General features: G+C 43.5%; 1 protein-coding gene across 1 annotated transcript; it reads right to left on the bottom strand.

The window, feature by feature from the left end:
* Positions 1–32,228: 32,228 nt before the first annotated feature.
* On the bottom strand, positions 32,229–124,555 carry LOC115144460 (histone acetyltransferase KAT6B-like). The gene is made up of 18 exons (XM_065002675.1): positions 124,440–124,555; positions 122,226–123,185; positions 107,197–107,305; positions 92,343–92,458; positions 91,790–91,916; positions 73,791–73,920; positions 72,442–73,559; positions 59,364–59,479; positions 58,955–59,067; positions 58,617–58,758; positions 57,587–57,748; positions 56,372–56,465; positions 45,328–45,559; positions 43,761–43,920; positions 41,074–41,325; positions 37,545–37,806; positions 34,544–37,409; positions 32,229–34,441 (listed from the first exon to the last, which is right to left on the bottom strand). The coding sequence occupies exons 2-18, from the start codon at positions 122,922–122,924 to the stop codon at positions 33,634–33,636; spliced, it is 7,506 nt and encodes a 2,501-aa protein (XP_064858747.1). The 5' UTR covers positions 122,925–123,185; positions 124,440–124,555; the 3' UTR covers positions 32,229–33,633.
* Positions 124,556–144,179: the final 19,624 nt, after the last annotated feature.

Genomic DNA, 144,179 nt, shown 5'->3' with positions numbered 1-144,179 from the left:
TGTATGTGTTGGTATGTGCTGTAAGTGTTGGTATGTGCTGTATGCGTTGGTATGTGCTGTGTGTGTTGGTATGTGCTGTGTGTGTTGGTATGTGCTGTATGTGTTGGTATGTGCTGTATGTGTTGGTATGTGCTGTATGTGTTGGTATTTGTTGTATGTGTTGGTATGTGTTTGTATGTGTTGGTATGTGTTGGTATGTGCTGTATGTGTTGGTATGTGCTGTATGTGTTGGTATGTGCTGTATGTGCTGGTATGTGCTGTATGTGCTATATGTGCTATATGTGTTGGTATGTGCTGTATGTGTTGGTATGTGCTGTATGTGCTGGTATGTGCTGGTATGTGCTGGTATGTGCTGTGTGTGTTGGTATGTGTTGGTATGTGTTGGTATGTGCTGTATGTGTTGGTATGTGCTGTATGTGTTGGTATGTGCTGTATGTGCTATATGTGTTGAAATGTGCTGTATGTGTTGGTATGTGCTGTATGTGTTGGTATGTGCCGTATTTGTTGGTATATGCTGTATGTGTTGGTATGTGCTGTATGTGTTGGTATGTGCTGTATGTGTTGGTATGTGCTGTATGTGTTGGTATGTGCTGTATGTGTTGGTATGTGTCGGTATTTGTTAGTATTTGCTGTATGTGTTGTTATGTGCTGTATGTGTTGGTATGTGCTGTATGTGTTGGTATGTGTTTGTATGTGTTGGTATGTGCTGTATGTGTTGGTATGTGCTGTATGTGTTGTTATGTGCTATGTGTTGGTATGTGCTGTGTTGGTATGTGCTGTATGTGTTGGTATGTGCTGTATGTGCTGGTATGTGCTGGTATGTGCTGGTATGTGCTGTGTGTGTTGGTATGTGCTGTATGTGTTGGTATGTGCTGTATGTGTTGGTATGTGCTGTATGTGCTGGTATGTGCTGTATGTGTTGGTATGTGTGGTATGTGCTGTATGTGTGGTATGTGCTGTATGTGTTGGTATGTGCTGTATGTGTTGGTATGTGCTGGTATGTGCTGTATGTGCTGTATGTGCTGGTATGTGCTGTATGTGCTGTATGTGTTGGTATGTGCTGTATGTGTGGGGGTGCTGTATGTGTGGTATGTGCTGGTATGTGTTAGTATGTGTTGCATGTGTTAGTATGTGCTGTATGTGCTGTATGTGTTGGTATGTGCTGTATGTGTTGGTATGTGTTGGTATGTGTCGGTATTTGTTAGTATATGCTGTGTGTGGGGGTGCTGTATGTGTGGTATGTGCTGGTATGTGTTAGTATGTGTTGGTATGTGCTGTATGTGTTATGTGTATGTGTTGGTATGTGCTGTATGTGTTGGTATGTGCTGTATGTGTTGGTATGTGTCGGTATTTGTTAGTATATGCTGTATGTGTGGGGGTGCTGTATGTGTTGGTATGTGCTGTATGTGTTGGTATGTGCTGTATGTGTTGGTATGTGCTGTATGTGTTGGTATGTGCTGTATGTGTTGGTATGTGTCGGTATTTGTTAGTATTTGCTGTATGTGTTGTTATGTGCTGTATGTGTTGGTATGTGCTGTATGTGTTGGTATGTGTTTGTATGTGTTGGTATGTGTTGGTATGTGCTGTATGTGTTGGTATGTGCTGTATGTGTTGGTATGTGCTGTATGTGTATATGTGCTATATGTGTTGGTATGTGCTGTATGTGTTGGTATGTGCTGTATGTGTTGGTATGTGCTGTATGTGCTGGTATGTGCTGTATGTGTTGGTATGTGCTGTATGTGTTGGTATGTGCTGTATGTGTTGGTATGTGTTGCTGTATGTGCTGGTATGTGTTGGTATGTGCTGTGTGTGTTGGTATGTGCTGTATGTGCTGTATGTGTGGTATGTGCTGTATGTGTTGGTATGTGCTGTATGTGTTGGTATGTGTGTATGTGTATGTGCTGTATGTGCTGGTATGTGCTGGTATGTGCTGTATGTGTGTATGTGTGTGGTATGTGCTGTATGTGTGTGCTGTATGTGTGGTATGTGCTGGTATGTGTTGTATGTGTTGCATGTGTTAGTATGTGCTGTATGTGCTGTATGTGTTGGTATGTGCTGTATGTGTTGGTATGTGTTGGTATTTGTTAGTATATGCTGTGTGTGTGGGGGTGCTGTATGTGTGGTATGTGCTGGTATGTGTTAGTATGTGTTGGTATGTGCTGTATGTGCTATATGTGCTATATGTGTTGGTATGTGCTGTATGTGTTGGTATGTGCTGTATGTGTTGGTATGTGTCGGTATTTGTTAGTATATGCTGTATGTGTGGGGGTGCTGTATGTGTTGGTATGTGCTGTATGTGTTGGTATGTGCTGTATGTGTTGGTATGTGCTGTATGTGTTGGTATGTGCTGTATGTGTTGGTATGTGCTGTATGTGTTGGTATGTGTCGGTATTTGTTAGTATTTGCTGTATGTGTTGGTATGTGCTGTATGTGTTGGTATGTGCTGTATGTGTTGGTATGTGTTTGTATGTGTTGGTATGTGCTGTATGTGTTGGTATGTGCTGTATGTGTTGGTATGTGCTGTATGTGCTGGTATGTGCTGTATGTGCTATATGTGTTGGTATGTGCTGTATGTGTTGGTATGTGCTGTATGTGCTGGTATGTGCTGGTATGTGCTGGTATGTGCTGTGTGTGTTGGTATGTGCTGTGTGTGTTGGTATGTGCTGTGTGTGTTGGTATGTGCTGTATGTGTTGGTATGTGCTGTATGTGTTGGTATGTGCTGTATGTGCTGGTATGTGCTGTATGTGTTGGTATGTGCTGTGTGTGTTGGTATGTGTGGTATGTGCTGTATGTGTGGTATGTGCTGTATGTGTTGGTATGTGCTGGTATGTGCTGTATGTGTTGGTATGTGCTGTATGTGTTGGTATGTGCTGTATGTGCTGGTATGTGCTGGTATGTGCTGTATGTGTTGGTATGTGCTGTATGTGTTGGTATGTGCTGTATGTGTGGGGGTGCTGTATGTGTGGTATGTGCTGGTATGTGTTGTATGTGCTGTATGTGTTGGTATGTGTTGGTATGTGTCGGTATTTGTTAGTATATGCTGTGTGTGTGGGGGTGCTGTATGTGTGGTATGTGCTGGTATGTGTTAGTATGTGTTGGTATGTGCTGTATGTGCTATATGTGTTGGTATGTGCTGTATGTGTTGGTATGTGCTGTATGTGTTGGTATGTGCTGTATGTGTTGGTATGTGCTGTATGTGTTGGTATGTGCTGTATGTGCTGGTATGTGCTGTATGTGTTGGTATGTGCTGTATGTGTTGGTATGTGCTGTAAGTGTTGGTATGTGCTGTATGCGTTGGTATGTGCTGTGTGTGTTGGTATGTGCTGTGTGTGTTGGTATGTGTTAGTATGCGTTAGTATGTGCTGTATGTGTTGGTATGTGCTGTATGTGTTGGTATTTGTTGTATGTGTTGGTATTTGTTGGTATATGCTGTATGTGTTGGTATGTGCTGTATGTGTTGGTATGTGTTGGTATGTGCTGTATGTGTTGGTATGTGCTGTATGTGTTGGTATGTGCTGTATGTGTTGGTATGTGCTGTATGTGTTGGTATGTGCTGTATGTGTTGGTATGTGCTGTATGTGTTGGTATGTGCTGTATGTGTTGGTATGTGCTGTATGTGTTGGTATGTGTCGGTATTTGTTAGTATATGCTGTATGTGTGGGGGTGCTGTATGTGTGGTATGTGCTGGTATGTGTTAGTATGTGTTGCATGTGTTGGTATGTGCTGTATGTGTTGCATGTGCTGTAAGTGTTGGTATGTGCTGGTATGTGCTGTATGTGTTGGTATGTGCTGTATGTGTTGGTATGTGCTGTATGTGTTGGTATGTGCTGTAATGTGTTGGTATGTGTTGGTATGTGCTGTAAGTGTTGGTATGTGCTGTATGTGCTGTATGTGTGATCCTTTGAACCCTTGACCTTGGCATAACCCAGGAGGACCACCCTTTCATCGCGTTGACAGGCTCACCCATTATTAAGTTCAATGTATGAAGTTGACAAGCCCACTGGCGACATCTTCTGTCACAAGAATGTGGGATCAAGTCCCGCAGGGATCACATGCAAATACTAAAATGTGCTTTATGCACTTACTGTACAGTAAGTCACAGTATTAAAAACATCTGCTGCACAGCAAATTCTCCATTGTTAAATCACCACAGAGTGTTAAATTGAACACTGGCCCAGTGTCTATACAGGTCCACACTTTTCAGTGTTAAATACACACACTGCTTAGTGTAAATCGTTATTTGCATATTGCCCAGAGTGCCTTTCATTTCTGGTGAATTGTAGTTACCACCCATGACTGTATTTGTTAGTGACAGAGACTTGATTGTTGCGGTCTCCTTTTTGTTTGTTCTGTGGCCCCCAGCAAGTGAGATCCTAATTGAATATACTAACATTAAAATGACATTCAATACACCTAATTAATTAGGCCTTATTCTGAGGGCATAGTTTTACCTTCATTTGGTGGCCTGAAGCTCAAGGGTTTGCAAATCACATTATGACGGCTTGCAAAGTGACGTGTAATTCCTATTGGACTCTAGTCAGTGGGGATAACTAACATTTTATATTTCGATTCGCCTGGAACTTCGATTCAGAACGACTGCAGGATTGGGAAAGCAAAGATATGAGACAACATAAACCATCTAAACTTGAACAAACATTTCAGTAACGGGTGCCATAAATCCAAGTAACACATTGGATTCGTTTAGACAAATTTATGTTGTTTACAGTTACCTTCAAGAAAGTATTCACACCCCTTGACTTTTTCCACATTTTGTTGCGTTTACATCCTGAATTTAGAATGGGTTAAATGGAGACACATACAATACCACATAATGTCAAAGTGTAATTATGTTTTTAATTTTTTATATATTTTTTAAACAAATTAATTAAAAATTAAAAGCAAGACTGCTTGAGTCGATAAGTATTCAACCCCTAAGCCTAAATAAGTTCAGGATTCAAGATTTGCTTAACAAGTCACATAAGTTGCATGGACTCTGTGTGCAATAATAGTTTTTAACATGATTTTTGAATGACAAACCTCATCTCTGTAACCCACACATACAATTAATTATCTGAAAGGTTCCCCGAGAAGTGAATTTCAAACAGATATTTAACCACAAAGACAAAATACTTTTTTATTGTTGTACGGTTTTATTTCGTATCTTTTTATAAACAATACAAAACGTACAGATACAAACAACAACATCACCCCTGCCCAGACCCCCCCCCCCCTGCTCACACCCTCATCTCAGGTGCCCATATCACTCTCCGTCACATGGCCTCAAACTGCATTTTGTTTCTCTCCGTAGCCCCCCACACACACCTTTCAACATTTACTTAATTTTAGTTAATAAAGCGTTTGACCTTTCCATTGTGTTAACGATGGAGGATTGGTTGATTTCCAGTTTAAGTTAAAAAAAATAAAAAAATAAAAGATGATTGACGAGAAATGTATAATCCAACCCATCAGGTATCTCACTGCACCCTCATACGCCATGTCTCGAAATACATTGTAATGCTTCTGAAGCGCAACGTTCTAACTCCGCCCATATCGTTCGGACATTATTAATATTCCCAGAAATCATGGATTATAGAGTCATTATTAGTTTTAACACTTCAGACACGTTGTGTTGTAGAACTTGTGAACGTTGTCTCTTGTATAATACATTCTGTACATTCATTTATACTGGATGAAACATGCATTTTTTGTTAACTGTAACATCGTTAGTTTATGTTCCAACTTTCCCTCCATCTTGTGCCAATATTGTTTATTTTTTAAGTCTTGGTTCCAATAGTTAATATTTTTTTCCTAAGAGATTGTCAGTTGGATAAGCTCTCTGCCTGGGTTTAGTATGTCTTCCCTATCGTATGAACATCATTTTCCAACTCAAAAAGATTATGTCCAAAAGATTTCAAATCAACATTTTAAGTTGAATGTATTTAAAAAATATCTACATTGGTCAATCCAAAATGTCTTTTTAAAGCTGTCACAGAACTAAATGTTTTCCCTATTACCAGGTAATTTACAGTTTCTATACCATTCGTTTTCCATGTGGATCAATTTATATGCGAACTATGAAATGATTAATGTTCTTATCCTTTGAAAATAGACAAGTAAAGAAGACCAGGGAGGTTTTCCAACATTACTGAGTAGCACTCGACATATTTTCAAGCATAGTGGTGGCTGCATCTTGTTATGGTTATGCTTGTAATCGTTAAGGACTGGGGAGTTTTTCAGGATAAAATAAATAAATGGAATGGAGCTAAGCACGGGCAAAATCATAGAGGAAAATCTGGTTCAATCTGCTTTCCACCAGACACTGTGAGATGAATTCACCTTTCAGCAGGATAAATGCCTAAAACACAATACCAAATCTATACTAAACTTGTTTACCAAGAAGACAGTGAATGTTCCTGAGTGGCCGAGTTACAGTTTGGATTTAAATCTACTTGAAAATCTATGTCAAGACCTGGAAATGGTTGTCTAGCAATGATCAATAAAACAATTTGACAGAGCTTTAAGAAATACACAAATAATCATGTGCAAATACTGCTCAATCCAGGTGTGGAAAGGGTTACCATGCAGAAGGCTGTGTGTTGTACCGTGCAGAAGGCTGTCTGTTGTAACGTGCAGAAGGCTGTGTGTTGTACCATGCAGAAGGCTGTGTGTTGTACCATGCAGAAGGCTGTCTGTTGTACCGTGCAGAAGGCTGTCTGTTGTACCATGCAGAAGGCTGTGTGTTGTACCATGTTGAAGGTTGTCTGTTGTACCATGCAGAAGGCTGTCTGTTGTACCGTGCAGAAGGCTGTCTGTTGTACCGTGCAGAAGGCTGTCTGTTGTACCGTGCAGAAGGCTGTCTGTTGTACCGTGCAGAAGGCTGTCTGTTGTACCGTGCAGAAGGCTGTGTGTTGTACTGTCTGTTGCAGAAAGGCTGTCTGTTGTACCAGTGCAGAAGGCTGTGTGTTGTACCGTGCAGAAGGCTGTGTGTTGTACCGTGCAGAAGGCTGTCTGTTGTACCGTGCAGAAGGCTGTGTGTTGTACCGTGCAGAAGGCTGTCTGTTGTAACATGCAGAAGGCTGTGTGTTGTACCGTGCAGAAGGCTGTCTGTTGTAACATGCAGAAGGCTGTCTGTTGTAACATGCAGAAGGCTGTGTGTTGTACCGTGCAGAAGGCTGTCTGTTGTAACATGCAGAAGGCTGTCTGTTGTACCGTGCAGAAGGCTGTGTGTTGTAACATGCAGAAGGCTGTCTGTTGTACCATGCAGAAGGCTGTCTGTTGTACCATGCAGAAGGCTGTCTGTTGTACCATGCAGAAGGCTGTGTGTTGTAACATGCAGAAGGCTGTCTGTTGTAACATGCAGAAGGCTGTCTGTTGTAACATGCAGAAGGCTGTCTGTTGTACCGTGCAGAAGGCTGTCTGTTGTACCGTGCAGAAGGCTGTGTGTTGTAACATGCAGAAGGCTGTGTGTTGTAACATGCAGAAGGCTGTCTGTTGTACCGTGCAGAAGGCTGTCTGTTGTACCGTGCAGAAGGCTGTGTGTTGTAACGTGCAGAAGGCTGTCTGTTGTACCGTGCAGAAGGCTGTCTGTTGTACCGTGCAGAAGGCTGTGTGTTGTAACGTGCAGAAGGCTGTCTGTTGTACCGTGCAGAAGGCTGTCTGTTGTACCGTGCAGAAGGTTGTCTGTTGTACCGTGCAGAAGGTTGTCTGTTGTACCGTGCAGAAGGCTGTCTGTTGTACCGTGCAGAAGGCTGTCTGTTGTACCATGCAGAAGGCTGTCTGTTGTACCATGCAGAAGGTTGTCTGTTGTACCATGCTGAAGGCTGTCTGTTGTACCATGCAGAAGGCTGTCTGTTGTACCATGCAGAAGGCTGTCTGTTGTACCATGTTGAAGGTTGTCTGTTGTACCGTGCAGAAGGCTGTGTGTTGTACCATGCAGAAGGCTGTCTGTTGTACCGTGCAGAAGGCTGTCTGTTGTACCGTGCAGAAGGCTGTCTGTTGTACCGTGCAGAAGGCTGTCTGTTGTACCGTGCAGAAGGCTGTGTGTTGTACCATGTTGAAGGTTGTCTGTTGTACCATGCAGAAGGCTGTCTGTTGTACCGTGCAGAAGGCTGTCTGTTGTACCGTGCAGAAGGCTGTCTGTTGTACCGTGCAGAAGGCTGTCTGTTGTACCGTGCAGAAGGCTGTCTGTTGTACCGTGCAGAAGGCTGTGTGTTGTACCGTGCAGAAGGCTGTCTGTTGTACCGTGCAGAAGGCTGTGTGTTGTACCGTGCAGAAGGCTGTGTGTTGTACCGTGCAGAAGGCTGTCTGTTGTACCGTGCAGAAGGTTGTCTGTTGTACCGTGCAGAAGGCTGTCTGTTGTACCGTGCAGAAGGCTGTGTGTTGTACCATGCAGAATGTTGTCTGTTGTACCATGCAGAAGGCTGTGTGTTGTACCGTGCAGAAGGCTGTGTGTTGTACCGTGCAGAAGGCTGTGTGTTGTACCGTGCAGAAGGCTGTGTGTTGTACCGTGCAGAAGGCTGTGTGTTGTACCGTGCAGAAGGCTGTCTGTTGTACCGTGTTGAAGGCTGTGTGTTGTACCATGCAGAAGGCTGTCTGTTGTACCATGCAGAAGGCTGTCTGTTGTACCGTGCAGAAGGCTGTGTGTTGTACCATGCAGAAGGCTGTGTGTTGTACCATGTTGAAGGTTGTCTGTTGTACCATGTTGAAGGTTGTCTGTTGTACCATGTTGAAGGTTGTCTGTTGTACCATGCAGAAGGCTGTCTGTTGTACCATGCAGAAGGCTGTGTGTTGTACCATGTTGAAGGTTGTCTGTTGTACCATGTTGAAGGTTGTCTGTTGTACCATGTTGAAGGTTGTCTGTTGTACCATGTTGAAGGTTGTCTGTTGTACCATGCAGAAGGCTGTCTGTTGTACCATGCAGAAGGCTGTGTGTTGTACCATGTTGAAGGTTGTCTGTTGTACCGTGCAGAAGGCTGTCTGTTGTACCATGCAGAAGGCTGTCTGTTGTACCATGTTGAAGGTTGTCTGTTGTACCGTGCAGAAGGCTGTCTGTTGTACCGTGCAGGCTGTCTGTTGTAAGGCTGTCTGTTGTACCGTGCAGAAGGCTGTGTGTTGTACCGTGCAGAAGGCTGTGTGTTGTAGTGCAGAAGGCTGTCTGTTGTACCGTGCAGAAGGCTGTCTGTTGTATCGTGCAGAAGGCTGTCTGTTGTACCATGCAGAAGGCTGTTGTGTTGTACCGTGCAGAAGGCTGTCTGTTGTACCGTGCAGAAGGTTGTCTGTTGTACCGTGCAGAAGGCTGTCTGTTGTACCGTGCAGAAGGCTGTGTGTTGTACCGTGCAGAAGGCTGTCTGTTGTTGTACCGTGCAGAAGGCTGTGTGTTGTACCGTGCAGAAGGCTGTGTGTTGTACCGTGCAGAAGGCTGTGTGTTGTACCGTGCAGAAGGCTGTCTGTTGTACCGTGCAGAAGGCTGTGTGTTGTACCGTGCAGAAGGCTGTCTGTTGTACCGTGCAGAAGGCTGTCTGTTGTACCGTGCAGAAGGCTGTGTGTTGTACCGTGCAGAAGGCTGTCTGTTGTACCGTGCAGAAGGCTGTCTGTTGTACCGTGCAGAAGGTTGTCTGTTGTACCGTGCAGAAGGTTGTCTGTTGTACCGTGCAGAAGGCTGTCTGTTGTACCGTGCAGAAGGCTGTCTGTTGTACCATGCAGAAGGCTGTCTGTTGTACCATGCAGAAGGCTGTCTGTTGTACCATGCTGAAGGTTGTCTGTTGTACCGTGCAGAAGGCTGTGTGTTGTACCATGCAGAAGGCTGTCTGTTGTACCGTGCAGAAGGCTGTCTGTTGTACCGTGCAGAAGGCTTTCTGTTGTACCGTGCAGAAGGCTGTCTGTTGTACCGTGCAGAAGGCTGTGTGTTGTACCATGTTGAAGGTTGTCTGTTGTACCATGCAGAAGGCTGTCTGTTGTACCGTGCAGAAGGCTGTCTGTTGTACCGTGCAGAAGGCTGTCTGTTGTACCGTGCAGAAGGCTGTCTGTTGTACCGTGCAGAAGGCTGTCTGTTGTACCGTGCAGAAGGCTGTGTGTTGTACCGTGCAGAAGGCTGTCTGTTGTACCGTGCAGAAGGTTGTCTGTTGTACCGTGCAGAAGGCTGTCTGTTGTATCGTGCAGAAGGCTGTGTGTTGTACCGTGCAGAAGGCTGTCTGTTGTACCGTGCAGAAGGCTGTCTGTTGTACCGTGCAGAAGGCTGTGTGTTGTACCATGCAGAAGGTTGTCTGTTGTACCATGCAGAAGGCTGTGTGTTGTACCGTGCAGAAGGCTGTGTGTTGTACCATGCAGAAGGCTGTGTGTTGTACCGTGCAGAAGGCTGTCTGTTGTACCGTGCAGAAGGCTGTGTGTTGTACCCGTGCAGAAGGCTGTCTGTTGTACCGTGCAGAAGGCTGTCTGTTGTACCGTGCAGAAGGCTGTCTGTTGTGTTGTACCGTGCAGAAGGCTGTCTGTTGTACCGTGCAGAAGGCTGTGTGTTGTACCGTGCAGAAGGCTGTCTGTTGTACCGTGCAGAAGGTTGTCTGTTGTACCGTGCAGAAGGCTGTCTGTTGTACCGTGCAGAAGGCTGTGTGTTGTACCATGCAGAAGGTTGTCTGTTGTACCGTGCAGAAGGCTGTGTGTTGTACCGTGCAGAAGGCTGTGTGTTGTACCGTGCAGAAGGCTGTGTGTTGTACCGTGCAGAAGGCTGTCTGTTGTACCGTGCTGAAGGCTGTGTGTTGTACCATGCAGAAGGCTGTGTGTTGTACCATGTTGAAGGTTGTCTGTTGTACCATGTTGAAGGTTGTCTGTTGTACCATGTTGAAGGTTGTCTGTTGTACCATGCAGAAGGCTGTCTGTTGTACCATGCAGAAGGCTGTGTGTTGTACCGTGCAGAAGGCTGTGTGTTGTACCATGCAGAAGGCTGTGTGTTGTACCATGTTGAAGGTTGTCTGTTGTACCATGTTGAAGGTTGTCTGTTGTACCATGTTGAAGGTTGTCTGTTGTACCATGCAGAAGGCTGTCTGTTGTACCATGCAGAAGGCTGTGTGTTGTACCATGTTGAAGGTTGTCTGTTGTACCATGTTGAAGGTTGTCTGTTGTACCATGTTGAAGGTTGTCTGTTGTACCATGTTGAAGGTTGTCTGTTGTACCATGCAGAAGGCTGTCTGTTGTACCATGCAGAAGGCTGTGTGTTGTACCATGTTGAAGGTTGTCTGTTGTACCGTGCAGAAGGCTGTCTGTTGTACCATGCAGAAGGCTGTCTGTTGTACCATGTTGAAGGTTGTCTGTTGTACCGTGCAGAAGGCTTTCTGTTGTACCGTGCAGAAGGCTGTCTGTTGTACCGTGCAGAAGGCTGTGTGTTGTACCGTGCAGAAGGCTGTGTGTTGTACCGTGCAGAAGGCTGTCTGTTGTACCGTGCAGAAGGCTGTCTGTTGTATCGTGCAGAAGGCTGTGTGTTGTACCGTGCAGAAGGCTGTCTGTTGTACCGTGCAGAAGGCTGTCTGTTGTACCGTGCAGAAGGTTGTCTGTTGTACCGTGCAGAAGGCTGTCTGTTGTACCGTGCAGAAGGCTGTGTGTTGTACCGTGCAGAAGGTTGTCTGTTGTACCGTGCAGAAGGCTGTGTGTTGTACCGTGCAGAAGGCTGTGTGTTGTACCGTGCAGAAGGCTGTGTGTTGTACCGTGCAGAAGGCTGTGTGTTGTACCGTGCAGAAGGCTGTGTGTTGTACCGTGCAGAAGGCTGTCTGTTGTACCGTGCAGAAGGCTGTCTGTTGTACCGTGCAGAAGGCTGTGTGTTGTACCGTGTGTTGTACCGTGCAGAAGGCTGTCTGTTGTACCATGCAGAAGGTTGTCTGTTGTACCGTGCAGAAGGTTGTCTGTTGTACCGTGCAGAAGGCTGTCTGTTGTACCGTGCAGAAGGCTGTCTGTTGTACCATGCAGAAGGCTGTCTGTTGTACCATGCAGAAGGCTGTCTGTTGTACCATGCTGAAGGTTGTCTGTTGTACCGTGCAGAAGGCTGTGTGTTGTACCGTGCAGAAGGCTGTCTGTTGTACCGTGCAGAAGGCTGTGTGTTGTACCGTGCAGAAGGCTGTGTGTTGTACCGTGCAGAAGGCTGTGTGTTGTACCGTGCAGAAGGCTGTGTGTTGTACCGTGCAGAAGGCTGTCTGTTGTACCATGTTGAAGGTTGTCTGTTGTACCGTGCAGAAGGCTGTGTGTTGTACCATGCAGAAGGCTGTCTGTTGTACCGTGCAGAAGGCTGTCTGTTGTACCGTGCAGAAGGCTGTGTGTTGTACCATGTTGAAGGTTGTCTGTTGTACCATGCAGAAGGCTGTCTGTTGTACCGTGCAGAAGGCTGTCTGTTGTACCGTGCAGAAGGCTGTCTGTTGTACCGTGCAGAAGGCTGTCTGTTGTACCGTGCAGAAGGCTGTGTGTTGTACCATGCAGAAGGCTGTCTGTTGTACCGTGCAGAAGGCTGTCTGTTGTACCATGCAGAAGGTTGTCTGTTGTACCGTGCAGAAGGCTGTCTGTTGTACCGTGCAGAAGGCTGTGTGTTGTACCATGCAGAAGGTTGTCTGTTGTACCATGCAGAAGGCTGTGTGTTGTACCGTGCAGAAGGCTGTGTGTTGTACCATGCAGAAGGCTGTGTGTTGTACCGTGCAGAAGGCTGTGTGTTGTACCGTGCAGAAGGCTGTCTGTTGTACCGTGTAGAAGGTTGTCTGTTGTACCGTGCAGAAGGTTGTCTGTTGTACCGTGCAGAAGGTTGTCTGTTGTACCGTGCAGAAGGTTGTCTGTTGTACCGTGCAGAAGGCTGTGTGTTGTACCGTGCAGAAGGTTGTCTATTGTACCGTGCAGAAGGCTGTCTGTTGTACCGTGCAGAAGGCTGTGTGTTGTACCGTGCAGAAGGCTGTGTGTTGTACCGTGCAGAAGGCTGTGTGTTGTACCGTGCAGAAGGCTGTGTGTTGTACCGTGCAGAAGGCTGTGTGTTGTACCATGCAGAAGGCTGTCTGTTGTACCATGTTGAAGGTTGTCTGTTGTACCGTGCAGAAGGCTGTGTGTTGTACCATGCAGAAGGCTGTCTGTTGTACCGTGCAGAAGGCTGTCTGTTGTACCGTGCAGAAGGCTGTCTGTTGTACCGTGCAGAAGGCTGTCTGTTGTACCGTGCAGAAGGCTGTCTGTTGTACCGTGCAGAAGGCTGTGTGTTGTACCGTGCAGAAGGCTGTCTGTTGTACCGTGCAGAAGGCTGTCTGTTGTACCGTGCAGAAGCAGAAGGCTGTGTTGTAACATGTTGTACCGTGCAGAAGGCTGTCTGTTGTACCGTGCAGAAGGCTGTGTGTTGTACCATGCAGAAGGTTGTCTGTTGTACCATGCAGAAGGCTGTGTTGTACCGTGCAGAAGGCTGTGTGTTGTACCATGCAGAAGGCTGTGTGTTGTACCGTGCAGAAGGCTGTGTGTTGTACCAGAAGGCTGCAGAAGGCTGTGTGTTGTACCGTGCAGAAGGCTGTCTGTTGTACCGTGCAGAAGGCTGTCTGTTGTACCGTGCAGAAGGTTGTCTGTTGTACCGTGCAGAAGGTTGTCTGTTGTACCAGTGCAGAGAGGTTGTCTGTTGTACCGTGCAGAAGGCTGTGTGTTGTACCGTGCAGAAGGTTGTCTGTTGTACCGTGCAGAAGGCTGTGTGTCTGTTGTACCGTGCAGAAGGCTGTGTGTTGTACCGTGCAGAAGGCTGTCTGTTGTACAGAGAAGGCTGTCTGTTGTACCGTGCAGAAGGCTGTCTGTTGTACCGTGCAGAAGGCTGTCTGTTGTACCGTGCAGAAGGCTGTCTGTTGTACCGTGCAGAAGGCTGTCTGTTGTACCGTGCAGAAGGCTGTCTGTTGTACCGTGCAGAAGGCTGTCTGTTGTGTCTGTTGTACCGTGCAGAAGGCTGTCTGTTGTACCGTGCAGAAGGCTGTCTGTTGTGTGTTGTACCGTGCAGAAGGCTGTCTGTTGTACCGTGCAGAAGGCTGTCTGTTGTACCGTGCAGAAGGCTGTCTGTTGTACCGTGCAGAAGGCTGTGTGTTGTACCGTGCAGAAGGCTGTCTGTTGTACCGTGCAGAAGGCTGTCTGTTGTACCGTGCAGAAGGCTGTGTGTTGTACCGTGCAGAAGGCTGTCTGTTGTACCATGCAGAAGGCTGTCTGTTGTACCGTGCAGAAGGCTGTGTGTTGTACCGTGCAGAAGGCTGTGTGTTGTACCGTGCAGAAGGCTGTGTGTTGTACCGTGCAGAAGGCTGTGTGTTGTACCGTGCAGAAGGCTGTCTGTTGTACCGTGCAGAAGGCTGTCTGTTGTACCGTGCAGAAGGCTGTGTGTTGTACCGTGCAGAAGGCTGTGTGTTGTACCGTGCAGAAGGCTGTCTGTTGTACCGTGCAGAAGGCTGTGTGTTGTACCGTGCAGAAGGCTGTGTGTTGTACCGTGCAGAAGGCTGTGTGTTGTACCGTGCAGAAGGCTGTCTGTTGTACCGTGCAGAAGGCTGTGTGTTGTACCGTGCAGAAGGCTGTCTGTTGTACCATGCAGAAGGCTGTGTGTTGTACCGTGCAGAAGGCTGTCTGTTGTACCGTGCAGAAGGCTGTGTGTTGTACCATGTTGAAGGCTGTCTGTTGTACCATGTTGAAGGTTGTCTGTTGTACCATGCAGAAGGTTGTCTGTTGTACCGTGCAGAAGGCTGTCTGTTGTACCGTGCAGAAGGCTGTCTGTTGTACCATGTTGAAGGCTGTCTGTTGTACCATGCAGAAAGCTGTCTGTTGTACCGTGCAGAAGGCTGTCTGTTGTACCGTGCAGAAGGCTGTCTGTTGTACCGTGCAGAAGGTTGTCTGTTGTACCATGCAGAAGGTTGTCTGTTGTACCGTGCAGAAGGCTGTCTGTTGTACCATGTTGAAGGCTGTCTGTTGTACCATGCAGAAGGTTGTCTGTTGTACCATGCTGAAGGCTGTCTGTTGTACCATGCAGAAGGCTGTCTGTTGTACCATGCAGAAGGCTGTCTGTTGTACCATGTTGAAGGTTGTCTGTTGTACCGTGCAGAAGGCTGTGTGTTGTACCATGCAGAAGGCTGTCTGTTGTACCGTGCAGAAGGCTGTCTGTTGTACCGTGCAGAAGGCTGTCTGTTGTACCGTGCAGAAGGCTGTCTGTTGTACCGTGCAGAAGGCTGTGTGTTGTACCATGTTGAAGGTTGTCTGTTGTACCGTGCAGAAGGCTGTGTGTTGTACCGTGCAGAAGGTTGTCTGTTGTACCGTGCAGAAGGCTGTCTGTTGTACCATGTTGAAGGCTGTCTGTTGTACCATGCAGAAGGCTGTGTGTTGTACCATGCAGAAGGCTGTCTGTTGTACCATGCAGAAGGCTGTGTGTTGTACCATGCAGAAGGCTGTGTGTTGTACCATGCAGAAGGCTGTCTGTTGTACCGTGTTGAAGGCTGTCTGTTGTACCATGCAGAAGGCTGTGTGTTGTACCATGCAGAAGGCTGTCTGTTGTACCATGTTGAAGGCTGTCTGTTGTACCATGCAGAAGGCTGTCTGTTGTACCGTGTTGAAGGCTGTCTGTTGTACCATGCAGAAGGCTGTGTGTTGTACATGAAGGCTGTCTGTTGTACCATGCAGAAGGCTGTCTGTTGTACCTGCAGAAGGCTGTGTGTTGTACCATGCAGAAGGCTGTGTGTTGTACCATGCAGAAGGCTGTCTGTTGTACCGTGTTGAAGGCTGTCTGTTGTACCATGCAGAAGGCTGTGTGTTGTACCATGCAGAAGGCTGTCTGTTGTACCATGTTGAAGGCTGTCTGTTGTACCATGCAGAAGGCTGTCTGTTGTACCGTGTTGAAGGCTGTCTGTTGTACCATGCAGAAGGCTGTGTGTTGTACCATGCAGAAGGCTGTCTGTTGTACCATGCAGAAGGCTGTCTGTTGTACCATGCAGAAGGCTGTGTGTTGTACCATGTTGAAGGCTGTCTGTTGTACCATGTTGAAGGCTGTCTGTTGTACCATGCAGAAGGCTGTGTGTTGTACCATGTTGAAGGCTGTCTGTTGTACCGTGCAGAAGGCTGTCTGTTGTACCATGTTGAAGGTTGTCTGTTGTACCATGTTGAAGGTTGTCTGTTGTACCATGTTGAAGGCTGTCTGTTGTACCGTGCAGAAGGCTGTCTGTTGTACCGTGCAGAAGGCTGTCTGTTGTACCATGTTGAAGGTTGTCTGTTGTACCATGTTGAAGGTTGTCTGTTGTACCATGTTGAAGGCTGTCTGTTGTACCGTGCAGAAGGCTGTCTGTTGTACCGTGCAGAAGGCTGTCTGTTGTACCGTGCAGAAGGTTGTCTGTTGTACCGTGCAGAAGGCTGTCTGTTGTACCGTGCAGAAGGCTGTGTGTTGTACCATGCAGAAGGTTGTCTGTTGTACCATGCAGAAGGCTGTGTGTTGTACCGTGCAGAAGGCTGTGTGTTGTACCATGCAGAAGGCTGTGTGTTGTACCGTGCAGAAGGCTGTGTGTTGTACCGTGCAGAAGGCTGTGTGTTGTACCGTGCAGAAGGCTGTCTGTTGTACCGTGTAGAAGTTTGTCTGTTGTACCGTGCAGAAGGTTGTCTGTTGTACCGTGCAGAAGGTTGTCTGTTGTACCGTGCAGAAGGTTGTCTGTTGTACCGTGCAGAAGGCTGTGTGTTGTACCGTGCAGAAGGTTGTCTGTTGTACCGTGCAGAAGGCTGTCTGTTGTACCGTGCAGAAGGCTGTGTGTTGTACCGTGCAGAAGGCTGTCTGTTGTACCGTGCAGAAGGCTGTCTGTTGTACCGTGCAGAAGGCTGTCTGTTGTACCGTGCAGAAGGCTGTGTGTTGTACCGTGCAGAAGGCTGTCTGTTGTACCGTGCAGAAGGCTGTCTGTTGTACCGTGCAGAAGGCTGTCTGTTGTACCGTGCAGAAGGCTGTGTGTTGTACCGTGCAGAAGGCTGTCTGTTGTACCGTGCAGAAGGCTGTCTGTTGTACCGTGCAGAAGGCTGTGTGTTGTACCGTGCAGAAGGCTGTCTGTTGTACCGTGCAGAAGGCTGTCTGTTGTACCGTGCAGAAGGCTGTGTGTTGTACCGTGCAGAAGGCTGTGTGTTGTACCGTGCAGAAGGCTGTCTGTTGTACCGTGCAGAAGGCTGTCTGTTGTACCGTGCAGAAGGCTGTCTGTTGTACCGTGCAGAAGGCTGTGTGTTGTACCGTGCAGAAGGCTGTCTGTTGTACCATGCAGAAGGCTGTCTGTTGTACCGTGCAGAAGGCTGTGTGTTGTACCGTGCAGAAGGCTGTGTGTTGTACCGTGCAGAAGGCTGTGTGTTGTACCGTGCAGAAGGCTGTGTGTTGTACCGTGCAGAAGGCTGTCTGTTGTACCGTGCAGAAGGCTGTCTGTTGTACCGTGCAGAAGGCTGTGTGTTGTACCGTGCAGAAGGCTGTGTGTTGTACCGTGCAGAAGGCTGTCTGTTGTACCGTGCAGAAGGCTGTGTGTTGTACCGTGCAGAAGGCTGTGTGTTGTACCGTGCAGAAGGCTGTGTGTTGTACCGTGCAGAAGGCTGTCTGTTGTACCGTGCAGAAGGCTGTGTGTTGTACCGTGCAGAAGGCTGTCTGTTGTACCATGCAGAAGGCTTTGTGTTGTACCGTGCAGAAGGCTGTCTGTTGTACCGTGCAGAAGGCTGTGTGTTGTACCATGTTGAAGGCTGTCTGTTGTACCATGTTGAAGGTTGTCTGTTGTACCATGCAGAAGGTTGTCTGTTGTACCGTGCAGAAGGCTGTCTGTTGTACCGTGCAGAAGGCTGTCTGTTGTACCATGTTGAAGGCTGTCTGTTGTACCATGCAGAAAGCTGTCTGTTGTACCGTGCAGAAGGCTGTCTGTTGTACCGTGCAGAAGGCTGTCTGTTGTACCGTGCAGAAGGTTGTCTGTTGTACCATGCAGAAGGTTGTCTGTTGTACCGTGCAGAAGGCTGTCTGTTGTACCGTGCAGAAGGCTGTCTGTTGTACCATGTTGAAGGCTGTCTGTTGTACCATGCAGAAGGTTGTCTGTTGTACCATGCTGAAGGCTGTCTGTTGTACCATGCAGAAGGCTGTCTGTTGTACCATGCAGAAGGCTGTCTGTTGTACCATGTTGAAGGTTGTCTGTTGTACCGTGCAGAAGGCTGTGTGTTGTACCATGCAGAAGGCTGTCTGTTGTACCGTGCAGAAGGCTGTCTGTTGTACCGTGCAGAAGGCTGTCTGTTGTACCGTGCAGAAGGCTGTCTGTTGTACCGTGCAGAAGGCTGTGTGTTGTACCATGTTGAAGGTTGTCTGTTGTACCGTGCAGAAGGCTGTGTGTTGTAGAAGGCGTGCAGAAGGTTGTCTGTTGTACCGTGCAGAAGGCTGTCTGTTGTACCATGTTGAAGGCTGTCTGTTGTACCATGCAGAAGGCTGTGTGTTGTACCATGCAGAAGGCTGTCTGTTGTACCATGCAGAAGGCTGTGTGTTGTACCATGCAGAAGGCTGTGTGTTGTACCATGCAGAAGGCTGTCTGTTGTACCGTGTTGAAGGCTGTCTGTTGTACCATGCAGAAGGCTGTGTGTTGTACCATGCAGAAGGCTGTCTGTTGTACCATGTTGAAGGCTGTCTGTTGTACCATGCAGAAGGCTGTCTGTTGTACCGTGTTGAAGGCTGTCTGTTGTACCATGCAGAAGGCTGTGTGTTGTACCATGCAGAAGGCTGTCTGTTGTACCATGCAGAAGGCTGTGTGTTGTACCATGCAGAAGGCTGTGTGTTGTACCATGCAGAAGGCTGTCTGTTGTACCGTGTTGAAGGCTGTCTGTTGTACCATGCAGAAGGCTGTGTGTTGTACCATGCAGAAGGCTGTCTGTTGTACCATGTTGAAGGCTGTCTGTTGTACCATGCAGAAGGCTGTCTGTTGTACCGTGTTGAAGGCTGTCTGTTGTACCATGCAGAAGGCTGTGTGTTGTACCATGCAGAAGGCTGTCTGTTGTACCATGCAGAAGGCTGTCTGTTGTACCATGCAGAAGGCTGTGTGTTGTACCATGTTGAAGGCTGTCTGTTGTACCATGTTGAAGGCTGTCTGTTGTACCATGCAGAAGGCTGTGTGTTGTACCATGTTGAAGGCTGTCTGTTGTACCGTGCAGAAGGCTGTCTGTTGTACCATGTTGAAGGTTGTCTGTTGTGTTGTCTGTTGTACCATGTTGAAGGTTGTCTGTTGTACCATGTTGAAGGCTGTCTGTTGTACCGTGCAGAAGGCTGTCTGTTGTACCATGTTGAAGGTTGTCTGTTGTACCATGTTGAAGGTTGTCTGTTGTACCATGTTGAAGGCTGTCTGTTGTACCGTGCAGAAGGCTGTCTGTTGTACCATGTTGAAGGCTGTCTGTTGTACCATGCAGAAGGTTGTCTGTTGTACCATGCAGAAGGTTGTCTGTTGTACCATGTTGAAGGCTGTCTGTTGTACCGTGCAGAAGGCTGTCTGTTGTACCATGTTGAAGGCTGTCTGTTGTACCGTGCAGAATGCTGTCTGTTGTACCATGTTGAAGGCTGTCTGTTGTACCGTGCAGAAGGCTGTCTGTTGTACCATGCAGAAGGCTGTCTGTTGTACCATGTTGAAGGCTGTCTGTTGTACCGTGCAGAAGGCTGTCTGTTGTACCGTGCAGAAGGCTGTCTGTTGTACCGTGCAGAAGGCTGTCTGTTGTACCGTGCAGAAGGCTGTCTGTTGTACCATGTTGAAGGCTGTCTGTTGTACCGTGCAGAAGGCTGTCTGTTGTACCGTGCAGAAGGCTGTCTGTTGTACCGTGCAGAAGGCTGTGTCTTTTAGTCTGTACACTCTGTATAATTACCTCTAAATTTACCATTACATTGTTTGTGAATTAATTGTATATTCAAACATCATTCGTCTGTCAGTTCCAACAACATGCAGCAATCCTCCCTTCCATTAGCAGTTAAAATGCAAATCACAAAGCTGCTAAAACATAACATTAAGCTAATATCGTACCCCATAAGCCGGGGACCTTGGACAGGGCAATATCAAGCTAATATCGTACCCCACAGTGACCCCATAAGCCAGGGACCTTGGACAAGAAAATTGTTTTTAAATGGATTGCCCCTGGTAATTTGTAAGCAACACTTTCATTGGACATGGAAATTACACAATTATGTTCGTGGCCTTGTGTTGTAACAGAGTTGCTACTTCCTGTCCCTGTTATGCAGAGTGATCCAATCACATGGCAGTAATTAGATGATGTCTGTGTCCCAAATGGCACCCTGTAGTGTACTATGTAGGGAATAGGTTTATATTTGGGACGCATATGATGCCTCCCCTCTCCTCCTTCACATGCTGGCTGGCAGATCTGACTAGTGCTTCAGTGTGTATCGGGGCCTACAGTAATCCCTAGCAGAAACACAGGCTGGAAGACAGTTCAATTACCCGCTCCTATGGGCCCTAAACCCCAAAGTAGGATAAGGGAAACCACGGATTACCGTGTTGCAACATTGTTGAAAGAAAACTTTTGGGAGGAAAGCTTTTTATTTTTTTTAAGTACTCCATTTTGATATTAAGCCTACAGGTCTGTAATTCAGAGTTTGACACAATATGAAATGAACAACAAGTAATCCATGTTCTTCTACTCCATAAATGGGATACTTTAAATGAAACCCCTGTTGCTAGGGATTTGGGTGAGTTGAGACATCACTTAGGTAGTGAATGAAATTACGTTCGATTTTTCAGACTTTACAGTGAAAGTACTTACTTTACAAGCCCTTAACCAACAATGGAGTTAAGAAAAATACCTACAAAAATAAAAAGTAACAATGTCATTTTATTACCTATGTATTTAAGTATTACACATGTAATGGAATTATCTTTGTACCTGTGTCGTCGTCTTCTAAATATAACTAAATGAGAGCTGACTAAGTGCACCTACCTTTCTTCGCTCCCCCAGGCCTGGCAGGTATTGGTCCACTGCGCTGGGTCTGAGTCACCCCTCCAGTCTGGTCCTGGCCTACCTGATGATCGATGAGGAACTGACCTCTGGTGGAGAGGATACCATCATGGCTGCAAACAGGAACATCTGTGCCGATACTGGATTCCCTGGAGCAGCGTTGAGACCTGGACAGACATCTCCAATACCAGATGACAATGAGGACATCTATAGGCACTTCTGGACATACTATAGTCTGACCCCATAAGTAATCCCTACAAGAAAATTGTTTTTAAATGGATTGCCCCTGGTAATTTGTAAGCAACACTTTATAGTCTGGTAATCTAGTAGGAGACAACTGTACTGTATACTCATACTGTAGTCTGGTAATCTAGTAGGAGACAACTGTACTGTATACTCATACTGTAGTCTGGTAGGAGACAACTGTACTGTATACTCATACTGTAGTCTGGTAGGTAATCTAGTAGGAGACAACTGTATACTCATACTGTAGTCTGGTAGGTAATCTAGTAGGAGACAACTGTATACTCATACTGTAGTCTGGTAGGTAGTCTAGTACGAGACAACTGTATACTCATACTGTAGTCTGGTAGGAGACAACTGTATACTCATACTGTAGACTAGTAGTCTAGTAGGAGACAACTGTACTGTAGTCTGGTAGGAGACAACTGTACTGTATACTCATACTGTAGTCTGGTAGTCTAGTAGGAGACAACTGTACTGTATACTCATACTGTAGACTGGTAGGTAGTCTAGTAGGAGACAACTGTACTGTATACTCATACTGTAGACTGGTAGGTAATCTAGTAGGAGACAACTGTATACTCATACTGTAGTGGTAGGTAATCTGGTAGGAGACAAATAGTAGACTGGTAGGTAATCTAGTACAACTGTACTGTATACTCATACTGTAGACTGGTAAATCTAGTAGGAGACAACTGTACTGTATACTCATACTGTAGACTGGTAATCTAGTAGGAGACAACTGTACTGTATACTACTGTAGACTGGTAATCTAGTAGGAGACAACTGTACTGTATACTCATACTGTAGTCTGGTAGTCTAGTAGGAGACAACTGTACTGTATACTCATACTGTAGAGTCTGGTAGGTAGACAACTCTAGTAGGAGACAACTGTACTGTATACTCATGTACTGTAATCTAGTAGGAGACAACTGTACTGGTAATCTAGTAGGAGACAACTGTACTGTATACTCATACTGTAGACTGGTAATCTAGTAGGAGACAACTGTACTGTATACTCATACTGTAGACTGGTAATCTAGTAGGAGACAACTGTACTGTATACTCATACTGTAGACTGGTAATCTAACTGTACTGTAGGAGACAAGGAGACAACTGTACTGTATACTCATACTGTAGACTGGTAATCTAGTAGGAGACAACTGTACTGTATACTCATACTGTAGTCTGGTAGTCTAGTAGGAGACAACTGTACTGTATACTCATACTGTAGACTGGTAGGTAATCTAGTAGGAGACAACTGTACTGTATACTCATACTGTAGACTGGTAATCTAGTAGGAGACAACTGTATACTCATACTGTAGTCTGGTAATCTAGTAGGAGACAACTGTACTGTATACTCATACTGTAGACTGGTAATCTAGTAGGAGACAACTGTATACTCATACTGTAGTCTGGTAATCTAGTAGGAGACAACTGTACTGTATACTCATACTGTAGACTGGTAATCTAGTAGGAGACAACTGTATACTCATACTGTAGTTTGGTAATCTAGTAGGAGACAACTGTACTGTATACTCATACTGTAGACTGGTAATCTAGTAGGAGACAACTGTACTGTATACTCATACTGTAGTCTGGTAATCTAGTAGGAGACAACTGTACTGTATACTCATACTGTAGACTGGTAATCTAGTAGGAGACAACTGTATACTCATACTGTAGACTGGTAATCTAGTAGGAGACAACTGTACTGTATACTCATACTGTAGACTGGTAGGTAATCTAGTAGGAGACAACTGTACTGTATACTCATACTGTAGTCTGGTAATCTAGTAGGAGACAACTGTACTGTATACTCATACTGTAGACTGGTAATCTAGTAGGAGACAACTGTACTGTATACTCATACTGTAGACTGGTAGGTAATCTAGTAGGAGACAACTGTACTGTATACTCATACTGTAGTCTGGTAATCTAGTAGGAGACAACTGTACTGTATACTCATACTGTAGACTGGTAATCTAGTAGGAGACAACTGTACTGTATACTCATACTGTAGTCTGGTAATCTAGTAGGAGACAACTGTACTGTATACTCATACTGTAGTCTGGTAATCTAGTAGGAGACAACTGTACTGTATACTCATACTGTAGTCTGGTAATCTGGTAGGAGACAACTGTACTGTATACTCATACTGTAGTCTGGTAATCTGGTAGGAGACAACTGTACTGTATACTCATACTGTAGATGGTTGAGCTGTTTTATTCTTCAGTGTAAAGACATTTTTCAGAAATAAATTAACACATTCAGCTTTTATCATTCAAAGACTTGTGTGAGATAACAGTTGTTTCACAATGAGAAGAAACATGCCCACATACAGACACAATGCACAAAACCATGGAAACATAAGTACTGGACACTCATTAATTACCACCAACGCCCTTCTTTCTACAACAACCAACATTACAAATGACAGATTGCGAAGAGCACCAAGTGCTAATGACGACATTCTGAAAAAACATGTCCTCTAATTAGTTTCAATTAGCAGAATCACATCTGTAGGGGCACATTGGTGTTGTTCTGGTCTCTCTACCACCTGCTGTTAATGTGTTACAACAGCAGGTTCCTGGCCTCCAACACTGTTCTGCCATCAGAGAGAAACACAGCCCAGAACCACCCACCCTGCCTGGGCCAAGGGATTCTCAGCTTCTCCCCAACACTGCATGTCTACGCCAACTGTACCCAGGGGCAGACTGGGATCAGAAATCGGCCCTGGCACTTAAACACTGCATGTCTACGCCAACTATACCCAGGGTCAGACTGGGTACAGAAATCGGCCCTGGCACTTTAACACATGGCCCCCCTTTTCTTTTTATCCCTTGAGGCCGCGAAACATTGAGGCTCCCGTTATTAACCAAATAATTATCATTTTGCAAAAACAACCCAAGTTTAACAGGGCTACCAGGCTAAAAACGGACCAGCCTATCTGGCATTTGCCCGAAATGCCAGATGGCCAGTCCGCCAGACTGTACCATCTGAACACATCCTTATCTCTGGGAAGGATGTGTCTTATTGTAAATAAGAATTTGTTCTTAACTGACTTGCCTAGTTAAATAAAGGTAAAATAAATAAAAAATAATAATGACTCATGGTATAAATGTTAAAGACTGTTGCTGTATGTTATCTCTCTCTAATACAACAGCCCTATAACATATATTATTCTGATTCTATCTTGGCTTGATGGAAATATATCTATACAGACAGATGGAGGATAATGGAGAACAACATGTAGGCCGCATCGTGGTGTCTTCTGCGCTCATACCTTCATCCAGAAATAGCATCAACACTTATTAAGTCACTTCATCTCTCAGAATAATGTGTCTTAAATTTAAAAGAAAACCTGTTGAAATCTACACGGAAGCTGTTAAAACTGTAAATGTCTCACAGTAAAGAGGGATGATGTACTATGACAGAAATATGGTTGAACTGTGGTTCAAAGGCAGGTGATCCAGAGCAAACACTGTGAGAAGCAATGGAGCCATCTTACAAGACGCTAGCTCTCCAGAGCGTCGTACTGTGGAGAGAGAAACGCTCGTTGTACGTGGTGACACGATTTCACCGTCAGAATGAATGATGTCACGGAGCATGAAGATCTGAAAGACAGAAGAGGGAATTGGTGTAAAAGTAAGTGTACAATGTACAAGTGTACAATGCTTCATTTCAACTCCTTTCCACACCGCAATCATGATCCTTAATCTGTTCTTTGGCTGGCATTGAGGAGCCTTTAGAAGATCAGTGAGAACTCAAGCCCTGTACCATTTTATACAGAGCATCATCCTTTCCCTAACTTAACACATTTCAATGATCTTTCATCCTAGGAATACACATCAAAAGTTACATATTTCTTTGACAATATAACCTGTGAGATATACTGCTTCTATATAGAATGACGCACAGAGTCCCACGGCCCTTGCTTTAAGACTGTGAGATGTAAACTGACAGAATTCGAACACTTGGCATTCCCTGTTCACTGGAGTGCAATATGTCTTTTGGCGTGGCTAAGCACAGCACAGCTGCAGAGAGTACAGTTACCAGCTCTGTTCAGGACTTTATGTCACTTTTATTTAACTAGGCAAGTCAGTTAATTAAGAACAAATTCTTACTTCCAATGACGGCCTAACCCCGGCAAAATCCTAACCCGGACGACGCTGGGTCAATTGTGCGCCGCCCTATGGGACTCCCAAGCACGGCCGGTTGTGATACAGCCTGGAATCGAACCAGGGTCTGTAGTGACGCCTCTAGCACTGAGATGCAGTGCCTTAATTAAACCCCGGTGCCACTCGCGGGTCCAGGATGGCATCGTAGTCCCCATATAGTGCATTAGTTTTAGACCAGGAATAGGGTGTAATTTGGGACTATTACTGAGGAGGTTTTTCCACTACAGCCACTAAGTTCAGGGGGCTTCCCTGCCTGCCACAAACTAGTCCTAAATATATCCCTTCCATTTGATGCCTGTCCTGTCACTGGCCAGTTATACAATCTGTGCCCCCCCCCCCTGACCGACTCCACTCAGGCTCCCAGAATTAAAAGCACATTTTACTATTTGTTTTCTAGAACTGTTTGACAACATGTTGAACAGGACACACACGATTAGCTTCACTCGCTATTATACAGTGCCTTCGGAAAGTATTCAGACCCCTTTTCCCACATTTTGTTACATTACAGCTTTATTCTACAATTTATTAATTTGTTCCCCCCCCTCATCAAACCTACACACAATACCCCATAATGACAAAGCAAAAACAGTTTAGAATTGTTTGCTAATTTATTACATGGAACACCTTGCAACGAAGAATCACATACGTTTACATTTTTTATTATTATTGTCAAATATTTTGTGTTTTGGAATGTGTCTACCACATCAAGCACGTTGTTGTGGAAATATGTCATTCCACATATTTTAATTATGTCCCTTTTTGATTTCAGTCTTTTCCATTCTTTGATTAATTCATTCCATCCCCAAAAATTATCATCACCGTCTGTAGGATTAATTTATAAAGTCGCATTATTTACCTAGCTTGAGTGCCAGTCTGTTTGCGTTGTCATGCCAACTCCTTGTCACTCATTGTAATTCCAAATGTTTTGGCTTGACAATTCCGTAAGGAGTTGACAAGAGAGGACAGACTGGTACCCAGTTTATTATTGACTTTCTGTTCCTGGTAAACATGTGCACAGTATTATATCTGGGTATTACTGTAATACATAACAGTTACCTACGGTCTGATGTGTTAGTCTCCCACCTGAAGTCACTGTACATCTTTAGCCTGGGATTTGTTCCGGGAAACCTCAGACAATAACAGTGGGTTACTCACGCTGACTCGGTGAGTGAGTTTATTAGCAAGTGCATTGGAGATTTATTTATTTCACCTTTATTTAACCAGGTAGGCCAGTTGAGAACAAGTTCTCATTTACAACTGTGACCTGGCCAAGATAAAGCATAGCAGTGTGAACAGACAACACAGAGTTACACATGGAGTAAACAATTAACAAGTCAATAACACAGTAGAAAAAAAGAAATATATACATTGTGTGTAAAAGGCATGAGGAGGTAGACAAATAATTACAATTTAGCAGATTAACACTGATAAATGATCAGATGGTCATGTACAGGTAGAGATACTGGTGTGCAAAAGAGCAGAAAAGTAAATAAATATAAACAGTATGGGGATGAGGTAGGTAAATTGGGTGGGCTATTTACCGATAGACTATGTACAGCTGCAGCGATCGGTTAGCTGCTCAGATAGCAGATGTTTGAAGTTGGTGAGGGAGATAAAAGTCTCCAACTTCAGCGATTTTGCAATTCGTTCCAATCACAGGCAGCAGAGATCTGGAACGAAAGGCGGCCAAATGAGGTGTTGGCTTTAGGGATGATCAGTGAGATACACCTGCTGGAGCACGTGCTACGGGTGGGTGTTGCCATCGTGACCAGTGAACTGAGATAAGGCGGAGCTTTACCTAGCATGGACTTGTAGATGACCTGGAGCCAGTGGGTCTGGCGACGAATATGTAGCGAGGGCCAGCCGACTAGAGCATACAGCTCGCAGTGGTGGGTGGTATAAGGTGCTTTAGTAACAAAACGGATGGCACTGTGATAAACTGCATCCAGTTTGCTGAGTAGAGTATTGGAAGCTATTTTGTAGATGACATCGCCGAAGTCGAGGATCCGTAGGATAGTCCGTTTTACTAGGGTAAGTTTGGCGGTGTGAGTGAAGGAGGCTTTGTTGCGGAATAGAAAGCAGACTCTAGATTTGATTTTAGATTGGAGATGTTTGATATGAGTCTGGAAGGAGAGTTTACAGTCTAGCCAGACACCTAGGTACTTATAGATGTCCACATATTCTAGGTCGGAACCATCCAGGGTGGTGATGCTAGTCGGGCGTGCGGGTGCAGGCAGTGAACGGTTGAAAAGCATGCATTTGGTTTTACTAGCGTTTAAGAGCAGTTGGAGGCCACGGAAGGAGTATTGTATGGCGTTGAAGCTCGTTTGGAGGTTAGATAGCACAGTGTCCAAGGAAGGGCCGGAAGTATACAGAATGGTGTCGTCTGCGTAGAGGTGGATCAGGGAATCGCCCGCAGCAAGAGCAACATCATTGATATATACATTGATATATACTCACTGTGACTATTAAAACCTTCCCTAACCAGAAACCGTGGCTTGATGGCAGCATTTGCGCAAAACTGAAAGCATGAACCACTGCATTAAATGATGTCAAGGCGACTGGAAACATGACCGAATACAAACAGTGCAGCTATTCCCTCTGCAAGGCAATCAAACAAGCTAAGCATCAGTACAGAGACAAAGTAGAACGGTTAAAACATTAAACGATTCAAACACAAGATGAATGTGGCAGGGTACAATCACAGATTACAAAAAGAAAACCAGCCCTGTCACGGACATCGACGTCTTGCTCCCAGACAAATTAAACAACTTCTTTGCGCGCTTCGAGGACAATACAGTGCCACCGACACGGGCTGCTACCAAAAACTGTGGGCTCTCCTTCTCCATGGCCAAAGAGAGTAAAACATTTAAATGTGTTAACCCTCGCAAGGCTGCTGGCCCAGCCGCGTCCTCAGAGCATGTGCAGACCAGCTGGATGGTATGTTTACGGACATATTCAATCAATCCCTATCCCAGTGTTGTGACGTTGTATTAGTTAATGTGACGACTGTTGTTCATCGAATGATTAAAGTTTCTAATTGCGTGATTAACTGAATCAAGCAATTATTAACTCATTAACCTATTGAGTTTTTATTTCCCAAATTAACTCAAAGAATATCAGAATATCGATTTTACAACAGCCGCTAATTAACCAGTTGCCTCTACCAATCTCGTTCTGAACGTCGTATAGCCCGTGAATCTGCACGGACCCGGGTCTCACCAATGAATTCGTACCACACCAATCTTAGTTTAATATTTATTTACTAAAAAGCAAAGATTATGATAAAAGATACACATAGACAAAACACATTATAGGCAATTGATTAGAACTTAGTATAACGGGCCAACACACTATGGCGCTTGTTACCCACAATGGGGATTTCAAAAGAGAGATAAAAAAAGAAAGTACACAAGAAATATACATTTGGGTGAATTTGTCAGCTATGCTTATTCTAACCCTAGCCTTGCCCCAAACTGCCGCTCTTATGGGGCAGAATATAATGATGTAATTACGTGGGGATGATCTCCGAGGATTCTCTGCGTGGACGGTTCAGGGGAACGTTCAGGCTGCTCAATGACGCACTTCTCCGGCACAGCTGAGGCTGGTTCTCCATTGTAACAGGACAAAGGAATTTGTCTGTGGCCTGAGATTTACCAGGGGCGTGAGGGGTCATAAAACCCCCCACATCTTCAGACCCCTAGATCTCTCCTCTTCTGTTGGGGTTGAGAGATAATCTGTAGGGTTGTGGTCTCCTGTAACCTGACCTGGTCAGGACAGTCATGACACCAGTCTGCTGTCCCCACATGCTTGAAGATGGCCACCATTGGTTACCAACAACGACGAGACAGCCTACAGGGAGGAGGTGAGGAAAATAACCTTACACTCAACGTCAACAAAACAAAGATGATCGTGGACTTCAGGAAACAGCAGAGGGACCACCCCCCTATCCAAATCGACGGGACAGTAGTGGAGAAAGCAGAGAGTTTTAAGTTCCTCTGCGTACACATCACGGACAAACTGAAATGGTCCACCCACACAGACAGCGTGGTGAAGAGGGCGCAACAGCACCTCTTCAACCTCAGGAGGCTGAAGAAATTTGGCTTGTCACCTAAAACCCACAAACTTTTACCGATGCACAATCGAGAGCAGCCTGTCGGGCCGTATCACCACCTGGTACGGCAACTGCACCGCCCTCAACCGCTCCAGAGGATGGTGCGGTCTGCACAACATATCAACGGGGGCAAACTACCTGCCCTCCATGACACCGACAGCACCCGATGTCACAGGAAGGCCATAAAGATCATCAAGCACTACAGCCACCAGAGCCACTGCCTGTTCACACCGCTATCATCCAGAAGGTGAGGTCAGTACAGGTGCACCAAAGCTGGGACCGAGAGACTGAAAAACAACTTCTATCTCAAGGCCATCAGACTGTTAAACAGCCACCACTAACATAGAGAGGCTGCTGCCAACATACAGACTCATATCACTAGTCACTTTAAATAATGCAACTTTAATAATGTTGACAAATCCTACATTACTCATCTCATATGGATATACTGTACTTTATACCATCTATTGCATCTTGCCTATACCGCACGGCCAAAGCGCATCCATATATTTATATGTACATATTCTTATTCCATCCCCTTACATTGTGGATTTGTTAAATTACTTGTTAGATATTACTGCACTGCTGGAACTAGAAGCACAAGCATTTCGCTACACTCGCATTAACATCTGCTAACCATGTGTATGTGTCCAATACAATTTGATTTGATCCCGGGTCTGGGTTTGTGCTCTTGCCAATTTCAAAACATTTGGCATGACAATAAGTAACAATGAGTTGGCATGAGAGCACAAACAGACTGGCTCTCAGGTTAGTAAATCCTAATTTTGACAAGAGCCAAAGACAAAATGAAAAGTTGGGCATCCTGAACGCAGCAAAGGGGACGCAGAACAACGTGGACACCGGAGTGGTCTACTGTCGGGTCGTGGCAGAGGATCCTCCACCTTTTGACCTTAGCCAGTACTTCTCTGCAGCACAGTTCATCAACCAAAACTTCAGTTTACCTTTGTTTTAGACATTTGATTAGACTTTTTAATTGTTTAAAAAGGCTTTATAAATCATTGTTATAAATACTTATGAATTGTAATGTTTACAAATCAAACTTATTTATGAATACTTTTATATTTATTTTTTTCTTATTTATTAAAGTGACTATACAGTGGTAGCTTACCATGTCTCCTTATAACAAGGTTTCTCTGCAGAACAGAGCTGCTCCTGTAGTTCATCTGTACCACCTGTAATATAACTCTGCAGTAGAGAGCTGCTCCTGTAGTTCAACTCCTTATAACAAACACCTTAATGTCTTGTCTTTCTTCTCCGCGTATTAGAAGACTATTCCTATTATTCTGTATCTCCAGATAAGCTCCAAGTCCACTGTGTGATGGGGAGAAGCAGGTCAGCCACCCTGTCCTGGCCTACCTGATGATCTGTAAGAACATGACGGTGGGGGATGCCACGGACCACGGGAAGCAACACAGCATCCCCGACTGGGGCTTCCCGAAACAGCTTAGACAGCTGGACACCTACCTCTTAGAACAGAGAAACAGGTGAAAAGGAGAAAGAAGAAAAGACTAGGAGAAATAGGAGGTTGAAAATAATGATACATGTGATCGATGTATCTTGAGAAAAGGAAACGTTTAATTTGAATCATTTAGTTCCACAAGAAACTAAAATATAAAAAGTCTTTCAAGTAGGTTTCCTAGAACTTCAAAAATACCGCCAGACAGTCCTTAGAGTACTGTTCTAGAGTAGAGTACTGTTCGAGAGTAGAGTACTGTTCTAGAGTAGAGTACTGTTGTAGAGTAGAGTACTTATATATATGTTTTAGTAGAGTACTGTCGTAGAGTAGAGTACTTATATATATTTCAGTAGAGTACTGTAGTAGAGTAGAGTACTGTTGTAGAGTATTTATATTTTTTTGTAGAGTACCGTTGTAGAGTACATATTTTTTTAGTAGAGTACTATTGTAGAGTACTGTTGTAGAGTAATTAAATATATATATATTCTAGTAGAGTACTATTGTAGAGTACTTTTGTATATTTCTTTTGTAGAGTACTATTGTAGAGTACTGCTGTAGAGTACTTATATATATATATATATTTGTAGTAACACTGTTGTAGAGTACTTACATATATATTTTAATAGCGTACGATTGTAGAATACTGATATATACATTTTTTTAGTAGAGTACTGTTGTAGAGTACTTATATATATATTTTTTAATAGAGTACGATTGTAGAATACTTTTGTATATTTATTTTGTAGAGTACTGCTGTAGAGTACTTATATATATATATATATATATATATATAAATATATATATATATATTTGTAGTAACTCCATTGTAGAGTACTGTTGTAGAATACTTATATATATCTTTTTTAATAGAGTACGATTGTAGAATACTTATATATACATTTTTTAGTAGAGTACTGTTGTAGAGTAGAGCAGGAGTTCTATACCATTCCAGCATTGGGGAACATCCCACATGCACACGCCTTGTCTATTTCTATGGGCACAAGCACTGTTCATGACCCCCCCACCCTCACCTGCCGACCCATGGGGCACCCCCCACAGTTTGGAAACCACTTGGAGTACAGTACCGTAGTAGAATCAGGTACTCCAATTGTACTCTAAATGTAAGATTTAAACTAAATGCTACAGTTTTATTGGGAATAAAGAGGACATTGCCTTAGTTTACACTGCTGTCTATGTACATTTTGAACTTCAAAACTCCCAATTAATTTGAAGTTCAGTCAGTTGGAAGTCAAAGGAGCAGAATCGTGTGCATGGTCAATCATCATTTATTTTATGCTAAAATGTACAGCATTTATAAGTGACTGCCAAAGGAGAAAAGTCATAAATACAAGACTGTCATTCTGTCCAATTGTTTGTGCACATAGCCAGGTCTCCCCCTGTGACTGTCCCTACCAGTCGTTCTGAACAGATACAAAGGCTACAAAAGAGCAATATTAACAAAAACACAAGTGGCTTTTTACATGCAATCTGTTAGCTTAGTTTGGTATATTTACATCCTCTCTTCTCCTACACTTTGTAAAATATAAATCCAACATTTTATCAAGATAGAAAACAAATCTACAGATGGAATGAAAATGTAACTTTTTTAAAAGAAATTGTAAAATATCAACTTTGGACTAAATTTATATTTCTTTATTATTTATTTGTATTTGTTTGTTAACACTTTTCGACATTGGTACACCTCTGAAATTTAAAAACAAAATCAGAGTGAGGGGTGCAATATGCTTATTTATCTTGCCAGAAGTCTCCTGTATTATAAAACAGAACACTGCCTCAAAGATATCTGTTAGAAAAGACTTCAGAATTATACATATATGGTAATAAAACCTCTCAACCGTACAGAACAACAGGATTAAAGAAGTTGACACATTTGTTTTTTTTACAGTATTATTAGAATTAACAAAATATAGTTTCATCTTTCTCCCCCGCTTTGTAAGCGAGGGGAACCTAACAAAAGGCCAAAATGTCTTTAAAATGTCTTGCTATTAAGCACAACACTGTTACTAATGGAGACCGAAGACCGATGCATGCTAATTGTCACTTTACAAAATAACTACAATAATTTAAATATACAAAGGCATGAGTATAGTACAAACTAATTGTCAGCACTGTTAGACAGGTACACTGAACAGGTTCTAGGAATATCCACTTGTTTAAGTCTGTTTGTAGCAGGCACATTAGATGGCTTCGTTTTGAGGCTGCTACATAACTACACTCACGCTCTCCCTCCAGGTGATGAAATCTCTCGCCCGTCTCCCCCCCCCGGCCCCCTACCCTGCCTGCCCTACGGACTGATCAGGGAAACTAATACTAATTAAATAAATGTTCATCTTTATGACGTAAGGCTTCCCATCTGTTAGGAACAAAAATACTTTGACATAGATAGTAGCTTTTTGTAGAAAGTTTGCTTGTTGATCAAACTTGATGCATTCTTTCCAAGTGCTGGTTTTTAAGCAACTATTAACAAAATTACAACAAACAAACATTATCAACAACCAAAAAGGCCAAATGTGTGCATCAGGGACTAATAGTAATAAGAATAATAATTAATAATGCACATTTGTGTGATTTAAACATCCAGTCAGATTGATTCAGTCTGTCGGTAGTTATCGTTTCGTTAACTGTTAGTTAACTGTTATGTTAGTAACCGTGGGTTACCGTCTGATGAAAGGCCCTTTGAGTGTCTGCTTGGACATCGGTCCGGCGTTGGTCATGTATCCATGGTGACCAGCTGAAGAGAACCTCATGTTGCCGTGGGGCGGAGCCTGCATGGGCTGTTGTGGGTATGGTTGCGTTCCCATCATGCCCATCTGCATAGAGGCGTACTGGGACCCGGGCGACTGGTTCATGTAGGCCGCAGCCATCTGTTGACTCGACATCTGGCTGCCGGGGTAACCACCGTTGACGCGGTAGCCATTCATGGCGTGGTTGATGGCGGCGGCAGTGGGCATGTTCACAGCGTGGTTGTAGGAGGCGGGCATGATGTTCATGCCCCTGGGCATGGCAGCAAGTGTCCGGGATGAGGGGGCCTGCATGGAGACTGTCTGGGGGGCCCCGTGGGCATGGCTGTACATCTGCTGCTGGTGGGCGGAGAGACCAGGGGCCGCTGACTTGGAGCGCATGGAGATGTGTGTGGGGCCCTTGTGTCCCCCGGAGGCCATCTGAGCCTGTAGAGTCTTCTGGGAAGGGGTGATGTTGGGGATACCCATGGCGTTGCGTTGCAGCATCATCTGAGGGGAGCTAAGGGGGTGGGAGGAGGGCGGAGGGGGTGTCATGGTGGCCTGTACTTGGACCTGGGAGGCCCCAGGGTGAGGAGTGACCCCGTGGGGGACATGGGGATGTGGGGACTGAGATAGAGACACCAGGCCAGAGTGCTGAGAGTGCGATGACAGGGAGGCACTGTTTGTATAGGATGTGATGGTGTGGGGGTGGGAGGCTGAGTGGGGGTGGGGGGCTGAGTGGGGTGGGAGGCTGAGTGGAGGTGGGAGGCTGAGTGGGGGTGGGAGGCTGAGTGGAGGTGGGAGGCTGAGTGGGGGTGGGGGTGGGAGGCTGAGTGGGAGGCTGAGGTGGGAGGCTGATTGGGGGTGGGAGGCTGAGTGGGGGTGGGAGGCTGAGTGGGGGTGGGAGGCTGAGTGGAGGTGGGAGGCTGAGTGGAGGTGGGAGGCTGAGTGGAGGTGGGAGGCTGAGTGGAGGTGGGAGGCTGAGTGGAGGTGGGAGGCTGAGTGGGGGTGGGAGGCTGAGTGGAGGTGGGAGGCTGAGTGGGGGTGGGAGGCTGAGTGGGGGTGGGAGGTTGAGTGGGGATGGGGGTGGGGATGGGAGGCTGAATGAGGGTGGTTGAAAGGCAGCGAATGAGGGTGGTCGATCAGGGTGTTGGTCAACTGTTGTAGTTTGGCCAGGCTGAAGGTGGCCGAGGGCTGGGAGTAATGACCGCTGCTATAGCCCTCCTGGTTCATCCTGTCGTAGAAGCTGCTCAGGTTGGAGCTGCCTGAATCTGGGCTGTCAGCTAGCTGCATGGGCACTGTGAAGTTGGTGGGAATGACACACTGTGCCATGGTCTGCTGTTGACAGTGGCTGTGCTGGCTGGTGCCGTGTTGAGTGTGAAGGGTGTGTTGACCGTGCTGGCTGAGCTGATTGTGTCGTACACTATGTAGCTGGCTGTGTGCAGGGTGTGTGTATGGGTTGTGTTGCGTTAGCTGGCTGTGTTGATTGTGTGGCGCACCGTGAGGCAGACTGTGTGGAGTGATTGTGTGCCTAGTATGGCCATAGGGGTTGTGTGGGATTGTATGACTGTGACTGTGTTGGCTGTGACTGTGTTGGCTGTGACTCGGTGGTCTCTCCACCACTCCCACACAGCCCTGTGGTGACTTGACGTTGCAGTGCTGTGGGGAGCTCAGGTTATTCTGCTGAATCATACCACAGCTGCCAGGGTTGACGGCACAGCTGCTCTGCGCCAGGCCGCTAGGGGGGAGGGGCCCGTAGGAGCAGCTGTTCTGAGAGGGACCCCCGGCCCCACCGCAGATGCTGCCCCCCAGAGTGGAGTCATAGGAGCTGGGGTTCTCGTAGTTCTCTGTGGTGCTCTCGATGGAGCCCAGGTCACTGAAGCCGCTGTCCACCACCTGCTGGGACGAGTGGTCTGACACTGACGGCACATCCATCATGGGGCTGGTTGCCATGTTGTGTAGGGAGGAGGGGACAGAGATGGAGGCGTGGTCTGGGCTAATCTGGGTGTAGCCTCCACTACTCTCCAGGATGGACACAGCCGGAACGCTGCCTCCACTACTCTCCAGGGTGGACACAGCCGGAACGCTGCCTCCACTACTCTCCAGGATGGACACAGCCGGAACGCTGCCTCCACTACTCTCCAGGGTGGACACAGCCGGAACGCTGCCTCCACTACTCTCCAGGGTGGACACAGCCGGAACGCTGCCTCCACTACTCTCCAGGGTGGACACAGCCGGAACGCTGCCTCCACTACTCTCCAGGATGGACACAGCCGGACTGCTGACGGAGCGCACTGACTGGCTGGGGTGTGAGTGGGCCGAGGACAGGGGGCTGCTGTGGTCAGACTGGGGGCAGCCTTCATCCAGTGAAGTTAGGGTGTGAGGGGGACTCTGGGGGGTCACGTGGTGGGTGTAAGTCTGTAGGCTCCGGCATGCCTCCTGGGTCTCTCTCTCCACACAGTCCTGGTGGAAAACACTGCTGACGCTATCTGTCTCTGGGTCGCGCTCCGTCTCCTGGGTGAGGCTCTGTACGGCCTGGGCCGTCTCCTGGGTGAGGCTCTGTACGGCCTGGTCCGTCTCCTGGGTGAGGCTCTGTACGGCCTGGGCCGTCTCCTGGGTGAGGCTCTGTACGGCCTGGGCCGTCTCCTGGTCCACATCAGGCTCAGGGTACACCGGGGGATCCATCTCCTCTCTGTTCTCCTCTCTGTCTCTTAGTACGACAGCAGGACTCAGCGCTCCAAGCGTCTCTCTAGCGTTCTGTGTCTGCTGTGGCTGGTGAGGAGCCTCCAGACTGCTGCTCTCTGAGTCAACAGGGTGGTCAGAGACTACAGCTACTGCTGCTGATGTTGTAGGTGCCTGTTCCTGGATATGTTTGCTTCTCTCTTCTCCGGTGTTGGCAGGCTGCTCGCACCTATAAGCCACGACTATGGACTCCTCCTCCTGACATTGTTCAGAATCCTCACGGTTCAGATGGAGAAAAGCCGGTGTGATGTAGGACTGGGCTTTAGGAGGCTCTTTACAAGGTCCTGGCTCCAGCTGCTGCACGTCTTCGTGTTTCTCTAGCTCTGCTGTCGACTCAATGTGACTTTCGTCTTCATCGTCCGCATCCAGGTGCGTGGCCTCTTCCTCCTCAGCTGATTGTTCAGTGCTGTGTTTCAGCTCTTTGGGTGGAGACATAGAGGGGGATGGAGAGGCCCCGTGCTCCTTGTCCTGTGGGTCATCCTCTGGTGGCTCTGACACCTCCTGACTGTTGTCACGACTGGGGGAGCAGATGGGGGAGCAGATGGGGGAGCAGATGGGGGAGCTAGCTCTAGAGGCTATAGGGGAGGCTACCAGAGAACAGGCCATGGGAGAAGTCACAGGAGACAACCCAGGGGAGTGCTCTTCCTCCATGGGACTTTGGGGCTCTGAAGGCTCCAGGGCTAGCTTCTTGTCCATCTCCCGGCTGGCCAAGCCTCTGCCGGGCTCTAACCCTGCCTCCGTGATGGGAGAGGCCTGGTCCAGCTCCTCCTTTGGCTCTTCGGCCTGGATGTGGGGCTCCTCGGCCTCCAGCGGCGTCTCCGGGGGTGTGTACAGGTTCAGCTTGAATCCCATCTTCCTCTCCTTCTTCAGACGCCATTTTGGAGGCCCCCGTTTCACTCCTTTGGGCCAGCCCTTCTTGCGCTTTACTGCTCGAGGTCTGCCCGGTTTCTTCACTAGCACACCGGCCCCTAGAATGTAGAAAGAGAAAGCGTCATCAGTGATGAGAAAATTGGTGTTGTGTGAATTATGTTCACATTTTAAAATGTACACGGTCAGTATACACAGTAATGAAGCTTAAAAAAACATCTGAAAGATGTAGTTACCTTCGTTCCAGTGATTGTCTCTGTACATGTTTTTCTCTAGTCGTGGACGACCTCTGCGTCTCTTTACTGGTTTCCTAAGCAGCTCCTCTTCCGTCTCTCCCACCCTGCAGGTCCTCTCCAACAGGGGCCTCTCGTCCGACGAGTTGGCAAACGGTTCCTTCAGAACCTCCGTCGTCTCCGAGATGGTCTCAGTTGTCACACTGCTACTTATCCCTCTCCTCTCCTGACCTCTCTTCTTGAGGACCAGAGCTCTCTCATCTCTCTGGAACACACAGATCAAACGTCAAACACAACCTTTCCTGGACAAAGATTAATCCTAGGAATGGACTGAAAAAAGTACTTTCTGAGCACAACTGCTCTCCAAGACAGGCAAACAGATCAAATGTTCAACATAACTTCCTCTAAACTCTTTCTGAAATTTACTAGCTACAGAGAGGGCGATACTGAAGACTCTGGTTAAATGTCTGAAGGGAGAACCTCATCCTAAATTCTTGTTCTGAACGCAATATGCTCCAAGCACACGATGTGAGCCTCAACGCTTGAGCAACTCATTCCCACAGATGAAGGCTGCCTGGTTGAGAACCCCAAATGAGACCGGCAGAGTTAACTCGGATCACAGGCCTCTTGCTACATATCATCTCGTATCACAACAGACCAACCCTGGTCCTCCAGTACCCCCCCGACAGACCAACCCTGGTCCTCCAGTACCCCCCCGACAGACCAACACTGGTCCTCCAGTACCCCCCCGACGGACCAACCCTGGTCCTCCAGTACCCCCCCGACAGACCAACCCTGGTCCTCCAGTACCCCCCACAGACCAACACTGGTCCTCCAGTACCCCCGACAGACCAACCCTGGTCCTCCAGTACCCCCGACAGACCAACCCTGGTCCTCCAGTACCCCCGACAGACCAACCCTGGTCCTCCAGTACCCCCCGACAGACCAACCCTGGTCCTCCAGTACCCCCCCGACAGACCAACCCTGGTCCTCCAGTACCCCCGACAGACCAACCCTGGTCCTCCAGTACCCCCTCCACAGACCAACCCTGGTCCTCCAGTACCCCTCAACAGACCAACCCTGGTCCTCCAGTACCCCCGACAGACCAACCCTGGTCCTCCAGTTCCCCGACAGACCAACCCTGGTCCTCCAGTACACCCTCAACAGACCAACCCTGGTCCTCCAGTACCCCCTCAACAGACCAACCCTGGTCCTCCAGTACCCCCCCGACAGACCAACCCTGGTCCTCCAGTACCCCCAACAGACCAACCCTGGTCCTCCAGTACCCCCTCAACAGACCAACCCTGGTCCTCCAGTACCCCCTCAACAGACCAACCCTGGTCCTCCAGTACCCCCTCAACAGACCAACCCTGGTCCTCCAGTACACCCTCAACAGACCAACCCTGGTCCTCCAGTACACCCTCAACAGACCAACCCTGGTCCTCCAGTACACCCTCAACAGACCAACCCTGGTCCTCCAGTACACCCTCAACAGACCAACCCTGGTCCTCCAGTAACCCCGGACAGACCAACCCTGGTCCTCCAGTACCCCCTCAACAGACCAACCCTGATACTCCAGTACCCCTCAACAGCCCAACCCTGCACTGTTGGTCTGTCAGGGGGGGGTGGGGGGTGTTGAGGGGTACTGGAGGACCAGGGTTGGGAAACACAATCTGGTGTATTATTATCTTCACCACAAGGGGACAGTTGCCTATAGACAACACAGATGTTAAAACAACATTGGAGGGGTTTAAATTAGACTTGACCACTGACAATAGAACAAGGTTCAGTCTGTCTGCCATGACCCCTGACAATAGAACAAGGTTCAGTCTGTCTGCCATGACTACTGACAATAGAACAAGGTTCAGTCTGTCTGCCATGACTACTGACAATAGAACAAGGTTCAGTCTGTCTGCCATGACCCCTGACAATAGAACAAGGTTCAGTCTGTCTGCCATGACTACTGACAATAGAACAAGGTTCAGTCTGTCTGCCATGACCACTGACAATAGAACAAGGTTCAGTCTGTCTGCCATGACCCCTGACAATAGAACAAGGTTCAGCCTGTCTGCCATGACTACTGACAATAGAACAAGGTTCAGTCTGTCTGCCTTGACCACTGACACTAGAACAAGGTTCAGTCTGTCTGCCATGACCCCTGACAATAAAACAAGGTTCAGTCTGTCTGCCATGACTACTGACAATAGAACAAGGTTCAGTCTGTCTGCCATGACCCCTGACAATAGAACAAGGTTCAGTCTGTCTGCCATGACTACTGACAATAGAACAAGGTTCAGTCTGTCTGCCATGACTACTGACAATAGAACAAGGTTCAGTCTGTCTGCCATGACCCCTGACAATAGAACAAGGTTCAGTCTGTCTGCCATGACTACTGACAATAGAACAAGGTTCAGTCTGTCTGCCTTGACCACTGACACTAGAACAAGGTTCAGTCTGTCTGCCATGACCCCTGACAATAGAACAAGGTTCAGTCTGTCTGCCTTAGACTAGACCACTCACAATAGAACAGTGGTGTAAAGTACTTAAGTAAATATACTTTAAAGTACTACTTAAGGTGTTTTTTTGGGAACAAGGTATATGTACTTCAATATTTATAAATAAAATAACGTACTTTTACTCTAAGTTTTCCCTCACAGCCAAAAATGTGAAATGCTGAGCAGGCCAGATTTTTTATTAAATTTTTTAAATTCAGGCACTTAAAGAGAACATCCCTGGTCATCCCTACTGCATCTGATCTGGCGGACTCACTAAACAGAGAACATCCCTGGTCATCCCTACTGCATCTGATCTGGCAGACTCACTAAACAGAGAACATCCCTGGTCATCCCTACTGCATCTGATCTGGCGGACTCACTAAACAGAGAACATCCCTGGTCATCCCTACTGCATCTGATCTGGCGGACTCACTAAACAGAGAACATCCCTGGTCATCCCTACTGCATCTGATCTGGCGGACTCACTAAACAGAGAACATCCCCCTGGTCATCCCTACTGCATCTGATCTGGCGGACTCACTAAACAGAGAACATCCCTGGTCATCCCTACTGCATCTGATCTGGCAGACTCACTAAACAGAGAACATCCCTGGTCATCCCTACTGCATACTCAAGTATTACAATTGGGTACTTTTTCCATCAGTGACAAGAGAACAAGGTTCCGTTTGTATGAATGCTAGAAAACAGTCTCCACAGCACCAGAGAAATCTGGTTATCTACTGTTTATCTGCTGTACTGTCAGGCCCAAAAAGAGGCTCAACATTTCACTGCAGTCAAGAGGATTCACCACATCCCTCTCTCTTAGTTTGTAGACAACCCATCTTAACATACTAAGTCACAATATATAATGATTGAAAACAATCTAATTTATGAAACTATTGCACAACATCCCATTCATTTCCTTTGTAGTCTTGACATAGGGATGGAAAAACAATCAGCCAATCCTACGGGACAACAGTAGTCACCTGACCCTGCAATTGCAGCAATGTGACAAACAACACATTTCTAGTGGTCACCTTTCTCTTGACTCCAAGTACGGTGTGGGCCTTTGCTAGGATGGGTAGCGACCAATCAAAACCATCCTCATCGTCCTCACTGCACTCCTCAGAGACACGCAAGCCTTGTTCTCCGGCGGCGGGGCGACGCTGGTAGGTTCTGTAGGGCTTCTTACTGTAGACCTTAGTGGGAGGACGAGGGTGAGTCATCAGGTAGACCACCTCTCTCTCCTCCTTCTCCCAACAACTAGCCTGCTCCTTAAGTCGCTCAGCCTGAAATGAACACCCAGATCAACAGACATTATTACCATCTCGGAGAAACACACAGGCAGGCAGAGACTCAACATCCTCATCCGTAAGGGGAAATAAACAGACACGCGTACGCAAGTAAGTCTGCCTTAGACTTGACCACTGACAATAGAACAAGTTGTTCTGTTGCACAACAGTCTCCACAGCACATGATTAGTTGATTATTTTATCTGCTGTACTGTCAGGCCCAAAAAGAGGCACACACACACACACAAGACACACACACCCTCACACACACACACACATCTTAACATACTAAGTCACAACATATAATGTTTGAATGTGTCAAGAACTACAACGCTGCTGTTTTTTTTAATGCTCAACAGTTGTGTATCAAGTAAGAACGGTCCACCACCCAAAGGACATTCAACCAACTTGACACAACTGTGGGAAGCATTGGAGCAAAATGGGCCAGCATCCCTGTGGAACTCTTTTGAAAGTTTGCAGAGTCCATGCCCCGACGAATTGAGGCTGTTCCGAGGACAAAAGGGGTTGCAACTCAATATTAGGAAGCTGTTCCTAATGTTTTGTACACTCAGTGTTTAGCTTCCCCTATAATTTCTGATACTTTTAAAAATTGGAATTGTATTATCAGGTATACGTTGATATAGGAATCCTCCTGTACCTGTTGGGTAGGGCTTTGATATTGAATCCTGCTGTACCTGTTGGGTAGGGCTTTGATATTGAATCCAGCTGTACCTGTTGGGTAGGGCTTTGATATTGAATCCTCCTGTACCTGTTGGGTAGGGCTTTGATATTGAATCCTGCTGTACCTGTTGGGTAGGGCTTTGATATTGAATCCTCCTGTACCTGTTGGGTAGGGCTTTGATATTGAATCCTCCTGTACCTGTTGGGTAGGGCTTTGATATTGAATCCTGCATCCCTGTTGGGTACGGCTTTGATATTGAGAGTCCATGCTGTACCTGTTGAGGCTGTTCCGAGGGCTTTGATATTGAATCCTCCTGTACCTGTTGGGTAGGGCTTTTGATATTGAGCTTCCTCCTGTACCTGTTGGGTAGGGCTTTGATATTGAATCCTGTACCTGTTGGGTAGGGCTTTGATATTGAATCCTCCTGTACCTGTTGGGTAGGGCTTTGATATTGAATCCTCCTGTACCTGTTGGGTAGGGCTTTGATATTGAATCCTCCTGTACCTGTTGGGTAGGGCTTTGATATTGAATCCTGTACCTGTTGGGTAGGGCTTTGATATTGAATCCTGTACCTGTTGGGTAGGGCTTTGATATTGAATCCTGTACCTGTTGGGTAGGGCTTTGATATTGAATCCTGTACCTGTTGGGTAGGGCTTTGATATTGAATCCTGTACCTGTTGGGTAGGGCTTTGATATTGAATCCTGTACCTGTTGGGTAGGGCTTTGATATTGAATCCTGCTGTACCTGTTGGGTAGGGCTTTGATATTGAATCCTGTACCTGTTGGGTAGGGCTTTGATATTGAATCCTCCTGTACCTGTTGGGTAGGGCTTTGATATTGAATCCTGTACCTGTTGGGTAGGGCTTTGATATTGAATCCTGCTGTACCTGTTGGGTAGGGCTTTGATATTGAATCCTCCTGTACCTGTTGGGTAGGGCTTTGATATTGAATCCTGTACCTGTTGGGTAGGGCTTTGATATTGAATCCTGCTGTACCTGTTGGGTAGGGCTTTGATATTGAATCCTGTACCTGTTGGGTAGGGCTTTGATATTGAATCCTCCTGTACCTGTTGGGTAGGGCTTTGATATTGAATCCTGCTGTACCTGCTGTCACTATACGTGTGGCAAACAAACACAATCTGAATTAACATCAGGACATTTCAATCACCATGATGATGACGTGACTAGAATGCCTCTTCTTGTTGATTGGGTGTGTGTGTGTGTGTGTGTGTGTGTGTGTGTGTGTCAAAGCAGAGGAAGAATTTGCTGTTAAGCAACCATGGAGAGATTGCATGTCATGGAATATTTAGTACTATTAATTATGTAGTGAACTGATTTGGGGCAATTTTGCACCACATTAAATGTCTAGTGACAGTGAACAGGCTTTGACCCATTAGTGTCCTTGGTTTGAACTCTGAAAGCTAACCAAACAATACATTTAACAGACTGTAAGGGGGGGGGGTGGTGGAATGATCACGCAGCCTCAGCTGAAGATACTGGCTACTGACTAAGCCTATAGAACTAGAGCAGAGATACTGGGTGTGCAGGGTTTTGTACCACCCCAGCACAAACACCTAATTTACCTAATCATGTTCTAGACTGGACCAGACTGAAGACCGTGATTAGTTGATTGTTTGACCGGGGTTTTAGTGATGAGCTGAAACAACAAAAACACTGCATACCCATTGGCTCTTGAGGAGCACAGTGGAATAACACTGTGTAGATGTGGTGTGCGTCTTTACGAGACTTACATCCATCTCAGCCTCTCTCTCCTCCTCAGACAGGACAGAGTTGAGGGCCACAGCGGGGGTCCAGTGCAGGGCGTCAGGGTCGACCTGGTTCAGCCTGGGGGTGACTCGCAGCTTCTCCATGTGTCTCTGGATCAATCGCTCTCTTCGGATCACCACAAACCTAGAGTAATAAATCAACAAGATAAAATCAATCAATCTATACTGATTCACTACATCAGGGCAGTCCAACCCTCTTTCTGGAGAGCTAAGGTCCTGTGGGTTTTCAGTCCAACCCTCTTCCTGGAGATCTACCGTCCTGAGGGTTTTCAGTTCAACCCTAATTTAACACACCCGATTCTACTAATTAGCTGCTCAACAAGACCTTATCTAGCTGAATAAGAAATGCTAAATTAGGGTTGGACTGATGACCTACAGGACAGTAGATCTCCAGGAAGAGGGTTGGACTGAAAACCTACAGGAAGAAGGGTTGGACTGAAAACCTACAGGACAGTAGATCTCCAGGAAGAGGGGACTTGGTAGATCTCCAGGAAAACCCTACAGGACAGTAGATCTCCAGGAAGAGGGTTGGACTGAAAACCTACAGGACAGTAGATCTCCAGGAAGAGGGCTGGACTGAAAACCTACAGGACAAGATCAATCAATCAATCTATTCCGATTACCACAAACCTAGAGCAATAATCAACAAGATCAATCAATCAATCTATTCCGATTACCACAAACCTAGAGTAATAATCAACAAGATCGATCAATCAATCAATCTATTCTGATTACCTCAAACCTAGAGTAATAATCAACAAGATCGATCAATCAATCTATTCCGATTACCACAAACCTAGAGCAATAATCAACAAGATCGATCAATCAATCAATCTATTCTGATTACCACAAACCTAGAGAGGAGCAATCATAAACTATGTCAAAAAGCACCAGCTTTCAAAAATATGTTTTAGTTATACAACTGAACATCAATCCATATCTTCTGATCACAACAAACCTAGAGTAATAATCAACAAGATCGATCAATCAATCTATTCTGATCACCTCAAACCTAGACAGAAAGCATACACCAAATAATCAAACAATATATATTTTTTTACATTAGAAATTGTCAGTAAGTACTGTCAAAGTGCTTAAAACAGTAAACCAATAACAAAAAGACCATCTGTGTGAGAATAAATCCATGATGCATGGCATCCGTTAATAAAGCTGAAACAGAGGATTCTCATGATGGATTAGCAGCAGGTGCTCTTCTGTCGGTCTGTCACTTGACCAGACTCTGTCAACATTTTGCTGCATTAATGGAGACCATGTTCAAAACAACCGACAGACAGATGTCGGGCAGACAGGTGTCAGAAAGGAGGGAACACATGCAGACAGATAGGACAGACAGACAGACACACAAACAGACAGACACACAAAACAGACAGACACACAAAACAGACAGACACACAAACAGACAGACACACAAACAGACAGACAGACACAACAGACAGACAGACACAAAACAGACAGACACAAAAACAGACAGAGACACACACACAGAGCAAGTGTGTGACTTAAGACTGACCTGCCGTCCTGTCTGTCAATCATGCAGAGGTTTTGGAGAGTAGCAGTAATGTCATGTGGGCACATCCCAGTGGCCTTGCTTATTCCTTTAATGCTGATGTGTTTATCTGGCTGCTTATAGAGGTACTCCACCATGACACTTTTCCAATATGCCAGGTAGGATAAGCGACCCAGATCTGACAGAGGCTTCTCTGGGGAGCCAGCTTGTCCTTCCTGCCTCGTGAGAAGGTAACCTGAAACAGACACATTCAAACAAAATGACGTGAGACGATGAAGACATAACATGGAAAAGACGCAGTAGCTTACCTAAAATTACCTATTATAACAAAACAACAATTTTGTGAGACGGTAGGTAACCTAAAAACGACACATTCAAATGATGTGTGGGCCCCTCTGACCCCCACTCACAGAGGTTTCTTCTCTCTTCAACTGTCCTTACCTCGATGTTGAGCTCCCCATCTCTCTTTGCCCTAGATCCACAGTGACTAGCCTAACTTATCAAGAACTGAGACTCGACTGTGCTCTTTACCTACTTCCTTAGAAATATAATAATGATAGTGGACAGACAGACACTTTCTGTAATTCCCCTCGTCACTGCAATAATACACATACTCTCCATCCTAACCAACAACAAATTATTACTACTAATATGCTGATTATGTATAATCTACGAGGAGCTATGCGTTTTACGGAAAATAATGAACTACGTGGAAGGTAGGTGTGACCTTCCACAGAGTTGCATTATTTTTCAGAGAACACAGAGAGCCCCGAGTTGATTATCCCCTTTCATAGTGTAACGACCCTGGGTTTACAAGCTCGGATATCGACTCTGCCGCTCGAGCTTTTGCGGCACAGTCGATGTGGACTTGGGGCTAGAAGGTCGAGGGTTCGAGACATGCTCCCTGCCGGTTTCATTACAATATCATGGCTATAATTGAACACATTTGCTGGTAGAAATGTGTTCCAACGTCCCCTGGAGTAGCCAGCTAGCAAAGTTGACTAGATAGCTCCAGTAGTTGCCGTGGTAACCAAATACACAGGCTTGCTAGTTTAGCTAACCAATAAGAGAGCAACACTCGAGGAGATCCGATGTATAATGACAAACACCACGGGTCACTCATTTATATAGTTTGGAAGGACACAACAGGTGTCTGTAATCATGGCTGGGTGTGGCTTGATGTCATTGGTTGATTTACAGGCCACAAAACAAAACATACAAAAAGCATCATTGATACAATAATAAAAAATGATTACCTAACATTCTTATATGGAAACGGTACATTAATGATATTTTTGTTCTATGGAGGGGTGATGCAAAACAGCTCCAGGGCGTTCCCATGCTTTTCTTAACTCTTGTTCTGAGCACCTGAGATTTACTATGCAGTCTGACACACGTCAAATCAATTTCCTTGATCTTTTGATTTCGTGTGAGGATAACGTTCTGTACACTGATCTTTACAGGAAACCTACTGATCCTAACAGTTTGTTGAGGGCTGATAGTTGGCACACGCTTCTCTTGAAAAACAGTTTACCCTACAGCCAACTCTGTCGGATCAAAGAAGATAAGATTGACAGAAATCAGACTGAGATGCAAAGAAAATTCAAGGAGAGGGGGGTACAAAAACGGTCATATTAATACTGCCATTGAGAAAATCCCAAACAAATCGAGACATGATCTCTTTCAAGGACAGTCTGGCAAAAAGAAGCATTCTCGTGTTCTAACTACGCGCTATTCAAAGTGCTCTGAACAAATTAAGGGAATCTTTCAAACAATGGCACATTCTAAAATCTAATGACAGTATCGGTGATGTGTTTTCAGGCCTTGGTTGTATTCTCGCAGGGCAGAAATCTCAGAGATCAATTGGTAAACTCTGATTTTACCCCCCAAAATACAGCCGTGCAAACAAGTCTATTTGTTCCTCTACCGGATGGAAACTACAAGTGTAATGGCTGTGCTTAATAATACAATGGCACTTACAAATGTAGATCCTTCAAACACCGTCAAACAAGGAAATACATCAAAAGGTGTTATCACATGGTTTACAAAGGCAGTTATTTATCTTGTCCTTGTGGTAAAAATAAAATAAAAAAAAATTGAGTAAAATGAAGCGCAAATTAAAAGTAAAAACTAAAAGTAAGAATCTTGGAGCATCGTAGCACAAATTAGGTGCAAAAACAAGACTTACCCTGCCTGGATCTTAAATCTTTCTTGAATTTGGTAGCTCAAGTTGACCAGTAGTGTGTGCCACAGAAAGTATTTGACTCTAGCACCCCCCCTTCTATTTTGGGACTGTAAGGCCTGGCACACTTCTGAATAATTTTTGGTGACCTATCATGCCCTCTGATGTGTGCCACAGACAGTATTAGACTCTAGTCACAAAAGGAAGTGGTTATTTCAGCAATAATCATTTTCAGAGCCCTCTACCCATCCCTCCATCCTCCATCCCATCATGGTTTTCCCTCTTATGGATTTTCCTACATTAAAAAAAAAAAAAAACATTTTCTGTTTTGTTTCAAGAATGTAGGTACAGTAGTAGTAATAAAATAATAATAACAATAATAAATTAAACTTGGGCGAAAAATAAAGTCAACATAAATGGATATACGATTCTCGGTCTCGGAGGGAAAATCACGGACTTGGAAGATGACAAGGGGGTTATCTTCCCTAAAATAAGTGTGGATCACCTGAGGCCTCATATAGAGGAGACTCCTCGGATCCCTCATAAAATAAAATCAGCAGCCTCCTCAGCCACCACGCCAGCATCCTCCACCTCCTCAGCCACCACGCCAGCATCCTCCACCTCCTGAGCCACCACACCAGCATCCTCCACCTCCTCAGCCACCACACCAGCATCCTCCACCTCCTCATCCACCACACCAGCATCCTCCACCTCCTCAGCCACCACACCAGCATCCTCCACCTCCTCAGCCACCACACCAGCATCCTCCACCTCCTCAGCCACCACACCAGCATCCTCCACCTCAGCCACCACACCAGCATCCTCCACCTCCACCACACCAGCATCCTCAGCCACCACACCATCATCCTCCACCTCCTCAGCCACCACACCAGCATCCTCCACCTCCTCAGCCACCACACCAGCATCCTCCACCTCCTCAGCCACCACACCAGCATCCTCCACCTCCACCACACCAGCATCCTCCACCTCCACAGCCACCACACCAGCATCCTCCACAGCCACCACACCAGCGACTGATATAAACAAATGTATGCATGTAATCTTGTCAGGTTGATCCATGTATATATCTCAGTACACTTACAGGTACATCCTTCCAGGTGTTGCAGAGGCTTGGGGAGGAAAATATGTAAATGTGCTGTTTAGAATCGGCCCATATCAAATCTTTTATCGGTATCTCCACAGAACTGGTCCAAATATGGAGCTGGAAAGTGAGGTAAGACTGTGTTGCACATACAGTATATGTAAAAACATTGTATGTGTGTGATTCATCTGTATTTATAAGGAAAACCTAAATGGCTGTTTTTCCCATGTAACAGATTTACCTTCACTGTCTTTCATTTTTTTCTTCTGTCAGATCATCAATGCCTACATGTTCCATCTGGTGCAGAATTTTAACAGGCAGTCAACCGAGCAGCTTTCTCCATTGACACCTTTAAAATGACTGGCACTTGGGGGAGCAAGAAATCAAAACTTAAGGTCGGTTGGATTATTCTCATAATATTATAATATCTGACAGATTCTGAACTCAAGCAACTGTATCCTTGCTCTTTTAAATTTCAGATGTACAAGTACATCATCAATGAACACAACCCCTGGACTGTGACAGTAAGAGCCACTGAGGCAATACTAAGACATACATACATAATACAGAATATACATGTGAACACATACACGTGTGTAAAATGTCATTGTACACTTGCAAATTATAATCTTAAATTTAACATAATTCTGTTGGGGAAAAATCCAATGACCATCACATTTTTTTTTCTCCCCAGTTTGCTGAATGTGTTCTGAAGGAGGAGTCGATTGTCTTTACAAAAACAAAGATGTTAACATCAGGAGAGAAGAAATAGCAGTCGCTCTCCTCCAAAACACTGGTAAATTGAAAAAAACATGTATATGGATCATTCAAGGTTATCTTTGATCCACCTTTTGACTAGATAGCCACTAAAACACATGTATTTAAATAATTGTGTTACAAGAAACCAATACTATTCCCTTGTTCCCCGTTTGCTCAGAAAAATACATGTAAAGATGTATAGACTACTTGACATGATGTTTTGCAAGATGACCTGAGCCAACTGTGCCACTTCTGTGGTGAGGTGGAAAATAATGAGGAAGACACTACCTGGGTCATTACTTGTTCACTTCTAAAAGGCACATTTTTACGAGTACGAATTTGTATAAGTAGTAATATTTCTAGAGGTAGTATTATCCACTTTGCTGTCTGATAATGAGATAATTGTAAAAGCAAGAAAATGTATTTAATGTGGTAAATATATGAACATTTTTCATCATAAATGTCAGATTGGTTGTGACCGCTAGCCCACGTTGGTTCCACCGGTCCGGTACCATCCTATCATTGGAGGATTATGTCTGCGCTGCCTGTCAGGACGAGGTTGGGCTTGAGGTCCAGGCGGCGGTATCACATGTGGAACTAAATGTGGAACTAAATGTTCAGTCGAGCTGTTGCAGCTTTCCAATTTATTGATGTTATTTATTGTCTTTTATTTGTGATTTATTGTCATATTAGATCTTATTATGCAAATATATACATTTGTATTTCCTATTTAAATGTTTGTTAACAAACTTACCTTTCTATTTTTGTGTGACAATATTTGTGTATTATTTTTTATTTCCTTAAAACATTAGAAAAGGTTTCTAAAATACATGTTTATGTTTCTTTATACTCTAATTTTACTTTCTGTATTACACTCTACTGGTCAACATGAGCTACCAAAATGATTATGAAGCGTGCCAGGCCTTGCAGTCCCAAAATAGAAGGTGGGAGGAGAATTTCGGCAGGCAAGAAAATAGCCTTGCCCCCCTTCTAATTTTGTGGCTAGAGTCAAATACTTTCTATAGAATAAACTTCACTTCAGGATAGACAACTGGAATGAATCATTAATAAGATAATACACTTGAAACAAATAGCCAAACCGAAAACTGCAGACATTACGAACGTCTCCTTGCGATCAAACCGTCATAAAACAATTTAAAAAATGAAACGCAGCCTAACGTGATCAGAAATCTCAAGCAAGTCGCAGCAATGAAGAATTGAGTGTGTTCACGTGAAGGGGGGGATTCTGACAGGGGGTAGCTTTTCGGCACAACACCTTAACCTATCTCAGTCCACGTCAAGCACTGAAATAGGACTGGCCTATTTTACGACATTTCCAATTGATCAGAGCATGACATTTTTCCCTTTCACGCTCTGTGGTTATCGAAAGGGAGAGCGCTCAAAAGATTTTTCAAATGTGTTGCGGAACTAGTTCAATTCTCAATGGATGGAAAAACAGACTTTGTTTGCTTGCTGTTTTGAGGTGAAGAAAACATTACTTTGAGAAGCTCCACAGGTCATTAGTGGTTGTGCCAATCAGGAATACTATCAGATCCACAAATGGTCACATTTATAAGCCTACATTTGCGCGCAGGCCAGGTAGCCTATAGGCCAGGTAGCCTATAGGCCAGGTAGTCTATAGGCCAGGTAGCCTATAGGCCAGGTAGCCTATAGGCCTTCTTCTATGTATAATCAGGCCAGGTAGCCTATAGGCCAGGTAGCCTATAGGCCAGGTAGTCTATAGGCCAGGTAGCCTATAGGCCTTCTTCTATGTATAATCAGGCCAGGTAGCCTATAGGCCAGGTAGCCTACAGGCCAGGTAGCCTATAGGCCTTCTTCTATGCCTGTGCATCCTCACTCAACATTTACAGGAGCGCTTCAAACAAAAGACAACGACTAAATTGACAAAACTCGTAACTGGAAGGAAATAAATCAAAACTTGTTTCTCACAAGTGTAGCATAGGTTGTCCACTCTGCAAACAACGTGTCCACTCTGATAATGAGAACAGGAAGACTGGAATAATAATATTGAATGCAATTAAAATAAATTACCGTAAACAAAGTAACAAATATTGTAGATTCTAAATTATAGGAATTAACGGTAAATGTACTACTGGTGATATAGGCATTGGGGAATTGATATACACTAACAATCAAACTCAAACAATTCATATAAAACAATGAATGTGTACTAATTGTCGGGAGAGAGACATTGTGTATCTGGGTGCGAGGACAATCCGACGTCTGGGAGGAGTAAGGCGATGCGGTACGGAGCTACAGAACCAGTCAAACGTTTGAGCACACCTACTCATTCAAGGGTTTTTCTTTATTTTGACTATTTTCTACATTGTAGAATAATAGTGAAGACATCAACACTATGAAATAACACATATGGGATCACGTAGTAAGAAAAAAAACTTTAAACAAAACAACATATATTTTATATTCTTCAAAGTAGCCATCCTTTGCCTTGATGACAGTTTTGCACACACTTGGCATTCTCTCAACCAGCTTCACCTGTAATGTTTTTCCAACAGTCTTGAAGGAGTTTCCACATATGCTGAGCACTTGTTGGCTGCTTTTCCTTCACTCTGCGGTCCAACTCATCCCAAACCATCTCAATTGGGTTGAGGTCAGGTGAATGTGGAGGCCAGGTCATCTGATGCAGCACCATCACTCTCCTTCTAGGTCAAATAGCCCTTACACAGCCTGGAGGTGTGTTTTGGGTCATTGTCCTGTTGAAAAACAAATGATAGTCCAACTAAGCGCAAACCAGATGGGATGGTGTATCGCTGCAGAATACTGTGATAGCCATGCTGGTTAAGTGTACCTTGAATTCTAAATAAATCACAGACAGTGTCACCAGCAAAGCACCCCCACACCATCACACCTCCTCCTCCATGCTTCACGGTGGGAACTACACATGCGGAGATCTGTTCACCTACTCCACGTCTCACAAAGATCAAAAATCTCAAATTTGGACTCATCAGACCAAAGGACAGATTTCCACTGGTCTAATGTCCATTGCTCTTGTTTCTTCGTCCAAGCAAGTCTCATCTTACTATTGGTGTCCTTTAGTAGTGGTGAAGGCCTGATTCACGCAGTCTCCTCTGAACAGTTGATGTTGAAATGCGTCTGTTACTTGAACTCTGCAAAGCATTTATTTGGGCTGCAATTTCTGAGGCTGGTAACTCTAATGAACTTATCCTCTGCAGCACAGGTAACTCTGGGTCTTCCTTTCCTGTGGTGGTCCTTATGAGAGACAGTTTCATCATAGCACTTTTTAATTATTATTATTTTTTAAATGTAACCTTTATTTAACTAGGCAAGTCAGTTAAGAACACATTCTTATTTATAATGACGGCCTAGGAACAGTGGGTTAACTGGCCTAGGAACAGTGGGTTAACTGGCCTAGGAACAGTGGGTTAACTGGCCTAGGAACAGTGGGTTAACTGGCCTAGGAACAGTGGGTTAACTGGCCTAGGAACAGTGGGTTAACTGGCCTAGGAACAGTGGGTTAACTGCCTTGTTCAGGGGCAGAACGACAGATTTTTACATTGTCAGCTCAGGGATTCGATCTCAGGGGATTCGATCTAGCAACCTTTCTGTTACTGGCCCAATGCTTAATGGTTTTTGCGACTACACTTGAAGAAACTTTCAAAGTTCTAGAAATGTTCCGCATTGACTGATCTTGATGTCTTGAAGTAATGATGGACTGTCGTTTCTCTTTGCTTATTTGAGCTGTTCTTGCCATAATGTGGACTTAGTCTTTTACCAAATAGGGCTATCTTCTGTATACCACCCCTACCTTGTCACAACACAACTGATTGGCTCAAACGCATTAAGGAAAGAAATTCCACAAATTAACTTTTAACAAGGCAAACTTGTTAATTGAAATGCATTCCAGGTGACTACCTCATGAAGCTGGTAGAGAGAATGCCAAGACTGTGCAAAGCTGTCATCAAGGCAAAGGTTGGCTAAGAATCTAAAATAGATTTGGATTTGTTTTACACTTTTGTGGTTACTACACGATTCCATATGTGTTATTTCATAGTGTTGATGTCTTCACTATTATTCTACAATGTAAAAAAAATAGTCAAAATGAAGGAAAACCCTTGAATGAGTCGGTGTGTTCAGACTTCTGACTGGTTCTGTATTTGTTACAGACTAAAAAAAATCTCTGTCGACCAACAGCCTAACGACCAAACAATTGACCAGTCAACTTTTTAATTTTACCTTTATTTTACTAGGCAAGTCAGTTAAGAACAAATTCTTATTTTCAATGACGGCCTAGGAACAGTGGGTTAACTGCCTGTTCAGGGGCAGAACGACAGATTTTGTACCTTGTCAGCTCGGGGATTTGAACTTGCAACCTTTCGGTTACTAGTCCAATGCTCTAACCACTAGGCCACCCTGCCGCGCTAATTGGGGGCGGCCCTACATAATAGCAAGGTAGGACTGATGGTTTGGTTAGCTAAACTAGCAAGTCTGTTTGGTTACCAAGGCAACTACTGTCTAGTGGTAAAAGTACTAAATTATAGCCATGGTATAAAAAGGAACTTGGGGCTCCATGTGTTCTGCGGAAGGTTAGTTAGTTCCACTCAGTTAGCGCGTCGTGGAACACACGCACAGCCCCTCCATGATTATCCCATACATAAATGGGCTGATTATGTCATTAAAAATGATCTCAAGGCAGATAGTCTCCAACAGTAGGTAACCTAACAAGACATTCAAATGAAACAATACTGCGTTTACATAGACAACCCGAATTCAGATAATGTTGCATACTTTAGATGCCAGGATGTCATACTAATTTTAGCCTTTCTTCTAGTAGAATTCCCTCTATTGGGGAAGAGAATCCTATTCGGAGACCCATGGGCTCTGACAACAGCTGATAATCAGCTGAGGGGACAGGTTGTACCAAAATGAATGAATGGGGGAAATCAACACAACTGTACATTAGATGATGCACTCTCAGTAGGAGGAGCCTAGTGTGCTGTTATTTGATGCTCACTGCATTCGTTTTAACTAAACAGTATGTTCTAAATAGTATGTTGTATGATTAGTACACAGTATGCAGTTTAAATAAGTAGTAGACAAGCCAGATTTGGGGACACGGACCACATTCAAACAATACCATTTTGTGAGAAAGTAGGTTACAATGTAACCTAAAAAAAGACAAAAACACATGCTAGCCAGAGACAGCTGCATGTCTTAGATTTCATTTCAATCTCCGTCCTGTCAAAAATGACATTCATAATATGACGTGCCATCCTGTGTTGGGGAGCAGATCCATTTTCACCTTCAAACAGTAGAAAGGGAGGCAATCAGTTTCCCTCTCCTTCAACCTCTGTCAGCTATGATACATGCTGCCAAGGGGAACAAAAGAAGATGGAGAGGAAGGGGGAGAGGAGAAGAGGGGGGGGGGGGGGAGGAAACAAAGCCACAGAACAAATGGAGGAGAAGCAGCTGGATGTCATTTCTCACAAAAGGCTGCACTTATTAGAGATGAAGAGGAAAAGAATGAAAAACCTAAAGGTAAAAAAGGTAGCGGCGTCTGGATGTCATTTGTTTTAGAGCTGTTCTGTCAAGGGTCATCCATTATAAGCAGCTTGAAATTAATGAATGTCTTTTAATGTGTGCACCCACTACCAGGAACCAAACAAGCACATCTAATCACCAAACACTGAATACATAATATGCCAGTCATTATGACAAATGTTCATTACCCAAAGCTCAGGAGAAAGAAGAGAATTGTCAATAATTTACCCCCCAAAAATATATACTGCTAGAACAGAGTAATAAGGTAAAACACAGAAAATAATATTCTAACACTAACAAGTCATATTTTATTCTGTGTGTTTTACTAAATGCATTTGCTGTGATTTACCATCTGTAAATCTAAACAAAAAGCCTATTCAGAATCCACTGGGGGTAATGATTAGAGAGAGAGAGAAAGAAAAGCATTATTCACGCTGGCAAACGAAGCTAATGCTTTCCCTCGCGCAGCGAAGCTACCTGAGACAAAGTGTTTCTCTAATACCATCCAATAAAAGCAGAACATTTTTAATCTGAACAACTTCCAATTCCAAAGCCACAATGTACAGTCCAAATGGCACCCTTTTCCCTAGTTAGTGCACTACAGCCCTGTAGGACCCTGGTAAAAAGTAGCACACTACAAAGGGTGACATTTAGGACACATCACATTTTCCAATAAAGCCCTCTTTGAGCTCAGAACTCAGCTGTGTTCAATCTCTTCTTAATCCCTCTCTCCCTGTTATCAACACACTGTCAATATCACACATCCATTCTCTCTCCCTCCCCCTCTCTCTCGCTCTCTCTCTCTCTCTCTCTCTCTCTCTCGCTCTCTCTCTCCCTCTCTCTCTCCCTCTCTCTCCCTCTCCCTCTCCCTCTCTCTCCCTCCCTCTCTCTCCCTCTCTCTCCCTCTCTCTCCCTCTCTCTCCAACCAAATGGGCAGGAAATCAAACACTCCATTACATCGCACGAACATACACACACGCACGCACGCACGCGCACACACACACACACACACACGCACCACTCCTCCAAAGAGAAAAAATGTGTACTAATTAAATAGCTATGACAAACTGTCCAAATCTGGCACCTAAACACAATGCCGTCTCTAGGCAGCAGTTGTTTTCATAAGTACACCAGAACGTCCCGATTATATGATTGAAAACACACTCTTATGCAAGTACACTGAACGAAAATATAAATGCAACACGGCCCCATCATGAGTTGAAATAAAAGATCCCAAAAATGTTCCATATTGATTTCCTCATATGAACTGTAATTCAGTCAAATCTTTGAAATTGTTGCATTTATATTTCTGATCCAATATAAATTGCCTTGATTTACACATTTCAACGAATTCACAAGCTGACACAAATCTATGCCCGAGGAAACATTTTAAAATCAGGCAAGCATTCTAGAATCAAGCTGGCATTGAGTTTTATGTTCTTAGAACGCATTAAGGGACTTACTGAAATCAATGAGGAACCTTCCAAAGCCTTGCCTTTGGTGCTGAGGCATGATCATTATACAGGAGACATTGTACTTCTGCTGGCAAAGCTTTTCCTGAGGGAAGGGGAAACAGATCAAGTATGTCAGAGCTCTGCTGAAGCTGGCAATTTACTGCAAGTGTCACTGTCCTTGTCTAAAGCACACGCGCGCACGCACGCACGCACACACACAATGGTGCACACACACACGTACATGAACGCGCACAATCCCTTGTGAATACATTTAGCTTTTAAGATGACCAATATAGTATAGACAGTGTCACTGCATTAATCATGACTAATATAGTAAAGACAGTGTCACTGCATTAATCATGACTAATATACAGTATAGAAAGTGTCACTGCATTAATCATGACTAATATAGTAAAGACAGTGTCACTGCATTAATCATGACTAATATAGTATACAGTGTCACTGCATTAATCATGACTAATATACAGTATAGACAGTGTCACTGCAATAATCATGACCAATATAGTATAGACAGTGTCACTGCATTAATCATGACTAATATACAGTATAGACAGTGTCACTGCAATAATCATGACCAATATAGTATAGACAGTGTCACTGCATTAATCATGACTAATATAGTAAAGACAGTGTCACTGCATTAATCATGACTAATATACAGTATAGAAAGTGTCACTGCATTAATCATGACTAATATAGTAAAGACAGTGTCACTGCATTAATCATGACTAATATACAGTATAGAAAGTGTCACTGCATTAATCATGACTAATATAGTAAAGACAGTGTCACTGCATTAATCATGACTAATATAGTATACAGTGTCACTGCATTAATCATGACTAATATACAGTATAGACAGTGTCACTGCATTAATCATGACTAATATAGTAGACAGTGTCACTGCATTAATCATGACTAATATAGTAAAGACAGTGTCACTGCATTAATCATGACTAATATAGTAAAGACAGTGTCACTGCATTAATCATGACTAATATAGTAAAGACAGTGTCACTGCATTAATCATGACTAATATACAGTATAGAAAGTGTCACTGCATTAATCATGACTAATATAGTAAAGACAGTGTCACTGCATTAATCATGACTAATATACAGTATAGACAGTGTCACTGCATTAATCAAAAAGTTGTCCAACTGGATGAAAGAAAACATCTTTCATGCTGTTGAATATCCTCACCTTGGAGAAATAACCCACAAGGTGACATCCTTTGTCGTCGTTCTTTGTTAGTATGTAAAAAAGGAAAGGCTCCACGTCGTAATATAGGGTCTTGTGATCGAGGAACAGCTTGGCTAACAGGCAGAGGTTTTGGCAGAAGAGCTTGCTGACATTTCCATCAACCTAAACACAGAACAAGACCAGCATAAGAACATTGTTTAAATTCAAGACCAACCAAGTCGATTTCTTTCCTCCTGTTCTTCAGAACCATTCAGTCACACAGGTGCAGCACCATGAACACGGGGCAACATCTCAAATGGAACTCAATTTTCCTTTTAAGTGCACTGCAATTTGACCAGGCCAATAAAGAATCTGCTTCAAAGTAGTGCACTATAATTCAGTGCCTTCAGAAAGTATTTACACCCCTGGACTTTTTCCACATTTTGTTGTGTTACAAGGTGGGATTCAAATGGATCTAATCGTCTTTACACACACACACACACACACACACACACACACACACACGCACACACGTTTGGGGTCACTTAGAAATGTCCTTGTTTATGAAAGAAAAGCAAGTTTTTTTGTCCATTAAAATAACATACAATTGATCAGCAATACAGTGTAGACATTGTTAATGTTGTAAATGACTATTGTAGCTGGAAACGGCAGATTTTGTAATGGAATATCTACATCGGTGAACAGAGGCCCATTATCAGCAACCATCACTCTTGTGTTTCAATGGCACGTTGTGTTAGCTAATCCAAGTTTATAATTTTAAAAGGCTCATTGATCATTAGAAAACAATTTCGCAATGATGTTAGCACAGCTGAAAACTGTTGTCCTGATTAAAGAAGCAATAAAACTGGCCTTCTTTAGACTAATTGGGTATCTGGAGCATCAGCATTTGTGGGTTTGACTACAGGCTCAAAATGGCCAGAAATATATATATATATATATATTTGGTCAAAAGTATGGCACTATATATAGGGAATATACTGCCATTTGGGACACAACCATTGCTTTACTACTGTGAAGAGTGACCTCTGACCTCGAACACTGAAAGGTCGTCCTTCCTGTAAATCTCATTGGCCGGAGGGTGAAAGCAGCCACACTTCTTGGTGTGTCGCTGTAGGATGTTTTTGCTTCTCATGTACTTCAGACAGAACTCACACAGGTAAAGCTTTTGCAATCTGCCAATGACAGAGATAACAAGACAATTTTGTATTTCAGCTTGCAAATTAAAAGCCTAGAAAACACAGTAAATCCGATCACTGGTATAATGCTCTCAAAATACAGTATTTCTATAGGACAAGGACAATGTTTTCTAAACTGGGTCTAATAACATTGATTTGTCCGAATTTGGCTGAGTAAAAAATGAAGCTTTACCTCGAGTATTCAGGTGGGTAAGGAGAAGAGTACCAGGTTTGGATACAATACTTCCCAAACTCTATGAAGGCAGGGAATCGTCCATAGTCAGTGATGGTCATGGTTCCATTTCTCTAAACATGACAAAAAACAAAACAAAATGTCGTACCACAAGCATTCAAACAGTCTGACACAGGCAGTATCTTTCAACAGCAACTTCAACAATGGGATGTGGACCCTTCTTGACACTAAACTACTTTTCAGGTCAGAATTTTTTCAGGGGGGGGACAAACTTCAATTTAGAAGTTGTCATGTTAAACTACAGGCTAGATCTAACTACAGGCTAGATCTAACTACAGGCTAGATCTAACTTGTATTGATCAGATGATAGGGGTGAAATGTGATTGATTTATTTGAACAGTTTCCTCACCTGCGACGAGAGCTCTTGGACCTGTGTGAATATCTCCACGTCTTCCTCTGTGACGTGTTCCCTGGAGACGGCTACAAAACCAGGTTCCTGCTTCACCCTCAGCCCCACTTCACTGCCTGTTACAGCAACCAAACATTACAATCCGTTAGTCACAGTAACCAACCACCATGTTAAAGTCACAGTAACCAACCACCATGTTAAAGTCACAGTAACCAAACAACCTTTTACAGTCACAGTAACCAAACAACCTTTTACAGTCACAGTAACCAAACAACCTTTTACAGTCACAGTAACCAAACAGCCTGTTACAGTCAGTCACCAAACAGCCTGTTACAGTCAGTCACCAAACAGCCTGTTACAGTCAGTCACCAAAGAGCCTGTTAGTCACAGTAACCAAACAGCATGTTACAGTCAGTCACCAAAGAGCCTGTTAGTCACAGTAACCAAACAGCCTGTTACAGTCAGTCACCAAAGAGCCTGTTAGTCACAGTAACCAAACAGCATGTTACAGTCAGTCACCAAAGAGCCTGTTAGTCACAGTAACCAAACAGCCTGTTAGTCAGTCACCAAAGAGCCTGTTAGTCACAGTAACCAAACAACCTTTTACAGTAAGTCACCAAACAGCCTGTTACAGTCAGTCACCAATCAGCCTGTTACAGTCAGTCACCAAAGAGCCTGTTACAGTCAGTCACCAAAGAGCCTGTTAGTCACAGTAACCAATCAGCCTGTTACAGTCAGTCACCAAAGAGCCTGTTAGTCACAGTAACCAAACAACCTTTTACAGTCAGTCACCAAAGAGCCTGTTAGTCACAGTAACCAATCAGCCTGTTACAGTCAGTCACCAAAGAGCCTGTTAGTCACAGTAACCAATAAGCCTGTTACAGTCAGTCACCAAAGAGCCTGTTAGTCACAGTAACCAAACAACCTTTTACAGTAAGTCACCAAACAGCCTGTTATAGTCAGTCACCAATCAGCCTGTTACAGTCAGTCACCAAAGAGCCTGTTACAGTCAGTCACCAAAGAGCCTTTTAGTCACAGTAACCAATCAGCCTGTTACAGTCAGTCACCAAAGAGCCTGTTAGTCACAGTAACCAAACAGCCTGTTACAGTCAGTCACCAAAGAGCCTGTTAGTCACAGTAACCAAACAGCCTGTTACAGTCAGTCACCAAAGAGCCTGTTAGTCACAGTAACCAAACAGCCTGTTACAGTCAGTCACCAAACAGCATGTTACAGTCAGTCACCAAAGAGCCTGTTAGTCACAGTAACCAAACAGCCTGTTACAGTCAGTCACCAAACAGCATGTTACAGTCAGTCACCAAAGAGCCTGTTAGTCACAGTAACCAAACAGCCTGTTACAGTCAGTAACCAAACAGCATGTTACAGTCAGTCACCAAAGAGCCTGTTAGTCACAGTAACCAAACAGCATGTTAGTCACAGTAACCAAACAGCCTGTTAGTCACAGTAACCAAACAGCCTGTTACAGTCAGTCACCAAAGAGCCTGTTAGTCACAGTAACCAAACAGCATGTTACAGTCAGTCACCAAAGAGCCTGTTAGTCACAGTAACCAAACAGCCTGTTAGTCACAGTAACCAAACAGCCTGTTAGTCACAGTAACCAAACAGCCTGTTAGTCACAGTAACCAAACAGCCTGTTAGTCACAGTCACCAAAGAGCCTGTTAGTCACAGTAACCAAACAGCCTGTTAGTCACAGTAACCAAAGAGCCTGTTAGTCACAGTAACCAAACAGCCTGTTAGTCACAGTAACCAAACAGCCTGTTAGTCACAGTAACCAAACAGCATGTTACATTCACATCAGCGGTGTATAATCAAACATGGTGGATCATCAGTTCTTTATACAGCAGATGGGGAGCGGTGTTCTGTAGTGTTAATGTGTGTTCTATAGTGTTAGTGTGTGTTCTATAGTGTTAATGTGTGTGTTCTATAGTGTTAGTATGTGTTCTATAGTGTTAGTGTGTGTTCTATAGTGTTAATGTGTGTTCTATAGTGTTAGTGTGTGTTCTGTAGTGTTACTGTGTGTTCTGTAGTGTTACTGTGTGTTCTATAGTGTTAGTGTGTGTTCTATAGTGTTAGTGTGTGTTCTGTAGTGTTACTGTGTGTTCTGTAGTGTTACTGTGTGTTCTATAGTGTTAGTGTGTGTTCTGTAGTGTTACTGTGTGTTCTATAGTGTTAGTGTGTGTTCTGTAGTGTTACTGTGTGTTCTGTAGCGTTAATGTGTGTTCTATAGTGTTAGTATGTGTTCTGTAGTGTTACTGTGTGTTCTGTAGCGTTAATGTGTGTTCTATAGTGTTAGTATGTGTTCTGTAGTGTTACTGTGTGTTCTGTAGCGTTACTGTGTGTTCTATAGTGTTACTGTGTTTTCTGTAGTGTTAATGTGTGTTCTATAGTGTTAGTATGTGTTCTATAGTGTTAGTGTGTGTTCTATAGTGTTAGTGTGTGTTCTATAGTGTTACTGTGTGTTCTGTAGTGTTAATGTGTGTTCTATAGTGTTAATGTGTGTTCTATAGTGTTAGTGTGTGTTCTATAGTGTTACTGTGTGTTCTATAGTGTTAGTGTGTGTTCTATAGTGTTAGTGTGTGTTCTGTAGTGTTAGTGTGTGTTCTGTAGTGTTAGTGTGTGTTCTGTAGTTTTAGTATGTGTTCTATAGTGTTAGTGTGTGTTCTGTAGTGTTACTGTGTGTTCTGTAGTGTTAATGTGTGTTCTATAGTGTTAGTGTGTGTTCTATAGTGTTAGTGTGTGTTCTGTAGTGTTAGTGTGTGTTCTATAGTGTTAGTGTGTGTTCTGTAGTGTTACTGTGTGTTCTGTAGTGTTAGTGTGTGTTCTGTAGTTTTAGTATGTGTTCTGTAGTTTTAGTATGTGTTCTGTAGTGTTAGTGTGTGTTCTGTAGCATTAGTGTGTGTTCTGTAGTGTTACTGTGTGTTCTATAGTGTTAATGTGTGTTCTATAGTGTTAGTGTGTGTTCTGTAGTGTTACTGTGTGTTCTGTAGTGTTAGTGTGTGTTCTGTAGTGTTACTGTGTGTTCTGTAGTGTTAGTGTGTGTTCTGTAGTGTTAGTGTGTGTTCTGTAGTGTTACTGTGTGTTCTATAGTGTTACTGTGTGTTCTATAGCGTTAGTGTGTGTTCTGTAGCGTTAGTGTGTGTTCTATAGTGTTACTGTGTGTTCTGTAGTGTTAGTGTGTGTTCTATAGTGTTACTGTGTGTTCTGTAGTGTTACTGTGTGTTCTGTAGTGTTAGTGTGTGTTCTATAGTGTTAGTGTGTGTTCTGTAGCATTAGTGTGTGTTCTATAGCGTTAGTGTGTGTTCTATAGCGTTAGTGTGTGTTCTGTAGTGTTACTGTGTGTTCTATAGTGTTAATGTGTGTTCTGTAGTGTTAGTGTGTGTTCTGTAGTGTTAATGTGTGTTCTATGGTGTTAGTGTGTGTTCTATAGTGTTACTGTGTGTTCTGTAGTGTTACTGTGTGTTCTGTAGTGTTACTGTGTGTTCTGTAGTGTTAGTGTGTGTTCTATAGTGTTAGTGTGTGTTCTGTAGTGTTAATGTGTGTTCTATGGTGTTAGTGTGTGTTCTATAGTGTTACTGTGTGTTCTGTAGTGTTAGTGTGTGTTCTATAGTGTTAGTATGTGTTCTATAGTGTTAGTGTGTGTTCTATAGTGTTACTGTGTGTTCTATAGTGTTACTGTGTGTTCTGTAGTGTTAATGTGTGTTCGTGTGTGTTCTGTAGTGTTAATGTGTGTTCTATGGTGTTAGTGTGTGTTCTATAGTGTTACTGTGTGTTCTGTAGTGTTACTGTGTGTTCTGTAGTGTTACTGTGTGTTCTGTAGTGTTAGTGTGTGTTCTATAGTGTTACTGTGTGTTCTATAGTGTTACTGTGTGTTCTATAGTGTTACTGTGTGTTCTATAGTGTTAATGTGTGTTCTGTAGCGTTAGTGTGTGTTCTATAGTGTTAGTGTGTGTTCTGTAGTGTTACTGTGTGTTCTATAGTGTTAGTGTGTGTTCTGTAGTGTTACTGTGTGTTCTGTAGTGTTACTGTGTGTTCTATAGTGTTAGTGTGTGTTCTGTAGTGTTACTGTGTGTTCTATAGTGTTAGTGTGTGTTCTGTAGTGTTAGTGTGTGTTCTATAGTGTTAATGTGTGTTCTGTAGTGTTAGTGTGTGTTCTATAGTGTTACTGTGCGTTCTGTAGTGTTACTGTGTGTTCTGTAGTGTTACTGTGTGTTCTATAGTGTTAGTGTGTGTTCTATAGTGTTACTGTGTGTTCTGTAGTGTTACTGTGTGTTCTGTAGTGTTAGTGTGTGTTCTATAGTGTTAGTGTGTGTTCTGTAGTGTTAGTGTGTGTTCTGTAGCGCGTCTCAATTCGCAAGTAAATGCATTTGGTTTTAACGTGCTCATAAGGCATATATCATAATGTATATATCATAATGTATGTATCATAATGTATGTATAATAATGTAGGTATAATAATATACACCATAATGTACGTCTCATAATGTATATAATAATGTGTGTATCATAATGTATATACCATCATTTATATAATAATGTACATCATAATGTATATATCATAATGCATATATCATAATGTATATATCATAATGCATATATCATCATGTATATCATAATGAATGTATCATCATGTATATATCATAATGAATGTATCATCATGTATATATCATAATGAATGTATCATCATGTATATATCATAATGAATGTATCATCATGTAGGTATCATTATATATATTATAATGTATATCATAATGAATGTATCATCATGTATATATCATAATGTATATCATAATGAATGTATCATTATATATATTATAATGTATATCATAATGAATGTATCATCAGTTACAGTTTAAGTCAGAAGTTTACATATACATTAGACAAATACATTTAAACTCAGATTTCCACAATTTCTGACATTTAATCCTAGTAAAGATTCCCTGTCTTCGGTCAGTTAGGATCACCACATTATTTTAAGAATGTGAAATGTCAGAATAATAGTAGAGAGAATGATCTATTTCAGCTTTTATTTCTTTCATCACATTCCCAGTGGGTCAGAAGTTTACATACACTCAATTAGTATTTGGTAGCATTGTCTTTAAACATTGGCCAGGCGTTTCGGTAGCCTTCAACAAGCTTCCCACAATAAGTTGGGTGAATTTTGGCCCATTCCTCCTGACCGAGCTGGTGTAACTGAGTCAGGTTTGTAGGCCTCCTTGCTCGCACACACTTTTTCAGTTCTGCCCACAAATTTTCTATAGGGTTGAGGTCGGGGCTTTGTGATGGCCACTCCAATATCTTGACTTTGTTGTCCTTAGGTCATTTTGCCACAACTTTGGAAGTATGTCGGGGGTCATTGGCCATTTGGAAGACCCATTTGCGACCAAGCCTTAACTTCCTGACTGATATCTTGAGATTTTGCTTCAATATATCCACGTAATTTTCCTCATCTCTCATGATGCCATCTATTTTGTGAAGTGCACCAGTCCCTCCTGCAGCAAAGCACCCCCACAACATGATGCTTCCACCCCCGTATGTCAAGGTTGGGTGTTCTTCGGCTTGCAAGCATCCCCCCTTTTTCCTCCAAAAATAACGATGGTCATTATGGCCAAATAGTTATATTTTTGTTTCATCAGACCAGAGGACATTTCTCCAAAAAGTAAGGACCTTTTTCCCCATGTGCAGTTGCAAACCGTAGGCTTTTGTATGGCGGTTTTGGAGCAGTGGCTTCTTCCCTGCCGACCGGCCTTTCAGGTTATGTCAAAATAGGACTCGTTTTACTGTGGATAAAGATACTTTTGTACCCGTTTCCTCCAGCATCTTCACAAGGTCCTTTGCTGTTGTTCTGGGATTGATTTGCACTTTTCGCACCAGAGTACGTTCATCTCTAGGAGACAGAACGCATCTCCTTCCTGAGTGGTATGACGGCTGCGTGGTCCCATGGTGTTTATACTTGCATACTATTGTTTGTGCAGATGAACGTGGTACCTTCAGGCGTTTGGAAATTGCTCCCAAGGATGAACCAAACTTGGAGGTCTGCAATTTTTTTTTCTGAAGTCTTGGCTGATTTATTTAGATTTTCCCATGATGTCAAGCAAAGAGGCACTGAGTTTGAAGGTAGGCCTTGAAATACATCCACAGGTACACCTCCAATTGACTCAAATGATTAGCCTATCAGAAGCTTCTAAAGCCATGACATAATTTTCTGGAATTTTCCAAGCTGTTTAAAGGCACAGTCAACTTAGTGTATGTCAACTTCTGACCCACTGGAATTGTGATACATTGAATTATAAGTGAAATAATCTGTAAACAATTTGTTGGAAAAATGACTTGTGTCATGCACAAAGTAGATGTCCTAAACGACTTGCCAAAACTAGAGTTTGTGGAGTGGTTGAAAAATGGGTTTTAATGACTCCAATCTAAGTTTATGTAAACTTCCAACTTCAACTGTATATATCATGATGTATATAACATAATGAATGTATATATCATGTATGCATGTTACATAATGTATATCTCATCTCTGAATGTGCGTATGAAAATCCCTAATGTAATGATGTGAAACTAAATCACTAATTACGTAACCGCTTTCATGTGCTTAGTTATCCCACCAAGTCTGCGTCCCAAATGGCCCTCTATTCCCTATACAATGCACTACTTTAGACCCATAGGGCTCTGATCTGAAGTATTGTATTCCCAAATGGCCTTCTATTCCCTATACAGTGCACTACTTTAGACCCATAGGGCTCTGATCTGAAGTATTGTATAGGGAATATTTGGGTGTTGAGACAAATGACCATGAATTAAAAAGCCAATGTGGTGACAGCAGCAGTGTGGAGAATACGATGAAACAGCAATTTTGTTGAAAACCTAAGCAAGCAGATTTAGCATAAATGAACAAAAAACACTTAAAATTATGTATTATACACCAACGAAACAGAATGTGTTACAATAAGTGGAAATTATATACATGAACAAATCAATAATTACAGAGATTAGTTTGAGACTTAAGTATGAGTTTTAAATTATGTAGATGGCTTTCAAATGTAAACACTATTGCTTCTATACCAGAGTTGTGGACTCCAGTCACATGACTTGGAAATCGAGTCTGACTCGAGTCACACATTTTATGAAAATAAAATAACTTGAGACTTGGAGCCTCGACATCAAATGGATTTCTTGAAATTAATCGGGCCAGGTTTTGTAACATTTTTTCACTTATTTTGTGGATCTCCATGCAGCCAGAGACAGTAGCGGCAGCCAAGCGCGAAACAGATTGGCTACTGAAAACGCAGTCTGGTCCTCTGATTGGACCAGCAAACTGTCACTCAACACAGGTCGGATGAGCGAGCAGAGATTGCTGATTTGCTGTCCAGCTATAGGATCGGGTGCAGCGTAAACATCACTTTGTAGGGAGAGAGGATTGACATAATAAATAAATATGCAGCTCCCCAGAAAATTGGTGATCAAGAATATTAACTATTACTTTGCATGCTCACTAGCAATGGGGCAACAAACAATAATTATTAACATATGCCTTCTGGTCTTTTGGCATGTAAAAAATCCTTGAAATGTATAATTTATTTATGAAGCTTGTATTTTTAATTTCTTGTTTAAATGATTCATTTTTTTGTGGTGAAGAGGAATCATAGGGCGCGTTTCTCCACTTTCTCCAAACTCCCGCCATTGGAGCACTTTGTTCTTTGGTTGAAATGTTTGCTGGTGCTTTTGCACGTTTAAAGGCCACGTGTGGGAAATCTATAGTTTATCTAATACTATCTAATAATTGATGTTTCATCATTCCATCACCGTACATTGGATTATTTCACGTTTAATACTATACATTTCTTACGCTCTGGGTGGGCGTGATGTTCATTGTTTATTGAGGTAGAAGTTCTGTTCATTCAACAAAAGGTTTCCCTTGTTCATATTTCCCAGGTTTTGTCGGAGCTCCGTGTGTTTGTGTCGTCTGTCATTCTGGTCGTGTGTAATGGAAGCGGTAATGCCTCAGAGGACTACGCTAAACAGGCTGACTACACCGCTCGCGCACGCAAAATATATTTAGAAATCTGTGTTATTCAATTATTGCGCGCCAACAAGCGTCTGCATTACCAAGGGCTAAAATAGATGTCAGTTCTATTTCTGACGCAGATCTCGCTCCAAGTCCTGCCTCTCCCATCTCCTCATTAGTTTATAGAAGCAGGTACCCACGTGCCATCTCCTCATTGGTTATACCCACGTGGGTGACAAAGACTAACGAGGTCAGTGGTGGTAACACACCTAATTTATGAAAAGTTGCCAATCGCAATATAAAGTCAAGAGAAGAAAAAGCCTGGAAGGTAGAGAGATGATTAGAAACGATTCGGTTGACCATTTTATGTGTGGATTAATTGGCGGAGTAGAGATCCTTGTGCATTTCAGGTAAAATAACAACTCAATGTTTATATCCCAGGACAAACTAGCTAGCAACAGCAAGCTAGCTAAATAGGACAAATTAGCTAGCAAGTGCAAGCTAACAAGCTAAATAAAAGTTGAATGCTTTTCGACCTGTTCCCAAATTAATATAAATGGTTCAGAATTTTGTTTTGATATTTTAACCTGCGTGTCGTGATCGGTGTGGGGGGACAAAATTAATTTATGCACGCTGGCACACGCGCTCAGCCGGTTTGGGTTCCGTGTAAGTGCCCTGTGCGCCACGCTTTGGAGTCAGTATGTTGAATAAGATCAAATGTTTGTTCCATGTATGAATGGTGATGAAATATCATTAACAATCATTAAGTCTGATTAAGAAGAATATAAAAATGGATGTGGAAATGGCCTTTTACATTGTAGAACCAGTTTATTGGTTGTGTAATTGCCAATTGGGTAATTGTATTGTCCTGGGAAGGGCCAAGTGCATACATGTACCTGTTGAGCTCCTGTCAGACTCCTTTTGGTTCCTAGGCAGTACAGTTTGGCCCTCCAACTGTGTCCGTTCAGTTATGACAGGTTAAACCTGATACAGAGGCTACTTCTTCTGGGCTATTGCTCATGTATATTTGGTAAATCTACTTGTATATTTTATTTGATTTATTTCACCTTTATTTAACCAGGTAGGCTAGTTGAGAACAAGTTCTCATTTACAACTGCGACCTGGCCAAGATAAAGCAAAGCAGTTCGACACAAACAACAACAGAGTTACACATGGAATAGACAAACATACAGTCAATAATACAATAGAAAGTGTCTATATACAGTGTGTGCAAATGAGGTAGGATAAGGGAGGTTAGGCAATAAATAGGCCATGGTGGCGAGGTAATTACAATTCAGCAATTAAACACTGGAGTGAATAGATGTGCAGAAGATGAACGTGCAAGTAGAGATACTGGGGTGCAAAGGAGCAAAATAAATAACAGTATGGGGATGAGGTAGTTGGATGGGCTATTTACAGATGGGCTATGTACAGGTGCAGTGATCTGTGAGCTGCTCTGACAGCTGGTGCTTAAAGTTAGTGAGGGAGATATGAGTGTCCAGCTTCAGTGATTTTTGCTGATGCATATGTTGATGATATTGCACTTTCATCATTGGATCAACAAGGCCTGTAACTAAATCTACATTGAGCACATCAACCTGCCTTGCCTTCTGCTGATTTCAGGCCCTTAAAGGGATACTATGGGATTTTCGCAATGAGCATGCTAGTAGCTACCCATAGACTTCCAGTCATTGTGCTAACGCTGATTAGCATTGGCTCGCGAAACTACCACTATCTTCCTTTATACAGGACAGAGGCATAAATATAGTATTCCCTTACTTCATCTGACTCTGGGAAAGTAGATAAAGGGCCTCATTGCCAAAATTCAGAAGCATTCCTTTAAGACTGTTACAAGTTGGGCCTCCTGAGTGGTGCAGCGGTTTAAGGTGTCACTACAGACCCAGGTTCATTCCCAGGCTGTGTCACAAGCTGGCCGTGATCGGGAGTCCCATAGGGCGGCGCACAATTGTCCCAGCGTCATCCTGGTTAGGGGAGGGATTGGCCAAGGGGGGCTTTACTTGGCTCATCGTGTTCTAGCGTCTCCTTGTGGCGGGCCGGGCGCCTGCAGGCTGACCTCGGTCGTCAGTTGAATGATCATTTGCTCCCGACACATTGGTGCGGCTGGCATCCGGGTTAAGTGGGTGGGTGTTAAGAAGCGTGGTTTGGTGTGTCATGTTTCGGAGGACCCAAGACTCAACCTTCGCCTCCCGAGCCGTTGGGGAGTTACAGCGATGAGACAAGATCAAAATGAGGGAGAAAAAGGAGGTAAAATAACCCCAAAAATGTTATAAAAAAAGACTGTTACAAGGTCCCTATCATCAAAATGTGTTGTAGACAAAATAATGAAAAGGGCCGTCTGGTAGCCTCAATACATAGACAAAGATTTGTAGTTGAACCAGTCATTGCATGTGTAGATGTTTTTTTTTTTTTTTTACTTTACTTGAGACGTGACTCGCTCTTAGAATGCACGACTTGGACTTGACTCCAGACTCGTTCTGTTCTACTTTGGACTTGACTCCAGACTCGTTCCGTTCTACTTTGGACTTGACTCCAGACTCGTTCCGTTCTACTTTGGACTTGACTCCAGACTCGTTCCGTTCTACTTTGGACTTGACTCCAGACTCGTTCCGTTCTACTTTGGACTTGACTCCAGACTCGTTCCGTTCTACTTTGGACTTGACTTGAGACTCAGACCTTGTGACTTCAATAACAGTGACTTGGTCCCACATCTGTTAACAACCCCTTCAAATCCAATCCATATCTTAAAATAAAAATAAATGGATCTTAGCCCTTTAGGTCAGGTTTCCCAGACACAGATTAAGCCCTGGACTAAAAAACTCAATTGAGAATCTAAAATTGGACGTGCTTCTTAGTCTAGGACTAAGCTAAACCGGACCTATGACACCATACGATGGAGAGATAGATCAATAGTTGATCAATAGTTGTAATCATCATGTCAAGTGTGTATCATCAATGGTAGGTGAATGTCAATCACTAGGGTTTATGTGTCAGTCTAACGACTGTTGGAGGTGAGGGTGAATGTTGACAGTGCCACTGGTGGTAGTGGTGGGTGGAAGGGGTGCTAATAATGAAACCACACTACACTACAGTTACTACCAGGTGACGATCACCGTGGGCGAAGGCAGTGCACTACGGCAGAGGGTCAAGAACAGGAGGACAGAGGAAGCCGTATGAGGGTTTAGGGTTTAGGTCGAGGACAGAGGAAGCAGTATGAGGGTTTAGGGTTTAGATCAAGGACAGAGGAAGCCGTATGAGGGTTTAGGGTTTAGGTCGAGGACAGAGGAAGCCGTATGAGGGTTTAGGGTTTAGGTCGAGGACAGAGGAAGCAGTATGAGGGTTTAGGTCGAGGACAGAGGAAGCCGTATGAGGGTTTAGGGTTTAGATCGAGGACAGAGGAAGCCGTATGGGGATTTAGGGTTTAGGTCGAGGACAGGAGGACAGAGGAAGCAGTATGAGGGTTTAGGGTTTAGGTCAAGGACAGGAGGACAGAGGAAGCCGTATGAGGGTTTAGGTCGAGGACAGGAGGACAGAGGAAGCAGTATGAGGGTTTAGGGTTTATGTCGAGGACAGAGGAAGCAGTATGAGGGTTTAGGTCGAGGACAGGAGGACAGAGGAAGCAGTATGAGGGTTTAGGGTTTATGTCGAGGACAGAGGAAGCAGTATGAGGGTTTAGGTCGAGGACAGGAGGACAGAGGAAGCAGTATGAGGGTTTAGGGTTTAGGTCAAGGACAGAGGAAGCAGTATGAGGGTTTAGGGTTTAGGTCGAGGACAGGAGGACAGAGGAAGCAGTATGAGGGTTTAGGGTTTAGATCAAGGACAGAGGAAGCCGTATGAGGGTTTAGGGTTAAGGTCGAGGACAGAGGAAGCAGTATGGGGGTTTAGGGTTTAGGTCGAGGACAGGAGGACAGAGGAAGCCGTATGAGGGTTTAGGGTTTAGATCGAGGACAGAGGAAGCCGTATGGGGATTTAGGGTTTAGGTCGAGGACAGGAGGACAGAGGAAGCAGTATGAAGGTTTAGGGTTTAGGTCAAGGACAGGGGAAGCCGTATGAGGGTTTAGGGTTTATGTCGAGGACAGAGGAAGCAGTATGAGGGTTTAGGGTTTAGGTCAAGGACAGGAGGACAGAGGAAGCCGTATGAGGGTTTAGGGTTTAGGTCGAGGACAGAGGAAGCCGTATGAGGGTTTAGGGTTTAGATCAAGGACAGAGGAAGCAGTATGAGGGTTTAGGGTTTAGATCAAGGACAGAGGAAGCAGTATGAGGGTTTAGGGTTTAAGTCGAGGACAGAGGAAGCAGTATGAGGGTTTAGGGTTTAGGTCGAGGACACAGGAAGCAGTATGAGGGTTTAGGGTTTAGGTCAAGGACAGAGGACAGAGGAAGCAGTATGAGGGTTTAGGGTTTAGGTCGGGGACAGAGGAAGCCGTATGAGGGTTTAGGTCGAGGACAGAGGACAGAGGACAGAGGAAGCAGTATGAGGCTTTAGGTCGAGGACAGAGGAAGCAGTATGAGGGTTTAGGTCGAGGACAGAGGACAGAGGACAGAGGAAGCAGTATGAGGCTTTAGGTCGAGGACAGAGGAAGCAGTATGAGGGTTTAGGTCGAGGACAGAGGAAGCAGTATGAGGGTTTAGGGTTTAGGTCATGCACTAATATGATGACCTACTATAACAAAGAAGCCGGCGACAGAGAGATGGAACTGAAGCCGCGTTTCTAGACTATTATTCAGCCATTAAAGTTGTTTTTTTTAAACGCAATTAAACAGGTTAAACAAATTGAAATTAATGAATTAAAAGTAGGTGGTAAAAAGAAAAGATTAGTAGTAGAAACTTGTTAAAATGTTATTTAATAAAAGTGAGGTAAAGCCACAATGTGCTTGTTCACTCTTTAAAAGAAAACATTAGCTAGCTCATACAGTAGTATACATTTGTATAAATAGCCAGGCAATTTGTGACAAGCCTTAGGGTTTAAAAAAATAAAATAAAGATAGCAGTAGACGCAGGTAGTTTCGGTCGGAGCGTTCAAGCCTTTTCTTACCATGATGGTGCTCTGTCTTAATTCTTCCTTCGTCTGTCATGTCTCCCTTTCCTGGTGTTTCCTGGGTTCCCTTCTGAGGGGTCATTTCCTGGGTTCCCTTCTGAGGGGTCATTCTACATCTTAGCCTGCCTAGCATTCTGTGCTTTTTAAAAAAGGGGTTGCGTCTGAAATGACTGACCAACTTAAAGGGGCGCCCCCTTGGCCGGCCGTGCCCAGGATGGGAAGAGGCGTTAGGAGATGAATGGGACAACAAAAGCAACCGATTCTTTATTCTCTCTTTCTTTCCAAGGTGCTGCTGGGAAGGATGGGGAATGAGAGGACACGTTTTGGATGCCTTATGGTGCCTGCGCTTAGGTGGTGCATAGCAAGGCAGTCCCTTTTTCCGAGACTGTCCCTGAGTGGTATAGATATGGGAGAGTCCGTCAAAGAGTCCCTTAAGCTGGTTGTGATCAGACAAAATAGTAAGGGAGGGGACGCTAGACTGGCTGGAAGAACTCTGGGGGGAGTTAGCAGAGGTGGAGAATACCTGGGAGGTGGTGGAGCCCTGTCCAGGCAACGTGGGTGGGGGAGAGAGGGGGAGTGTACAGGGAGATAGGGTGGTGGTGGTGGTTAGCTTTGCAGCCATGCCAACAACAACTGACGGAGATGGACTTAGCTTCCATAGTTCTGGCGGAGGGACAGGCTTTTTCCTAGCAGGACAACAAGACTGTGACCCTTTCGAGGCTGAGGGGTCTAAGATCTCGCCGGCTCGCGACGACCTACGACCGACAGGCGAGGGTGTAAAGAATTTGGAAAGCCCGTCGATAAGCCCTTTGGTTTTCTTGTTAACGGTGAGTATAGCTGCTGGGGTGGAGGAGGAGGACGAGGAGGGCGAGGTGGGCGTGAGGGGGGGAGTGGTGGAGAGGGTGGAGGAGGAGGTGGTGAATTGGGGAGGAGGGGTGACAGCGTCACCTGTCCAACAGGGGTCAGCTGTAGCAACAGCCAATCTGTCTGTGGCGTCCTTCACAGATGCTGCATGACCAGATGAAGGTGTGGAACAGACGGTAAGCTTTTGACCCCTACCAGGTGACCCCCTTCCTCCCCGGGCTAGCACGGAGCCGGCACCACTGCTTACAGACCTAGACACCAAAACAACATAGGGTTAGGATACTAATAAAAGCTATATGGAGAAACAAAGCTAAACTTTATGAGAATGCAAGTACTAACAACATAACTCAATAACAAAATAATACGATATTATTGATTTCCTCGAGTCAATAAGGTGGTTTACAGACACTCTGAAAAATAATTTATTGGTACAACAAAGTAAGAAAAATATATACTCTAATAGATCATAATGATAAACTTACATTCTTTGTTTGAGCTTATTTCTGGGCCTCCCGATTGGCTTTGCATATCGACGTTTGATCTGATCGGCTTTCATATGCAGAAATGTCTTTCCATTTTCCTTGGGCCTGCAGACCTGACAGACCCAGGTACCTGGACACACACACACACACACACACACACACACACACACACACACACACACACACACACACACACACACACAGAGAGAGAGAGAGAGGGAGAAACAGAGTCAGAGACTAAGGCTTCATCAATTCACAGGACACATTCATTTGAAACATTTCCTTTTAATGCAGACAGAGGGGGGGAGAGAGAGAAACACTCCTACTCACTTCTTACAACGAACGGAGAGAGAGAGGAAGAGAGAAACACTCCTACTCACTTCTTACAACGAACGGAGAGAGAGACACTCCTACTCACTTCTTATAACGAACGGAGAGAGAGAGAGAGAGAGAGAAACACTCCTACTCACTTCCTACAACGAACGGAGAAAGAGAGGGAGAGAAACACTCCTACTCACTTCTTACAGCGAACGGAGAGAGAGAGGGAGAGAAACACTCCTACTCACTTCTTACACCGAACGGAGAAAGAGAGGGAGAGAAACACTCCTACTCACTTCTTACACCGAACGGAGAAAGAGAGGGAGAGAAACACTCCTACTCACTTCTTACACCGAACGGAGAAAGAGAGGGAGAGATACACTCCTACTCACTTCTTACACCGAACGGAGAAAGAGAGGGAGAGATACACTCCTACTCACTTCTTACACCGAACGGAGATAGAGAGGGAGAGATACACTCCTCACAACCAACTACATTCAATTAAATCAACACAAGGCAGGGAAATCCATAAGAAATAAACCTCCACCCAAACAGACTTCTAGTCTGCGTCCCAACTGGCAATTCCCTCTACAGTGCAACACTTTGACCGGTCGAGAGAACAGGCTAGCATTTGGGACACTGCCCATGTCAGCATGTTTTTGAGCAAAGCGATTCGACTGTGAGAATATTAGTCTGTCTGCCAAGCGTCCTACACTTCAGTACATGTTCAATCATTCCACCATAGCTGTAGGGCCTGTACTGTAATCTACAGATAATGCATCACCCCTGGGACTGGGGAATCATTTGATATGTATGCTAACTCCTAATAAGCCATGTCTGCTTCACTACGATGAGACAAAGAAAGAGACAAAGATTATATATATATATATATATATATGAGAGAGAGAGAGGTTATGATCTGATGAGTTCCTGCATTTTTCAGCATGTTCTTAAAAAAAATATAGATTTATAGTTAAACTTGGATTTTTTTGTTGTTGTCAGGAACATATATACAGGATGCTACCCTCTACAACATAACCTTCACACCAAATCAAAACTCAAAACCTACAAACTGATTTTGGACGGAATTACAGAATCACCCGAAATGCTTACAACTACCAAAGATTATTATTCCAACGCTATACAGCAAATGCTCTGGAAAACAACAGAAACCTGAAAACACCATCCAACCTGGAACTGAATGAGTAATGTTAAGTCTGAAGCTATATTTTATTTCCAAAAGCCAAGAAGAAGAACGCATTACATTACTTTATAATGACTGAATGATAAATTAAGGCTGCTAAGCTTGATACAACTTCAATTAGCACTGACGTGTCAAGTGAGAGCTGTCAAAGCCCTTTAGCCCAACAACGTCAGGAGAGTCGAACAGTCTACTCCAACCAAATGGAGAGGCCTTAGAAGCTGCCTCCCGCTGTTCAGAGGTAATTCAAATACAGTACCGGTACCCTGTGTATGTAAAGAATGATAAGGCAAGAAAATATCACAAAATGAAGCTCCTTATGGAAAATCAAGAGACACTTTTTGCTGACTATTATAAAAATGGGAACATCAGCAACCTCATCTTTCATACAAACCATCCCCTGGCATGGCACAGTGCTATATTAGCACACTACCCCTCTAACTTCTTTGGGACTGGGGGGCAGTATTTAGTAGCTTGGATGAATAAGGTGCCCAAAGTAAACTGCCTGCTACTCAGGCCCAGCTGCTAATATATGCATATTATTAGTATAGAAAACACTCTGAAGTTTCTAAAACTGTTTGAATGATGTCTGTGAGTATAACAGAAGTCATATGGCAGGCAAAAACCTGAGAAAAAATCCAACCAGGAAGTGGGAAATCTGAGGTTTGTAGTTTTTCAACTCATTGCCTATCGAAAACACAGTGTCTATGGGGTCATATTGTACTTCCTAAGGCTTCCACTAGATGTCAACAGTCTTTAGAACCTTGATTGATGCTTCTACTGTGAAGGAGGGGGGAATGGGAGCTGAATGAGGTCTACCAGTGTGCCATGAGCTGACCACACACGGTCATGTGAGAGTTAGCTTGAGTTCCATTGCATTTCTTCAGACAAAGGAATTCTCCGGTTGAAACATTATTGAAGATTTATGATAAAAACATCCTAAAAATTGATTCTATACATCGTTTGACATGTTTCTACGGACTGTAACGGAACTTTTTGACTTTACGTCTGCTCGCATATAATGATTTTGGATTACTGGGCTAAACGCACAAAAAAAAGGAGGTATTTGAACATAAATGGACTTTATCGAACCTGGGAGTGCATTCTGATGAAGATCATCAAAGGTAAGTTAATATTTATAATGCTATTTCTGATTTTGTTGAATCCACAATGTAAAGCTTTTTTGAAATCTGACACAGCGGTTGCATTAACCTCTTGAAGCTAGGGGGCACTATTTTTACGTTTGGAAAAATAACGTTCCCAAAGTAAATGGCCTATTTCTCAGGACCAGATGCTAGAATATGCATATAATTGACAGATTAGGATATAAAACACTAACGTTTCCAAAACTGTCAGTGACTATAACAGAACTGATATTGCAGGCGAAACCCTGAGAAAAATCAAACCAGGAAGTGGCTTCTATTTTGAAAACTCCATGTTCCATAGCCTCCCATTGCTCCATTTAAAGGGATATCAACCAGATTCCTTTTCCTATCACTTCCTCAAGGTGTCAGTCTTCAGACATAGTTTCAGGCTTTTATTTTTTAAATGAGCCAGAACGATAACATCGTGTCAAGTGGTCACATGAGTTTTGCTCACGCAACAGAGTTTGGATAGGTATTGCTTTTCCCTCTCCTATTGTGAAATACATTTGCGATTGATACATTATTGATTATATATCTTAAAAACAACCTGAGGATTGATTATAAAAAACGTTTGACATGTTTCTGTAGACATTACGGATATTATTTGGAATTTGTCTGCGTTGTCGTGACCGCTCTTTCCTGTGGATTTCTGAACATAATGCGCCAAACAAACAGAGGTATTTTGGATATAAAAATAATCTTTATGGAACAAAAGAAACATTTTGTTGTGTAACTGGGAGTCTCGTGAGTGAAAACATCCGAAGATCCAAAGGTAAACGATTAATTTGATTGCTTTTCTGATTTTCGTGACCAAGCTACCTGATGCTAAGTGTACTTAATGTTTTGTCATGCGATCGATAAACTTACACAAACGCTTGGATTGCTTTCGCTGTAAAGCATCATTTCAAAATCTGAGACGACAGGTGGATTAACTAAAGGCTAAGCTGTGTTTTGCAATATTGCACTTGTGATTTCATGAATATGAATATTTTTAGTAATATTATGACTGAGGCGCTATGCTATTCAGCGGTTGCTGATGACAATTATCCCGCTTAAGGGATGGGTAGCGTCAAGAAGTTAAGGAGAAGTGGATGTAAAATTCCATGCATAACACTTGTATCTTTTAGCAATGTTTATTATGACTATTTCTGTAAATTGATGTGGCTCTCTGCAAAATCACCGGATGTTTTGGAACTACTGAACGTAACACGCCAATGTAAACTGAGATTTTTGGATATAAATATGAACTTTATCAAACAAAACATACATGTATTGTGTAACATAAAGTCCTATGAGTGTCATCTGATGAAGATCAAAGTTTAGCGATTCATTTTATCTCTATTTCTGCTTTTTGTGACTCCTCTCTTTGGCTGGAAAAATGGCTGTGTTTTTCTGTGACTAGGTACTGACCTAACATAATCGTTTAGTGTGCTTTAGTTGTAAAGCCCTTTTGAAATCGGACACTGTGGCTGGAATTACAACAAGTTTATCTTTAAAATGGTGTGAAATACTTGTATGTTTGAGGAATCTTAATTAAGGGATTTCTGTTGTTTTGAATTTGGCGCCCTGCACTTTCACTGGCTGTTGTTGAGGTGGGACGCTATCTTCCTGAAAATCCCAGAGAGGTTAAGAGAGGGGGTGTTAACTTCTCTAGGATAGGGGGCAGCATTTGGAATTTTGGATGAAAAGCATGCCCAAATTCAACTACCTGCGACTTATCCCCAGAAGATAAGATATGCATATTATTAGTAGATTTGGATAGAAAACACTCTGAAGTTTCTAAAACTGTTTGAACCATGTCTGTGAGTATAACAGAACTTGTTCAGATGTTGTTGTTTTTTGAGGTCACTCTTTTCAATGCGTTTTCATTGAGAATTCATTTCTAAGGGACTTGCTTGCAGTTCCTACCGCTTCCACTGGATGTCACCAGTCTTTAGAAATTGGTTGAGGTTTTTCCTTTGTGTAATGAAGAAGTAGCCCTGTTCGAAACGATGGTCACTTCATGTGTACTGTTTGAGAGAGGCGCGTGACCAGAAAGCCAGCGTCAGTTTGTTTTCTTCCTGTATTGAACACAGATCATCCCGTCTTCAATTTTATTGATTATTTACTTTAAAAAATGCCTAAAGTTGTATTACAAAAGTAGTTTGAAATGTTTTGGCAAAGTTTACAGGTAACTTTTGAGATATTTTGTAGTCACGTTGCACAAGTTGGAATCAATGTTTTTATGGATCAACCGTTTGGATATATATGGACGGAATTAATCGAACAAAAGGACCATTTGTGATGTTTATGGGACATATTGGAGTGCCAACAGAAGAAGCTCGTCAAAGGTAAGACATGACTTATATTTTTATTTCTGCGTTTTGTGTCGCGCCTGCAGGGTTGAAAAATGTTTTCTCTCTTTTGTTTACGGAGGTGCTATCCTCAGATAATAGCATTGTTTGCTTTTGCCGAAAAGCCTTTTTGAAATCTGACATGTTGGATGGATTCCCAACATGTGTAGCTTTAATTTGGTATCTTACATGTGTGATTTAATGAAAGTTAGATTTTTATAGGAATTGATTTGAATTTGGCGCACTGCATTTTCTCTGGCTTTTGGGATGCTACCGTCCCACATATACCAGAGAGGTTAACGAGGGGTGGAAACTCAGGATACTAGACAACGAGGATTCTGAGTCCGCTAAAACAAATCTCTATAAGTCTGGAACAGTAATAGTACAGGGCAAACCCAAACAGTTTCAGCTGGACTTTCACCTAATCAAAGAATTATAGTCCAGCAGGAGAAGCTCTCCCTTGAGAAAGATACCCCCACCCCAGATCTCTTCATTATATAACCCCACAGATGAGCAACCCCAAGCGGAAAGTCAACCTCCCACCACGGAGTACTACCCCCTCATTGAAATGAAGGATACATTTACCCAGCTGGAGGTAAGGCAGGTGGAGCTGGAACAGCAGGTGATTACTCTCCAGACAACAGTCCAGCACAACAACACCCCCTTAACTAGACCTGGCGAGCTGGAGGTGGAGAGAGACATATCTGCACTCTGGACTGTGGTGAGACAACTTCAACAATATAAAAAGAAAGAGCAGGAAAGAACAGAGCACTAGAAGAGAGAATCAGACTGCTGTTGGAGATGTTGAGGGGGATGGCGTGTGACAGAGAACAACCCACTAGAGAGGTGGCCACCCCCGCAGAGAAGCCAGCTCAAATGGGAAATATATAGAAGAAAAACAACTTTTTCCCCAAACACAGTGTGTCTAAACTCTGGTGTCCAAACACCCAGCGTGCCCTAGACCTTCTGTCAGAGGACCAACTAGGGTCACCCAGTCACATAATAATACACACAGGCACCAACGACCTGAGAACACAGCAGGAAAGGGTGGCCACAGCACTGAAGCGAGTGATTGAAATGCACAAGTGTCCACCCTGCTACCACAAAAAATACTTCCACCCTACTACCATACAGCGGGTAAACGCAAGTATTTCACGTGACTTGCCTCAAAACCAAATGTTTTCCTGGCCCACCACTCCACCCTGGACTTGAACAGCCTCTATGACCAGGTCCACCTCTACAAGGCAGCAGTGTCCACCACTCCACCCTGGACTAGAACAGCCTTTATGACCAGGTCCACCTTTACAAGGAAGCAGTGTCCACCACTCCACCCTGGACTAGAACAGCCTTTATGACCAGGTCCACCTTTACAAGGAAGCAGTGCCGACCTTCACCCGGACTCTAAAGGACACCGCTCTCAAGCGCAGCCCCAACACTTCACATAGGAGCAACAGATCAATAGACACCCCGCCCAGACCAGCGAGACACTCTCCCAGACCTGCGGGACCCCCCCCCCCCCGGACCAACAGATAGAGGATCTACATCCAGACCACAACACCACCACATCCAATCAACACCATCCCCACATCCCATTTAGGCCCCCTCAGATCAGACGTATGTTCCTCCTGCCCACCCCATGCACCCCACCCCCGCAAAGAGGGCCTCAACATGGAAGTCACACAAACGCCCAGGCCGTGAAGCAGGCAAAAAGGCCCAACCCCCCACTCTTACACTAGTCCAAGCCAATGGAATGTACCAGATGCTCAGCAGGCTCTGCTCACACTTACTGGCCTGAGGCCAAACCACAAGACCAACAACATTGAACACTTTATGGAATACAAAGCCTTCACCATCTCATCTAGAATATCCAAGACCTGCGGTCATCAGCCTTTGGTCTGAAGAGCAGGAACCTGGACTTCAAAGAAATTGGAAATATAGACATTGTCATCCTACAAGAAACATGATATAGAGGAGACGGACCCACTGGTTGACCTCTAGGTTACAGATAGCTGGTAGTCCCATCCACCAAACTACCAGGTGGGTGGTATATAGAGAAGACGGACCCACTGGTTGCCCTCTAGGTTACAGATAGCTGGTAGTCCCATCCACCAAACGACCAGGTGTGAAACAGGGAAGGGACTCAGGGGGTATGCTAATTTGGCATAGAGCAGACCTAACTCTCTCCATTAAATTAATCAAAACAGGAACATTTTACATTTGGCTGGAAATTCAATAGGAAATTATCTTAACAGAGAAAACATGTCCTCCTGTGTGCTACCTATATCCCTCCACTAGAATCCCCATACTTTAATGAAGACAGATTCTCCATCCTGGAGGGGGAAATCAATCATTTCCAGAACCAGGGACATGTACTAGTCTGTGGTGACCTAAATGCCAGAACCGGACAAGAACCTGACACCCTCAGCACACAGGGGGACAAACAACTGCCTGGAGGTGATAGCATTCCCTCCCCCATATGCCCCCCTAGGCACAACTATGACAACATAACCAACAAAAATGGGTCACAACTCCTGCAGCTCTGTCGCACACTGGGTATGTACAGTACATAGTCAATGGTAGGCTTCGAGGGGACTCCTGCAGCTCTGTCGGACACTGGGTATGTACAGTACATAGTCAATGGTAGGCTTCGAGGGGACTCCTGCAGCTCTGTCGCACACTGGGTATGTACAGTACACAGTCAATGGTAGGCTTCGAGGGGACTCCTGCAGCTCTGTCGGACACTGGGTATGTACAGTACACAGTCAATGGTAGGCTTCGAGGGGACTCCTGCAGCTCTGTCGGACACTGGGTATGTACAGTACATAGTCAATGGTAGGCTTCGAGGGGACTCCTGCAGTAAGTACACCTATAACTGATCTCTTGGCAGTAGTACTGTAGACTACTTTATCACTGACCTCAACCCAGAGTCTCTCAGAGCGTTCACAGTCAGTCCACTGACACCCCTATCAGATCACAGCAAAACCACACTCTACTTGAACAGAGCAAATACTCAATGAGGCATCAAAGTCAAAGGAACTGAATCATATTAAGAAATGCTATAGAGGGAAGGAATGTAGTTTGGAAACCTACCAAAAAACAATTAGCCAAAAACAAATTAAATCCCTTTTAGACAACTCCCTGGACAAAACGTTCCACTGTAATAGTGAAGGTGTAAACTTGGCAGTATAAAATCTTAACAGTATATTTGACCTCTCAGCTTCCCTATCAAATCTAAACTTATAAAAATAAGAAAATTAACAACAATGACAAAATGGTTTAATGAAGATGCAAAAATCTAAAAGAAATTGAGAAACCTGTCCAACCAAAAACATAGAGACCGGGAAAACCTGAGTCTACGCCTTCACTACGGTGAATCACTAAAACAATAAAGAAATACACTACAGAAAAAGAAGGAACAGCACGTCAGAAATCAGCTCAATGTAATTGAAGAATCCATAGAATCTAATCACTTCAGGAGAAATGTGAAAACACTAAACAAACAACAACAGGAAGAATTAGAGATGGAGATGTTTGGGTAAACCACTTCTCCAATCTGTTTGGCTCTTTAACAAAGAACAAACAGAAAAATCATATAAACTCAGCAACAAATAAAAACGTCATCTCACTGTTAACTGTGTTTATTTTCAGCAAACTTAACATGTGTAAATATTTGTATGAACATAAGATTCAACAACTGAGAACTTAACTGAACAAGTTCCACAGACATGTGACTAACAGAAATGGAATGTGTCCCTGAACAAAGGGAGGGTCAAAATCAAAAGTAACAGTCAGTATCTGGTGTGGCCACCAGCTGTATTAAGTACTGCAGTGCATCTCCTCCTCATGGACTACACCAGATTTGCCAGTTCTTGCTGTGAGATGTTACCCCACTCTTCCACCAAGGCCCATGCAAGATCCCAGACTTTTCTGGTGTGATTGGCCCTAGCCCTCACCCGCCGATCCAACAGGGCCCAGAAGTCCTCAATGGGATTGAGATGCGGGCTATTCACTGGCCATGGCAGAACACTGACATTCCTGTCATGCAGGAAATCACACACAGAACGAGCAGTATGGCTGGTGGCATTGTCATGCTGGTGGGTCATGTCAGGATGAGTCTGCAGGAAGGGTACCACATGAGGGAGGAGGATGTCTTCCCTGTAACACACAGCATTGAGATTGACGGCAATGACAACAAGCTCAGTCCGATGATGCTGTGACACACCGCCCCAGACCATGACGGACCCTCCACCTCCAAATCGATCCCGCTCCAGAGTACAGGCCTCTGTGTAACGCTCATTCCTTCGACGATAAACGAGAATCCGACCATCACCCTTGGTGAGACAAAACCGCGACTCGTCAGTGAAGAGCACTTTTTGCCAGTCCTGTCTGGTCCAGCGACAGTGGGTTTGTGCCCATAGGCGACGTTGTTGCCGGTGATGACCTGCCTTACATCAGGCCGACAAGCCCTCAGTCCAGCCTCTCTCAGCCTATTGCGGACAGTCTGAGCACTGATGGAGGGATTGTGCGTTCCTGGTGTAACTCGGGCAGTTGTTGTTGCCATCCTGTGTACCTGTCCCACAGGTGTGATATTCGGATGTACCGATCCTGTGCAGGTGTTGTTACACTTGGTCTGCCACTGCGAGGACGATCAGCTGTCCGTCCTGTCTCCCTGTAGTGCTGTCCTAGGCGTCTCTCAGTATGGACATTTATGCAATTTCTTGCACTGGCCACATCTGCAACCCTCATGCCTCCTTGCAGCATGTCTAAGGCACATTCACGCAGATGAGCAGGGACCCTGGGCATCTTTCTTTTGGTGTTTTTTAGAGTCAGTAGAAAGGCCTCTTTAGTGTCCTACGTTTTCATAACTGTGACCTTAATTGCCTACAGTCTGTAAGCTGTTAGTGTCTTAACGACCGTTCCACAGGTGCATGTTCATTAATTGTTTATGATTCATTGAAAAAGCATGGGAAACAGTGTTTAAACCTTTTACAATGAAGATCTGTGAAGTTATTTGGATTTTTACGAATTATCTTTGAAAGACAGGGTCTTGAAAAAGGGACAATTATTTTTTGCTGAGTTTACATGATTAAATACAAATATTAGAATCAACTATTAAAGACTACCAGAACCCACTGAATTCTCCAATTACCTTGAGTGAACTACAGGACAAAATAAAAACCCTCGAACTCAAAAAGGCCTGTGGTGTTGATGGTATCCTCAATGAAATTATCAAATGTACAGACAACAAATTCCAATTGGCTATACTAAAACTCTAACATCATCCCTAGCTCTGGCATCTTCCCCAATATTTGGAACCAAGGACTGATCACCCCAATCCACAAATGTGGAGACAAATTTGACCCCAATAATTACTGTGGGATATGCGTCAACAGCAACCTTGGGAAAATCCTCTGCATTATCATTAACCGCAGACACGTACATTTCCTCAGTGGAAACAATCTACTGAGCAAATGTCAAATTCACTTTTTACCAAATTATTGTACGACGGACCACGTATTCACCCTGCACACCCTGATTGACAAACAAACAAAACAAAACAAAGGTATGCTTTGTTGATTTCAAAAAAGCCTTAGACTCAATTTGGCATGAAAGTCTACTATACAAATTGATGGAAAGTGGTGTTGGGCGAAAAACATACAACATTATAAAATCCATGTACACAAACAACAAGTGTACAGCTAAAATTGCCCCAAAAAAAGACATTTCTTCCCACAGGGCCGTGGAGTGAGACAGGGATGAAGATTAAGCACACCCCCTTCAACATAAATATCAACGGATTGGCGAGGGCACTAGAAAAGTCTGCAGCACCCGGCCTCACACTACTAGAATCTGAAGTCAAATGTCTACTATTTGCTGATGATCTGGTGCTTCTGTCACCAACCAAGGATGGCCTACAGCAGCACCTAGATCTTCTGCACAGATTCTGCCAGACCTGGGTCCTGACAGTGAATCTCAGTAAGACCAAAATAAGTGTTCCAAAAAAGGTCCAGTCGCCAGGACTACAAATACAAATTCCATCTAGACACCGTTGCCCTAGAGCACACAAAAAACTATACATACCTTGGCCTAAACATCAGCGCCCCAGGTAACTTCCACAAAGCTGTGAACGATCTGAGAGACAAGGCAAGAAGGGCATTCTATGCCATCAAAAGGAACATAAAATTCGATATACCAATTAGGATCTGGCTAAAGAATACTTGAATCAGTCATAGAGCCCATTGCCCTTTATGGTTGTGAGGTCTGGGGTCCGCTCACCAACCAAGAATTCACAAAATGTGACAAATACCAAATTGAGACTGCATGCAGAATTCTGCAAAAATACCACCCGTGTACAATCTAGAACACCAAATAATGCATGCAGAGCAGAATTAGGCTAATACCCGCTAATTATCAAAATCCAGAAAAGAGCCGTTAAATTCTACAATCACCTCAAAGGAAGCGATTCCCAAACCTTCAATAACAAAGCCATCACCTACAGAGAGATGGACCTGGAGAAGAGTCCCCTAAGCAAGCTGGTCCAGGGGCTCGGTTCACAAACACACCACAGAGCCCATGACCAAATAGCATTCTAGTTTGCTCAGTTTTTTTTGTTACTTCTTTCCAATGTGTCAAGTAATCACAAACACACCCCACAGAGTACCTGGACAGCAACACTATTAGACCCAACCAAATCATGAGAAAACAAAAAGATAATTACTTGACACATTGGAAAGCACTAACAAAAAAACAGAGCAAACTAGAATGCTATTTGGCCCCAAACAGAGAGTACACAGCGGCAGAATACCTGACCATGGTGACTGACCCAAAATGAACCTCTTGGAGCTCTAGGGGCAGTATTTCATTTTTGGATAAAAAACGTTCCCGTTTTAAACAAGATATTTTGTCACGAAAAGATGATTGACTATGCATATAATTGACAGCTTTGGAGAGAAAACACTCTGACGTTTCCAAAACTGCAAATATATTATCTGTGAGTGCCACAGAACTGATGCTACAGGCGAAACCAAGATGAAACTTCAAACAGGAAATTAGCAACATTTTTGAGGCGCTGTTTTCCATTGTCTCCTTATATGGCTGTGAATGCGCCCTGAACGAGCCTACACGCTCTGCCGTTCCCCCAAGGTGTCTGCAGCATTGTGACGTGTTTGTAGGCATATCATTGGAAGATTGGCCATAAGAGACTACATTTACCAGGTGTCCGCCCGGTGTCCTTTGTCGAAATTGGTGCGCAATCTCCAGCTGCAACCATTCTTCCATGTGATTGAGAGGAGAGAGGAGACTTCCACGAACGATATATCATCGAAGAGATATGTGAAAAACACCTTGAGGATTGATTCTAAACAACGTTTACCATGTTTCAGTCGATATTATGGAGTTAGTTTGGAAAAAAGTTCGGCGTTTTGATGACTGAATTTTCGGGTTTTTTTGGTAACCAAACGTGACGCACAAAATGGAGCGATTTCTCCAAAACAAATAATCTTTCAGGAAAAACTGAACATTTGCTATCTAACTGAGAGTCTCCTCATTGAAAACATCTGAAGTTCTTCAAAGGTAAATGATTTTATTTGAATGCTTTTCTGGTGTTTGTGAAAATGTTGCCTGCTGAATGCTAACGCTAAATGCAATGCTAGCTGTCAATACTGTTACACAAATGCTTGTTTTGCTATGGTTTAGAAGCATATTTTTGAAAATCTGAGATGACAGTGTTGTTAACAAAAGGCTAAGCTTGAGAGCTAGCATATTTATTTCATTTCATTTGCGATTTTCATGAATAGTTAACGTTGCGTTATGGTAATGGGCTTGAGGCTGTAGTCACGATCCCGGATCCGGGCTGGCTCGACACAAGAAGTTAAGGAAAGCTTTGACTATGTACAGACTCAGTGAGCATAGCCTTGCTATTGAGAAAAGCCGCCGTAGACAGACCTGGCACTCAAGAGAAGACAGGCTATGTGCACACTGCACACAAAATGAGGTAGAAACTGAGCTGCACTTCTTAACCTCCTGCCCAATGTATGACCATATTAGAGACACATACAGTGCCTTGCGAAAGTATTTGGCCCCCTTGAACTTTGCGACCTTTTGTCACATTTCAGGCTTCAAACATAAAGATATAAAACTGTATTTTTTTGTGAAGAATCAACAACAAGTGGGACACAATCATGAAGTGGAACGACATTTATTGAATATTTCAAACTTTTTTAACAAATCAAAAACTGAAAAATTGGGCGTGCAAAATTATTCAGCCCCTTTACTTTCAGTGCAGCAAACTCTCTCCAGAAGTTCAGTGAGGATCTCTGAATGATCCAATGTTGACCTAAATGACTAATGATGATAAATACAATCCACCTGTGTGTAATCAAGTCTCCGTATAAATGCATCTGCACTGTGATAGTCTCAGAGGTCCGTTAAAGGCGCAGAGAGCATCATGAAGAACAAGGAACACACCAGGCAGGTCCGAGATACTGTTGTGAAGAAGTTTAAAGCCGGATTTGGATACAAAAAGATTTCCAAAGCTTTAAACATCCCAAGGAGCACTGTGCAAGCGATAATATTGAAATGGAAGGAGTATCAGACCACTGCAAATCTACCAAGACCTGGCCGTCCCTCTAAACTTTTAGCTCATACAAGGAGAAGACTGATCAGAGATGCAGCCAAGAGGCCCATGATCACTCTGGATGAACTGCAGAGATCTACAGCTGAGGTGGGAGACTCTGTCCATAGGACAACAATCAGTCGTATATTGCACAAATCTGGCCTTTATGGAAGAGTGGCAAGAAGAAAGCCATTTCTTAAAGATATCCATAAAAAGTGTTGTTTAAAGTTTGCCACAAGCCACCTGGGAGACACACCAAACATGTGGAAGAAGGTGCTCTGGTTAGATGAAACCAAAATTGAACTTTTTGGCAACAATGCAAAACGTTATGTTTGGCGTAAAAGCAACACAGCTCATCACCCTGAACAAACCATCCCCACTGTCAAACATGGTGGTGGCAGCATCATGGTTTGGGCCTGCTTTTCTTCAGCAGGGACAGGGAAGATGGTTCAAATTGATGGGGAGATGGATGGAGCCAAATACAGGACCATTCTGGAAGAAAACCTGATGGAGTCTGCAAAAGACCTGAGACTGGGACGGAGATTTGTCTTCCAACAAGACAATGATCCAAAACATAAAGCAAAATCTACAATGGAATGGTTCAAAAATAAACATATCCAGGTGTTAGACATACCCCAAGCGACTTACAGCTGTAATCGCAGCAAAAGGTGGCGCTACAAAGTATTAACTTAAGGGGGCCGAATAATTTTGCACGCCCAATTTTTCAGTTTTTGATTTGTTAAAAAAGTTTCAAATATCCAATAAATGTCGTTCCACTTCATGATTGTGTCCCACTTGTTGTTGATTCTTCCAAAAAAAATACAGTTTTATATCTTTATGTTTGAAACTTGAAATGTGGCAAAAGGTCGCAAAGTTCAAGGGGGCCGAATACTTTCGCAAGGCACTGTATGTCCTAGCCGTGTCTGAATCCTGGCTTAGGAAGGCCACCAAAAATCCTGACATTTCCATCCCTAAATATAACATTTTCCGACAAGATAGAACAGCCAAAGGGGGCGGAGTTGCAATCTACTGCAGAGATAGTCCGCAGAGTTCTGTCCTACTGTCCAGGTCTATGTCCAAACAGTTTAAGCTTCTACATTTAAAAATCCACCTTTCCAGAAACAAGTCTCTCACTGTTGCCGCCTCAGCCCCCAGCTGTGCCCTGGGCACCATATGTGAATTGATCGGCCCCAATCAATCTTCAGAGTATGTACTGTTAGGTGACCTAAACTGGGACATGCTTAATACCCCGGCAGTCCTACAATTTAAGCTAGATGCCCTCAATCTCACATCAATTATCAAGGAACCTACCAGGTACAACCCTAAATCCGTAACCATGAGCACGCCTTTAGATATCATCCGGACCAATTTGCCCTCTAAATACACCTCTGCTGTCTTCAACCAGGATCTCAGCGATCACAGCCTCATTGCCTGCATGCGTAATGGGTCTGCGGTCAAACAACCACCCCTCATCACTGTCAAACACTCCCTAAAACACTTCAGCGAGCAGGCCTTTCTAATCGACCTGGTCCGGGTCTCCTGGAAGGATATTGACCTCATCCCGTCAGTAGAGGATGCCAGGTTGCCCTTCAAATGTGCTTTCCTCTCCATCTTAAATAAGCATGCCCCATTCAAAAAATGTAGAACTAAGGACAGATATAGCCCTTGCCTCACCCCAGACTTGACTGCCCTTGACCAGCACAAAAACATCCTGTGGCGTTTTGCATTAGCATCGAATAGCCCCCGCGATATGCAACTTTTCAGGTTAGTCAGGAACCAATATTCTCAGCCAGTTAGGAAAGCTAAGGCTAGCTTTTTCAAACAGAAATTTGCTTCCTGTAGCATTAATTCCAAAAGGTTTTGGGACACTGTAAAGTACATGGAGAATAAGAGCACCTCCTCCCAGCTGCCCACTGCACTGAGGCTAGGAAACACTCATCACTGATAAATCTACAAAAGTCGATAATTTCAATAAGCATATCTCCACGGCTGACCATGCTTTCCACCTGGATACCCCCAAATTCAGACAGCTGATGTTCTGAAATAACTGCAAAATCTGCATCCCTACTAATCAGCTGGGCAAGACAATCTGGACCCTCTCTTTCCAAAGTTACCCACCAAAATTGTTGCAACCCCTATTACTAGCCTATTCAACCTCTCTTTCGTATCGTCTGAGATCCCCAAAGATTGGAAAGCTGCCGCGGTCATCCCCGACACTCTAGACCCAAACTGTTAGAGACCTATATCCATCCTGCCCTGCCTTTTTAAAATCATCAAAAGCCAAGTTAATAAACAGATCACCGACCATTTCGAATCCCACCGTAACTTCTCCACTATGCAATCTGGTTTCCGAGCTGGTCATGGGTGCACCTCAGCCACGCTCAAGGTCCTAAACGATATCATAACCTCCATCGATAAAAGACAGTACTGCGCAGCAGTCTTCATCGACCTGGCCAAGGCTTTTGACTCTGTCAATCACCGCATTCTTATCAGCCGACTCAATAGCCTTGGCTTCTCAAATGACTGCCTCGCCAACCACTTCTCAGATAGAGTTCAGTGTGTCAAATTCTAGGGCCTGTTGTCCGGACCTCTGACAGTCTCTATGGGGGTGCCACAGGGTTCAATTCTCGGGCCGACTCTTTTCTCTGTATATATCAATGGTGTCACTCTTGCTGCCGGTGATTCTCTGACCCACCTCTACGCAGACGACACCATTCTTTATACATCTGGTCCTTCTTTGGACACTGTGCTAACAAACCTCCAAATGAGCTTCAGCGCCATATAACACTCCTTTAATGGCCTCCAACTGCTTTTAAATGCTAGTAAAACTATGTGCATGCTCTTCAAGTGATAGCTGCCCACACCCTCCCGCCCAACTAGCATCACTACTCTGGATGGTTCTGACTTGTGGACTACTACAAATACCTAGGTGTCTGGTTAGACTGTAAAATCTCCTTCCAGACTCACATTAAGCATCTGCAAACCAAAATGAAATCTAGAATCGGCTTCCTATTTTGTATCAAAGCCTAATTCACTAATGCCGCCAAACATACCCTAGTAAAACTGACTATCCTACCGATCCTCGACTTCGGCGATGCCATTTACAAAATAGCCACCAATACTCTACTCAAAAAACTGGATGTAGTCTATCACAGTGCCATCCGTTTTATCACCAAAGCCCCATGTACTGCCCACCACTGCAACCTGTATGCTCTCGTTGGCTGGCCCTCACTACATATCCGTCGCCAAACCCACTGGCTCCAGGTCATCTATAAGTCTTTGCTAGGTAAAGCCCCGCCTTATCTCAGCTCACTTGTCACCATAGCAACACCCACCCATAACACGCGCTCCAGCAGGTATATTTCATTGGTCAACCCCAAAGCCAATACCTCTTTTGGCCGCCTTTCCTTCCAGTTCTCTGCAGACAATGACTGGAACAAATTGCACAAAATCTATGAAGATGGAGTCATATCTCCCTCCCTAACTTTAAGCATCAGCTGTCAGAGCAGCTTACCGATCACTGTACCTGTACACAGCCAATCTGTAAATAGCACACCCAACTACCTCATCCCCATAGTTTTACTTACCCTCTTGCACCCCAGTACCTCTACTTGCACATCATAATATGCACATCTATCACTCCAGTATTAATGCTAAATTGTATTTTTTTTCGCCTCTTGGGCCTATTTGTTGCCTACCTCCCTACTCTTCTACATTTGCACACACTGTACATTTTTTCATTATTCTTTTCTATTGTGTTATTGACTGTACGTTTGGTTATGCGTAAATCTGTGTTGTTTTTGTCGCACTGCGTTGCTTTATCTTGGCCAGGTTGCAGTTGTAAATGAGAACTTGTTCTCAACTGGCCTACCTGGTTAAATAAAGTTGAAATAAAAAATAAAAAACACATTTCCCTCAGATTACACAGATCCACAAAGAATTTGAAAACGAACCCGATTTTGATAAACTCTCATTACTACTGGGTGAAATACCAGTGTGCCGTCACAGCAGCAAGATTTGTGAACCAGTGAGAAACAAACACCATTGTAAATTCAACCTATATTTATACTTATTTATTTTCCCTTGTGTACTTTAACCATTTGTACATTGTTACAACACTGAATATATACGACATTTGTAATGTCTTTATTCTTTTGGAACTTCTGTGAGTGTTTATTTTGATTGTTTATTTCACCTTTGCATATTATCTACTTCACTTGCTTTGGCAATGTTAACACGTGCTTCCCATGCCAATAAAGTCATTTGAATTGAATTGAGAGAGAGAGAGAAAGGAAGAGAGAGAGAGAGATAAGAGATTGAGAAAAAGACAGACAGAAGGAGAGAGAGAGAGACAACCTCAGACAAAACATGTATAAAAAGGCCTTTACCTGTTGGCATCCTTAAGAGAGGCGGGTCGCAGCACTCCATGTGAAACCCCCGATCACAGGAGTCACAGAACAGCATCTCATCCTGCAAGGAGACAGGAGGCATGTGTGGGGCTGTGTGGTGGCTTCCCTGTAGTTGCATAGATGTTACACCTTCTGTCATTTCACTCTACACGTCCGTTTAGTTTAATATGGATGAGAAGGTGATTTATGTTTTGAATGAAGAAAGGGCGGTGCATCTTCAATGTACAACATGTTGCCCGGGAAAAGGCTGATCTATGTTTGAAAACATCTGTAATTATATAATATGTGTCCCAAACAGCACACTATTACCAATATAGTGCACGACCTTTGACCTTCGTAGTACATTATATAGTGACTAGGGCGCTATTTGGGATCAGCCAATATCAATTAAGAGGACATACCCATTACTACCCATAATGCCTTGAAACGTTAGACTCGCTATGTCTCTATGAAAGTATTATCAATCTATATCACGGATTAAAATGGTTTGTAAACAGCAAATAGAACACTATTACATAATTATAATACTTACAGCGTTTCTGCCTTGTATTTGACAGGAGCTACATGTTTTACATTCTATACATTGCCATCGCAATCTCTTGACGTTAGTGGTCAGCTCTGGGGAAAACTTCAAACAAGACGGATGCCCTGTAGAGGTAATTAAAAGAGGAGCGTATTAGTGTTCCTGTACATTTCAACCATATTTTGGTTCACGTCCAAAACAGCACCATATTCCCTATGTAATGCTTTTGACCAGAGCAGAGAGAGACCTACACTGCATTCACACCCCTGGATTTTTTCCCCCCACATTTTGTTGTGTTAAAATGGGATTCAAATGGATTTAATTGTAATTTTTGTCCACCATCTCTACACAAAATATTCTGTAATGTCAAACTGAAATATTTTTTTATATATATTTTTTTTATAAATTAAAATAAAAACACCAATATATTTTAATTAGATACATATTCAACCTCCTGAGTCAATACATGTTGGAATCACCTTGGGTAGCATTTACAGCCGAGATTCTTTTGGGGTAAGTCTAAGCGCTTTGCAAACCTTGAAAGTACCATTTTTGCCCATTTCTTTTTTTTATTCTTCAAGTTCTGTCAAGTTGGTTGTTGAACATTGCTAGACAGACATTTTCAAGTCTCGCCACATATTTTTAAGCCAATTTAAGTCAAAACTGTTACTAGGCCACTCAGGACTGAGTTGGAAAGGATGCCTGTATCTTTGTAGTGACTGGGTGTATTGATATACCATCCAAAGTGTAATTAATGACTTCACCACGCTCAAAGGGATATTCAATGTCTGCTTTTTTTATACCAATCTATCAAATAGGTGCCATTCTTTGCGAGGTGTTGGAAAACGTCCCTGGTCGTTGTGGTTGAATCTGTGTTTGAAATCAACTGCTCTTAAACCTTACAGATAATTGTACGAATGGGGTACAGAAGTAGGGTAGTCATTAAACAAATCATGTTAAACAACCTTCTACAAAGAGCTAGTCCATGCAACTTATTATCCAACTTGTGAAGCACATTTTTACACAATGTATTTAGGCTTGCCGTACCTATCGACTCATGAGATTTCAGCTGTTCATTTTTTATTACATTTGTACAAAATGTTCTAAAAACATAATTCCATTTTGACATTACGGGGTATTGTGAGTATTCAGGCTGTAACAAAATGTGGAAAAAGTAAAGGGCTGTGCATTCTGAAGCCCGAATGGGGAAGAGGGTGCCACTTGGGACCATATTCTTTAGTATCAGTTTCATAGAGCATGTGAATGTGACAAATACAATTTGATTTATTGGCAGAATAGATGGATGCATTCATCTATGCATGATTAATATAATTCACCAATATATTGCTTGGTAGTCCAACAAATATTGCTATCAAGTTGTAAATCACAGCTGGTACATTGTTTTCTGGCTCCAGCCCTTCGGGATGCACTGTTTCAGTTTCAATGACTCAATATTGTGGACAAAAACAGAAGAAAGTAAGGCTGGGAATGTGAAATACAAACCAAACCAGCGAGGGCTTCAGAAGCAAAGCCATTGTAGGTCTGCTGAATGCAAACTTGAACACAGTGAAAATTCTGTGCAACTTCCAGTGGGTGTTTTCTGTGAACACTGAGGCTGTACCCCTTTTAAGTCACAGTTTTAGACAGTGATCAAGTTGGCTACTGTGGCTATTTGATCATCATTTAGGCCTACCATCAAAAACAATGGAGAAAATACACCCCATAACATTTTTACCATGGAAATAGCTGTTCTATCATCCTGCCTACCGTAACAGCCAATGTGTAGTGTTCAATGTAGGTCTACATTCCATGACACTCTACAAAAGAAAACATGTAGGTCTTAACATTAACCTGTTTATCCTTCAGACCAGGAAGTGAGTGAAAATGTGTTTGATGAAAGAAACCACTTTACAAAAATAAAAAGCATTATTATTCCCATACCACTATTACAGAGAATCAGATCAATTACCATCTGCCTATTGGCTACTCAGCTTATTCAAGCCTGTTTCAATATACAACACTGAGACAACAACAAAAAAATCTTTAACCTACTCGCTTTTCAAACATGTATTTATTAAGGATCCCAGCTGCTACTCTTCCTGGGGAAGCAACATTATTGCAGTTATATACAGAATTTTTAATATTACATTTCATAACACTTTTCACAACCCATTAAGTGTGTTCCCTCAGGCCACAACTCTACTTTCACATACACTACCAGTCCAAAGTTTAACACCACCTACTCATTCAAGCGTTTTTTTTTTATTTTTACTATTTTCTACATTGTAGAATAATAGTGAAGACATCAAAACTATGAAATAACACATGTGGAATTATGTAGTAACCAAAAAAAAGTGTTAAACAAATCAAAATATATTTTATATTTGAGATTCTTCAAATAGCCACCCTTTGCCTTGATGACAGCTTTGCACACTCTTGGCATTCTCTCAACCAGCTTCACCTGGAATGCTTTTCCAACAGTCTTGAATGAGTTGTTGGCTGCTTTTCCACTCTGCAGTCCGACTCATGTGTATGTGTGCGTGTTTCTTCGCAGTCAGTTAAGGCTTCATGTAGTACTGTGCTCCTTCCATAAGTCTGTTCATTACTTGGAGATTGTGAAGAGACCTTTGGTGGCATGTCTTGTGGGGTATGGATGGGTGTCCAAGCTGTGTGCTAGTAGTTTAAACAGACAGCTTGGTGCATTCACCATGTCAATACTTCTTACAAAAACAAGTAGTGATGAAGTCAATCTCTCCTCCACTTTGAGACATAAGAGATTAATGTTAGCTCTCTGTGTACATCCAAGGCGTGCTGCTCTGTTCTGATCCAATTGTAATTTTCCGAGGTCCCTCTTCGTGGCACTTGACCCCACGACTGAACAGTAGTCCAGGTGTGACAAAACTAGGGACTGTAGGACCTGCCTTGTTGATAGTGTTGTTAAGAAGGTAGAAACTAGGGCCTGTAGGACCTGCCTTGTTGATAGTGTTGTTAAGAAGGCAGAGCAGTGCTTTATGACGGACAGACTTCTCCCCATCTTAGCCACTGTTGTATCAATATGTTTTGACCATGACAGTTTATAATCCAGGGTTACTCAAAGCAGTTTAGTCATCTCAACTTGCTCAATTTCCACATTATTTATTACACGGTTTAGTGAATGATTTGAAATATTTCAGACTAACTTATTCCTTGCCACCCATTCTAAAACTAACTGCAGCTCTTTGTTAAGTGTTGCAGTGATTTCAGTCACTGTAGTAGACAACGTGTCTAGTGATGAGTCATCCGCATACATAGGCACACTGGTTTGACTCAAAGCCAGTGGCATGGCATTAGTAAAGACTGAAAAAAGTAACAGGCCTAGACAGCTGCCCTGGGGAATTCCTGATTATACCTGGATTATGTTGGAGGCTTCCATTAAAGAACACCCTCTGGGTTCTGTTAGACAGGTAACTCTTTATCCACAATATCGCAGGGAGTCTAAAGCCATAACACAAGTTTTTCTCATCAGCAGACTAATGATTGATAATGTCAAAAAAATCTAACAAAACAGCTCTCAAACTTTTTAATGATCAATTTCACTTAGCCAATCAATCACTTTTGTAAGTGCCTGTTGAGCGTCCTTCCCTATAAGCATGCTGAAAGTCTGTTGTCAATTTGTTTACAGTAAAATAGCATTGTATCTGGTCAAACACACACTGGTCAAAACTATTACTAAGGGTTGGTAACATGCTGATTGATCGGCTATTTAAGCCAGTAGTGGGGGCTTTACTATCCTTAAGTAGGGGAATAATTTTTGCTTCTCTCCAGGCCTGAGGGCACACACTTTCTAGTAGGCTTAAATGAGCAAATAAGAGCGTCAATATTGCCCGCTATTAACCTCAGTAATTTTCCATTAAAATTGTCAGACTCCGGTGGCTTGTCATTGTTGATTGACAATTATTTATTTTCACCTCTTCCACACTCACTTTACAGAGTTCAAAATTACAACGCTAATTTGATCAGTTATACTTGGATGTGTAGTGTCAGGCATGACATGCCAGCAACAAACTCTAAATTTGCTAATCTTGAAAATGAAAAAATGATTAAAGTAATTGGCAATATCAGTGAGTTTTGTGATGAATGAATGATGGAGCCGAGTTTGCCTTTTTGCCCAAAATTTCATTTAAGGTGCTCCAAAGCTTTTTACTATCATTCTTTACAACATTTATTTTTGTTTCATAGTATAGTTTCTTCTTTTTAATCAGTTTAGTCATTTCTTAATTTGCAGTAGGTTAGCCAATCGGTTGTGCAGCCAGACTTATTTGCCATTCCTTTTGTTTCATCCCTCTCAACCATAACATTTTTCAAATTCTCATCAATCCATGGGGATTTAACAGACATTTTCTTAATGGGTTCATGCTTATTAGTAAATGGGATAAGCAATTTCATAAATGTGTCAAGTGCAGCGTCTGGTTGCTCCTCATTACACACCACAGACCAACAAATATTCTTTACGTCAACATATCAATCACACAAAACTTATTGTAAGACATCTTATACATTATATACGGCATATGAACATAAGGCGCTACAGATGGTAGTGCGTATGGCTTAGTATATCACTGGGGCCAAGTTTCTTGTCATCCAGGACCTCTATACCAGGCGGTGTCAGAGGAAGGCCCCAAAAAAATTGTCAAAGACTCCATCCACCCTAGTCATAGACTGTTCTCTCTGCTACCGCACGGAAAGCGGTACCAGAGTGCCAAGTCTAGGACCAAAAGGCTCCTTAACAGCTTCTACCCCCAAGCCACCTGCTGAACAATTAATCAAATGGCCACCCAGACTATTTACATTGACCCCACCACTGCTGCTACTCGCTGTTTATCTATTATTGACTCAGGACCGGTATATAGCCTCATTATTGTTACTTATTTTAAATTTTGTTATATTTTTTTACTTTAGTTTATTTAGTAGATACCAGATTTGAGATATCAGCTGATGTAAGAAGGGCTTTATAAATACATTTTGATTTAGTACATATTTTCTTAACCAACAATGCAGTTCAAGAAATAGAGTTCAGGGCTTGTAACTAAGCATTTCAAGGTAACGTCTACACTCTTTGTATTCGGCCCATGTGACAAATACAACTCGATTTAATTAGGCCCCGCCTTTGGAACTTTGGTTTTCCTAGATATGGCTACGATATTGTTATCACTACAGCCGATGGATTTGGATAAGGTTTTATATCAAATTTCTGCAGCATTAGTAAAGACGTGATCAATACATGTGGATCAATACATGAGTGCTAGAGGCGTCACTACAGACCCTGGTTCGATTCCAGGCTGTATCACAACCGGCTGTGATTGGGAGTCCCAAAGGGCGGCGCACAATTGGCCCAGCGTCGTCCGGGTTAGGGTTTGGCTGGGCTGGGATAGGACGTCATTGTAAATAAGAATTTGTTCTTAACTGACTTGCTTAGTTAAATAAAAAATCATTCCTGTGCTGTTTTTAACTACTCTGGTAGGTTGACTGACAACCTGAACACTGGTTACAGCTCTAACCTTTTTCTTGAGATGGCAGCTTGATGAAAGCCAGTCAATTTTTATTTTTTATTTTTTTATCACCCAGAAAATAAACCTCTGTTGATATCACACACATATTATCCAGATACTGACTGTTAGCACTTGCTGGTCTATAGCAGCTTCCCACCAGAATGAGCTTTAGGTGAGGCAGATGAACCTGTAGCCATATTACTTCAACAGTATTTAACATGAGATCCTCTCTAAGCTTTACAGGAATGTGGTTCTGAATATAAACAGCATCACCACCATTGGCATTTCTGTATTTTCTGTACAGGTTATAACTATGTATGTCTATCACTGTATCAAAGCTATTATCTACGTGAGATTCAGATATACCTAAGAATAAGAATGTCATCTGTTATTAGCAAATTATTGATTCCATGAACCTTGTTCCTTAAGATACACATGTTAACACGGGCTATTTTTAGCACTTGTTTTCAATGCCGGGAAGCTTAGAAGTAAATATATATTTATTTTTTTAAACCTTAATTACACATACATATATATTTTAGACATGCTCATGTTTTTTAAGTTAGTGCAGGGTGAGCTGCACACAGTGGACTTCCGACTAGGGCACACTGCCTCAGTGCTAACAGTATAACTCTGGTTCATAGGCACATGATTACTGCATACAACAGCTGTAGGAGCAGAATAAGCATTCAGGGCAGTAAGAGGGACATACATTAGGTTACTTACATTGTGTCTTCCAACGCCCCTGGGATAATGTACATTTGCTGAAGCATTGTGAAGACTCAGCGACACAATGGTAGGGATTAACTGAGCTGGGCTTGGGTCATTGATAAGTCATTGTCTCAACGCAGCCTTATAATGCTGTGAAAGGATCCAGGAACCCAAAGGATTTGGGTGGATCCCATCCTCCTTATAAAACCAGCTTTGTTTCCATAAGGCTTAAAAATTGTCACTAAAATGTTACACCCATGGAGCTGCAATAGTCACGTAGCCAGTTATGGAGGGATAAAAGTCTGCTGAACTTCTCAATGCCACGATTTAGGGAGGGCCGAGGGCCAGATATTATGGGGTGTTTGTTGGTGTCAAGCAGAGAACCAAACAGTTCTTTAAAACCATTCTTCAGCTGTTCTGTGCTGCCCTTCATTGAATCCCACATGAACGAAGATACACTACATTTCCTAGCAGCTTATTGATGTCCTGATGCTGGTTTATAATGTCTGGGAGGAGCTTATTGATGTCCTGATGCAGGTTTATAATGTCTGGGAGGAGCTTATTGATGTCCTGATGCAGGTTTATAATGTCTGGGAGGAGCTTATTGATGCCCTAATGCAGGTTTATAATGTCTGGGAGGAGCTTATTGATGCCCTAATGCAGGTTTATAATGTCTGGGAGGAGCTTATTGATGCCCTAATGCAGGTTTATAATGTCTGGGAGGAGCTTATTGATGCCCTAATGCAGGTTTATAATGTCTGGGAGGAGCTTATTGATGTCCTGATGCAGGTTTATAATGTCTGGGAGGAGCTTATTGATGTCCTGATGCAGGTTTATAATATCTGGGAGGAGCTTATTGATGTCCTGATGCAGGTTTATAATGTCTGGGAGGAGCTTATTGATGTCCTGATGCAGGTTTATAATGTCTGGGAGGAGCTTATTGATGCCCTAATGCAGGTTTATAATGTCTGGGAGGAGCTTATTGATGCCCTAATGCAGGTTTGTAATGTCTGGGAGGAGTTTATTGATGTGCTGATGCTGGTTTATAATGTCTGGGAGGAGCTTATTGATGCCCTAATGCAGGTTTATAATGTCTGGGAGGAGCTTATTGATGTCCTGATGCAGGTTTATAATGTCTGGGAGGAGCTTATTGATGTCATGCAGGTTTATAATGTCTGGGAGGAGCTTATTGATGCCCTAATGCAGGTTTATAATGTCTGGGAGGAGCTTATTGATGTCCTGATGCAGGTTTATAATGTCTGGGAGGAGCTTATTGATGTCCTGATGCAGGTTTATAATGTCTGGGAGGAGCTTATTGATGCCCTAATGCAGGTTTATAATGTCTGGGAGGAGCTTATTGATGTGCTGATGCTGGTTTATAATGTCTCTGGGAGGAGCTTATTGATGTCCTGATGCAGGTTTATAATGTCTGGGAGGAGCTTATTGATGTCCTGATGCAGGTTTATAATGTCTGGGAGGAGCTTATTGATGCCCTAATGCAGGTTTATAATGTCTGGGAGGAGCTTATTGATGCCCTAATGCAGGTTTATAATGTCTGGGAGGAGCTTATTGATGTCCTGATGCAGGTTTATAATATCTGGGAGGAGCTTATTGATGTCCTGATGCAGGTTTATAATGTCTGGGAGGAGCTTATTGATGTGCTGATGCAGGTTTATAATGTCTGGGAGGAGCTTATTGATGCCCTAATGCAGGTTTATAATGTCTGGGAGGAGCTTATTGATGCCCTAATGCAGGTTTATAATATCTGGGAGGAGCTTAGTGATGCCCTAATGCAGGTTTATAATGTCTGGGAGGAGCTTATTGATGCCCTAATGCAGGTTTATAATGTCTGGGAGGAGCTTATTGATGTCCTGATGCAGGTTTATAATGTCTGGGAGGAGCTTATTGATGCCCTAATGCAGGTTTATAATGTCTGGGAGGAGCTTATTGATGTCCTGATGCAGGTTTATAATGTCTGGGAGGAGCTTATTGATGTCCTGATGCAGGTTTATAATGTCTGGGAGGAGCTTATTGATGTCCTGATGCAGGTTTATAATGTCTGGGAGGAGCTTATTGATGTCCTGATGCAGGTTTATAATGTCTGGGAGGAGCTTATTGATGCCCTAATGCAGGTTTATAATGTCTGGGAGGAGCTTATTGATGTGCTGATGCTGGTTTATAATGTCTGGGAGGAGCTTATTGATGTCCTGATGCAGGTTTATAATGTCTGGGAGGAGCTTATTGATGCCCTAATGCAGGTTTATAATGTCTGGGAGGAGCTTATTGATGTCCTGATGCAGGTTTATAATGTCTGGGAGGAGCTTATTGATGTGCTGATGCAGGTTTATAATGTCTGGGAGGAGCTTATTGATGCCCTAATGCAGGTTTATAATGTCTGGGAGGAGCTTATTGATGTGCTGATGCAGGTTTATAATGTCTGGGAGGAGCTTATTGATGTGCTGATGCAGGTTTATAATGTCTGGGAGGAGCTTATTGATGTCCTGATGCAGGTTTATAATGTCTGGGAGGAGCTTATTGATGTGCTGATGCAGGTTTATAATGTTTGGGAGGAGCTTATTGATGTCCGATACACATGCTCCTGTATAGCAAGTTTTTGCACCAGGGACTGAGACATTTCTCACCATTGAACTGCCCAATACAACAGCTGGAGAAGGGGATGGAGAAATCAACCCATTTCTACCCCCCACACAATACGTGGAACCTTTCACGGGCCCACGAGAAACAGGATAGTGTATGCACACAGCTCCCGGCTATAGGTTCAGACCTTCCACAGCAGGATGAGCCCCGTCGGATCCAGAGAGAGGAGCCGAACTGGACGAGGAAGCCGCTGCTGGAGTCAGCTAAGTCCTAGCGATGAAGGCACAGGTAGATCAGGCACCAGGGCGGCAAAGCTATTCGTCATGTCGATCTGCTCCGGACCTCTCGCAGACACTCTAGTCCGTTTAGCATCATGCTCCTGCCTTTTGTTTCCACGACTTGTGACATGGGACCATCGCTGATTGGAGCAATCCTCTTGCTGTTCTCGTTATACTCCACTACAAGATGAGGAGAGGAGATGGAGATGGAGACAACTTCCTTGGCAGGCAAGTTCCAGGTAGCACAGGCCATTTGGATAAGGACAGATGTCAAGGCAGGGATACATCCATCAAGCCCAGCGGTGTCCAGCCACAGGAGTTGAGAACAATAAAGTTCCAATTTTAATTTTCCCCATAAGAATTGAAATTTGCTTGCAAAGGATAGCTACACCTCATTCCTGTAATCCTCCCTAAACAAACAATTGCCGCATTGGAAGTCCGGATTGTCACTATTGTACCAGGCAAGAGCGTAATAAACAGCTTCTACAGTGCTGGAAACCTTTACTTGCTATTCCAGGCAGTGGGCTCCAATGCAACCTAGCTAGCTGGTAAACATCCAGTCCAGACATATGAACAAGATAAAAACTTCAGAAACAACAGACCGAAACAGTTCGAGGCGCAGGAGGTATCAGAGTTCGTGACAGAAGAAATGTACACATTTTGTGCTCTCGGAAGAAGCAATCACTCCACCATTGCTGACTACAAATGATCTATAACTGGGCTAATATCTTATTAACTTGCAAAGGATAGGAAATAGAAATGTGACGTGGCTACATGCAGCTCTTGCTATGATCTCAAAACTAGCGCATCTACTAGTGACTGCTCAGGCTGTAGACACAGTTTTGGGCCTCCCGAATGGTGCAGTGGTCTAAGGCTAGAGATCCTGGTTCGAGTCCCTGCTCTGTCGCAGCCAGTCGCAACCGAGACCCATGGGGCGGTGAACAATTGGCCCAGCGTCATCCGGATTAGGGGAGGGTTTGGCCGGCAGGCATGCTCTTGTCCCAATGCGCACTAACGACTCCTGTGGTGGGCGCAATGCACGCTGACACGATCGCCAGGTGTCCAGTGTTTCCTCTGACACATTGGTGCAGCTGGCTTCTGTTTTAAGCGGGCATTGTATCAAGAAGTGCGGCTTGGCTGGGTTGTGTTTTGGAGGACTCTCTAACTTCACCTCTCCCGAGTCCGTACGGGAGTCGCAGCGATGGGACAATTGGATACCACGAAATTGGGGAGAAAGAAATTTGTTAAAAAAATAAATACACAAAAAAATAATACAGTCCAGTTGAAATTGAATGGCACAGATCCATATATAGCAATGATCTATTTGTATATAGGCCTACTGCAGCTCTGATTGGTTATGCTGCAGCGGTCTGTGTGAAGTACAGGCTGAGTTGTGCCTGTAAATGCAATAGAACCCTACTCAAATGCGTTCCGCCTACAAGAAAATATCTTGCATAATTAGTTTAGCATACTAAGTCTTGATAGTGTTAACTAAGGGGGAAAAACTCCAGAAATTTGACTGAAGTTCAATCTCATGCTTCTCTGCACAAGTAGTGATGCACCGATATGACATTTTTGGCTGATACCAATATCCGATATTTTCCTTGCCCCCAAAAAAACGATACCTATATTTCAAATTTTAGCGGCTTTTTAAGCATACCAGTACAGTTAAATAGTTACACACACACACGGCGTATAAAAAAAAAAAAAAAACAGTATGATCAAACATCTGAGCAGTTAATTAAAGATAATTTGATCTTAATGAGGCAGAAACAGTAGCAGCACTCAGTCTAATGGGGGCCCATCCATGAAAGTCATTTAAAAAGCGTGACTCCTCTCTCTCACCCGTCTCCCTCTCATGGCTGCAAAACAGCTGTTTTACACCCAGAACACAATGTGTGTACACTACAGAGCGGTTAAATGAAAACCACCTCAACGTTACTTAGTCAAATTTGAACTCTATAAAAACGTCACTGGGAGAACAGTTCCTTAAACGATCCACTCCTTAGCAGACTGCATTTTATGTAGGGCTGCAGCAGCAAATTATGTCGGGAACTAAAAGAACAGTAAATGAAAATGCCACTAATCTACAGCTGTGGAAAATGGATGACCTTTGATCCCCTTGTCCGCTCTCATCGCTGCCTGGCGTGTTCTCAGAGTGCTGGTGCATTCCGATTCTGAGAGCTTACGAGCTCCATTCACTCAACGAGTTGAGTGATTTAAAATTTTTTTTTTTTTTTATAAAATGGCACTTAAGCAGAATCTGCCTTCCTCAGTCCATCATGGGTTGGTAGTGATTTTAATCCTTCAACTATCCAATTTTAACGTTTCTCTAATACGTTCTTAAAGAAGAAGGGTTTAAGCCTAAAGCAGGAGAACATCATGCTGCAGGTGGAATATGGCGTCGGCCCCAACAACACTAGAGTTGCTACCATCTCAGGGTATACCACCCCCCATCTCAGTGTTTAAACCACAGACTCACAAATTGCAGATTGACCTTGAAACCACCTCTGCTAGCTACATACAACCTGGCTCAGTCAGGCTACGTTGTTTTGTGGAGGTTTGGACCTCCAGAGGGATTCCTCCTGTCATTCTGTGGCTTCATCCCAAATGAGGCACCCTATGCACCCTATATAGTGCACTACTTTTGACCAGGACCCATATAGGACACAGGGTGCAGTTTGGGATTCAGACAGTGACTGAGTCCAGGTTTGCAGTACTTGCGTTCTAAGTAATAGGCTGACTGGGTATGCCCAAATAGGCTTTATAGTATGTGAGAAAAAAAAGATAAGATATATATTCCAGTAAGTGATAAATGCCAGGATGTCATACTCATTTGAACCTTTCACCTAGTAGAATACCCTAAATGCCATTGAGGAAGAGAATCATCTTTTCAGACCCACGTGTTCTTGACAACAGCTGATAATGAGACGGTGTAATGGATGACCTATTCTCAGTATGGGAGGGGACCAGTATGTTTATTTATTAAACTGGGCAAGTCAGTTAAGAACAAATTCTTATTTACAATGACGGCCTACCAGAAGGCAAAAGGCCTCCTGTGGGGATGGGGATAAAAAAAATACCAAATAAAATAAAAAGAGGACAAAAACACACTACATCAAGAGATACACAAGAGAACACAGCATGGCAGCACCACATGACAACAACATGGCAGCAGCACATGACAACAACATGGCAGCAGCACATGACAACAACATGGCAGCACCACAACACAGCATGGCAGCACCACAACACAGCATGGCAGCGGCACATGACAACATGGCAGCAGCACATGACAACAACATGGCAGCAGCACAGCAGCACATGACAACAACATGGCAGCAACACATGACAACATGGCAGCAGCACATGACAACATGGCAGCAGCACAACACAGCATGGCAGCACCACAACACAGCATGGCAGCGGCACATGACAACATGGCAGCAGCACATGACAACAACATGGCAGCACCACAACACAGCATGGCAGCGGCACATGACAACAACATGGCAGCAGCACGTGACAACAACATGGCAGCAGCACAGCAGCACATGACAACAACATGGCAGCAACACAACACAACATGGCAGCAACACAACACGGCAGCAGCACATGACAACAACATGGCAGCAGCACAACACAGCACAGCAGCAGCACATGACAACAACATGGCAGCAGCACATGATAACAACATGGCAGCACCACAACACAGCACAGCAGCAGCACATGACAACAACATGGCAGCAGCACATGACAACGAAGCAGCACATGACAACAACATGGCAGCAACACAACATGGCATGGCAGCAGCACATGACAACAACATGACAGCAGCACAACACGGCAGCAACACAAACATGGCACGAACATTGTTAGGCACAGACAACAGCACAAAGGGCAAGAAGGTAGAGACAACAATACAAAGCAGCCACAACTGTCAGTAAGTGTCCATGATTGAGTCTTTGAATGAAGAGATTGAGATAAAACTGTCCAGTTTGTGTGTTTGTTGAAGCTCGTTCCAGTCGCTAGCTACAGCGAACTGAAAAGACGAGCGACCCAGGGATGTGTGTACTTTGGGAACCTTTAACAGAATGTGACTGGCAGAACAGGTGTTGTATGTGGAGGATGAGGGCTGCAGTAGATATCTCAGATAGGGGGGAGTGAGGCCAAAGAAGGTTTTATAAATAAGCATCAACAAGTGGGTCTTGCATCAGGTATACAGAGATGGCCAGTTTACAGAGGAGTATAGAGTGCAGTGATGTGTGCTATAAGTAGCATTGTTGCCAAATCTGATGGCCGAAAGGTAAATAACATCTCGTCGCTCGAGAGCACTCTTGCCTGCAGATCTATAAATCTAGCATGGGTAGGATGGTCATCTGAATCATGGTTCGTTTGGCAGCTGGGGTGAGAGGAGCGATTACGATAGAGGAAACCAAGTCTAGATTTAACCTCAGGTTACAGCTTGGATATGTGTTGAGAAAGGACAGTGTACCGTCTAGCCATACTCCCAATTACTTGTATGAGTTGACTACTTCAAGCTCTAAACTCTCAGGGAGGTAGTAATCACACCTGTGGGAGGAGGGGCTTCCTTCTTACCAAACCACATGACCTTTGTTTTGGAGGTATTCAGAACAAGGTTAAGGGCAGAGAAAGCTTGCTGGACACTAAGAGTGCTTTGTTGTAAAGCGTTTGACACAAAATACAGGGAGGGGCCAGCTGAGTATAAGACTATCATCTGCACATAAATGGATGAGAGAGCTTAGCCTGAGCTATGTTGAGAAGAACATGGGGCCTAGGATGGAGCCTTGGGGTACACCCTTGGTGACAGCAGTGGCTAAGACAGCAGATGTTCTGACTTAATACACTGCACTCTTGAGAGCGGTAGTTAGCAAACCAGGCCAATGACCCCTCAGCAATACTCCTTAGCTGACCCACAAGAATGGAATGGTCTACCATATCAAAAGCTTTGGCCAATGCAAAAAAAAATACACCGCATAGAATCAAGGGCAATGACGTAATTTAGGACCTTTAAGGTTGCAGTGACATTAACCTGAGCAGAATCCAGATTGCATACCAGAAAGAATACCATAGACATCAAGAAAACCAGTCAGTTGATTATTGACAAGTTTCGATAAACAGGGCAAGATAGAAATTGGCCTATAACAGTTAGGGGGAGATCAAGCTGATCCTATTTTATTTATTTAACTAGGCAAGTCAGTTAAGAACAAATTCTGATTTACAATGACAGCCTACACCGGCCAAACCCGGACGACGCTGGGCCATGGGACTCCCAATCACGGCCTTCAAATAAAGGACGCACCGCGGCTGCCTTCCAAGCACCGGGAACTTCCCCAGAGTAGAAACAGGTTAAAAAAAGCTTAAATAGGCTCGGCGATGTTGTGTTGATTTAGTTACATTTGAACTAAATAGTAAATTATAAATAGTGTGTAGTACTATTAGTACACAGACCGATTAAGATATGGCCAGTTTGTTGGAAGAAATCAGTTTGAGTAAGATAAGGCGCAGAATAAAATCACTAAGCTTGATTACATTACGAGTAGCATAGTTATGTGGAATGCAAGGTGATTTACATCAGTTATTCTGTGTAGTCTGACTGCCAGGTAGTGAGATCTCAAAATACATACATCTTGTAAAGTGGACCGATGCTTTCTAGGTAACTGAGATATGGTGGATCTGCAGCTCGGTCCACTTCAGCTCAGTAGTGTAAAAAGGGTATGAACTTACCGCTGCTTCCACAGTCTGCACAGGACAGAAGCTCCTCTGACCTCTTGTCCCGATTGGACTCTTTCGTTCCCAAACAGAAACTGCATATTGGGATGGGGTCAGCGCGTAGCTGGGGAGAGAAACAGAAAACTGCATATTGGGATGGGGTCAGCGCGTAGCTGGGCAGAGAAACAGAAACTGCATGGTCCCATGTGGTAGAGCACGGCGCTTGAAATGCCAGGGTTGTGGGTTCAACTCCTACGTGGGACCAGTACAAACAAAATAATGAACTCACTACTGGCAAGGTCTCTCTGGATAAGAGCGTTTGCTAATTTACTAAAATATAAAAATGTATATTGCATATTGGGATGGGGCCAAAGCATAGCTGGGGAGAGAAACAAAGTGCACTCTGGGATGGGGGTCAGTTAGAAAGTGTCAGAATGGACGAGAAGCATGATATGCTGTAAATAATATCTGTATTCATGCTGTATGAAAGCAAAACAACGTTCTATATAAAGTCATCATAAGCCCTCAGTACTGTAAGGTGCTGCAGATGTGACTTATAACCCATGTTTTCCGTGTACTCTTTGTACAGAGGTACTCTACCGTAATATATGTAAAAGATTGGCCTTCATCCATTCAATCTGAAAGGGGGGGGATCATCTGAAAAAAGGTGATTAAGAAAGCTTTATACTACAGTGAGACAGGATGCTTTATTAGCGTGGGAAACATTTTTACAAATAGATAAAAGAAAAGTGAAAAACAGTAAAACACACAAACGTTTCCCAAAGAGACATGTTATATTATGGCTCTGTATCTCTCTCTCACTGCAAAGAGTCCAGGACCTCTATAACAGGGGGGTGTCAGAGGAAGGCCCTAAAAATTGTCAAAGACTCCAGCCACCCAAGTCATAGACTCTCTGCACAGCAAGCAGTCTGGAACCAACAAGACCTTGAACAGTTTCTACCCCGAAGCCATAAGACTGCTAAATAGTTTGTTAAATAGTTAACCAATAGCTACCCAGACTATCTGCATTGAGCCTTTTGACTGATCACATACACTGCTGCTACTGTTTATCATCTATCCTGTTGCCTAGTCACTCTATCCCTCAATACAGTGCATTCAGAAAGTATTCAGACTCGTTGGCTTTTTCAGCCTTATTCTAAAATATATTAAATAACATCTCTATCTACACATAATTCCCCATAATAACAAAGCGAAAACAGTTTTAGAAAAGTTTGCAAATTTATAAAAAATGTAAAAAATAAACGAAAAAGTATTTGACTTGAAATTGAGCTCAGGTGCATCCTGTTTCCATTGATCATCCTTGATGTTTCTACAACTTGGAGTCCACCTGTAGAAAATTCAATTGATTGGACATGATTTGGGAAGGCACACACCTGTCTATATAAAAGGTCCCACAGTTGACAGTGAATATCAGAGCAAAAACCAAGCCATGAGGTCGAAGGAATTGTCCGTAGAGCTCTGAGAAAGAATTGTGTCGAGGCACAGATCTGGGGAAGGGTACCAAAACATTTCTGCAGCATTAAAAGGTACCGAAGAACATAGTGGCCTCCATCATGGAAGAAGTTTGGAACCACCAAGACTCTTCCGAGAGCAATCAGGGGAGAAGGAACTGGGTCAGGGAGGTGACCAGGAACCAGATGGTCACTCTGACAGAGCTCCAGAGTTCCTCTGTGGAGATGGGAGAACCTTCCAGAAGGACAACCATCTCTGCAGCACTCCACCAATCAGGCCTTTGTGGTAGAGTGGTCAGACGGAAGCCACTCCTCAGTAAAATACACATGACAGTCAGCTTGGAGTTTGCCAAATGGCACCTCCTGGATCAAGATCCCTGTTGCCGGAATTGTTTTGTGCGTCCCCAAAAACTTTGAATAACATATTTTTAGATAGAAGAGCCCCGTTGTGTGCACTTCCGGTAATACCGTATACCCCGGTATGCTACTGAAACAGTATTAATATCTGCATACTGCCCAACCCTAAATATCAGCTTGCCTCAGTCTACGTTAAGACAGTAACTCTTGAATGAATGCTATAGTGCTGATTTAAAAAAATATTTTATATTTCACCTTTATTTAACCAGGTGCTTCATTCTTGTAGGATAGGCTACACCACACTTTCATCAGCTCTTCAACAAACTATTATAGTTGAACAGAATATAGGATATTATAAACTGGGTGGTTCGAGCCCTGAACGCCGATTGTCTGACAGCCGTGGAATATCAGACGGTATACCACGGGTATGACCATTTTATTGATTTTTTACTGCTTTAATTACATTGGTAACCAGTTTATAATAGCAATAAGGCACCTCTGGGGTTTGTGATACATGGCCAATATACCACGGCTTAGGGCTGTATCCAGGCATGACGCAACGTGCTAAAGAACAGCCCTTAGTGGTGGAATATTGGCCATATACCGCATCTCCTCAGGCCTTATTGCTTAAATTTGTCACTTGGCGGATATGCCACTCATCCAAAGTGACTTACAGTCTGGTACAGGGATATTATATGCATATTTAGTATGAGTATCGATCACCACGGGAACGGAACTCACGACCTTGGCTAGATGGGCATTATGTCATTGTGAACAACGGTTCACAGAAAGTAGAAACAGGAAGTTGCTCTATCAAACAGTTGGTTTTTCATACTTCAAATCAGGAGGGCTGTCGGTCTCTAGTACGTAGGCCCATCTAGCCTAAATAGGATGGACGTTTGCATTTGATCACAATACAGTTGAAGTCGGAGGTTTACATATACTTAGGTTGGAGTCATTAAAACACGTTTTACAACCACTCCACAAATGTCTTGTTAACAAACTATAGTTTTGGCAAGTTAGGACATCTAATTTGTGCATCACACAAGTAGTTTTTCCAACAATTGTTTACAGACAGATTATTTCACTGTATCACAATTCCAGTGGGTCAGAAGTTTGCATACACTAACTCAGTGCCTCTTTGCTTGACATCACGGGAAAATCAAAAGAAATCAGCCAAGATCTCAGAAAAAAAATTGTAGACCTCCACAAGTCTGGTTCATCCTTGGGAGCAATTTTCAAACGCCTGAAGGTACCACGTTCATCTGTACAAACAATAGTACGCAAGTATAAACACCATGGGACCACACAGCAGTCATACCGCTCAAGAAGGAGACGCGTTCTGTCTCCTAGAGATGAACGTACTTTGGTGCGAAAAGTGCAAATCAATCCCAGAACAACAGCAAAGGACCTTGTGAAGATGCTGGAGGAAACGGGTACAAAAGTATCTATCCACAGTAAAACAAGTCCTATATCAACATAGCCTGAAAGTCCGCTCAACAAGGAAGAAGCCACTGCTCCAAAACCGTCATAAAAAAGCCAGACTACTGTTTGTAACTGCACATGGGGACAAAGATCATACTTTTTGGAGAAATGTCCTCTGGTCTGATGAAACAAAAATAGAACTATTTGGCCATAATGACAATCCTTAGGTTTGTCGGAAAAAGGGGGATGCTTGCAAACTGAAGAAGACCATCCCAACCGTGAAGCACAGGGGTGGCAGCATCATGTTGTGGGGGTGCTTTGTTGCAGGAGGGACTGGTGCACTTCACAAAATAGATGGCATCATGAGAGGGGAAAATGTGGATATAATGAGGCAACATCTCAAGACATCAGTCAGGAAGTTAAAGCTTGGTCGCAAATGGGTCTTCCAAATGGACAACGACCCCAAGCATACTTCCAAAGTTGTGGCAAAATAGCTTCAGGACAACAAAGTCAAGGTAAGTCAAGTGGCCATCAAAAAGCCCTGACCTCAACCCTATAGAACATTTGTGGGCAGAACTGAAAAAGTGCATGCGAGCAAGGAGGCCAACAAACCTGACTCAGTTACACCAGCTCTGTCAAGAGAAATGGGCCAAAATTCACCCAACTTATTGTGGGAAGCTTGCGGAAGGCTACCCGAAACATTTGACCCAAGTTAAACAATTTAAAGGTGATGCTACCAAATACTAATTGAGTGTATATAAACTTCTGACCCACTGGGAATGTAATGAATGAAATAAAAGCTGAAATAGATAATTCTCTCTACTATTATTCTGACATTTCACATTATTACAATAAAGTGCTGATCCTAACTGACCTAAAACAGGGAATTTCTACTATAATTAAATGTCAGGAATTGTGAAAAAAAGTGAGTTTAAATGTATTTGGCTAAGGTTTATGTAAACGTCTGACTTCAACTGTATATCCCATCACAAAACGACCATTTCGACCAAAGATTCAACTTCATGATAAAGGCCATAGGTGTTTGGAGCATTTCTGTTTAAACTACGTCCAAATCAGCAGAACTGTTCAAACTCTAGTAAGTATCTAAATAGGCTGCTTCTTCTGCACTTGATCACAATAAATCATTCACAAGCCTAGGCTACTTTCCATCCTCTGTATCCCCCAAAGCTGCCCAAAGATTTAACTAGATGTGAAAGGCCTAGGTGTTTAGGACAAATATCCATCTGCAGGGATGTTATAGTGAAATAGTTACCACAATGAAAAGCTGTAAGATTTAACTAGATGTGAAAGGCCTAGGTGTTTAGGACAAATATTCATCTGCAGGGATGTTATAGTGAAATAGTTACCACAATGAAAAGCTGTAAGATTTAACTAGATGTGAAAGGCCTAGGTGTTTAGGACAAATATTCCTCTGCAGGGATGTTATAGTGAAATATTTATCACAATGAAAAGCTGTAGCTAAACAATTGGCCAGTGGGACCACATGAAAAATAAAGGCATTGTTACAATAAGGATAGATCTTAGTTGACCTGTCTCAGGGACTAGCTAGAGATATGCTCAGGTTACCTAAAAAGTGAGTCCTATGAGCCTTTTTAGAGTGTTTACATCACAGGTAACCTGAGCATATGATACAGATGAGCCTAAGATGATATAACAAGTGCAGTGCATTCTGTGGATAACAATTTAAAGTCAAGCCTGGTACAGACTGGGCTGGTCATCGGAGATGTTTTACTACAGAGCAGGGAAAAGCTTGTGACTGGTGATTAAAACCAAGAGAATTAAAAATAAATTAGTGGAGCTCATTTGAAAAATAACAGAATAAAAATAGACAGCTGAAGAAGATTCCGCTGATTGACTAGCGGCTTCCAAATTAAGTACATTACAGGAAATTAGAGTGCTTGAAAAGAGACACAGTTGTGTTCCGCAAAGGGGTTGTGGTTCTATTAGAACACTGCTGCTGTTCTAGAAGCCAGGCAGAGCTGCACTGAAGAAGAGGTTACATAACAGTGAGGGGAGTGAGAAAAAAAAAACAATCTCATTCCTTGCCTTTGTTCCTGCCAAACACTTTAGAATCTAATAAACTTTCACCCAAGAATGCTCTTTTCCAAGACTTTCTCATTTCCTATAACCACTAGTTATGAGTTGTTACTCGCTAACTGCAAGGACATCCTTTTGAAATGCACAGTGAACTAGAAGAGCTCAAAATAGCATGCGAGCAGAGTGTTATTGTAAGTCTACAAAAGGAGACGGACCTAGACATTTCAAATTAGAAGAGATTATTTTTTTATTTTTTTATCAATAATATGCTTTTTATTACAGGACGACAGTCTTAACATTTCAGTTGGACTTGGGTCTGACCAGACACCGAAACTTGTCACTGCAGTCGAGGGTGTCATTTCCTGATATTCATAATGAAACTGAAGGGTAGATAATGTTTCCAATAGTGGAAATTGCAATCTAGAAATGGTTTACTGTAGGCATGTTGGCATGGGGTGCACATTGTGCTGAAAGCAGGTGATATTTATTAAGGGTTGCTGGGCCAGTGCTTGAGATGGCATGAGAGATGTTGGAAGAGCTGTTCAGCTCTTCCTCTAAGTTGTTAAAGCCGTTTATCTTGTCTCTGCCCTGTTTGGTTTGCTACACGTTTATTTTTACTCTCTAACCTAAGTTGGCGGTGGTTCTCTTTTCCTTTAGCTTGTCTGATATCAAGCAAATCTAGTCGGTGTCCATGGTGGTTGTTTGTAAGACCCTGCTTTCCAGAACCAATTTTAAAATCCCACCTGTTTCATTCTGGTTGTCAGTGGTTCATTTATTTTAAAAAAGTTAAATTTTTGTTCTGAGTGACGATTTTTTTTTTAGTTCCTGTTCGGGAACGTAACAAAATGGGGTCTCATCCATGGATCTTGTTTACCAGGAGTATAGTAGTCACTCTGAATCACCTACTCTGAAGCTCTACTGTGCCCAGATAAGAGTGTTCAAACGGTACTATCGTGGTAGAGTTTGTCACTGACAACCACTCAGAAGCGTTCTAAGATTGGTGAAAAACAGTGGAAACTTGCATAAAAAAAACACACACTTTGATATGCGAGCATTTGTGGGGAACTCTACCTGGGAAAAAAACTGGATAAAATGTACAAAAAGGAAATAACAGCTCATACCCTACGGGTAGTCGAGTACAACCTGTAGACGTTCTATCTCAGATGCACAAAAGGCTAAATGGGCACAATGAAGTTGGGAGTTGGAACGGGTCATTTGTTTAAAAACCAGATAGGATTGGGAAGCCACCAAAGCAACATTAGAACAAGATGAACGTTCTCTGGCTGCACGTGAGCATTCCATTCCATTAAAAGAGATAGAGATGGAAGCATTTTCAATGGAGTCATGCCTTGCTGCACCGTTAAAAAGAGTTACATCTTGGTCGAAACAGCTGGCTTGTACTGTCTTTCAACGAGGAAGGAGGTGGACGTATATTGTACTCTGTTTAAGCGGATAGCCACATCTCTAAAATAGCCATGAGATATCTGGTGACTGCTCCTTGTGGTAAAAGCTCAGAAAGTGTACATCACTTTAGCTAATGACACTGGTTAAAGCTGCTATCCTTTGGGCTTATGAGTTGGTCCCAGAGTAGTTCTGTAAATAACAGTTCTGTAAATAACGAAGAAAACAGAGTCGCGAACTCCTGTTGAATTTGCAAGAGAACAAAGGCATGTCTTTTTGATCGGTGGCGTGATCCACGAGGTCGAGGCCCTCGAGGTTTGAAAAGACGCTCATACTACTCGAGCAATTTCAAGAATTGCCTTCATGAAAGAGTTGCTACCTACATTTACTCACTCTTGAGAAATCTCAAGTCCTTGCAGATTTGTTTTGTTATCCCTACGCAAAAAGCAATCCAGAAGTCACCTCCTACTGCAAGGATTCAAAACTTTTTCTATAGTGCCCAAAGACAAGAAATCGGCAGAAACCTGGTTCTTCGTATCTAACAGTTTGTCGTTACCGCCATGAGAGAAAGGACACAGTCTTCTCAGTGTCCTAAATTGAAAATAGAAAAATTAGGATGAGATTACTTTATTGGTAAATTGCACACAAGGTCTAAAACAAAATCTGACTTCCACTTTTAACCCGACGTCCGAAAGGACAGACCGTTTTTTCTTAATAAATTGTGTTTATCTGCTACTGTGCATGTTGTGTATTTTGTGAATTAGACATAAGGGGAAACATGTCATTTCCTCAGGTCATCATGTTATATTCCCTGGGACAGTCCAGGGATCCCGGTTAGCCATGTTATTGGGAGTGTTTTATTTATTTTTGGTTGTGAGCAAACTGGTCCAACAAATAGATGAGTCTATATTTGGGGCGGCAGGGTAGCCTAGAGGTTAGAGCGTTGGGCTAGTAACCGGAAGGTTATAAGTTCAAATCCCCGAGCTGACAAGGTACAAATCTGTCGTTCTGCCCCTGAACATTCAATGTTATGTCATAATTACATAAAATTCTGGCAAATTAGTTGGCCAAACTGTTGCATATACCCTGACTCTGCGTGCAATGAACGCAAGAGAAGTGACAATTTCACTCTGTACATTACATGAGTTTTATGACGTAGAAATGTGAAGTGCACGTTTGGACTCACAGGTGTTTTTGCTTACGTGTATGACATCAAAGCAGTAATTATTATAATCTTTAAAGTCTCATCTTCCAAAATACATTAAGATCTAATCAAATCCTCTTAAATGTACAGTATTTCCCTCACTCAGACAACCAAACAAGGTGCAAGAGCTGTCCAATTAGAGGCAGGGATGGGTCAACTTGTCGCGCGAGGTGCTCAAGTTCAGAACGTCTGTCTGTCAAAACCCATTCAGAGCTGTGAAGTGGAGACCCTGAGCTCTGACGTCATGTATAGCATGTTACTGTACAGCCACTGAGCTCTGACGTCATGTATAGCATGTGACTGTACAGCCACTGAGCTCTGACGTCATGTATAGCATGTTACTGTACAGCCACTGAGCTCTGACGTCATGTATAGCATGTTACTGTACAGCCACTGAGCTCTGACGTCATGTATAGCATGTTACTGTACAGCCACTGAGCTCTGACGTCATGTATAGCATGTTACTGAACAGCCACTGAGCTCTGACGTCATGTATAGCATGTTACAGTACAGCCACTGAGCTCTGACGTCATGTATAGCATGTTACAGTACAGCCACTGAGCTCTGACATCATGTATAGCATGTTACTGTACAGCCACTGAGCTCTGACGTCATGTATAGCATGTTACAGTACAGCCACTGAGCTCTGACATCATGTATAGCATGTGACTGTACAGCCACTGAGCTCTGACGTCATGTATAGCATGTTACTGTACAGCCACTGAGCTCTGACGTCATGTATAGCATGTTACTGTACAGCCACTGAGCTCTGACGTCATGTATAGCATGTTACTGTACAGCCACTGAGCTCTGACGTCATGTATAGCATGTTACGGTACAGCCACTGAGCTCTGACGTCATGTATAGCACGTTACTGTACAGCCACTGAGCTCTGACGTCATGTATAGCACGTTACTGTACAGCCACTGAGCTCTGACGTCATGTATAGCATGTTACTGTACAGCCACTGAGCTCTGACGTCATGTATAGCACGTTACTGTACAGCCACTGAGCTCTGACATCATGTATAGCATGTTACTGTACAGCCACTGAGCTCTGACGTCATGTATAGCATGTTACTGTACAGCCACTGAGCTCTGACGTCATGTATAGTATGTTACTGTACAGCCACTGAGCTCTGACGTCATGTATAGCATGTGACTGTACAGCCACTGAGCTCTGACGTCATGTATAGCATGTTACTGTACAGCCACTGAGCTCTGACGTCATGTATAGCATGTTACTGTACAGCCACTGAGCTCTGACGTCATGTATAGCATGTTACTGTACAGCCACTGAGCTCTGACGTCATGTATAGCATGTTACTGTACAGCCACTGAGCTCTGACGTCATGTATAGCATGTTACTGTACAGCCACTGAGCTCTGACGTCATGTATAGCATGTTACTGTACAGCCACTGAGCTCTGACATCATGTATAGCATGTTACTGTACAGACACTGAGTTTATATTTCGGCGCTTGTCAATGTCCAAAATCTACCATTTTCAACCTGTATATGGGTGTGAGTGTTAAGGGACACACACAAAATTCAAAATCCTATTTGTCAATGTCCGGAAAAATGTCCGGGTACGAGTGTGAAGGGCTACGGCTGCTGGGTCACGGCTGCTGGGCCAGTGCTGGAGATGGCATAAGAAATGTTGGAAAAGATACACACAGCTGTTTAGTACTTCCTCTAAGTTGTTAAACAAGTATTATCCTGTCTCTCTCCTGTTTGGTTTGTTGTTACTCCCTAACCTAAGTTGGTGTGGGGGGGGGGTTCTCTTTCCTTCAGCTTGTCTCATATCAGGCACATCTAGTGGGTGTCCATGGTGGGTGTGTGCTAAGACCCTTCTTAGCAACACCTAGTCAGGTTGTTCAAAGCAACAGAAAATGGTACACTTCCAATGCTTTGGCCTTCACCGTGAAGTTCTATTCCATTTTTTTACCCTCCTGTTGTGTTAGTTTCATGTTAATTAATTCTGTGTTCCTAAAATGGTATATAGCTGATTATAAATCCATAATAATACATATTATCACCTAATGTTGTGTTAGATCTTTTAAAATCGACTTAAGTTCTTGAGAAGACTACAAGTTTTGAACTTCTATTTGCTATTAATGGCCTGTAGGCCTCATTGACCTGAGCTCACACAACTCGTTTTTGAGTAAAAACATAAGCGTAATGTATGGATTATTTTTACTATAGCAAATACTCATATTGTGCCTTTTATCACAGATTATTTTGTGTTAAAGTTTAACAAGAACTCTCTCTCCTCCTCACCAGTGTCATGATCAAAGACATGATCAAGAGCCTCATTATTGTTTGGTCATTGTGCTGCCACAGAATGAATTGTGAGAAAGGCCTCAAAAAAAGCATTATATACCAGAGCTGTGAGAAAAGTTCAACATTAACTCATCAAAAAAAGAAACATCCTCGCACGGTCACTGCGTTTATTTTCAGGAAACTTAACAAGATTCAACAACTGAGACATGAACTGAACAAGTTCCACAGACATCGGTATCTGGTGTGGCCACCAGCTGCATTAAGTATTGCAGTGCATCTCCTCCTCATGGACTGCACCAGATTTGAAAGTTCTTGCTGTGAGATGTTACCCCACCCATGATTTTTCAACACTGATACCGATTATTTCGCCCGATTTTTATTTATTTGTAATAATGACAATTACAAAAATACTGAATGAACACTTATTTTAACGTAATATAATATCAATAAAAATCTATTTAGCCTCAAATAATTAAACATGTTCAATTTGGTTTAAATAATGCAAAAACAAAGTGTTGGAGAAGTAAAAGTGCAATATGTGCCATGTAAAAAAAGCTAACGTTTGAGTTCCTCGCTCAGAACATGAGAACATATGAAAGCTGGTGGATCCTTTTAACATGAGACCTCAATATTCCAAGGTAAGAGGTTTTAGGTTGTAGTTAATAAATTCAATTTATAGGACTATTTCCCTCTATATCGTTTGTATTTCATACACCTTTGACTATTGGATGTTCTTATAGGCACTTTAGTATTGCCAGTGTAACAGTATAGCTTCCGTCCCTCTCCTCGCCACTACCTGAGCTCGAACCAGGAACACATCAACATCAGCCACACTGTAAGCAGCGTTACCCATCGCTCCACAAAAGCTGTGGCCCTTGCAGAGCAAGGGGAATAACTACTCCAAGTCTCAGAGCGAGTGGCGTTTGAAACGCTATTAGCGCGCACCCCGCTAACTAGCTAGCCATTTCACATCGGTTGAACCAGCCATTAGGCGGATAGGCTTAAAGTAATAAACAGCGCTGTGCTTGCGAAGCTGCTGGCAAAACGCACGAAAGTGCTGGTTGAATAGATGCATACGAGCCTGCTGCTGCCTACCATCGCTCAGTCAGTCTGCTCTATCAAATCATAGACTTAATTATAACACACAGAAATATGAGCCTTTGGTCATTAATATGGTCAAACTATCATTTCAAAAACAAAACGTTTATTATTTCAGTGAAATACGGAACCGTTCGGTATTTTATCTAAACGGGTGGCATCTAAGTCTAAATATTCTTGTTACATTGTACAACCTTCAATGTTATGTCATAATTACGTAAAATTCTGGCAAATTAGTTGACCAAACTGTTGCATATACCCTGACTCTGCGTGCAATGAAAGCAAGAGAAGTGACAATTTCACCTGGTTAATATTAACCCACTGTTCCTAGGCCGTCATTGAAAATAAGAATTTGTTCTTAACTGACTTGCCTAGTTAAATAAAGGTAAAATCAAGTAAAAATATTGCCTGCTAACCTGGATTTATTTTAGCTAAATATGCAAATTTAAAAATATATACTTCTGTGTATTGATTTTTTTTAAAGGCATTGGTGTTTATGGTTTGGTACAGTCGTGCAACGATCGTGCTTTTTTCGCAAATGCGCTTTTGTTAAATCATCCCCCAGCGTTGCATCGATTATATGCAACGCAGGACACACTAGATAAACTAGTAGTAATATCATCAACAATGTGTAGTTAACTAGTTAATTAATTGTAGTTAACTAGTTAATTAATTGTAGTTAACTAGTGATTATGATTGATTGTTTTTTTTATTAGATACATTTAATGTAGCAACTTACCTTGGCTTCTACTGCATTCGCGTAACAGGCAGGATCCTTGTACAGTGCAATGAGAGGCAGGTAGTTAGAGCGTTGGACTAGTTAACCGTAAGGTTGCAAGACTGGATCCCCCGAGCTGACAATGTGAAAATCTGTCATTCTGCCCCTGAACAAGGCAGTTACCCCACCTTTCCTAGGCAGTCATTGAAAATAAGAATGTGTTCTTAATTGACTTGCCTAGTTAAATAATGGTATTACATTTTTTTTATATATATTTCTAATTGGCATCCAAATTGATAGATTTTCGATTGTTATGAAAACTTGAAATCGGCCCTAATTAAATCGACTATTCCGATGAATTGTCGACCTCTGGCCAAGACGTGCTCAACGGGATTGAGATCCGGGGTCGTCGCTGGCCATGGCAGAACACTGACATTCCTGTCGTGCAGGAAATCACACACAGAACGAGCAGTATGGCTGGTGGCATTGCCATGCTGGAGGGTCATGTCAGGATGAGCCTGCAGGAAGGGTGCCACATGAGGGAGGAGGATGTCTTCCCTGGAACGCAAAGCGTTGAGGTTGCTTGCAATGACAACAAGCTCAGTCCGATGATGCTGTGACACACCGCCCCAGACCATGACGGACCCTCCACCTCCAAATCGATCCCGCTCCAGAGTACAGGACTCCATGTAACGCTCATTCCGTCAAGGATATACGCGAATCCGACCATCACCCTGGGTGAGAAAAAAAACGCGACTCGTCAGTGAAGAGCACTTTTTGCCAGTCCTGTCTGGTCCAGCGACAGTGGGTTTGTGCCCATAGGCGACGTTGTTGCCGGTGATGTCTGGTGAGGACCTGCCTTACAACAGGCCTACAAGTCCTCAGTCCAGCCTCTCCCAGCCTATTGTGGACAGTCTGAGCAATGATGGAGGGATTGTGCGTTCCTGGTGTAACTCGGGCAGTGGTTGTCATCCTGTACCTGTCCCGCAGGTGTGATGTTTGGAAGTACCGATCCTGTGCAGGTGTTGTTACACCTGGTCTGCCACTGCGAGGATGATCAGCTGTCCATCCCGTCTCCCTGTGGCGTTGTCTTAGGCGTCTCTCAGTATGGACATTTATGCAATCGTTCACGCAGATGAGCAGGGACCCTGGGCATCTTTCTTTTGGTGTTTTTTAGAGTCAGTAGAAAGGCCTCTTTAATGTCCTAAGTTTTCATAACTGTGACCTTAATTGTCCATTCTGTAAGCTGTTAGTGTCTTAACGACCATTCCACAGGTGCATGTTCATTAATTGTTTATGGTTAATTGAACAAGCATGGAAAACAGTGTTTAAACCCTTTACAATGAAGATCTGTGAAGTTATCTGGAGTTTTACGAATTATCTTCGAAAGACAGGGCCCTGAAAAAGGGATGTTTCTTTTTTTGCTGAGTTTATAATTGAAACAGTGTTGCAATTGTTTGTGAGAATGCCAACAGGTGTAGTTCCTGTGGGGGAAAGATTCCATTGGGGAAAGGTTCCCGTGGGGGTTGCCATGGAAGCCAAGAAGGGGAGTGAGATGATTGTGTGTGTGTTCAAACACACATGCATGTGGGAGTCTGGGAGAGAAAGTGTCCATCTGATAAATGGGCATGTGCCTGAACTCAATTTGATACACTAATTGTAGTGTCACCCATTAATATCTAATGACCGTTCATTTTATGACCAGGAACACCACAGGTGTACAAAAGTTAAATAAAACACCCAAAATGTAATGAAAATCATCAACATGTATTTTGTGGGTTCAGATGCCCTGTGTGGACAAAGTCATGGAACCTTATATGACAATCAGATTAAATGAACTACATTTCTCAGAGAGAAAACTTGTCAAATTGGTCCAATTCGACCGGAAGACAGCAGGAGGGTTAAGTAAAAAACTGTTGTCAATACAGTATTGTTCACCTGCAGCGTGAGTTACTGCTGAGTGTCAGTGATGGAGTCACAATCTCTGCAGAGTGAAAAGCATAAGTCTTGTGTCATAGTCAAGAAAAACGAATGAAGGCTAAGAGGAAGTCTTTATGGCCCTATATCATAGGCTATACTGTATATCACCAAGGCACCCCCCCCTCTCCTGTGTTATCTCAAAGAACTTCAAAGCTACTGTCTGTTATTTACTCTCCTTCTATAATAACATAGTCCATCTATTCTGTCAAATACAAGCATGGCCAGTTAGTTACAAAGCATTTTTCCTGAGCAGAGAAAATGTCAACAATGCCTAGTTCTCAAGTACACACTAAACTAGCAGCGAGATCTACTGCTGTGTTTCCAAGCAGCATTATTATATCACAACAGCTTGATTCAAGCCCACAGAGAGCTCCCCTATTCATCACAACAGCTTGATTCAAGCCCACAGAGAGCTCCCCTATTCATCACAACAGCTTGATTCAAGCCCACAGAGAGCTCCCCTATTCATCACAACAGCTTGATTCAAGCCCACAGAGAGCTCCCCTATTCATCACAACAGTCAGCTATCATCCAATTGCATTCCAAAAGAGCAGCTTCATCACCCAGTACTTGAAGCCTATTAGTGAGAGCCTCACAAGTCCTTAACTGAAACCAAATCTGACTGAATTTTTAGAAATGAGTGTCTATTTAGCTGGTTAACGGGATAATATAATAAAATTCCATTTAGCGGATGTTTTCATCCAAAATGTCTTAGGCATGCGTACATTTATTTTATTTTACGCATGGGTGGTCCCAGGTATTGAACCCACTATCCTAGAGTTGCAAGCACAATGCTCAACCAACTGCGTTACAGAGGGAAAGGACATGTGTGCCGATTGATCCATGACTAAAATAAAACACGGCCTCTATAATATAAAAACATTAACTAGCGAAAGAGGGGCGATATAACATCAACATCAGCGATAGCCTGAAAAGGATTCAGAGTCTATGGAGTAGCATAGTATATCTACAGTGAAAGGGCATACAGTATTATCAACATAGACCACTAAAAACAGAGGAAGACAGGAGGCAAGTATCAGTATACCGTACCTGGTCTCTCTCATGTGGAAGAAGAGTGACACACAGAAGAGCCAATGGGGAAGCACCTGGACAACTCTGGCTCCTACCCTCAGCTCCATTAACCCCCTGGTTCAACCTGTAGCGCGGACCATCCTTCGCCAGCCGGCCGTTTTTGACCGCCCATTTAGCGGCCAGCCGTAACCTCTGCTGGAACCCTGGGTTGTCCTGGACGTGTGATGGATCCTCCTGGTTCCTTAGGTACCTCTGGATGTTCTTCAGAGAGGAACCACGGCTATCGTCCAGACCCTCGATGGCCCTCCTCAGGACTTTATTCCAATCAACGTGGCGTAGGTCACTCGGTTTCCATATAGATCCTTTAGATGATGGAACAGAGAGGTTTGCACTTACAGGTTTGAGCGACGACGACGACGATGGCGACGATGATGATAATAATCCTCTCCCAGGGTGCTCGGGGTCTTTGTACGACACGTTCCCCTTATTGGTGACTTTGAGAATGGAACCATCATGAACACTTAAATCCAACTGTTCCAGAACGGTCCGCTTGCCCAATCTGTGTGAGGTAGCCACCGCATGACAAATCCGCTCCTCGGAAGGCCTCTGTTTTTGCCTTTTGATTTTCTGTATTGCTTCTAGAATCCACTCTGTATATAGAGGATTGGTAAGTTTCGCCATGGTTAAATCGATGAGATTCAGGAAAAAATTACCCATAGAGATTCCCTCTTGTTGTGAAACATTTGGTACATCCAGCACATCTTGAAAAGGTCAACGACAACAACAACAAAACATAGAGGTACTGTTCCACCTCGGCATTAACACATTTACAATCCTGCTGTAAATCTTCATCCAAGGTAGTAACTCACGTCACCTCACAAAAGAAGACAGAAGTAGCCCGAATGTAAATTCCTTGAAGGTTGGGACTGTTACCCAACGACCTAGAACACAATTTCTTCAAATGAGGTCACAAAATTCCTTTAAAAAATGTAAAAAAACACACAATCATAAACAAGATCACAAGTCAAGAATAAGTAATAGTGTAATCTAAAAAAATATAACAGAACCATCATTTTTACCCAGCACCTTCACTATACAGTATTAATGTACTAGTGGGCAAGTGGGCAAACACATTATGTCAATAGTGACATTAGTCAAACACCAGATTGATTTGATTACGGGTAGCAATTTGTGAGGGATACGCGCCTAGACTACACTTGACACATTGGATTAGTAGTACCTTACATTCTGAGACGTCACCATAACATCAGTCTAATAACTCAGAAGCATTACAAAACATTAAAATGAAGAAGGGCAATAACATTCTCGAGAAACGGATGGGTTGTGATGCGATTCAGAGGGATTGAATATTAAAGACATTCTAGGGAGGTTAGGGAAAGGCTGATGTTATTTAAGGGCATTTCCACAGTAACACAGCGACTCAAATTATTCACTTTTAAAATGTAACAAAAAAAATATTGCAAAAAAACTGACTATGCACAATGTTTTTTTTAACAATTTCACACAGAAAATGAAATTTAAAAAACATTTACTTGAAGAACAGCAAACAGTCATTCTGGTATCAAATTTTACATCTGCAATGTTCTTGAGTGAAACTTGTATGGTTTGTTTAACTTCGTAATCATTGGTTTTCGTTTGACATACATTTCACTTGTTGCCATGGAATTGCCCTTAATCGGTACTCCGAGTCTGATAACATAATCCATTGATTGACAATCTTTATTTTACCACAGTACTACATCAGGTTAAGATTGATTAGTCATGACACCCTGACTATAACCATCACGACAAGGGAGACGAAATGTAACCAGTTAAATAGATGTTACAATTGTTCCTGATATCTTTATCTGTTAGATAAATGTTTCATTGAAACATCGCCAGCTGACTGGGGTAACGTTAGGATACTCTGTGGCGAAGTTAGTATTTTCATCAATACTATTATTTTCATATTAGTACCAAGTAGCGCAAGAAGGGCAATGGATTTGGACTTTTTGCACGCGTGTTTGACAGCTTGGATACGTAACGAGCGACAAACAAGGATTTGTTCATTTTAGCAGTCGGCGCGAGCTTGAATGTCAGTCGCACACCGTCAATTCATATTGTTGAGCTTTTTGACAGCTGCCGAGGGATGGTTACCGGAAATGTATGATGACAATTTATGTTCAAATTAACATGAAACGCGAACGAGCGAGAAGATAATATGTAACAAACCTTGACTTGTATCAGTTGAGTTGTAAGAAATAACAGTGCTGCCCTGCATTACTGACGTGACCTAAACAGTCGCCATTTTGTTACAATGTTGTAGTTTACATAAATCCGACATGACGATGATTACAATCCAATGGAGTCTCATTAAACCTTACCTACACTAATGTACCCTCCCTAGCAACTTTAATATTGGCTGTAAAGACAAGATCCGATTTCTGGTTTGATAAAGTACATGTCAATCATTATAATATAATGTATGAGCTCAGTTTAGAAGAGACTGCGTTTGCTGCTTGATCTGTCACTACACTTACTTGACCCGCCTTTTAAGGTGTCTTCTCCTATCATGGATTGATGTTTTATTTACCCAGAACACTTATCGTTTGAATAAATGAGTACACTATAAGGACAATTTAATAGGCAAATATATATATAATTTATATGATCATTCATTAACATAATAGTTATCACAGATTGTTGGCTAAATTAATGATTTTAGGCTATAGCCAGTGTCAAACACCAGCCCACCTTAAGTACGACTCCTTGAAACAATTGGTTACACTTGAAAATGATTTGGATCATTTTAGACTTTAATTGGTTGTTTGTTATATCCGTCATTTATTTGCAAATATGGCGAAGACTTGACTGCTGATTTAAAGCAGCACGTTTTTAAAAGGTTTGAAGGTGATAGGCTATTATTGCGCTAGTGTTGTGTACGCTATCCGACACTTATTTTCCCACTATTAGAACCTGTACTTCTCTTTTTATTTTCCACTCTTGTGTAAACCCACTAAAGAAATCAGTAACACAAACACCGATAAATAACTGTTTACACTAACCTAAACTCATGTATCAAACGTGGGCTAAAGAATAAGTAGGGCAACCTATAATCATCCATCAAGCGGTAGAATTTCTCCACATAGCAGGAGCGCCTGCCTGCATTAGGCTATAGCGAGTATTAACATTCTACGTAAATCATGACAACACTTCTTATGGGGATTATTTTTGCCCTGCATTTCCAACTAGAATTAAAAAATGAGCACATGGGGGAAATTCCACATACAAACTAAGAAGTTGACCCTGGTAAGAGTAACACCATCTTCACTGATCCTCAAGAATAAATGTAACCTATCGCTACAGTTTCGCGATCCCATCCATTTCTCACTCGATTCGCGGGTCCATTCTCCTTTACACATTATTAGTCGGTGATATACAGCCTCCTTGAAATATAAATCGTTTACACAATGTGACGCGGCTGGGCGAGGAGGCTAAACAAATTACTCAAGTTTCATGCAAGGATGAACATGTAACCAGTGAGGGAAAAAGCATCGGCTAGCTACCGTAAATATTTGCTGGTAGTTACCTCAAGTTTTTTCTCAGATACAGTCCTCTTCTTCATTATCAGGATGACGGAAACGACGATCGGATAGAAACACTCTCAGCCGCACATCCATAGGGGGTTTCCTTGTATGTTTTATCTCTAAAAGGATACACTAAAGGCTCGCGTTGAGACAGAGAGGACCGGATAACAACTAATTGAATAAAGGTTCATCTACATAGCAGCCTGTGACAAAGTGGTACCTCTCTCCCCCTTCTGCTTCTTCTTCTTCTTCTTCACTGTAGACATCCCCACTTCAGTCAGTGTAAACCGAGCGGACCGGCGCCCCTGTGTAGCAGTAACGTTTCAACAATGATCATAGGCAAATGTAATGTCACTTTAACTTTAACACATTAAAACGTGGAGGAAGGAGATGCCATGGTGCTGAGAGAAAAATGTGCAGTTTTATAATGCTATTCTACACATTTTGTCATGAGTCTGAGAGAAAATGCTGTAGTTTTAAAGCTAATTCCCCACAATTCTACACATTTTGCCATGAGGTAGAGAGAAAATTGTGCTGTTTTAAAGTTCATTTCATGCTATTCTTCACATTTTGCCATGGGGATGAGACGAAATATTGCAGTTTTTAAGCACATTTTGTGCAGTTTTATAATGCTATTCTACACATTTGACCATGAGGCTGAAAGAAAATGTTGCAGTTTTGAAGTAACTGTCTAGTGAAAATCTCACTTTTAGAAGTTCCTATTCTGTTAACTCATACCCAAATAATGTTGTTTACTAATCCTATACTCGTATTTGTGGCCAAAGCATACATTGGAATAAAAGAAAAAAAACTCCACCTCAAACAGACCATTTAACAAACACTTGCTATATCCTCAAATAGGATGATGTCATCCTCCTGAGGAGGATGAGCTGGCCAATCAGCAGGCTACTTGCATTAATATTTTTAATGACCAATATATGCCCACACCATTCTCTACCTGCCCGAACCATGAAAAACAGCCCCACACCATTATACCTCCTCCATCAAACTTTACAGTTGGCACTATGCATTTGGGCAGGTAGATTTCTCCTGGAATCCGCCGAACCCAGATTCGCCCGTCGGATTGCCAGATGGTGAATCTTGATTCATCACTCCAGAGAACACGTTTACACTGCTCCATAGTCCAACAACGGCAAGTTTTAGACCCCTCCAGTCGATGCTTGAAATTGCCCATGGTGATCTTAGGCTTTTGTGCGGCTGCTCGGCTATGGAAACCCATTTTATGAAGTTCCCGACGAACAGTTATTGTGCTGACGTTGCTTCCAGAGGCAGTTTGAAACTTGGTAGTGAGTGTCGCAAACGAAGACAGAGTTTTTACGCGCTTCAGCACTCGGTGGTCCCGCTCTGGGAGCTTGTGCGGCCTACCACTTTGCGGATGAGCCGTTGTTGCTCCTAGACTTTTCCACTTCGCAATAACATCAGTTACAATTGAATGGGGCAGCTCTAGCAAGGCAGAAATCTGACCAACTGACTTGTTGGAAAGGTGGCGTCCTGTAAAGGTGCCATGATAAAAGTCACTGAGCTCTTCAGTAAGGCCATTCTACTGCCAATGTTGGCCTATGGAGATTGTATGGCGGTGTGCTCGATTTTATATACCTGTCAGCAACGGGTTTGGCTGAAATAGCCAAATCCACTAATTTGAATGGGTGTCCACATACTTTAGGAATATACTGTCTATTTCATAGAAATCTGGAAACACTGGACAGTTACTCTAAAGGTCGACTGCAAAGACTGATTTCAAAAACAAAGTCTTTAAACTGTATAACTGATTAATGCATCATCATACCAGCTAATTCAATGCTGATATTTAAAATAAAATAAAATGTATGAGTAAGATATTTGTTTACCAAAGTGCCATTTCTGACAGATTTTTTCCCAGTTTCTGACATAAAACAAATCCTGTGAAATTACCTCAACACATACCGGAGGAGTTACTGGCTAGCTAAGCTAATTTGCAATTCTACACATTTTCCCATAGCTATCTAGGGGGCCCCAATTGCACACACTGTACATAGATTTGTTCTATTGTGTTATTGACTGTTTGTTTATGTGCTGTGTTGTTGTTTGTGTCGCACTGCTTTGCTTTATCTTGGCCAGGTCACAGTTGTAAATGAGAACTGCTTTGCTTTATCTTGGCCAGGTCACAGTTGTAAATGAGAACTGCTTTGCTTTATGTTGGCCAGGTCACAGTTGTAAATGAGAACTGCTTTGCTTTATGTTGGCCAGGTCACAGTTGTAAATGAGAACTGCTTTGCTTTATGTTGGCCAGGTCACAGTTGTAAATGAGAACTGCTTTGCTTTATCTTGGCCAGGTCACAGTTGTAAATGAGAACTGCTTTGCTTTATGTTGGCCAGGTCACAGTTGTAAATGAGAACTGCTTTGCTTTATGTTGGCCAGGTCACAGTTGTAAATGAGAACTGCTTTGCTTTATGTTGGCCAGGTCACAGTTGTAAATGAGAACTGCTTTGCTTTATCTTGGCCAGGTCACAGTTGTAAATGAGAACTGCTTTGCTTTATGTTGGCCAGGTCACAGTTGTAAATGAGAACTGCTTTGCTTTATCTTGGCCAGGTCACAGTTGTAAATGAGAACTGCTTTGCTTTATGTTGGCCAGGTCACAGTTGTAAATGAGAACTGCTTTGCTTTATCTTGGCCAGGTCACAGTTGTAAATGAGAACTGCTTTGCTTTATCTTGGCCAGGTCACAGTTGTAAATGAGAACTGCTTTGCTTTATCTTGGCCAGGTCACAGTTGTAAATGAGAACTGCTTTGCTTTATCTTGGCCAGGTCACAGTTGTAAATGAGAACTGCTTTGCTTTATGTTGGCCAGGTCACAGTTGTAAATGAGAACTGCTTTGCTTTATCTTGGCCAGGTCACAGTTGTAAATGAGAACTGCTTTGCTTTATCTTGGCCAGGTCACAGTTGTAAATGAGAACTGCTTGCTTTACTGCTTTGCTTTATGTTGGCCAGGTCACAGTTGTAAATGAGAACTGCTTTGCTTTATCTTGGCCAGGTCACAGTTGTAAATGAGAACTGCTTTGCTTTATCTTGGCCAGGTCACAGTTGTAAATGAGAACTGCTTTGCTTTATCTTGGCCAGGTCACAGTTGTAAATGAGAACTGCTTTGCTTTATGTTGGCCAGGTCACAGTTGTAAATGAGAACTGCTTTGCTTTATCTTGGCCAGGTCACAGTTGTAAATGAGAACTGCTTTGCTTTATCTTGGCCAGGTCACAGTTGTAAATGAGAACTGCTTTGCTTTATGTTGGCCAGGTCACAGTTGTAAATGAGAACTGCTTTGCTTTATCTTGGCCAGGTCACAGTTGTAAATGAGAACTGCTTTGCTTTATCTTGGCCAGGTCACAGTTGTAAATGAGAACTGCTTTGCTTTATCTTGGCCAGGTCACAGTTGTAAATGAGAACTGCTTTGCTTTATCTTGGCCAGGTCACAGTTGTAAATGAGAACTGCTTTGCTTTATCTTGGCCAGGTCACAGTTGTAAATGAGAACTGCTTTGCTTTATCTTGGCCAGGTCACAGTTGTAAATGAGAACTGCTTTGCTTTATCTTGGCCAGGTCTCAGTTGTAAATGAGAACTTCTTCTCAACTGGCCTACCTGGTTAAAAAAAGGTGGGAAAAAAATAAAAAAAACATTGAATAACTTAATGCAGTCTATTAGGTTCCCACCTTGTTCCCAAGCATCATGGCTTCATACCATATTCATGTGTTTATTCTTACACGGAGATTGACTCAATCCTAATAATGAACACATCACACGTCCTTGGGTACGATACAAAATCGTTACATTATGAATAATGTCACCATATAACAAGTCTGTCTTTAGACACAATATTGATTTAGCATTTCATTCCGTCACAACAGGATACCAAAACCTATATCGTTTTTTAATGGAAGACAGACAGGAAGAGAACCCCTTCAGAATCACTCAGTTATAGTCTATCAAATGGACAAACACCAAGTCCAATCGACCGTATGATTCGTTCAAATTATATGGTGATGATCCATCAACAAGCTCAAGATGTTACAGCTGCTTCCTACCTGCAGTATATTGTCCTGCATTACGTCCTATCTGGCATTTTAACATGTATATTACGGGCACTCTCATTTTACAACAGCAATAACAAAACAATGTGTAATCTGACACCGTACAACGTGGTGACATCCCATTCTGTGTCATCGGCACAGGCATACAGACAACACCTTTATTTAACCAGGTAGGCCAGTTGAGAACACCTTTATTTAACCAGGTAGGCCAGTTGAGAACACCTTTATTTAACCAGGTAGGCCAGTTGAGAACACCTTTATTTAACCAGGTAGGCCAGTTGAGAACACCTTTATTTAACCAGGTAGGCCAGTTGAGAACACCTTTATTTAACCAGGTAGGCCAGTTGAGAACACCTTTATTTAACCAGGTAGGCCAGTTGAGAACACCTTTATTTAACCAGGTAGGCTAGTTGAGAACACCTTTATTTAACCAGGTAGGCCAGTTGAGAACACCTTTATTTAACCAGGTAGGCCAGTTGAGAACACCTTTATTTAACCAGGTAGGCCAGTTGAGAACAACTTTATTTAACCAGGTAGGTCAGTTGAGAACACCTTTATTTAACCAGGTAGACCCTTTGAGAACACCTTTATTTAACTAGGCAAGTCAGTTAAGAACAAATTCTTATTTTCAACGACGGCCTAGGAACAGTGGGTTAACTGCCTGTTCAGGGGCAGAACGACAGATTTGTACCTTGTCAGCTCGGGGATTCGAACTTGCAACCTTTCGGTTACTAGTCCAACGCTCTAACCACTAGGCTACCCTGCCGCCCCAAACATGACCCATTATCATTCCCAAACGGCTCCCTAGTCCCTTTAAAGTGCACTACTGTTGACCAAGACCGATAGGGCTCTGGTAAAGAGTAGTATGTTATATAAAGGAAAGGGGGGGGGGGGATACCTAGTCAGTTGCACAACTGAATGCATTCAACCGAAATGGGCTCCCAAGCGACACAGTGGTCTAAGGCACTGCATCTCAGTGCAAGAGGTGTCACTACAGCCCCTGGTTCCAATCCAGGCTGTTTCACATCCGGCCGTGATTGTCAGTCCCATAACGTGTCGCAAGCATCGTCCGGTTTGGCCGTGGTAGGCCGGCATTGTAAAGACACATTTTTCCTTAACTGACTTGCCGAGTTGAATAAAGGTTCAATAAAAACATTTAAAATGTGTCTTCCGCATTTAGCTTAACCCCGTAGGGAATAGTGTGCCAAATCAAGTGTCATTTTGGATGTAGATTCACTGTGGAGGGGGAGAGAGGGAGCGAGGGAGGGAGGGGAGGGAGGGAGGGAGTGTAGTTAGTAGAGTAAATATTGAACTAGTATGAAAAACTGTTACGTAAAGTTTGGAAAGTCTAGTAGGTTTGGATAACCTTTTTTGCCTCAACAAGATAATCTTGTAAAAACATAATAAGTAAATATTGAACTGGTATTTAAAAAGTTTGGATAGGCCTATTCTAAACTATTACGTAAAGGTTTGGATGTTTGCAAGTAATCTTTGTTGATGATGGTAGCCTATTTATGAGGTAGTTACATAATAATAACACATAATATTTGTATTCAATTTGTGTGACAATATACCACTTTTTTTTTTAAACATATATTTTATAAAAACATGTTTACCATGTCGATACTTGTTAAATATTATTATTAGCTATATCTGATATAAACAATAGTTATTTTCACGGGACATTTAAATCACAGTATGACTGACATGAGGACGTGAAACAAGTGCTTGCTTATGATTGGATTGTCCATGGTATCAAGAGAAAGGAAGAGTACCAAGCACATGTGGGAGAGAGAGTCTCTCTTTCCGTGTGTGTGTGTGTGTGTGTGTGTGTGTGTGTGTGTGTGTGTGTGTGTAATGAATGTCACCCTGGGCCCCAGCAGGCCAGGCAGCAGGTACCCCTGACTCCCAGAGCTCCACACTGCTTCATCCCATGCATGGGTCCAGCAGGAGCATTTGAATTGGCGCTTGTGTCTCAAATGGTACCCAATTCCCTATGTAGTGCACTACTCTTGACCAGGGTAGTGCACTATATATGGAGCCATTTGGGACAGAGACGGGAGCATGTGCCAACCACAGTCTGCCCATCCCCCCAAATCTCTCTCTCTCTCTCTCTCTCTCTCTCTCTCTCTCTCTCTCTCTCTCTCTCTCTCTCTCTCTCTCTCTCTCTCTCTCTCCCTCCCTCTCTTCCTCCCTCTCAATCCCTGCCAACTGCCACCCAGTGCTGTTCAGGAACACTGCCGCCCATCTGCGGTGCAAAACTCTGGTCTGGTTTGCTCTGGCAATGTCCCCAGTCAGTCAGTGTGAATCCCAAATGGCACCCTAATTCCTATGTAGTGCACCAAGGGCTCTGGTCAAGAGTAGTGCACTGTATAGGGAATAGGATACCATTTGAGATGCACAAACACATTTGCTTTTCAAAGAAGGGATGGAGGGTGGTCATGAATGAAACCACGTGACGGTACCCACCACATCGACAAGTTGTGGTGTATTTTACGTTGACAGTATAACTGTAATAGGCTATGATCTTGCCTCAGAATGACATACGTTCTTCCACCAGCCCCTTCTAATTGAGCCTTGCATGTATAATCAAAGTTCATAGCCTGGGGCGACAGGGTAGCCTAGTGGTTAGAGCGTTGGACTAGTAACCGGAAGGTTGCAAGCTCAAACCCCCGAGCTGACAAGGTACAAATCGGTCGTTCTGCCCAGATACAATACTACTAGACTAGATAGCCAGTTAGCTGTTGAGACAGAGACAATACTACTAGACAAGATAGCCAGTTAGTTGTTGAGACAGAGACAATACTACTAGACTAGATAGCCAGTTAGTTGTTGAGACAATACTACTAGACTAGATAGCCAGTTAGTTGTTGAGACAGAGACAATACTACTAGACTAGATAACCAGTTAGTTGTTGAAGCAGAGACACATTACTACTAGACTAGATAGCCAGTTAGCTGTTGAGACAGAGACAATACTACTCGACTAGATAACCAGTTAGTTGTTGAAGCAGAGACACATTACTACTAGACTAGATAACTGATCTATTTAATTTCTATAAAAGAATGTAAACCGAAGGTAGAAAACTGGTAAATAGTTGTCCTGGTAGCTAAGGATTCTTCATTCTCATTACTGGCTCCATCTTTCTGTGTTTGTGCTCCAAATGGTACCTATACTCCATATATACAGTAGTGCACTACTTTTGTCCAAGGCCCTATGGGGAATAGTAGTGCACTAAATAGGGGATAGGGTGTCAATGGTCACGCATACTTTGTGTTTGTGTTTTGCCATCTGTCATGTTGAGAAGCAAATGAACCAGCTGCTACGGAGTGTGATCTCAGCCAATCAGAAACGTGGTGGTTTTTCAAAGCGCATCTGTGTGAAACCTTAAAAATGCTGATGGAAAAAAAAAAAGAAAAAAGAACTGTCTCAAAGTTGGTAATAACATTTTTGGTGTTCACCTAGATGCCTCCCCTCCAATTAGCATAAGCGCATAAACTCAGCCTCTTTAAATGGATCTACAGCCCTTTGAATAAGAGGTGTTTGAAAGGGAACTCTTAATATTCAATGAGCCCAATGAAATGAAAGGATGATATGATGATATGCTAACAGGTTGGCTGTGCAGTATTATTTAAACACAATATGATAATAAATGGTATATTGCATAAAGGGATTTTGTTGTTGCAGACTTTCAGTTTTTTTTTGGACTGCAGCTGCAGCCTATGCTAATGGTATAGGTAGTATAGGCTTCAGTTTGTATCTACTACTGGTATAGGTAGTATAGGCTTCAGTTTGTATCTACTAATGGTATAGGTAGTATAGGCTTCAGTTTGTATCTACTACTGGTATAGGTAGTATAGGCTTCAGTTTGTATCTACTACTGGTATAGGTAGTATAGGCTTCAGTTTGTATCTACTACTGGTATAGGTAGTATAGGCTTCAGTTTGTATCTACTACTGGTATAGGTAGTATAGGCTTCAGTTTGTATCTACTACTGGTATAGGTAGTATAGGCTTCAGTTTGTATCTACTACTGGTATAGGTAGTATAGGCTTCAGTTTGTATCTACTACTGGTATAGGTAGTATAGGCTTCAGTTTGTATCTACTACTGGTATAGGTAGTATAGGCTTCAGTTTGTATCTACTACTGGTATAGGTAGTATAGGCTTCAGTTTGTATCTACTACTGGTATAGGTAGTATAGGCTTCAGTTTGTATCTACTACTGGTATAGGTAGTATAGGCTTCAGTTTGTATCTACTACTGGTATAGGTAGTATAGGCTTCAGTTTGTATCTACTACTGGTATAGGTGCAGTATGGTATGAGCTGAACACTCAGGGTGCATCCTAGATGACACCCTATTCTCTATATAGTGTATAACTATAGTAGACCAGAGCACTACACCCTATTCTCTATATAGTGTATAACTATAGTAGACCAGAGCACTACACCCTATTCTCTATATAGTGTATAACTATAGTAGACCAGAGCACTACACCCTATTCTCTATATAGTGTATAACTATAGTAGACCAGAGCACTACACCCTATTCTCTATATAGTGTATAACTATAGTAGACCAGAGCACTACACCCTATCCTCTATATATAACTATAGTAGTATAACTATAGTAGACCTAGAGCACTACACCCTATTCTCTATATAGTGTATAACTATAGTAGACCAGAGCACTACACCCTATTCTCTATATAGTGTATAACTATAGTAGACCAGAGCACTACACCCTATTCTCTATATAGTGTATAACTATTCTCTAGTAGACCAGAGCACTACACCCTATTCTCTATATAGTGTATAACTATAGTAGACCAGAGCACTACACCCTATTCTCTATATAGTGTATAACTATAGTAGACCAGAGCACTACACCCTATTCTCTATATAGTGTATAACTATAGTAGACCAGAGCACTACACCCTATTCTCTATATAGTGTATAACTATAGTAGACCAGAGCACTACACCCTATCCTCTATATAGTGTATAACTATAGTAGACCAGAGCACTACACCCTATTCCCTACATACTGCAGTGCAAGAATTTTAACCAGTGGCTCTGGTCAAAAGTATTCAAATATAGGGAATAGGGTACCATTTGGCACTAATCCTACATTTGTTCTCTCCATGCCTGGAGGGAGGGAGGGACAGACTGGGGCCTCTCCGTGATCCTTGTCTCCCCTCTCCAACACCTGGCGACAGCACAGCTGGGTGCGGGGGGGGGGATAAGCCTAGTTTCCAGGGCTATCTAATGACCACTATGAAGAGGCACCACTAATCCCATAGCTGAGAGAAACGACTTCCATCAGCCTTGGACCTATCCTTCCCAATAGCACCCTATTCCCTATATAGTGCACAACTTTTGATCAGCACACATAGGGAGACCATAATGTATTGTAAGTTAAGCTACAACACTTAGCACCAATGTTGAGGAACTGTCATATCCATGGAATTACTGTAAACTTTAACCCTATAGAGTCTAAGCCAGGAAGGGGAGGGTTCTAAGCTAACATATGGAATTGTTTTTATATGGTCATACCAATGATCATCACACCCTGATCTGTTTCACCTACATTTACATTTACATTTAAGTCATTTAGCAGACGCTCTTATCCAGAGCGACTTACAAATTGGTGCATTCACCTTATGACATCCAGTGGAGCAGCCACTTTACAATAGTGCATCTAAATCTTTTAAGGAGGGGGTGAGAAGGATTACTTTATCCTATCCTAGGTATTCCTTAAAGAGGTGGGGTTTCAGGTGTCTCCGGAAGGTGGTGATTGACTCCGCTGTCCTGGCGTCGTGAGGGAGTTTGTTCCACCATTGGGGGGCCAGAGCAGCGAACAGTTTTGACTGGGCTGAGCGGGAACTGTACTTCCTCAGTGGTAGGGAGGCGAGCAGGCCAGAGGTGGATGAACGCAGTGCCCTTGTTTGGGTGTAGGGCCTGATCAGAGCCTGGAGGTACTGAGGTGCCGTTCCCCTCACAGCTCCGTAGGCAAGCACCATGGTCTTGTAGCGGATGCGAGCTTCAACTGGAAGCCAGTGGAGAGAGCGGAGGAGCGGGGTGACGTGAGAGAACTTGGGAAGGTTGAACACCAGACGGGCTGCGGCGTTCTGGATGAGTTGTAGGGGTTTAATGGCACAGGCAGGGAGCCCAGCCAACAGCGAGTTGCAGTAATCCAGACGGGAGATGACAAGTGCCTGGATTAGGACCTGCGCCGCTTCCTGTGTGAGGCAGGGTCGTACTCTGCGGATGTTGTAGAGCATGAACCTACAGGAACGGGCCACCGCCTTGATGTTAGTTGAGAACGACAGGGTGTTGTCCAAGATCACGCCAAGGTTCTTAGCGCTCTGGGAGTAGGACACAGTGGAGTTGTCAACCGTGATGGCGAGATCATGGAACGGGCAGTCCTTCCCCGGGAGGAAGAGCAGCTCCGTCTTGCCGAGGTTCAGCTTGAGGTGGTGATCCGTCATCCACACTGATATGTCTGCCAGACATGCAGAGATGCGATTCGCCACCTGGTCATCAGAAGGGGGAAAGGAGAAGATTAATTGTGTGTCGTCTGCATAGCAATGATAGGAGAGACCATGTGAGGTTATGACAGAGCCAAGTGACTTGGTGTATAGCGAGAATAGGAGAGGGCCTAGAACAGAGCCCTGGGGGACACCAGTGGTGAGCACGTGGTGAGGAGACGGATTCCCGCCACGCCACCTGGTAGGAGCGACCTGTCAGGTAGGACGCAATCCAAGCGTGGGCCGCGCCGGAGATGCCCAACTCGGAGAGGGTGGAGAGGAGGATCTGATGGTTCACAGTATCGAAGGCAGCCGATAGGTCTAGAAGGATGAGAGCAGAGGAGAGAGAGTTAGCTTTAGCAGTGCGGAGCGCCTCCGTGATACAGAGAAGAGCAGTCTCAGTTGAATGACTAGTCTTGAAACCTGACTGATTTGGATCAAGAAGGTCATTCTGAGAGAGATAGCGGGAGAGCTGGCCAAGGACGGCACGTTCAAGGGTTTTGGAGAGAAAAGAAAGAAGGGATACTGGTCTGTAGTTGTTGACATCAGAGGGATCGAGTGTAGGTTTTTTCAGAAGGGGTGCAACTCTCGCTCTCTTGAAGACGGAAGGGACGTAGCCAGCGGTCAGGGATGAGTTGATGAGCGAGGTGAGGTAAGGGAGAAGGTCTCCGGAAATGGTCTGGAGAAGAGAGGAGGGGATAGGGTCAAGCAGCAGGTTGTTGGGCGGCCGGCCGTCACAAGACGCGAGATTTCATCTGGAGAGAGAGGGGAGAAAGAGGTCAGAGCACAGGGTAGGGCAGTGTGAGCAGAACCAGCGGTGTCGTTTGACTTAGCAAACGAGGATCGGATGTCGTCCACCTTCTTTTCAAAATGGTTGACGAAGTCATCTGCAGAGAGGGAGGAGGGGGGGGGGAGGGGGAGGGGGATTCAGGAGGGAGGAGAAGGTGGCAAAGAGCTTCCTAGGGTTAGAGGCAGATGCTTGTAATTTAGAGTGGTAGAAAGTGGCTTTAGCAGCAGCGACAGAAGAGGAAAATGTAGAGAGGAGGGAGTGAAAGGATGCCAGGTCCGCAGGGAGGCGAGTTTTCCTCCATTTCCGCTCGGCTGCCCGGAGCCCTGTTCTGTGAGCTCGCAATGAGTCGTCGAGCCACGGAGCGGGAGGGGAGGACCGAGCTGGCCTGGAGGATAGGGGACATAGAGAGTCAAAGGATGCAGAAAGGGAGGAGAGGAGGGTTGAGGAGGCAGAATCAGGAGATAGGTTGGAGAAGGTTTGAGCAGAGGGAAGAGATGATAGGATGGAAGAGGAGAGAGTAGCGGGGGAGAGAGAGCGAAGGTTGGGACGGCGCGATACCATCCGAGTAGGGGCAGTGTGGGAAGTGTTGGATGAGAGCGAGAGGGAAAGGATACAAGGTAGTGGTCGGAGACTTGGAGGGGAGTTTCAATGAGGTTAGTGGAAGAACAGCATCTAGTAAAGATGAGGTCGAGCGTATTGCCTGCCTTGTGAGTAGGGGGAAGGTGAGAGGGAGAGGTCAAAAGAGGAGAGGAGTGGAAAGAAGGAGGCAGAGAGGAATGAGTCAAAGGTAGACGTGGGGAGGTTAAAGTCGCCCAGAACTGTGAGAGGTGAGCCGTCCTCAGGAAAGGAGCTTATCAAGGCATCAAGCTCATTGATGAACTCTCCGAGGGAACCTGGAGGGCGATAAATGATAAGGATGTTAAGCTTGAAAGGGCTGGTAACTGTGACAGCATGGAATTCAAAGGAGGCGATAGACAGATGGGTAAGGGGAGAAAGAGAGAATGACCACTTGGGAGAGATGAGGATCCCGGTGCCACCACCCCGCTGACCAGAAGCTCTCGGGGTGTGCGAGAACACGTGGGCGGACGAAGAGAGAGCAGTAGGAGTAGCAGTGTTATCTGTGGTGATCCATGTTTCCGTCAGTGCCAAGAAGTCGAGGGACTGGAGGGAGGCATAGGCTGAGATGAACTCTGCCTTGTTGGCCGCAGATCGGCAGTTCCAGAGGCTACCGGAGACCTGGAACTCCACGTGGGTCGTGCGCGCTGGGACCACCAGATTAGGGTGGCCGCGGCCACGCGGTGTGGAGCGTTTGTATGGTCTGTGCAGAGAGGAGAGAACAGGGATAGACAGACACATAGTTGACAGGCTACAGAAGAGGCTACGCTAATGCAAAGGAGATTGGAATGACAAGTGGACTACACGTCTCGAATGTTCAGAAAGTTGAGCTTACGTAGCAAGAATCTTATTGACTAAAATTATTAAAAATGATACAGTACTGCTGAAGTAGGCTAGCTGGCAGTGGCTGCGTTGTTGACTTTGTAGGCTAGCTGGCAGTGGCTGCGTTGTTGATTCGGGGGCTAGCTGGCTAGCTAGCAGTGTTGATTACGTTACGTTGCGTTAAAAGAACGACAATAGCTGGCTAGGTAACCTAGAAAATCGCTCTAGACTACACAATTATCTTTGATACAGAGACGGCTATGTAGCTAGCTATGTAGCTAGCTACGATCAAACAAATCAAACCGTTGTACTGTAATGAAATGAAATGAAAATGTGATACTACCTGTGGAGCGAGGCGGAATGCGACCGGGTCACCTGTCCTTGTGCTTGTCTCCACCCCCTCTCCAGGTGTCGCCCATTTTCCCCATTATCCCCTGGGTACTTATACCTGTGTTCTCTGTTTGTCTGTTGCTAGTTCGTTTTGTATCGTCAAGCCTACCAGCGTTTTCCTCTCTGTTCCTGTCTATTGCTTTTTCCTGTTTTTCCAGGTTTTGACCTTTTCTGCCCGCCCTGACCCTGAGCCTGCCTGATGTCCAGTACCATGTCCAGACTACTATGGATTATCGACCCCTGTCTGCCTTGACCTGTAGTTTGCCTGTCCCTATTGCTGTAATAAACATTGCTACTTCAACACAGTCTGCATTTGGATCATACCTGAAACATGATAGTACGAACTGGCCATGACTGACACAGCAGACTTGGACCAGCTCCGCTACACTATCTCCTCCCAAGGAGCCACCATTGGTAGGCACGAGGAGTTGCTTCGAGGTCTGATGGAGGGGTTCCAGGCCACGGGCTAACATCACGACCAAGCATTGGACATTTTGCAGGACCAAGTCCGTGGGTTGCCTACTAGGCAGCCTACCACAACGGTAACCTCTCAGCCCCTCAGGAACCCGGCTGGTAGCAACGTCATTCCCGGGAACCCCGCTTACCTCCCCGGAGCCTGAGATCGATTGCTCTGGTCTCCACCCATATTCCCGGGGAAATCGCGGGAATATGGGTGGAGACCAGAGCAATCGATCTCAGGCTCATAGATTAAGAGCATTTAGTAGATCACAGATTAACACTTTTAGGCACCACAAAATAAAGTAATCAATATAACGTTTACACATTCCTCTCACAATTTGTACCCTTTGTACGCTTGACGGATTTGAACTTTAACACAATTATATGAATGTTATCAATCTCTATCAACTAATACTGAATGCATGATATTTTTAACCTTAGATGTTTTAAGATCCTCTCATACTTTGAACTTACTAATACTTTTTAATTTATAACAGGCTATGAATATTTCCTTTAACCTGTCACACTAGCAGCGCCATTCCCGGAACCCCGCTTACCTTCAATGGAGAATCAGGCACCTTTCGAGGCTCTGGTGTCCGGGAGAGAGGCTGCCCGGAAGTTACTCCAGCTTCGGCAGGAGTCCCTCAGTGTAGCAGACTATGCGGGTGGATTTCATTATGCTGGCAGTGGAGGGTTCCTGGAACCCTGAAGGTCTGATTGCGGTCCCAATCGCTCACTCAAGGATCCCACCTTGCATCTGAGGAACTCCGGAAGTTCCCAGCGTCTATGTCTCCGAGTGGATCCGAGCTTACCCGAGTTCCTCCAAGAGCCTCCGAAGACTGCTGATTCACCTCTTCCCGAGCTGATGCAGCTCGGCAGGGCTAGGCTGTACGCGTACGCAGACTTGACACCCAGAGTTGTCTGTGTTGTGGTACTGTTGGTCATTTTGTGTCTAACTGTCCCTTCAAGGGACCTAGCTCATTTGTTGGAGTGAGTACACTGGTGGGTCTTAAAGATACTTGTTCTTCTCCCCTTACTCACCCCCCTCTCCATGCCACCCTGCTGTGGGGCAACCAGTTCAAGTCTCTCCAGGTACCCATCGACTCGGAGGCCGATGTGAGTCTTGTGGACATTACTCTGGCGTCTGAGCTGGGCATCCCCACACAACCCCTCTCCATTCCTATGAATGTTAGAGTGCTGGACGGGCGCTCTCTAGGCAGGGTCACCCACCATAACACCCCCATCAACCTACAAGTGCCAGGGAACCACAGCGAGATGATCCAATTACTGCTAGTTGAGTCTCCGCAGGTTCCCGTGGCATTGGGATTCTCTTGGCTCCAGCGACACAATCCCTCCAATGACTGGGCTACTGGTACCATCGTGGACTGGAGCCCGTCCTGCCACACTCATTGCCTGAAGTCAGTTCTGCCTTCCCCGGGACGTCTTTCTGGGGTCTTGGAAATTGCCCCAAACCTCTCCGCTGGCCCCGCAGAGTACCAGGACCTGCGGGAGAGGTTCAGTAAGGCCCGGGCCACTTTGCTTCCGCAGCACCGACCAGTATCCAAGAATCTCAAGCCTGAGGCGCTGGCACGCCACTACAGTGCTGCGGATACACAGACCTTTCCCCCCGCTCAAAGATCATTAGCCCCTCTGCTGTTCATCCTCTGTTGCCCCGTACACTCCGTATTTTTCCTATCTATCCTGTTTCTAGAGTTAAAACCATGTCTTACTGCCCCTCATCTCCTGTTTCCATGTAGGTTGAAACCCAATCATTAACTGAAACAGAAACAGCTGTGTAGGAGGAATACAACTGGGTGAGGAACAGCCAAACTCAGCTAACAAGTTGAGGTTGCTGAAGACAGTTTACTGTCAAAAGTCATACACCATGGCAAGACTGAGCACAGCAACAAGACACAAGGTAGCTATACTGCATCAGCAAGGTCTCTCCCAGGCAGACATGTCAAGGCAGACAGGGGTTTCCACATGTGCTGTCCAAGCTCTTTTGAAGAAGCACAAAGAAACGGGCAACGTTGAGGACCATAGACGCAGTGGTCAGCCAAGAAAACTTACTGCAGAAGATGAAAGACACATCATGCTTACTTCCCTTCGCAATCGGAAGATGTCCAACAGTGCCATCAGCTCAGAATTGGCAGAAAACTGTGGGTCCCTGGTACATCCATCAAGAAGTCTGGTCAGAAGTAGCCTTCATGAAAGACTTGCGTCCAAAAAGCCATACCTCCAACGAGGAAACAAGACCAAGCGACTCAACTATGTACGAAAATACAGAAACTGGGGTGCAGAAAAATGGCAGCAGGTGCTCTGGACTGAGGTGTCAAAATCTGAAATATTTGGCAGTTTGTTCGCCGAAGGGCTGGAGAGCAGTACACAAATGAGTGTTTGCAGGCAACAGTGAAGCATGGTGGAGGTTCCTTGCAAGTTTGGGGCTGCATTTCTGCAAATGGAGTTTGGTCAGAATTAATGGTCTCCTCAATGCTGACAAGTACAGGCAGATACTTATTCATCATGCAATACCATCAGGGAGGCATCTGAATGGCCCAAAATGTATTCTGCAGCATGACAACGACCCCAAACATACAGTGAAAGTCATTAAGAACTATCTTCAGCGTAAAGAAGAACAAGGAGTCCTGGAAGTGATGGTTCGGCCCCCACAGAGCCCTGATCTCAATGTCATCGAGTCTGTCTGGGATTACATGAAGAGAAAGAAGCACCTGAGGCTGCCTAAATCCACAGAAGAACTGTGGTTAGTTCTGCATGATGTCTGGGCCAACCTACCTGCCGAGTTCCTTCAAAAACTATGTGCAAACGTACCTAGAAGAATTGTTGCTGTTTTGAAAGCAAAGGGGGCGGTCACACCAAATAGTGATTTGATGTAGATTTTTTCTTCTGTTCACTCACTTTGCATTTTGTTAGTTGATAAATATAAATTATTAACATGTATATTTTTGAAAGCATTCTTACTTTACAGTATTTTTTCACACCTGCCTAAAACTTTTGCACAGTATTTAGTCAGCCACCAATTGTGCAAGTTCTCCCACTTAAAAATATAAGAGAGTCCTGTCATTTTCATCATAGGTACACTTCATCTATGACAGACAAAATGAGGGAAAAAAATCCAGAAAATCACATTGTAGGATTTTTAATGAATTTATTTGCAAATTATGGTGGAAAATAAGTATTTGGTCACCTACAAACAAGCAAGATTTCTGGCTCTCACAGACCTGTAACTTCTTCTTTAAGAGGCTCCTCTGTCCTCCACTCGTTACCTGTATTAATGGCACCTGTTTGAACTTGTTATCAGTATAAAAGACACCTGTCCACAACCTCAAACAGTCACACTCCGAACTTCACTATGACCAAGACCAAATAGCTGTCAAAGGACACCAGAAACAAAATTGTAGACCTGCACCAGGCTGGGAAGACTGAATCTGCAATAGGTAAGCAGCTTGGTTTGAAGAAATCAACTGTGGGAGCAATTATTAGGAAATAGAAGACATACAAGACCACTGATAATCTCCCTCGATCTGGGGCTCCACGCAAGATCTTACCCCGTGGGGTCAAAATGATCACAAGAACGGTGAGCAAAAATCCCAGAACCACACGGGGGGACCTAGTGAATAACCTGCAGAGAGCTGGGACCAAAGTAACAAAGCCTATCATCTGTAACACACTACGCCACCAGGGACTCAAATCCTGCAGTGCCAGACGTGTCCCCCTGCTTAACTTCTTGCGTCGAGCCATCCCGGATCCGGTATCGTGACTACAGCCTCAAGCTCATTACCATAACACAACGTTAACTATTCATGAAAATCGCAAATGAAATGAAATGAATCTATTTGCTCTCAAGCTTAGCCTTTTGTTAACAATACTGTCATCTCAGATTTTCAAAATATGCTTCTCAACCATTGCAAAACAAGCATTTGTGTAACAGTATTGATAGCCTAGCGTAGCATTTAGCATAAGCAATCAGCAGGCAACATTTTCACAAAAACCAGAAAAGCATTCAAATAAAATCATTTACCTTTGAAGAACTTCGGATGTTTTCAATGAGGAGACTCTCAGATAGCAAATGTTCAGTTTTTCCTGAAAGATTATTTGTTTAGGACAAATCGCTCCGTTTTCTGCGTCACGTTTAGCTACGAAAAGAACCTGTATCCAGGATTGTGTAAATCTATCCGCAAGCTCATTAGCATAACACAACGTTAACTATTCATGAAAATCGCAAATGAAATGAAATGAATCTATTTGCTCTCAAGCTTAGCCTTTTGTTAACAACACTGTCATCTCAGATTTCCAAAATATGCTTTTGAACCATAGCTAAACAAGTATTTGTGTAACAGTATTGATAGCCTAGCATAGGATTATGCCTGTCTTTCAGCATGCAACATTTTCACAAAAACCAGAAAAGGATTCAAATAAAATCATTTACCTTTGAAGAACTTCAGATGTTTTCAATGAGGAGACTCTCAGTTAGATAGCAAATGTTCCGTTTTTACAAAAAAATATTATTTGTGTCGACTAATCGCTCCGTTTTGTTCATCACGTTTGGGTAAAAAAAATAAATATATATATATATATATATTAAGTCATTAAAACTTTTTTCCAAATTAACTCCATAATATCGACAGAAACATGGCAAACCGATGTTTAGAATCAATCCTCAAGGTGTTTTTCACATATCTAT

This window comes from Oncorhynchus nerka, linkage group LG16 (genome assembly GCF_034236695.1).
Source record: "Oncorhynchus nerka isolate Pitt River linkage group LG16, Oner_Uvic_2.0, whole genome shotgun sequence".
NCBI lineage: Eukaryota > Metazoa > Chordata > Actinopteri > Salmoniformes > Salmonidae > Oncorhynchus > Oncorhynchus nerka.
This window is presented reverse-complemented; position numbering and strand designations above follow the sequence as displayed.

Bases quoted from the DNA above. Each gene is read 5' to 3' on its own strand.
- LOC115144460 (XM_065002675.1), bottom strand. From the start codon at position 122,924: ATGGGTAATTTTTTCCTGAATCTCATCGATTTAACCATGGCGAAACTT. The intron at 107,306-122,225 runs GTACGGTATACT...TTCTCTCCCCAG, and splicing joins TTCCACATGAGAGAGACCAG to CTACGCGCTGACCCCATCCC. The intron at 58,759-58,954 runs GTAAAGCTTCAT...TGTCATTGGCAG, and splicing joins TACCCACCTGAATACTCGAG to ATTGCAAAAGCTTTACCTGT.